General features: G+C 40.7%; 1 protein-coding gene and 1 pseudogene across 4 annotated transcripts; one reads left to right on the plus strand and one right to left on the minus strand.

The window, feature by feature from the left end:
- The first annotated feature begins 6,278 nt into the window (after window positions 1-6,278).
- Window positions 6,279-94,950, plus strand: Sanbr (SANT and BTB domain regulator of CSR). 4 transcript variants are annotated; one of them, XM_045148462.1, is made up of 22 exons: window positions 6,739-7,101; window positions 7,576-7,680; window positions 10,212-10,370; window positions 15,724-15,907; window positions 21,421-21,514; window positions 22,689-22,927; window positions 27,435-27,493; window positions 30,269-30,429; window positions 37,728-37,814; window positions 37,923-38,033; window positions 54,081-54,204; window positions 63,149-63,301; window positions 68,326-68,471; window positions 72,892-72,991; window positions 73,880-73,912; window positions 75,230-75,329; window positions 84,946-85,037; window positions 88,193-88,221; window positions 88,303-88,376; window positions 90,108-90,196; window positions 92,990-93,081; window positions 94,624-94,950. In XM_045148462.1, the coding sequence occupies exons 3-22, from the start codon at window positions 10,221-10,223 to the stop codon at window positions 94,658-94,660; spliced, it is 2,154 nt and encodes a 717-aa protein (XP_045004397.1). In that variant the 5' UTR covers window positions 6,739-7,101; window positions 7,576-7,680; window positions 10,212-10,220; the 3' UTR covers window positions 94,661-94,950. The 4 variants fall into 4 exon arrangements, with proteins under 4 accessions (XP_045004399.1, XP_045004397.1, XP_045004396.1 ...); XM_045148464.1 differs by lacking the exons at window positions 6,739-7,101; window positions 7,576-7,680 and adding an exon at window positions 6,279-6,350; XM_045148461.1 differs by lacking the exon at window positions 7,576-7,680.
- Window positions 40,988-42,031, minus strand: LOC123460091 (annotated as a pseudogene).
- Window positions 94,951-112,376: the final 17,426 nt, after the last annotated feature.

A 112,376-nucleotide genomic window follows, 5' to 3' on the forward strand; every position in this document is an offset into this window, starting at 1 on the left:
AAAGTCTCATTATAGCAAGTTACTGCTGGGTAAAGTGGTTCGTGATTATAATCCAAGCACTTGAGAAGCAGAGGCAGGAGGATCCAACATAATTTTGAGGCCAGCCTAACTATAGCAAGTTCCAGGTCAGCCCAGGGCTATGTAGAGATACCTTGTTTGAAAACAAAGCTGGGGGCTGGAGAGATGGCTTAGCAATTGAGGCGCTTGCCTACAAAGTCTAATCAATTTCCCAGTACCCACATAAGCCAGATGCACAAGGTGGCACATGCGTCTGGAGTTCATATACAGTGGCTAGAGGCTCTGGCATGCCCATTCTTTCACTCTCTCTCAAATTAATAAATGAATTAATTTTTTAAGGGATTTTTTTAAAATTTTTATTTATTTATTTGAGAGTGACAGACACAGAGAGAAAGACAGATAGAGGGAGAGAGAGAGAATGGGCGTGCCAGGGCTTCCAGCCTCTGCAAACGAACTCCAGATGCGTGCGCCCCCTTGTGCATCTGGCTAACGTGGGACCTGGGGAACCGAGCCTCGAACCGGGGTCCTTAGGCTTCACAGGCAAGCACTTAACCATTAAGCCATCTCTCCAGCCCAAAGGGATTTTTTTTAAACCCACAAAGCTGGGTGTGGTGGCACATGCCTTTAGTCCTAGCACTTGATGAGGTGGGAGGATCTCTGTGAGTTTGAGGCCAACCTATGGGCTACAGAATGATTTTCAGGTCAGCTTGGGCTGGAGTGACACTCTATCCCCCAAAATTAAATAATAATAAAACCAAAGGCAAAACTAATAGATGTTAAAACTAATGGATGAGTTTATGAGCACAGAAAGGTCAAATTTGATGAGGAAGGAGAATAGGATGAAAACCTTCAGTGAAATTTCCCATTATGCATAAAGATGAATCTTCCTTGGGCCAAAGGTCATAGAAACTTCTGAGTTGGCTGTTTGAGCTTGCACAAGCGACTTAACTTTCTGTGAACCTTACATTGAAAAGACTGAGGGCTGGAGAGATAGATAGATTAGAAGTTAAAAGTGCTTTCTTGCAAAACCTACCAGCCCAGGTTTGATTCCCCAGTACCCACTGTATGCACTGTATAGTGCTTGCGTCTGGAGTCACTGGGAATGGCAAGAGGCCCTTTCTCCTCACTCTCTTTCTCCTCTCTCAAATAAAAAAATAAAAAGACTGGAGGCTGGAGAGATGGCTTAGCGATTAAGCACTTGCCTTGAAGCCCAAGGACCCCAGTTTGAGGCTCAGCTCCCCAGGACCCACATAGGCCAGATGCACAAGGGGGCACATGCATCTGGAGTTCATTTACAGTGGCCAGAGGCCCTGGTGCACCCATTCTCTATCTATCTCTCTGCCTCTCTGTCTCTTTCTCTCTCTGTCTGTCACTCTAAAATAAAATAATAAATAAATAAAAAGACTGAAAAAGTTGATCTCTCAAGGATCATTTCTGTCACTTTGTAAATGTTTATTGTTCTCGAAAAGATGAAAGTGAGTCCTGTGTGTTGATGCATACCTGTAATCCTGACACTTGGGAGGTGGGGCAGAAGATCAGAAGTTCAAGGTCATCCTTAGCTACATTGTGTGTTGAGACCAGTCTGATTCTCAAAAAACTTTTAAGAAAAGAGAGAGGCGGGGAGGGAGGGGGCTGGAGAGATGGCTTAGCTGTAAAGCCAAAGGACCCATGTTCAACTCCCCAGGACCCACATAAGCCAGATGCACAAAGGAGCACATGCATTTGGAGTTCGTTTGCAGTGGCTAAAGGCCCTAACGTGCCCATTCTCTGCCTCTCTCTTTTTCTTTCCTCCTCTATCTCTCTCAAATAAATAAATGAAAAAGATATTTAAAAAAAAAAAAAGCATGGAGAGAGGCAGTGGTGTGAGGAGTGCTACTATCTTTGTGGTTAGTTGGACTTCTCCAATTCATTTCTCTCTCTCTCTCTCTTTTTTTTTTTTTTTGTTGTTGTTGTTTTGTTTTTCAAAGTAGGGTCTTACTGTAGCCAGGCTGACCTAGAATTCACTATGTAGTCTCAAGCTGACCTTGAACTCACAGCAATCCTCCTACCTCTGCCTCCCAAGTGCTGGGATTTAAAGGTGTGCGCCACCACGCCCAGCTCCATTTCTTGTTTTGCCTTTTTTTTTTTTTTTTTTTTTACTTGCCTTGCTTCTTGCTGTCATTGGGCTCAGTGCCATGAAGCCTCAGTACTAGTGCTGGAGGAGTTCAGCTCTACCTTCCTGACCCTACAAAGATATGTCTACTTCTTAAATCCAAGCACGTCAATGGTAATTTGTGTACTTAAGTAATAGATAATACAGCATATTGGGAGGATAGAACAGAACAAGTTCAAGATATGAAGAAGACTGAGAAATTCCACTAATGCAACTTATGGTGTTCAAGGAATCCTGTACCATCATTGTGGAGACAGAATGAATGGTTTGAATAAAGATTGTTTGTCATGTCTTTTAGGGAGGATATAGTTTTTGAATTTGAGAAAGTTTTGGAAAGAAAATACTTTACATATTTATGTGAGCTATTCAGAAGCTGCTGCGAGAGATCTTTTGTACTTGATTTTTAATGTTTGCTTTAGAGATTTAAATGCTTTCCATTAGAAAGCCTTAATTTGGGGGGATGGAGAGATGGCTTAGTGGTTAAAGCATTTTGCCTGGAAAGCCAAAGGATCCCGGTTCAATTCTCCAGGATCCACGTAAGCCAGATGCACAAGGGGGCGCATGCATCTGAAGTTCGTTTACAGTAGCTAGAGGCCCTAGCATGCCCATTCTTTCTTTCTTTCTCAATCTCTCTCCCTCTACCTCTTTCTCTTTCTCAAATAAATAAATAAATAAATATTTTTTAAAAAGAAAACCTTAATTTTGGAAATTGAACAAGAAATGCACCTATCTTAGAAACTTTCTGCAGATAGTTTGAGGTTGGCCAAAATATTTAGTAATTATTTCTCTGAAATAATTCTTCTAGATTTAGTAAATTCATCTAAGTGATTTGAAGATGAAATACCAAGAAAAGCTAGTTCTTCCTTATATTTCATTCATCTGTTTATAAGAGGAAATTAGGGGCTGGAGAGATGGCTTAGTGGTTAAGGTGCTTGCCTGCAAAGCCAAAGGACCCAGATTTGATTCCCTAGTGCCCATATAAAGCCAGATGCAGAAGGTGATACAAGCAACTAGAGTTCATTTGCAGTGGATAGATAGAAGCCCTGACACATCCATTCTCTCTCTCTCTAAATTAAATTAAATTAAATTAAATTAAAAAACCAGGAAATTCAATGTAACTATTTTTGTTGGGTTTTATATTTCTTTTGGAGCATAAAATGTGTGCTGTTAGTAACTAACAAATTCTGGTAGCTGGAGTTAACTGTGCCTTGTAGCATGTCTGAGTGTATATAGTATTGTAGTCTCAACTGTAACAAGTATGCTTTACCTTAAACTCTCTGGATTTAAAGTATAATTTGAATGTAAGGGATTTGTATTGTATTCATCTCATTGAGCAGTGAATGACTTTAAATCTGACTTTCAGTGATCAAAAATAAGTGGAGTTATTTGCATGTATGAGTAGAATGATGATTACTATGACCAAATATTTGAGTCAGTGGTCTCTTCTTTGCATGGTGGATTTAAAAGCCACCATTGCACCAGTTGGTACATTTCACCTGTCTGCGAGCCCTAAAACATGCAGGGTCCATTGCTAGTTAAAACAGTTGATGACTTTTCTCCTCTCAAAGGCTGCAAACTGCATAGCTCTTTCCAACATCCTGACAGCTAGTTAATAGGGAGGATGCTTCCAGCTCAGCTCCAGCTTGATTTCTTAGTGACCTGCTACCCAGGGATGTGAAAGCATGTGAAGTCTTCCACAATAAGGTCTTACCATCTAGTCCTGGTGAGGAACCAAGAGCCTAAACAAGAGAAAGTTCTTTCTCTGGTATAACAATCCATAGATAGATATACTGTACCTCAGAAAGTGATTCAGAAGCCAGGTTCCATTCTGCAGTCTCTCTCTTTTTTTTAAATATTTTTTTTGTTCATTTTTATTTGAGAGTGACAGAGAGAGAGGGAGCGAGAGAGACAGATAGAGAGAGAATGGGCACGCCAGGGCTTCCAGCCACTGCAAACGAACTCCAGACGGACGCATGCGCCCACTTTGCATCTGGCTAATGTGGGTCCTGGGGAATCGAGCCTCGAACCGGGGTCCTTAGGCTTCACAGGCAAGTGCTTAACCACTAAGCCATCTCTCCAGTCTGCAGTCTCTTAAAGCATTTACCTAACCTAATCGTCTTTCTGGTACAAGATTTACCTAATATTAATGTCTTTGTTGAACAAAAATATTAAAAGATCACAAATGATACAACTGAAAGAAACCAGGTCTCTTGTACATTGAGCCCCTTAATCACTAGTGATCAGTAAATGTTAATTTGGATTAGACTTTACTTCTGTCTTTTTATATTAGTATTTAATTTTCCTTTACAGAATAAACATCCAAGTGGAAACTGGAGATATTGATATGTAGCATTTAATCTACAATATTGAACCTTACGTTTTGCTAAATTTCCGATAGCAGTACTCACCACAGTACACTTGCTGAATCCTTTATTAATGTATGAAAATAAAATCTAAGGATGGAGATGCCTTAGTGGTTAAAGGTGCTAGCTTGCAAAACCTATCAGACTGGGTCGGATTCGCAGTACTCATGTAAAGCCAGATGCACAAAGTTGCATATGCATCTGGAGTTCATTTACAGTGGCTCATCTTCTCTCTTTGCAAATAAACAAATAAATAAAATATATTTTAAAAATAAAATGAAGTCTAGAACAAATGCATATTCAAAGACCAGAGAAGAGTATAATAATCCACTTTGTGTGTGTGTGTGTGTGTGTGTGTGTGTGTGTGTGTGTGTGGTTTTTCGAGGTAGGGTCTCGCTGTAGCCCAGGCTGACCTGGAATTCACTATGTAGTTTCAGTGTGGCCTCCAACTCATGGCGATCCACCTACTTCTGCCTCCCAAGTGCTGGGATTAAAGGTATGTACCACCATGCCCTGTTATTATTATTACTATTATTATTAAGGACATACTTAGTATGGATACATCATTTGTTGGTACCATCTTTTCCCTAGTCCCTCCCCATTCTGCTGGGGGCCCTCCTCAGTGAAGTGGGTTATGCATTGTGAGAGCAGCAGTCAGTTATTGAGGGGAGGCAATGCCTCTGGGTATGACGTCCCAACCTATGGCTCTTACAATCTTTCCACCCCCTCTTCCTGAACCTGCTGGGTGTGTTTTAAGTCTACTTCTATAATGAGTTCTTAGGAGCCTCTGGATTACTACTTTGGTATGTGTTGAGTATCCTCAGCATCTGTCTCCTTCACCCTGGCACTGATTGTCAGGCTCGCCATGGAAGCAACACTCTTTCTCAGCTCCCTGATGTTATTTTTAATGCTTTTAATGCGAAGCCTAAGGATCCAGGTTCAATTCTTCAGGTCCCACTTAAGCCAGATGCACAAGGTGGCACATGCATCTGGAGTTCTTTTGCAGTGATTAGAGACTAGTGTGCCCATTCTCTCTCTCTCCCTCCCTCCCTCTCTGCCTCTTTATCTCTCTCTCTCTCAAATAAATAAATAAATAAATTTAAAAAATACTTTCTGGTAAAGACAATGCTTCATATCAAATGCTCTTGATGTAGTTAACATCATATAATCTCCTAAACAGATACACCAAAATAACGGACACCATGAACCATTTGAACTATTCTCTCCCACCCCCCACCCAAGGTAGGGTCTCACTCTAGCTCAAGCTGACCTGGAATTACTATGTAGTCTCAGGATGGCTTCGAACTCACGGCGAGCCTCCCACCTCTGCCTCCCGAGTGCTGGGATTAAAGGCGTGCGCCCATGCCCGGCTTGATCTATTCTTTTAATCATAGTTCCTTCAACCCCATTATCCCTCTGGGCACGTCTCCTTGGTCATTTAAAAAATCCAGCTCCACAGACCTAGTTGCTAAGAGACAGACGCTGGCAGGGTGGGGCCGCCACACTGCGACAGGCCTGGGGGTAAAACCCAGAAGGGGGAAGAGGCCGGCACTCCCAAGGACAGCCCAGGCAGCGGGCCGCGCCTATCGGTCAGCTCTCGTCGCTCATTGGCCCTGCCACTGGGGCGCTAGCCTTGGATTGGTCGGCGGTCTAGCAGGCTCCCGCCCCTCCGCGCGGTCCGGCCGCCTCCAGCGAGCGGGTGGGGCGGCGCGCGGCTCCTCAGCCCGGCTTCTGTGCGCTGGGCGCGGGGGTTCGCGGCGCGGGCGCGGCCGCTGCAGGTGACAGAGGCGCTGGAGGGCCGGCGCGGCCCTGTGGAGGTGAGCAGGACGCCGAGGGGCGGCCCCACCGCTGCTTCCATCCCCACAGGGCGGGTGGGCGGGCTGGGCCCGGGCCCTACTGCCTGTGTGTCCCGGACACCCCACGCGCTGCCCACCGGCCCGCTCCGCGTCCCTGCTGCGGGGCCCGCGCGCCGGCTGACGGAAACCAGCCTGGCCGCCCGAGTGATGCCCTGCGTGTGCGCCCGGCCCGTCCCCGTCCGAGTCCGGGTCCCGCCGCGTCCTCCTCCCCGCGCCTTTGTCTGCCTCTCCGCGCCCGCCCCGCGCCCCCGCACCTGCGCCCACGCCGCCGAGGGCCGGGGTCCGGGACGCCACGCCACGCCGCGCCGCGCCGCGCGCGGAGTCTCTGGGCCCCAGGTTTGAAGGGTTGCTAGCCTGGGTGTAAGATATGATTTTTCACTCTGCACAGTCCAGCCTAGGTTCTCGTTTATGGGCAAGAGTCGGGACACGGATGCTTCCTGCTCCAGGATGACTTACTGTCACCCTCTGTTATGCTACAGGCCTTCCACCTGCATTCACCCATCCCTCCCTCCTCACTTCCTTCCTCCCTCGCTTCCCTCTCTTTCCGTCCCTCCTTCTCCCCCCCCCCCCCCCCCCAGGAAACAAATGGCTACTAGAGCCATCTCAGTTTGAAAAAAGAAAAACAGATGTTTGTGGATTGGGGAGGGAACTATATTGTCTTATTTATACATAAAGATACACCAGGATATGGAATTAAGGGAGAAAACATCAGGTATGTTATTTTAAATGTATAATATGTTAAGGTTTTTTGGGGTAAATAATATGTTAAAAGATTTTTTTTAAATTTATTATTTTATCATGAATGAGAGTGGACTTAGTATTTGAAATTTGGGGTTTTTCCCTTTTTTAATATTTTTATTTATTTGAGAGACAGAGAGTAAGTGAGCAAGGACATGCCAGGACCTCTTGCCACTTGCAAATGAACTCCAGACACACACGCCGCTTTGTGCATCTGGCTTTACATGGGTACTAGAGAATTGAACCCAGGTCATCAGGTTTTATAAGGAAGTGCCTTAACTGCTGAGCCATCTCTCCAGCCCTTATCTGTTAATCTTTATGAAGCTGATTGATCCAAGGATCTCAGAAATAGTAATATTGCTGCTATCACTGTGTACTGGGTAATACATCCTATCAAAATTACTTTTTTCAAAAGTATGTGAGGTAGCTATTTTCACCTGTTTCACAGATGAAGAAATTGAGATACAGAAATTATATGAAATTAAGTGGTAAAACCCATTACAAAGTTGAACAGTCACTCATAACTACTACACTACACTGGCCTTTCAATAAGGTAAATCTCTGGAAGTTGTGGTTTTAGAGTGCTTAATAATTTCTGTGTTTTTGTATGTGGCAAGTAGGCACTGTTGTGTGTTGTATCTTTGTGATGTGGTTTTCTTTCTTTCCTTCTTTCTTTCTTTCTTTCTTTCTTTTCTTCTTCTTCTTCTTCTTCTTTTTTTTTTTTTTTTGTTTTGTTTTTTCGAGGTAGGGTCTCATTCTGGCCCAGGCTGACCTGGAATTCACTCTGTTGTCTCAGGGTGGCCTTGAACTCACAGTGATTCTCCTACCTCTGCCTCCTGAGTGCTGGGATTGTGTGCCACCATGCCCGGCTTTTGTGATGTGTTTTATTATCTTAAAAGTACTTTCTAAAAGTAATCCCTTTCATTCTCTCCACATGGTCCATCATAGAGATTTTAATCACTCAATTTTATTGCTGCAGTTCAACAAGTTTAGATGACTTACCTTAACTAGCATGTAATGATGCTGAAACTGAGACCAGAGCTTCAGGTTCCTGTGTACATTGCTATTGGTCTGTCAGGGAATCTTTGTTTTCTGGGCTCTCTTCTTCCCCACCTTAGACCATTGTTCCCAACCTACTGCTTCCCCTTTACCACACCTCTTGCACAGAATGGAAAATAATGGATTTGAGTCAATTTGATCCATAGTTTAAATCTTTGCTCTGCCTCTGACTAGTTCTGTGACCTTGCACAAAGTGTTTAATTCCCTGATCCAGTTTCATCTTTGGGGCTTTTTGGGGGGGGGGTTGAGGTAGGGTCTCATTCTGGCCTAGGCTGACCTGAATTTCACTATGTAGTCTCAGGGTGGCCTTGAACTCACAGAAATCCTTCTGCCTCTGCCTCCTGAGTACTGGTATTAAAGGCATGCACCACCATGTCTCTCTCTCTCTCTCTCTCTCTCTCTCTCTCTCACACACACACACACACACACACACACACACATTTGGGGGAGAGAAAGAAGCAGAGGCAGGTATAAAGAGAGAGATTGAGAGAGAGAGAGGGAATGGGCACAACAGGGCCTCCTAGCCACTGCAAACAAACTCCAGAAGCATGGGCCACCTTGTGCATCTGGCTTTATGTGGATACTGGGGAATTGAACCTAGGTCCTTTGGCTTTGCTGGCAAGTACCTTAACCACTAAGCCATCTCTCCAGTCTGGTTTGTTTGTTTTTTTAAAACAGAGTCTCACTCTAGCCCAGGTTGACCTAGAACTTACTCTGTGACTCAGACTGGCTTCAAATCCACAGCAGTTCTCTTACTCAGCTTCCCAGTGCTGGGATTAAAAGCATGTGGTACCATGGTGTTTTGCTTTGTCATTTTATAAAGTTGGGAAGAACACCTGTTTCTAGTGCTCCGTTATTACTTGTTTCCTCTGAAACAGTTCATAGTCTTTGTCATTTGTACCATGAACATTCACAGAAAACATTGTTTTAAAAACAGAATGAGGCCCTGAACTTAAAGAGAAAAAAGGGAGGCAGAGCTCTTGCCCAAGGAGATAAGGGGAGTTTGAGAAGCTCACCTCCAGACTTAGGTTGAGGTATTTTATGAGCCCCCTGGATGGGTGGCTATTTTAGCCAGTCTAGTACTGACATCAGGTGTCTGGGGTCAGGATATCTGGGAAAGGGCAATCTTCTCAGAAATCTTAATTCTCTGGGAAGGGCCTTCTCAGAAGAATCTGGAAGGACCCCCATAAGGGACAGAGATAAGGAAAGGCCTGACCCTTCTGACATTTCTAACCTGTAGTAAAGTGTAATGTCCTAGATTTTCCTCTACAGACCTAAGGACAATTCCCACATTTAGTCAAGGAGGAGAAAGCCATTCACTTTGGGGTCCTGTCATCCCTAAACAGCCTCACTATGAATAGTGAATAAACCAAGTACACTTAAAAGAGTTTTTAGGGAAACATTGAGCTATCCTTTAAATTTTTATTTGGGAAAAATTTGAACATACACAGAATAAAAAAGTTTTTTAATATTATATTTATTTATTTAAGAGAGAGAATGGGTGCCCAGGGGCCTCTAACCACTTCAAACAAACTCCAAATCCATGTGCCACCAGATGCATCTGGCTTACATGGATTCTGGAGAATTTAACTTGGGTCATTAGGTTTTACAGGCAAGCACCTTAGCTGCTAAGCCATCTCTCCAGCCTGATAAAAATATATATTAAAAAAAAAAAAGCAGCAAAATGGGGTGAAGGGATGACTTAGTGATTAAGGCGTTTGCCTGTAAAGCCAAAGGACCCAGGATCGATTCCCCAGGACCCATCTGAGCCATCGCTCCAGACCCTATTCTGCTATTTTATTGCACATTTTTCTCTCGCTATTTTTGCATATTTTCCTATCAAGTAATAGTATTCAAAAGCTTTTATGTTTGAAGAGATTTCAGGCAAGGATTCTGGTTTTGGCTGACTTTATTTTTCCTTTATATGGTACAAGATACTTCTTAAGAATGAATTATAACTGATCTACAATGTTTTGAGAACATTTGGATTTCTGTTATAAATAAAACTGTCCTCCCTGTCTCTAGTTCTAAAAGATGAGTTGTGGATATTCAGAAAACAACAATTTTGTGAACAATAATAACCAAATGGTATTGGACATGATCCTTTACCCATTAATTGGAATTCCTCAGACCATCAACTGGGAAACTGTAGCAAGGCTTGTGCCTGGATTAACACCTAAAGAGGTAAGTAACAGCCTAGATACCACCTGAAAAAAACACTAAATAAACAAGAAAATTCAATGTACAATTTAAAAAAATATATTTATTTATTTGAGAGAGAGAGAAAGAGGCAGGGAGAGGGAGAGAGAGAATGGGCATACCAGGGCCTCTAGCCATTTCAAATGAACTCCAGATACATGTGCTCCCTTGTGCATCTGGCTTACATGGGTCCTGGAGAGTTGAACCAGGATCTCTTGGCTTTTCAGGCAAATGCCTTAACCACTAAGCCATCCCTCCAGCCCCCCACCCCCCATTTTTAATTTGCAAGCAGAGAAAGAAAGAATATAGGTGCAACAGGCCTCTAGCTGCTGCAAGCAAATGAACTCTAAATGCACGTGCCTCTTTGTGCATCTGACTTTACATGGGTACTGAGGAACTGAACCTGGGCCATTAAACTTTACAGACAAATGCCTTAACTGCTGAGCCATCTCTCCAGCCCTCAATGTGCAATGTGTGTTTATAAAAACAACATTCAAGTAAAAAAAAAATTAGTTTTACATACTCATTCAGGTATATAAACACTGTATGTACATAACTGATTTCGTTAGATGTGAACCATATAAAACATACACAGCATTAACCCACCTGATATGTTTAAATTTAACTTCTCTCTTTAATCTGCTATTAAGCCTTACTTTGTGTTGTGACGTTATTTGCATTTACTTAGCACTAGTGCATTTCTCTGCTAAATTCTTTCTCTGGCTTTGTCCTTTTTGTCTCTTAGCCGTGGATTTATTGTTTCCAATTTATATAAACAGAAAAGCAAATAGGCCCTGAAATATTATTATCCTAATAATCTAGAAGATTTTATTAATGGCATATGTTTGTTAAAAAGTTCTTATAGGGGACTTGTATCAGTTACTTTTGCATTGCTGTGAACAAACACCTGACCATAAGCAACATAGGGCAGGGAAGGTATGACAGGCTGGAGAGTTGGGAAGCTGAGAGAGTGTAGCAAGGGCAGTTAGGTTATAAAACCTCAATTCCCACCCCTAGGGACACACTTTCTCCTGCAAGACTCCACCTTCTAAAAGTTCCACAACTTCCCAACAGTGCCATTTTACTGGGGGCCAAGAATTCAGATACCATGAGCTTATGGGAGACACTTTACATTCAAACCAAAACAGAACTCACTGATTCTTTTAATTCATTCATGAACACTAGTTTGAAAAATACTGACCTTAAGCTTTGTTTGTTTGCTTTTTAATTTTTTTTTCATTTTTGTTTGTATTTTTTGAGATGAACTCTTACTTTGTAAACCAGGCTATACTCTTCCTGCCTTATTCTCTCAGGTACTGGGATTATCAGATTATACTACCACGCCTGGCATTTCTTTTCTTTTTTAAATTTATTAGCGAGACAGATGAGGGAGAGAAAATGGGTACACTAGGGCCTCTTGCCACTGAAACAAACTCCAGGCACATGTCCCACTTTGTGTATCTGGCTTTACATGGGTACTGGGGAATTGAACCTGGGTCATCAGGTTTTGCAGGCGAGCACCTTTAACCATTGAGCCATTTCCCTAGCCCATACCTGGCTATTCTATTTTTACTTTTCTCCCCATCCCAGTACCAAGTATTGAACCCTGGGCCTAAAGAATACTAGGTGATATCTCTACAAGTGAGTTACACCCCAACTCATGATCTCAGAATTTTTACTGCTAAAAGGGATCTTCAAGTGGGTGAATCATCTTAGAATTCTATAAATGGAAAGGACAGTAGGTTTAAACATAATTCTCACCACCTGTCCCATCATACACATTCAGTAAATAGGTGTTGGATTGGTAAGTGGGTCAAGTTTTACCCTCTTGCCCCTGAGAAAAGCAGGCCACACAGAAAGTGCTACACTCAGTTCTATTACACATATGTATGAAATGATGAGACTATTTTTTAGTGTATGTCATTATTTCTTTCTAGCTTTTTTATTTTTATTTTTTTTGAGTTAGGGTCAGTATGTGTTCTCAGGCTAGCCTTAAACTCACAGTAATCCTACCTCTGCCTCCCAAGTGCTGTGGTCAAAGGTGTATGCCACCATACCTGGCTATATTTTTTGAGTAAAAAAAAAATCTTGGGCTGGAGGAATGGCTTAGAGGTTAAGGTATTTGCCTGCAAAGCCAAAGGACCTCAGTTCGATTCCCCAGGACCCATTTTAGCCAGACATACAAGGGGGCACTCGTGTGGAGTTTATTTGTAGTGGCTGGATGCCCTGGCATGCCCATTCTCTCCCTCTCCCTCTTTTTCTATCAAATAAATAAATAATAAAATATTTTACAAAAAAAATCTATTTTTATTTACTTGAGAGAGAGAGAGAAAGAGGGAGAACAGAGAGAGTGAATGATCACACCAGGGCCTCAGCCACTGCAAATGAACTCCAGGCACATGACCCACCTTATGCACCTGTCTTCCATGGGTCCTTTGGCTTTGCAGGCAAGTGCTAAGGTTACTGCTAAGCCATCTCTCCAGCCTGATATATATAGTTTTTAATTTCTTTTCTTTTTTTTTTTTTTGAGAGAGAGAATGTCTGCACCAGGGCCTCCAGCCACTGTAGACAAATTCCAGACACATGCACCTCCTTGTGCAACTTGCTTACATGGGTCCTGGGGAATCAAACTGAGATCCTTTGGCTTTGCAGGCAAATGCCTTAACCTCTAAGCCATTCCTCCAGCCCCCTATATACTTATGATTTTTACATTAGGTTTAGACAGTACAAACTGGTGGACTCGGCTATTTTTCCATCCTTTTTATTTCAAATGTTTTCAATTATAGGGAAAAGGAAAAATGACACAGTAATACTGTTTCCTTTATATAGGTTCAGCAATGCTAGGTATCTGCTTGATCCCTTCACATAATTTTTTTTTTTTTTTTTTTCGAGGTAGGGTCTCACTCTAGCCCAGGTTGACCTGGAATTCACTATGTAGTCTCAGGGTAGCCTCGAACTCATGGTGATCTTCCTACCTCTGCTTCCCAAGTGCTGGGATTAAAGGAGTGCACCACTACGCCTGGCTCCTTCACATAAATTTTTTATGACATACAAAAGTAAATTTCAAGCTGGAGAGATGGCTTAGCGGTTAAAGCATTTTTCTGCAAAGCCTAAGGACCCAGGTTCGATTCTTCAGTACCCACGTTAGCCAGATACACAAGGTGTTGCATGCGTCTGGAGTTTGTTTGCAATGCTAGAGGCCCTGATGTGCCCATTCTTTCTATGCCTCTTTCTCTCTTAAATGAATAACTAAAATATTTTCAAAAAGTAAATTTCAGGCATCATAATGTTTTATCCCTTACAGACTGCTACAATCCATCTCCTTCGAATAAAAACATTGTGACATTGTCATAGCACCATTATCAAACCTAGGAAAGGTTAGCAGTAACCCTATTACTCTGTCTGATAGTGATTTTATACTAAAACTTCCTCCAGATTTTTAAACATTAAAATTCAGTTAGAGGACTGGGAAGATGGTACAATGGTAAGGCACTTGTTTGCAAAGACCACCAGCTTTGGTTTGAGACCCCAATACCCATGTAAAGCCAGATTTGCTATCAAAGTCTGCCCTTCTGCAGTTGTTTATCATTTCTGTAACCTTCAGGAAGGGTCCTGTGACCTTTTAAGTTTTAGCTCTTTTAGACCTCTTGATTCCCTCCTCTCTTCAGATGGAAATATTTCTTTTTTGGTTTTTCAAGATAGGGTTTCACTGTAGCCCAGGCTGACCTGCAATTCACTGTGTAGTTTCAGGTGGCCTCGAACTCATGGCAATCCTCCTATCCGTACCTCCTGAGTGCTGGAATTAAAGGTGTGTGCCATCACACCTAGCTTTTATTTATTTTTTATTGACAACTTCCATGATTGTAAACAATATTCCATGGTAATTCCCTCCCTCTCCCCACTTTTCCCTTTGAAACTCCACTCTCCATCATATCCCCTCCCCCTCAATCGGTCTCTCTTTTATATTGATGTCATCATCTTTTCCTGTTAGGATGGTCCTGTGTAGGAAGTATCAGGCACTGTGAGGTCATGGATATCCAGGCCATTTTGTGTCTAGAGGAGCACATTGTAAGGAATCCTACCCTTTGGCTCTTACACTTTTCTGCCACCTCTTCTGCAATGGACCTTGAGCCTTGGAATGTGTGATAGAGATATTGCAGTGCTGAGCACACCTCTGTTACTTCTTCTCAGCACCATGGTGCCTTCTGAGTCATCCCAAGGTCACTGCCATCTGAAAAGAGAAGGTTCTGTAACCAAAAGTGAGAGTAGCATTAATATATGGGAATGAACATTAAGAGAAGTGCTTACTGGGTAGTTTGATGAGCATAGTATATATGTTTAGCCAGACAGCAGCAGTCGTTACATTCCTAGGGCTCATGACTACTGTTGTAGGTTTTCAATATCAGGGATGTATTCCCTCCTATGGAGCAGGCCTCCAGTCCAATTAGAGGGCATTGGTTTCCCCCATAACAGACATGCCACTATTACACCTATTGGCTCATTTATTGGCCTGGCTGGCAAAATATAAGGCTTGCAGTGTCCACTGTTGAGTATCTTCACTGATTATTTCTCTCTCTCCCATTGAACTGCATGTAGGGTGGCTTTTCCAGCTTTCTGTGAGCTGGTCTACATGGAGGAGGTTCACGGCTTTGTTCTAGCAGGATTTCTCAGTGACCTTGCAGCCCAAGTATGTGCAGTCTTGAGCAATAGGTTCTTAACCATCTATTCCTGGTGGGAAACCAAGGGCCTTGGCAATGGACTATAATATTTTAGGGGCATCTGGACCCTCCCTGGCCAACAACTCACTGGAAGGTATCCCATCCCTGGCACTGAAAGTTTTCTAGTAACAATCTGTCTCCTGAGTGTTCCATTGTCCAAAAAAAGTAGGTTTCCATATGGCTTATTTATATCCTCTTGGATTTTAATTAGCCCTCCCTCCACCTTGCCTTTAATCAATCTCTTCCCCTGACCTCACTTAGGCCTTTTCACCCTCATTACTCTGTTCTTCTACTTACATATATACAGTACCATCCCATTAAGTCCTTCCCCCCTCTACAGATGGGAATATTTCAATTTGGAGGAATCTGCCATGCAACAGATGTATACACAGAAAGCAAATAGGGCCCTGGGTTAAGTTTCTATCCCAGGGTAAGGGGAAGTCTATGGCCATAGCACCCTCAAACTCACTGTGATCCTCCTACTTCAGCCTCCTGAGTGCTGAGAGTAAAAGAATGTGTCACCATGCCTGGCTTTGAAAGTAACTTCAAATAGGAGGCAGGATGTTTTTCATTTTTTTAAAAAAATTAACCTCCAATCCTTTCATTTTGTGTCATGACAGTGTGCAAAAAGGTTTGATGAGCTGAAGAGTAGTGGAAGTTCACCTGTTGACAACCAGTATAATAGCTTAATGGCTGTTGGAGAGAGTCCTGTTGAAACTTTGGCCACATATATCAAATCCTCACTTCTTGACACACAAGATTTCCAAGAAACTCTAGCTGGTCAGGATGCAGTTTCAAAATCAGGTAAAGTTTTGTTTTTTTTGTTTTTTTCCAAGGTAGGGTCTCACTCTAGCCCAGGCTGACCTGCAATTCACTGTGTAGTCTCAGGGTGGCCTGGAACTCATGGCAGTCTTCCTACCTCTGCCTCCTGCATGGTAGGATTAAAGGCATGCACCACCACACCTGGCTCAGGTAAAGCTTTAAACAAAATTTGTCCTTTTGGCAGTTCTGCAAAAATTTTACTTGTGCTACCCAATCTTTTCATTTGTTTAAAGACTGAATTAGCCTTTAATAAATATTAATAATCAGTTAACATACATTTGTGAATTCAAAATTTTTAGATTCTTTGCTATTTTTAATTTTAAAAATTATTTATTTGTTTATTTGAGAGAGAGGGAAAGAGGGAGATAGAGAGAATGGGCGTGCCAGGGCCTCCATCTACTGCAAATGAACTCTTGACACATGCATCATCTTATGTATCTCGCTTACGTGGGTGCTGAGGAATCAAACTTAGGTCCTTAGGCTTCACAGGAAAGCACTTTAACTGCTAAGCTATCTTTCCAGCCTTATTTTTTCATCCTTTTTTTTAGAATTTTTTTGTTTATTTTTTATTTATCTGACAGTGACAGAGAAATAGGCAGATAGAGAGAGAATGGGCACGCCAGGGCCTCCAGCCACTGTAAATGAACTCCAGATAAATGTGCCACCTTGTGGATCGGGTTTATGTGGGCCCCAGGAAATTAAGCCTCAAACCAGGGTCCTTAGGTCCTTAGGTTTCACTTAACTGCTAAGCCATCTCTCCAGCCTTCAGTTTTTAACTTTTTTTTTTTTTTTTTTTTTTTTTTTTAGTTTTTTTGAGGTAGGGTCTCACTGTAGCCCAGGCTGACCTGGAATTCACTCTGTATTCTCAGGGTGGCCTCGAACTCATGGCGATCCTCCTACCTCTGCCTCCTAAGGGATTAAAGGAATGTGTCACCACACCTGGCTTTGTTGACAATTTCTATAAATTTAGACAATATACCATAATCACAATCCCTTCTCACCACTCTCTCTGTTCCCTCTCCTGAGTCCACCCTCCACTGAATCCCTTCTTCTTTTCAGCTAGTCTCTCTTCTATTTTGATGTCATCATGTTTTTCCTTCTATTATGTAGGTCTTGTTTAGATAGTGTTAGTCACTGTGAAGTCATGAATATCAAAGCCACTTTGTATCTAAAAGACAGCAATGTAAGCAGTCCTCCCCTTCCTTTGGCTCTTACATTCTTTCTGCCACTTCTTCTGTAATGAACCCAGAATCTTGGGGAGTGTGATAGAGTTGTCTCACGTAGTGCTGAACACTCCTTAGAACTTCAGTGGGTTTTGAGTCACCCCAGTGGTCACTGCCATCTATAAAAAGAATCTTCTCTAACCAAAAGTAAGAGTAGCATTAATATATGGGCATAAACATAAGTATGTGGAAAGCAGTTTGGTGGGCATAATGTACCCATTTAGTCAGACAACAGTAGCAGTTTTTCCCCTGGGGCTTATGACCTCCCAGCCATAGGGTGTTGATAAGTTTTCATACCAGGCAGGAGTTTCCTCCTGTGGATCAGACCTCAAGTCTTATCAGAGAGCAGGTGGTTTTCTACTAAAAATTTATGATTTCTGGGCACAGCATTATCCACCTCTATAGGGTACTTCTGCCATTCTCTTTTCCTTTCTCTTTCTTTTTTTTTTTTTTTTTTTGTGTGTTTGTTTTTGTTTTTGTTTTGAGGTATTCTCTCGCTCTAGCGAAGGCTGACCTGGAATTCATAGTCTCAGGCTGGCCTGGAACTCACAGGGATCCTCCTACCTCTGCCTTCTGAATGCTAAAATGAAAGGTGAGCACCACCACCCCCGACCAAACTCTCTTTCTTTAACATTGTGTGTGTGTATATATATATATTTTAACATTATATATATATAATTATATTTAACTAATGAAGAAGTAGGTTTCAATATGGCTTATTCATAACATTTTAAAACTTTTTATAATATTTTATTTATTTGAAAGAGAGAGAGAATGGGTGCATTGGGGCTTCTAGCCTCTACAAAAGGAACTTCAGACCTTGTGCATCTGGCTTTATGTGGGTACTGGGGAATCAAACCTGGTCCTTTGGGCTTTGCCAGAAAAAGCTTTAACCACTGAGCAATTTCTCCATCCCAGCATCTTAAATTTTGGTTACCCTTCTCCCACTCCTCCTCTACTCCATCCTCTTTCTTGACCCCACTTAGACCATTTCATCCCCAATATTCTGCCCCTCTACTGACATATCTACTATACCTACCCCTAAAACCATCCCTCTTCCCTCTCTCCCTCCCTCCCTCATAGCCTCTTTTTAACTTCCTGGCTTCTACTACTGACTTTTACTCCAATTCACATACAAATCTAAATATTTGAGGGCTGGAGGGATGGCTTAGTGGTTAAGGCGTTGCTCAGAATTGCCTTGGCTGTTTGAGGTTTCTTGTGCTTCCAAATGAATTTTAGGATTGTTTTCCTATTTTCAGGGAAGAATTCCATTGAAATTTTGATAGGGATTCCATTAAATCTGTAGATTGCTTTTGGTAAGAAACATTTTCACAGTATTGATTCTTGCAATCCATGAACATGGGATATTTTTCCATTTTGTTTTCTTCAATTTCTGTCTTCATTGTTTCAACATTTTCATTGTAGATAATCTTCATTTCCTTGGTTATGTTTATTCCAAGGTATTTTATTTTACTTTATTTTATTTTGAGGCAATTATGGGTGGGAGTGTTTCCCTGATTTCATCCTCAGCATATTTGTTGTTGTCATATAGGAAGCCTACTAACTTCTGTGTATTAATTTTGTATCTTGCTACTTTGCTAAAAGTGTTTATCAGCTTTAATAGTTTGCTGGTAGTCTTTAAGGACTGTCATGTATAGAATCTTAACATCTACAAAAATAATAACTTCACTTCTTTCTTTTTTAATTGTAGCCCTTTTATTTGTATCTCTTATCAAATTGCTATACCTAAGTCTTTCTAGTACATCTGGCCAAGGTGGGTCCTGGGGAATTGAACTGCTTTTATCTCAGGACTTGTATAGGTCTGTTTAGATGATTTTATCTCATCTCACTTTAATTCTAGTGGGTCATATATATCTAGAAATTCTTCTATTAATTTTAGATTTTCAAATAGAGGCTGAAGAGATGGCTTAGTGTTTGAGGCATTTGCCTGTGAAGCCTAAGAATCCATATTCCATTACCCAGTACCCACGTAAGCCAGATGCACAAGGTGGCGCATGCATCTGGAGTTCATTTGTGTGGCTAGAGGTCCTAGTGTGCCCATTCTCTCTCTATATATAACTGCTTCTTTTTCTCTCGAAATAGATTTGCAAAGAGTGGAGTATATGTTTTAATATATATCCTTATGGTTTTCTGAATTTCATTGGTATCTGTTATAATGGTGTCCTTTTCATCTCTAATTTTATTAATCTGGGTTTCTTCTCTCTTTATTTTAGACAGTTTTCCTAAGGGTCTATTTCAAAGAGCCAACTTTTTGTTTCTTTGATTCTTTGAATTTTTTTCTATATTTCATTAATTTCTGCTTTGTTCTTTATTATTTCTTTTTGTCTACTTATTTATGGTTTGCCTTGTTCCTCTTTTTCTAAGGCCTTAAGGTGAAGTATCAAGTTATTTATTTGTGATCTCTTCAATTTCTTTTTTAGGAAGGGTTTTGTTTTTTTTAAACATTTTTTTTTTCAAAATAGGGTCTCATTGTAGCCCAGGCTGACCTGAAATTCACTATGTAGTCTCAAGGTGACCTCAAACTCTTGGCAATCCTACCTTGCCTCCTGAGTGCTAGGATTAAAGGCGTATGCCACCACACCTGGCTTAAATAGTTTTATTTATTTGAGAGAGAGAGAGAGGGAGGGAGGGGCAGATAAAATGGGCACACCAGGGCCTCTAGCCACTGCAAATGAAGTCCAGATGCTTGTGCCACCCTGTGCATCTGGCTTCTGTGTGTACTGGGGATTTTAACCTGGGTCCTTAGACTTTGCAAGCAAGTGTCTTAACCACTAAGCCATCTTTCCAGCCAAAGGGGGGAGTTTTGAAGTAGGGTTTCACTCTAGCCCAGGCTGACCTAGAATTCCCTATGTAGTCTCAGGGCAGCCTTGAACTCACAGCGATCCTTCTAGCTGTGCTACCTAAGTGCTGGGATTAAAGGCATGTATCACCATGCCCAGCTAATTTCTTTTTAAAAATATTTTATTTATTAGAGAGAGATAGAAAGAGGCAGCTATAGACAGAGCATGGGCACTCTAGGGCCTCTAGCCACTGCAGACAAACTCCAGACACATGTGCCACCTTGTGCATATGGCATACATGGATACTGGGGACTTGAACCTGGGTCCTTAGGCTTTGTAGGCAAGTGCCTTAGCTACTAAGCCATTTCTGCAGCTCACACATTTTTTTTTTTTTTTTTTGGTTTTTTGAGGTAGGGTCTCTAGCCCAGGCTGACCTGGAATTTTGTAATCTCAGGGTGGCCTCGAACTCACGGTGAGCCCCCTACCTCTGCCTCCCAAGTGCTGGAATTAAAGGCATGCGCCACCACGCCCAGCTACACATGATTTTTTTTTTAATAGCTACTCTCTGCTGTATTTGACAAGAGATTAAAATGGCACAGGAACAAGGCCATAGAGGTGTTTTCTATAATTAAACTTTGAAATCACTGATTTTAGAAACCCTCAGTGTATAGTGACTTAATTTAATAGCAACACCAGCAGTTAGAGTATTAAAATAAAAATTTGGTCCTGGTGTGGTGGTACATGTCTCTCAGTACTCAGGGAGCCAAGAAAGGAGGATTGCTGTGAGTTTGAGGCCAGCCTGAGACTACATAGTGAATTCCATGTCAGCCTGGGCTAGAGTGAGACCCATCCTGGAAAAAAAAAAGTGAAAGAAAGAGAAAAGAAAAATAGAAAAGTAAAATTTGGGGCTGGAGAGATGGCTCAGCATTTATAGGTGCTTGCTTGTAAAAATAGACAGCCCATGTTTGATTCCCCCAATAACCCACATAAAGCCAGATGTACATGGTGACATATGCATCTGGAGTTTGCAGTGGCAAGAGGCCCTAGTGTGCCCATTTTTTCTCTTTCTCCTTACAAGTAAATTATTAATTAATTAATTAACTTCACAAAGAGAAAATGGTGCTAACTTTTGGACATTTGACCCATGCATGGACATAAGCACATTGAATCTTTTGAAATGTTCACTGTAACATTAATAGTTTGTAAACCATTTTTGTACTGTTTCTTTCATAAGCCTTTAAAATATTAATAATACCTGAGACTACATAGTGAATTCCAGGTCAGCCTGGGCCCTAGCCTACCTTGGAAAAAAATTAATAATGAAATGAGAAATGCCACCTGACAAGTACTGTTTTAGTGAGCATTGAAAACCATGCATTTGCTGTATTACTATTCAGTGAGTAGAAATCCATTTTGAACTAGAAATGCTAACTCTCCCTCCTTTTTTTGTATGTGTGTTTCTGTATTTAAGGAAGACATAGTATAGCTTCCACAAGGAATTGTTCTTCCGAAAGTGAACATTGCACTTCCCGAAATGGCGGAGAAAGGACTGAAGAATCTGAAGGGTAGGAAGCTGGTAGTTTGCTAGATAAGATTTATATTAATAGCAACTTCATAAAACCTAAGATTGGTGAGGATTATGTGTATCAGTTATCATGCTACAGGAATTTCATATTATACAAGGTCTGAATCATGGGAATCAGCAAATGCTTAGTTACTTAACATGGCTTGCTCATGGGTTTTTTTTTTGTTTTTTTTTTTTGTTTTTTTTTTTGGTTTTTTGAGGTAGGGTCTCGCTCTAGCCCAGGCTGACCTGGAATTCACTATGTAGTCTCAAGCTGGCCTCGAACTCATGTCAGTCCTCCTACCTCTGCCTCCCAAGTGTTGGGATTAAAGGCATGCTCCACCACGCCTGGCCCTTGCTCATGTTATTAATAAGTTGTAGTTTTCCATTTTAAAAATAAATTTTCTGGGCATGGTGGTACACATCTTTGTTCCAGCATTCAGGAGGCAGAGGTAGGAGGATTGCTATGAATTCAGGCCATTCTGAGACTACATCGTAAATTCCAGGTCAACCTGGGCTAGAATAAGACCCTGCTTCAAACAAACAAACAAACAAAAAAAAGGTAAAAATAAATTTGTATACTTCACAAATAACATCTATGTCAGGCATGGTGGTATACACCTTTAATCCACCCTGAGACTATATATATAGTAAATTCCAGGTTAGCCTAGGCTAGAGTGAGACCCTACCTTGAAAAACTAAGAAATAGAAATAATTAGTAAACCATACTAATTTTTAGTTTGATTCCTCAAGGAATTACTTTAGGTATTTTCCCTTTTTCAAAAGCATGAAAATTTTAGTGTTTAATTATTAACCTTCCTCACTCATAACCATGTAAAAGTGTTATATGTTCCTCACAAGAATTAAAAATGTATTGTTTGGAAATTGGTATTATTTTAATAAACTTCATATGGAACATATAAGATGAAAAAATGCAGCTTATGCCTGTAAATTATTAATCCTTTGCTAACAATATTTGTTTTTCTTTTGAAGTACATATCTTACTAAAACTAGTTATAATCTAAGGTACAGTCAGATTGATATGACACTTTTGAAAAATTTTGAATGTTAAACCCTGTAAGACATTCTGCTCTCTTACCTCCACTAAATGTCAGTATTCTTGGCTCCTCTTCTAAAACTAATAATTTCATTTCTATGTAACATTTCCTATGAAGGCCAAACATGGTGATCCATGTGTGTGATGAAGCCAAAAACTTGAAAGAAGATTTTATTTGCCCACGAGATCTTTTGATATCAGAAATGAAGTACTTTGATGAATATTTTTCTATGGATGCCCAGCGCTGGGACGAGGTGGACATTTCAGTTCATTGTGACGTTCACATTTTCAACTGGCTGATTAATTATGTTAAAAGGAATACTAAGGAAAGTAAAGATTGTCAGACACCCACTTTAGGTAAAAGACAGTCTGCTGCTTATTTTATAGTGAAATTTATGTGTTGCCTGGTAGCTGTTTGAGGTCAAAAGTGAAATGTAGAAACTTACTTGAATAGTATTTCTGCCTATATTATAAAGAATGATACTGCATCTGTTTTAGAAGTTTAGCTAAATTGTACTGAATTTATGGCCAGTCAGATTGGATGACCTAGAGATGTATGATATGTGGACTACTGGGGTCCTTGGATCCTTTCTGAGGTTCTACAAGGTGAATATAAGTTACATAACTAGTACTGATATGTTAATTATTTTTACCTTGTTACAGTTTTCTTAGCTACTGAAAGAGCATTGCTGCATAAAACTTGGTTCTTTAGCCCAAATCACAGCAGGGACACCAAACTCTGTTCTTATGCTTTTCATCAGTAGCAAAACTGACTAACTTTACTAAATCTCAACCACTAAGTAGTATACATAAAAAGGAAAATGTACTTCTGATGCACACTAGTACACAGTTGTCTCTAGGAAAGCATCTGTGAGCTCAACTAGCTGCCCTTAAAAAGTAGACAACCAAGCCAGGCGTGGTGGTGCGCACCTTTAATCCCAGCACTGGGAAGGCAGAGGTAGGAGGATCACTGTGAGTTCAAGGCCAACCTGAGACTACATAGCAAATTCCAAGTCAGCCTGGACTAGAGTAAGACACTACCTTGAAAACAGAAACAAAACAACAACAACAAAAACGGTCTTGGGGCTCAGTGGTTAAAGGCACTTGTTTGCAAAGCCTTCCAGCTCTGGCTTAATTCATCTGTGATCTCACCATTCCTACAACAATGAAAGGCAGAGCCAGGAGAATCTGAAGCTTACCAGCCAGCTAGTCTTTCATTAATTTGCAGTTTGGCAGTTCATTTGCAGTAGCAACAGACCCTGTTTCAAAGAAGTTAGAGAATAGATACACCAAGGTTGTCTGTCCTCTGACCTCCACAAATGCACCATAGCGTGTGTACCCCCCCCCCACACTCTAAATAAGGGCTTGGAGATTGCTCAGTGCTTAAAGGTCTTGTTTGCAAAGTCCATTAGCTACCCATGTAAAACTGGAAGAGCATTTGTTTACAGCAGCAAGAGCTTCTGGCACAACACACACACATACACACGGAGTGCAAATTAAAGAACAAAATACTAAAAAAAAAAGTGAAGGGGTTCCTGGAGAGATGGCTTAGTGGTTAAGGCACTTGCCTGCAAAGCCTAACAACCCATGTTCAACTCACCCAGATCCCACATAAGCCAGATGCACAGGTGACACATGCACACAAAGGGACACATGTATCTGGAGTTTTATTGCAGTGGCTGAGGCTCTGTATACCAGTTCTCTCTCTTGCTCATAAAGGAGTGTGCTACCACACTCAGGGAAAAAAAAAAAAAAAAAAGCTAAGGAGGGCTGGAGAGATGGCTTAGCTGTTAAAGGTGCTTGCCAGCAAAGTCAAAGGACCAAGGTTCTGTTCCCCAGTACCTCTGTAAAGCCAGATGCACAGGGTGGCACATGTGTCTGGAGTTTGTTTGCAGCGGCTGGAGGCCCTGGCGTGCTCATGCCCCAAACAAATACAAGAAACAAATACTTAAAAAATTTTCAGGGCCAGGCATGTTGGTGCACACCTTTAATCCCAGCACTCAGGAGGCAGAGATAAAAGGATTACTGTGGGTTCAAGGTCAGTTTGAGGCTGCATAATGAATTCCAGATCAGCCTGGGCTAGAGTGAGATCCTACCTCAAAAATAAATAAATAAAATTAAAATAAATTTAAAAAATACATTTTCAGGAAAGTACACTTCATTTCCAAAATTATTATAATCAGGTTCCATAAAATATTCTAGTACTGTTTTGCAGATAATTAAAATAAAAATATCATTGAATGTAAAAAAAAAAATGAGAGGCTGGGAAGATGGCTCAGTGGACAAAGGTGCTTTCTTGCAGAGCTAGCCAGCCTGGGTTTAATTTCCAAGCCAAATGCAAAAAGTGGCATAAGAGTACAAGAAGGATTTAGAATCATCATCAGTACTAAAATGATGAAAAATCAGTTTGGTTTTTTTTTTTTTTTGCTCAAATACACTGCATGGGGAATGACAGGTTTGCTAAAACTTAAGTTTCTGACATGCCTTCTTATCAACCATGTGCCTGAAGACTCCATCAGTATGTAACTTGAGCACTCAGTGGTTCCTTTCAGAATCTTTAAACATTTCATTGATTTATTTGTGTGTATATGGATGGATAAATTTTGTGCCACAAGGCACATGTGGAGGTCAGAGGACAACTTTGTGGTGACTGTGTTCTATCTTCTTATTTTTTCTCAACTTTTATTAACATCTTCCATGATTATAAAAAATATCCCATGGTAATACCCTCCCTCCCCTCAACTTTCCCCTTTGAAATTCCATTCTCCATCATATCCCCTCTCCATCTCAATCAGTCTCTCTTTTATTTTGATGTCATGATCTTTTCCTCCTCTTATGATGGTCTTGTGTAGGTAGTGTCAGGCACTGTGAGGTCATGGATATCCAGGCCATTTTATGTCTGGAGGGAGCACATTATAAGGAGTCCTACCCTTCCTTTGGCTCTTACATTCTTTCCACTACCTCTTCCGCATTAGACCCTGAGCTTTGGAAGGTGTGATCGAGATATTACTCAGTACTCCAGTCACTTCTTTCCAGCACCATGATATCTTCTGAGTCGTCCCAAGGTCACTGCCATCTGAAAAGAGAAGAAAAAGTGAGAGTAGAATTAATATAAGGGTATGAATAGTAAGAGAAGTGCTTACCGGGCAGTTTGATAAGCATAGTATATGCATTTATCCAGACATCAGCAGATGTTAAACCCCTAGGGCTCATGACTACCCCTGTTTTAAGTTTTCAGTATCAGGGATGTATTCCCTCCCATGGAGCGGGCCTCCAGTCCAATTAGAGGATAGTTGGTTTCCACCATAATAGACGTGCCACTACTGCACCCATTGGCTCATTTGGCCCAGCCGGCCAATTATAAGGCTTGCACTGTTCACTGTTGAGTATCTTCACTGGTGGTATCTCTTTCTCCCATTGAACTGCATGGAACACTCAGGAGCCATAGATTGTTGCTAGAAAGTGTTATATATTCTTTGAAACAAGGTCTCTTTGTTCTGCAAATGAATTGCCAGACTAGCCTAGGAGCTTCAGATTCTCCTAGCTCAGCCAGCCTTTGTTTTAGGCATAATTGGGATTACAGATGCATTTACCACTTTGCATCCAGCTGTATGTGGGTGATTGGGGAATTGAACCCAGGCCAGCAGGCTTTGCAAATAAGCACCTTTAACTGCTGAGCCATCTTCCCAGACTTCAGAATGTTTTTTATTTATTTAAGATATATATAGAGACAGAGTAAGTAAGTGAGTATGTGCACAGTAGGACCTGTTGCCACTGCAAATAAGCTCCAAGCACACGTACCACTTCGAGCATCTGGCTTTATATGGGTACTAGGGACTCAAACCTGGGCCATCAAGTTTTGCAAGCAAGCACCTTTAGCTACTGAAAATCTTTTTTTTTTTTTTTTTCCCAAGGTAGGGTCTCACTCTGGTCCAGGCTGACCTGGAATTAACTCTGTAGTCTCAGCGTGGCCTCGAACTCATGGCGATCCTCCTACCTCTGCCTCCCGAGTGCTGGGATTAAAGGCGTGCGCCACCACACCCGGCTCCTGAAAATCTTTTTAAATTAAATATTTGTGTATAACAAGTACTGAGTGCTTTGTTAAAATAATTTCACTAATTGTTCTCATTAATGATTTAAAATTTTTATCCCTCTGACTTTGGCATGTGTCCATTGTCTTTAGCTGGAATCTTTGCACTTAATAGGAATCAATCTAATCCAAAGAAAATTTACTGTTTTTCTCTATACCATATAATTTAATGTTAAATTTTCTTCTGAATATCTAAGCTATATGACATAAGTAAGTTTATATAAAATTATTTTTATTAAAGTAACATCCTCTTTTAAGGTGAGAAAGAACCTGTTAATAGAGAGCTCACATTAAAAGGTAGAAGTAGGGCTGGAGAGGTGGCTTAGTGGTTAAGCGCTTGCCTGTGAAGCCTAAGGACCCCGGTTCGAGGCTCTATTCCCCAGGACCCACATTAGCCAGATGCACAAGGGGGCGCACGCATCTGGAGTTTGTTTGCAGTGGCTGGAGGCCCTGGCGTGCCCCTTTCTCTCTCTGTCTGTTGCTCTCAAATAAATACAAAAAAAAAAAAAAAAAAGTCAGAAGTAAATGCTAGGACTGGGGAGATGGCTTAGTGGTTAAAGCACTTGCCTGTGAAGCCTAAGGACCCATGTTTAATTCTCCAGGTCCGATGTAAGCCAGATACACATGGTGGCACTTGAGTCTGGAGTTCATTTGCAGTGGCTAGAGGCCCTGGCATGTCCATTCTTTCTCTCTCTCTGTCTTTAATAAATAAATAAATGAACTTTTAAAAACAAAGTAAATGCTAATATTTTTCTTTTTCTTTTCTTTTATTAGAGCCGGGAAATGTCATTTCCATTCTTATTTCTTCAGAGTTCTTGAAGATGGATTCCTTAGTAAGTACTAATTTTAAAAATTCAAGCTCTTATTAACTTATCCCCCCACCCCTTTGAAATGTCTAGAAAACTCTAAGGCATCTTAGTAAAATAGTTGTTACTTCTGGAGTCAATGTTATTACAGTAAATTGCTCATTTTGGTACTTTATTCTGTTGTAAAATGGTTAGGACATTCTGGTCTCATATGTTATACCTCTAAAGGAGGAAGTAGCTCCTACCACCCAAAAAATAAAATGAATTTGGACACATTTATTTTCCTGTTAAATAACTTTTTCAGGCATCTTTTGTTTATGTTTTTAATTTTATGTCTTTTTCATTTATAGTTCAATGAAGAACAAGTATCCTGCTACTAAGCAATATAATATTGTGTTTGCTTCACAGAAGCTCATGTCTATTGCTTAAAAATAGGTGATAAAAGGACTGGAGAGATGGTTTAGCAGTTAAGGCACTTGTCTGTGAAACCTAAGGACTCATGTTAGACTTTTCCAGATCCCACATAAGCCAGATATATAAAGGTGAGGCCGGTGCAAGGTCACACATGCCCACTAGGTGGTGCAAGAGTCTGGAGTTCAATTTCAGTAGCTAAGGCCCTGGCACACCATTTCTCTATATCACCCCCCAGTCACTATAAAAAAAAAATTATGAAGGTAACAAAATAAAAGAGTACAATATGTACATGTACATTTCAATCTCTAAATTAAATATATTTATTTTTCTTTTTTCTTTAGTAAATTTATAGGCCAGCCTGGGCTACATACAGGGACTTTTTTTTAAATTTTTTTTATTGAGAGCAACAGACACAGAGAGAAAGACAGAGGGAGAGAGAGAGAATGGGCGCGCCAGGGCTTCCAGCCTCTGCAAACGAACTCCAGACGCGTGCACCCACATGTGCATCTGGCTAACGTGGGACCTGGGGAACCGAGCCTCGAACCGGGGTCCGCTAAGCCATCTCTCCAGCCCCATACAGGGACTTTGTGTCACAACACCTAAAAACCTAAACTTTTTTTTTTTTTTTTTTGGTATTTCAAGGTAGGGTTTCACTCTGGTCCAGGCTGACCTAGAAATAACTATGTAGTATCAGGGTTCAGGGTGGTCTTGAACTCACGGTGATCCTCCTACCACTGCCTCCTGAGTGCTGGGATTAAAGGCATGTGCCATCACACCCAGCTCTAAAACTTTTTTGTTTTGTTTGTTTGTTTTGGTTTTTGAGTTAGGGTTTCATTGTATCCCAGGCTGACCTGGCATTCACTATGTAGTCTCAGAGTGGCCTCGAACTCACAGCAGTCCTTCTAACTCTGCCTCCCAAGTGATGGGATTAAAGGTGTGCACCACCACACCTGGCTGCAAAATGTTTTTTAATCATTCAAATAGTTTTACATATTTTTTGCTTGATACTTTTTAGTTACATGTTCAAGTAAATATTATTTTTCACTCCTGGTAAAACTACAGAAGGCAGAATACTCTTGCAGTACTGGCAGATAGGAAACTAACTGCTTTGATTATTTTGAGTTTTATCTTTTTAAAAAAAATTTTTTTTTAGAGAGATAGAAACAGAATTGGTGTGCTGGGGCCTCAGCCACTGCAATCAAACCCCACATGCTTGCGCCACCTAGTGGGCATGTGTAACATTGCACTTGACTAACCTTTGTGCATCTGGGTTATGTAGGATCTGGAGAGTTGAACATGGGTCCTTAGGCTTCCCAGACAAGTGCCTTAACTACTAATCCATCTTGCTAACCCAGAGTTTTGCTATTTTTACTGTGTTCTTTCTTCTCCTCAGCCAGTTGATGGTATTACTGGTTTGAGCCAAGGGCTACAGAAAACATCAGATTCCTTAACTTTTACTTTTGAAACCCAAACACTAAAAGATTATTTCTATGCCATCAGCAAAATATTTGGAAGAAGATGTGACTACCTCTCTGTACTCTTAGGGTAAATAAATACACCTCAGGTTTGAGAGAGGAGTCAGAGCAAACCCAATACAATTGGAACACTCCTTAAATGGCTAACATTTTGTTTCTGATACCCAAAGGAATGGAGGCTTAAAATTAACTATAACTGTTTTAATCATAGGAAGTCATTTTAATATACACTTGAGCCAGGCATGATGACACACACCTTTGGTCCCACCACTCAGGAGGAGGAGGCTGAGTTAGAGTGAGACCTACCTTGAAAAAAAAAATACCCTTGATTGTACAGACTTAACATACTTAAGAGAACAACAAAAACAAAAAAAATTATTGTTTGAAGAGGTTGAAAATAATTTTGCTATGTATATTGGCAGATTTTGCCCATTTAACAAGGAAGATTAACAAAATAGGCAAAACCCAGTTAGGGCCTTTGCATAGGTGGGTTATACTTTAAAAAAAAATATTTTGAGGGAATTACCATGGGATATTTTTTTATAATCATGGAAAATGCTAATAAAAATGTTAAAAAAATGTTTGTTTGTTTATTTATTTATTTGAGAGGGAGGGAGGGAAGGAGGGAGAGAAAGGAAGAGGAAGAGGCAGATAGAGAGAATGGGTATGCCAGGGCTTCCAGCTACTCCAAACAAATTCCAAACACAAACACTACCTTGTGCATCTGACTTACGTAGGTTCTGAGGAATTGGACCTGGGTCCTTAGGCTTTGCAGGCAAGTACCTTAACTGCTAAGCCATCTCTCCAGCCTTAGATTACGCTTTTAATGAATTTTGTTTTAAAAGTTTGTGTGATGGGATATTACCCTTTGTGCTATTTTCAACGTTAACTTTCTCTTTGGTGTTTTTTTAAGGTTGAACAATGTATTCAATATTGCTACAAAAATATGAATGCCATAGTGGCTACCCCATGCAACATGAACTGCATTAATGCAAATCTTCTTGCACGCATAGCTGACCTGTTCACACACAATGAAGTTGATGATTTAAAAGACAAAAAAGATAAATTTAGGAGGTAATATTTTAAGCTTTAATTTAAACCTAATATTCCTGTTAAATACATTTCTATTGAATTTTAATGCAATTATGTTTCTAAAATATATTTAGAAGTATTTTTACATTTTATTTTATCTTTGGGGAGAGTGAGACAGAGAAAGAATTGGTACACCAGGGTCTCAGCCACTGAAATCGATCTCCAGATGCTTGTGCCACCTAGTGGGCATGTCCAACCTTGCGCTTGCCTCACTTTTGTTTTTTTCAATGTAGGGTCTCACTCTGGCCCAGGCTGACCTGGAATTCACTCTGTTGTCTCAGTGTGGCCTTGAACTCATGGCAATCCTCCTACCTCTGCCTCCCGAGTGCTAGGATTAAAGATGTGTGCCACCATCCCTGGCTTTGCCTCACTCTTTTGCATCTGGCTAATATGGGATCTGGAGAGTCAAACATGGGTCCTTAGGCTTTGCAGGCAAGTGCCTTAACTGCTTAGCCATCTCTCCAGCCTTCTATTTTATTTCAGATGAAGAGCTTATGATAAAATGTAGTTGAGTATTTTGGATAAATGAACATGTGAGCACACAGTAGGAGTTAATTGTGTTAAAATTATTGAGGCAGCCTTCAGTATAAAGGGAACAATTTGGTATGAGATGAACGCAGCAATAGTCATACCATCTAGGGGTTGCTGAGTTTATATCCATTCCAGATTTGGATGAAAGAAGTGACATCAGCTGATTTCCTTTGGAGAGTCTAGGGTTGGCAGGATGGCTGTCAGTAAGATGATTGCCTTGCAAGCATGAAAACTGACTTCCATACAGAAACCACATGGAAATACCAAATTTGGTGGTGCACACTTGTGATGACTGTTCTGGGGAGGCAGAGGTAGGAACATCCCTGGGGCTCGCTGGCCAGAAGATAGATATGTGGCTTTTTTCCAGATATTTTGTTTGAAATAACTGTAAAAAAAAAAAAAAAATCCAGGACTAGAGAGATGGATCAGTGGTTTAGGTGACTGCCTGCAAAGCTTAATGACCCAAGTTTGATTCCTCAATACCCAGATACAGCCAGATGCACAAGGTGGCATATGTGTCTTTAATTCTTTTGCAGTGGCTAGAGGCCCTAGCATGCCCATTTTCTCTCTCTTTCTATCTGCCTTTTACTCTCTGTCCCTCTCAAATAAATAAATAAAATGTTTTTTTAAAAAAAATCTAGCAGCAATATCAGACCCAAGTAGGCTCAAGAGGACATTGTTAAAATGGATAGTACTATACTTTTTTATTGCTGTCTTTAATTTTATTTATTCATTTTAAATATTTATTTGAGAGAAAGAGGCAGATAGAAAGATAGAGAATGTGTGTGTTAGGGTCTCTAGCCACTGCAAAAGAATTCCAGACACTTATGTCACCTTGTGCATCTGGCATACTTGGGCACTGGGGAATCAAACCTGGGTCCTTAGGCTTTGTGGACAAGCACATTACCTACTAAACCATCTCTCCAGCCCAAATCTAATTTTAAAAAGTTTCTGTGTTGTTTTTGAGGTAGGGTTTCACTTCTAGCCCAGACTGATGCAGAATTCACTAGGTAGTCTCAGGGTAGCCTTGAACTTATGGTGATCCTCCTACTTCCCTGTCCCAAATTCTGGGATTAAAGGCATGTGCCACCATGCCTGGCTCCAAAATTTTACTTATTTATTTATTTATTTATTTGCAGGGGCGGGGGGAGAATATGGGCATTCCAGGCCTCTAGCTGCTGCAAACAAACTCCAGATGCATGCGTCACTTAGTGCATCTGGCTTTACCTGTTTACTGGGAAATTGAACCCAGATCATTAGGCTTTGTAGGCAGGTACCTTAATCACTGAGCCATCTCTCTAGCCCTCTACTTTAAAAGAAAATTATTTATTTATTTGGAAAGGAAGAGAGAGAGAATATGGAGACACTAAAGCCTCCTACCATAGCAAATTAACTCTAGACACATGTGCCATCTGGTTTTACTTGGGTACTGGGGAATCAGAATGCAGGCTATCAGGTTTTGCAAGCAAGTGCCTTTAGCCCCCCCCAAGCCATCTCTCCAGCCCAGCTTTTTCTGTGCTGATCAGTATGATCCATTAAAAAAAAAAAGAAGAAGAAGAAGTTGATAATAAAGAGGATTACCCAAGAATTCAGACCTTAAGTGGAAGGAGACAAAGTGCAGTTGTCTAGCTAAATACTGGAGAGTGAAAAGGGAATTCAAAACTCATATTTGGGGCATTTGCCTGCAAAGCCTAATAACCTGAGTTCAATTCCCAGTACCCATGTAAAGCCAGATGCACAGTAATGCATGCATCTGGAGTTCATTTGCAGTAGCTGGAGGCCCTGGAGTACCCATTCTCTCTATCTCTTTTCTCTCTGTCTCTCTTTGTCTCTCTCTGCTTGCAAATAAATAGACTATATATATATACATATATATATATATATATATTTTTTTTTTTTTTTGAGGTGGAGTCTCACACAAGCTCAGGTTGACCTGGAATTCACTATGGAGTGTCAAGATGGCCTCGAACTCACAGCAATCCTCCAACCTCTGCCACCCAAGTGCTGGGATTAAAGGCGTGCACCACCATGCCTGGCAATAGACAATATATATATATATTTCTGGTTTTTCGAGGTAGGGTCTCACTCTAGCCCAGGCTGACCTGGAATTCACTTTGGAGTCTCAGGGTGGCCTCGAACTCACGGCGATCCTCCTACCTCTGCCTCCCGAGTGATGAGATTAAAGGGGTGTGCTACCACACCCAGCTTTAGACAATATTTTAAAAATTTTTTTGTTTTTGTTTTTCGAGGTAGACAATATTTTTAAAAGAATTATATTTGGCCTTTAAGAGCAACAGATTCTACCCATAGAAAATGCTGACAGGCAAGATATATATATATGGAATTAATGACATACTTTGGAGACTTCCAAGTTCAGTTATATTATGCTTAATAATCAAATATTAACATTTATTTTATTTTACTTTTATTTATTTTCAAGCAGAGACAGAATGAGAATAGCCACACTAGGGCCTCTAGCCACTGCAAACAAATTCCAGATATATGTGCCACTGTATATCTGGCTTTATAGGGGTACTAGGGAATTGAAGCCAAGCCATCAAGCTTTGCAAACAAGCACCTTTAGCCACTGAGTAATATGATTCTTTTTATTAAAATTTTTATTTTATCTTATTTGCTTATTTGGGGGGGGCAGATAAAGAGAGAGAAAGAATGAGTATAGCATACCAGGGCCTCCAGCTACTGCAAATGAACTCCAGACATATATGCCGCCTTGTGCATCTGGCTTATGTGGGTACTGGGGAATTGAACCTGGGTTCTTAGGCTTTGCATGCAAGCGCTTTAACCGCTAAGCTAACTCCCCATCCCAATCCCATAATTCTTTTTGTTTTTAAATATTGTATTTTTATTTATTCATTTATTTGACAGAGAAAGAGGGAGAGAGGGAGAATGGTTGTGCCAGGGCCTCTAGCCACTGTAAACATACTCCAGATGCATGCATCCCTCTGTGCATCTGGTTAACATGGGTCCTGGGGAATCGAACCTGGATCCTTTGGCTTTGCAGGCAAATGCCTTAACCGTTAAGCCATCCCTCCAGCCTCCATCCCCTAATTATTTTTTTTAAACTAAAAGAATGAAGTTTGTTTGTTTGTTTGTTTTTTTGGTTTCTCGAGGTAGGTTCTCACTCTGGTCCAGGCTGACCTGGAATTAACTCTGTCATCTCAGGGTGGCCTTGTACTCATGGCAATCCTCCTACCTCTGCCTCCCGAGTGCTGGGATTAAAGGCATGCGCCACCACACCCGGCTAAAGTTTTTTTTTTTTTTTTTTCGAGGTAGGGCCTCACTCTAGCCCAGGCTGACCTGGAATTCACTATGGAGTCTCAGGGTGGCCTCAAATTTACGGAGATTCTCCTACCTCTGCCTCCTGAGTGCTGGGATTAAAGGTGTGCACCACCACACCTGACTGCTCAAGAAAAAAGATTTTTATTAAGCATTGTAAGTTGCGTTCAATAGCCTCCGGATACGCCACGTGACAATCCATCGACAGTCAATCAGACCCCAACAGTAGTTCATTCTTCACAATCCATGAGTTATGGCAGAACTCCCTTGAACTTACAGTAAGATATTACTTAGCTCTTGCAGGCAGGGCCAACCCCTAATTCTTAACAGTATATCTGACATTCTTTCAAAATATATAATTTTTTAAAAATGGGCTTGGAGTACCTACAGTAAAGTACCTACATAAAGCTAGATGCACAAGGTGGCACAGGCATCTGGAGTTTATTTACAGTGGCTAGAAGCCCTGGGCATACACTTGCGCGCATGCGTACACACACACAGAGTCTCTTTCTCTATCTCTCTGTTTGCAAATAAAATAAAATATTAAAAATACATACTATGCTGGGCGTGGTGGGTCACACCTTTAATCCCAGCACTCGGGAGGTGGGAGGATTGCTGTGAGTTCAAGGCCATCCTGAGACTCCATAGTGAATTCCAGGTCAGCCTGGGCTGCAGTGAGACCCTACCTCGAAAAACAACAACAAAAAATATACATACATACATATATATATATATATACACATACATACATACACACATACACACACATACATACATACATACATACATACATACATACATACATATATATATATATATTGCATCAAACTGGGCATAGTGGTGCACGCCTTTAATCCCAGCAGAGGTAGGAGGATCACTGTGAGTTCGAGGCCACCCTGAGACTCCATAGTGAAAGCCTGAGCTAGAGTGAGATCCTACCTCGAAAAACAAAAACAAAAAAAGAAAAAACAGATTTATGTCTGTATGTGTGGTATGCATGCATATGTATATGTGTGCTAGCATGTGTGGATGGAGGCCAGAGGTTGACTTCAGGTGTCTTCCACAGTCACCCTCCACTTTATTTACTGAGTCCTTGTCTCTCACTTTGAACCCAGGGCTTGCCAATATGGCTAGTCTAGCTAGCTAGCTTGCCCCAAAGGTCTCCTGTCTGCCTCCTAAGTGCTGGGGTTACAGGTAGGTGCCGGCACACCCCACTTGACATTTATGTAAGTGCTAGGATCTGAACTCAGGTCTTTATGCCTGCGTGGCAAGTGGTTGATCCCCAGCTCTAGGAAATGGAGTATTTTCACCTTTTTTTCTTATTTAAAAATATTCTGTGTGTTTATCTATTTATTTGTAAGCAGAAAGAGAATGAGAATGGGCATGCCAGGGTCTAATGCTACTGCAAATAAACTCAAGATCCATGTGCCACTTTATTTATTTATTTTTTAGTTTTTGGTTTTTCAAGGTAGGGTTTCACTTTGGTCCAGGCTGGAATTAACTATGTAGTCTCAGGGTGGCCTTGAACTGACAGTGATCCTCCTACCTCCACCTCCCAAGTACCGGGATTAAAAGTGTACGCCACCACGCCCGGCTCACATGTGCCACTTTATATATATGGCTTTATGTGTGTACTGGAGAATTGAACTCTGGCTGTAAGGTTTTGCAAGCAAGTGCCTTTAACCATGAAGCCATCCCTCCAGCCTCTGAAACAGGTTCTTGATCAAGCAATAGATATTTACTTAGAATACCAAAAATGTGTTATAAACTCCTTGCCACAGCAAACAGACTCTACACCAGTACTGGGGAATTGAATCTAGGCCAACAGGCTTTGCAAGCAAGTGCTTTTTACTGCTGACACTCTGGGAATAGTGGCACACACCTTTAATCCCAGCACTGGGAGTAGGGGGACAGAGCTAGGAGGATCCCCATGAGTTTGAGGGCAGCCTGAGAATACAGAGTGGGTTCTATGTCAGCCTGAGCTAGTGAAACCCTACCTCAAAAAGATGAAAAAATAAAAAGATAATTAACTGCTAGCCATCTCCCCTTTTCTTATTTTATATATGTACAGGAATGACAATGTTTGTTTTTATCACTATAAAGTAACTTTAATAAATTGAGTAGGGCTGGAAATGTAGTTCAGTTGGTAGAATGCTTGCCTGGTATCCCTGAGGCCCTGGGATCAGTACCACGCAAAATCTAGCATGGTAACACCCTTGTAATTCCAGCACTCTGGGGAGGTAGAAGCAGGAGGATCAAAAGTTCAAGGCTAAGCCAGGCATGGTGGCACACGCCTTTAACCCCAGCACTCAGGAGACAGAGGTAGGAGAATCGCTGAAGTCAAGGTCACCCTGAGACTATATAGTGAATTCCAGGTCAGCCTTAGCTAGAGTGAGACCCTATCACAGAAACCAAAACCAAAACCAAAACAAAACAAGAGGTTCAAGGCCAGGCTGGGGAGATGGTTTAGCGGTCAGTTGAGGCACTTGCATACAAAGGCAAAGGATACAGGTTCAATTCTTCAGTACCCACATAAAGCCAGACACACAGGTGGCATGTGTGTCTGGAGTTCATTTGTAGTGGTGGTGGCCCTGGTACATTCATTCTCTTTGCCTCTCTCTCAAATAAATAAGTAAGGGCTGGAGAGATGGCTTAGTGGTTAAGTGCTTGCCTGTGAAGCCTAAGGACCCTGGTTCAAGGCTCGATTCCCCAGGACCCATGTTAGCCAGATGCACAAGAGGGCACACACATCTGGAGTTCATTTGCAGTGGCTGGAGGCCCTGGCGTGCCCATTCTCTCTCTGTCTGCCTCTTTCTCTGTCACTCTCAAGTAAATAAATGAATAAATAAATGAACAAAAATAAATAAAATAAACTGTGGGTTCAGCAGTTCAAGGCCGTAGGCTGGGCATGGTGGCACACATCTTTAATAACAGCACTCTGGAGGCAAAGGTAGGAGGATCTCTTTGTCAAATGAATAAACCCTAAAAAAAATAAGGTTCAAAGCCATCCTTCATCCTCAGCTATATGGCTGAGTATCACATGCTACATAAGACAGCTATATTCTTTAATTTACTACATTAAGTTTTTTTCTTGGATATATTTTGCCTTTACTTTGTGTTATAGATGCTATTTGTGTAAGAAACTTTTAACAAATATGGTAAGTTCAGGAAATAAACTAAATATAGAATTTTTTAAGAACTTTATTATTTATTTATTTATTTGAGAGAAAGAAAGAAAGAAGCAGAGAGAGAATGGACACACCAAGGCCTCCAGCCACTGCAAACGAACTCCAGACTCATGAACGCCCTCCCCCCCCTTGTGCATCTGGCTTACGTGGGTCCTGGGGAATTGAACCAAGGTCCTTTGGCTTTGTAGGAAAATGCCTTAACTGCTAAGCCAGCTCTCCAGCCTAAATATAGAAATTTAACTTATTGGTAATTTGTTTTAATAGTAAACTTTTTTGCAAGAAGATTGAGAGGCTATTTGATCCTGAGTACTTCAATCCAGATTCTCGAAATAATGCAGCAACTTTATACAGGTAATAATGTGCTTTTCCTTTAGTATGCTACATAATACAGCTATATTCTTTAATTTACTACATTAGGTTTTTTTCTTGGATATATTTAGCCTTTCTCTTGTGTTATAGATGCTATTTGTGTAAGAAACTTTTAACAAAAGAAACAGAAAGAAGAATTCCTTGCATTCCTGGAAAAATCAATGTGGATCAACATGGAAATATTATCTACATTCATATAAGGTGCAGTGATGACAAATTATGGTTATTCTGTGTGAATTTCTAGTGTGTTTTTAAAAGTCTGACTACTTTTTTGTTGTTTGTTGAGATAGAAGCTCACTGTATAATCCACACTGGCCTTGAATAGCCAGAATTATGGATGGATAGTAACCCCACCTGGTCCTGTTTTAAATACTTTAACTTTTTTTTTTTTTTTTTTTAATTTTTTGAGGTAGGATCTTGCTCTAGCCTGGGCTGACCTGGAATTCAGTGCGTAGTCTCAGGCTATGTTAAATTTTTAATTTACTACATTGTTTTTTTCTTGGATATATTTTGCCTTTCCTTTGTATTATAGATGCTATTTCGAACTCAAGGCTGGCCTTGAATTCACCACAATCCTCCTTCTACTGCCTCACGAGTGCTGGGATTAAAGGCGTGCACTACCATGCTTTGTTAGGTAGTGTCTCGTTCTAGTCCAGGCTAACCTAGAATTCACTCTGTAGTCTCAGAGTGGCCTTGAACTCATAGCAATCCTCCTACCTCTGTCTCCCAACTGCTGGGCATAAAGGCATGCACCACCATGCCAGATTTAGCTTTTTATTTTTTATTTTATTTTTAAATTTTATTTATTTATTTGAGAGAGAGAAAGAGGCAGAGATGGAGAGAGAATGGGCACGACAGGACCTCCAGCCACTGCAAACAAATTCCAGATGCATGGGCCCCCTTGTGTATCTGGCTTACATGAGTCCTAGAGAATCAAACCGGGGTCCTTTGGCTTTGCAGGCAAGTGCCTTAACTGCTAAGCCATCTCTCCAGCCCCAGATTTTTATTTTTTAAACTCCACATTCTCTTGGGAGCTTTCTGTTTAATTTTTGTTGCTGTTTGTTTGTTTGGAGGTAAGGTCTCACTGTAACCCAAGCAGACCTGGAATTCACTATGTAGTATCAGTCTGGCCTGGGACTCACAGTGATCCTGCTACCATGTCCGGAAATTATTTATTTATTTATTTGAGAGAGAGAGACAGACAGAAATAAAAAGGCAACTAGAGAGAGAGAGAGATAGTATGGGCACACAAGGGCCTCCTGCCACTGCAAATGAACTCTAGATCTAAATGAACTCATCACTTGGTGTATCTAGCTTTATATGGGTGTCAGGGAATTGAACCTTTGCTGTCAGGATTTGCAAGAAAGTGCCTTTAACCACTTATCCATATCTCTCCATCCCCATAGGTGAGTTTTATATCCTTAAACTTGAAAATGGGCCAGATGTCATTGTTTCCGCCTATAATATCAGCACTCAGAAAGGTGAAATAGAATTGCCTTGAGTTCAAAGCCAGTCTGAGCTAAAAAGTGAGTTCCAGGTCATCTTGGGCTAAAGTGAGACTGTATGTCAAAAAGGAGAAACAAGGACTGGAGAGATGGCTTAGCAGTTAATATGCTTGCATGCAAAATCTAAGGACCCAGGTTCACCTCCCCAGAATCCATGTAAGTTAGATGCACAAGATGACACATGCACACAAGGTGACACGCACACATGTCTGGAATTCAATTGCAGTGGTTAGAGGCTCTGGCATGTCAATTCTCTGTCTCGCATAAAAAAAAAAAAATCTAAGGGGCCTGGAGGGATGGCTTAGCAGTTAAGGTGTTTGCCTGCAAAGCCAAAGGACCTAGGTTCGATTCTCCAGGACCCACATTAGCCAGATGCACAAGGGGGTGCACACATCTGGAGTTTGTTTGCAGTACCTGGAGGCCCTGGTGTGCAATTCTCTTTCTCCCTCTTTCTTTATAAAATAAATAAATAAAATATTTAAGAAAATCAAAGGAGTAGGTGTGGTGTTTCACACCTTTAATACAAGCACTAAGGAGGCAGAGGTAGGAGGATTGCTGAGAGTTCAAGGCCACCTTGAGACTACATAGTGAATTCTAGGTCAGCCTGGGCTAGAGCAAGACCTTGCCTTGAAAAACAAAACAAAAAAAAAAAGGGCTGGAGAGATGGCTTAGCAGTTAAGCGCTTGCCTGTGAAGCCTAGGGACCCCGGATTGAGGCTCAATTCCCCAGGACCCACGTTAGCCAGATGCACAAGGGGGCACACGCATCTGGAGTTCATTTGCATTGGCTGGAAGCCCTGCCGTGTCCATTCTCTGTCTTTCTCTGTCTGCCTCTTTCTCTTTCTGTCGGTTGCTCTCAAATAAATGAATAAAAATAAACAAACAAAAAAGTGATATATTATTAACAAAAAAGTTAAGGTAATATTTCAGTTATCTACATGAGTGCTATATTAAATTTTACAAGAAAAGTTAATTTATTTTCTGGTAACTTTTGGTGAGAGGAAAATTGTGAGGTTGGGATTTCCAAAATCTATTCTTCATACTTTGTCAATACTCCATTAATACATATTCCATTAACACATCATACATACTCCATTCACATGTAATACCTAGTCTTATTTATGTTGAACACAAATTCTTTTTTTGTTTATTTATTTATTTATTTTTAATTTTTTGTTTATTTTTATTTGAGAGTGACAGACAGAGAGGAGGAGGAGGGAGAGAGAGAGAGAGAGAGAGGAAGAGAAAGAATGGGCACGCCAGGGCTTCCAGCCACTGAAAATATACTCCAGACGTGTGTACCCTCTTGTACATCTGGCTAACATGAGTCCTGTGGAACCGAGCCTCGAACTGGGGTCCTTAGCTTCACAGGCAAGCGCTTAACCACTAAGCCATCTCTCCAGCCCTTATTTATTTATTTTTATTAACAACTTCTATGATTATAAACAATATCCCATGGTAATGCCCTCCCTCCCCCCACTTTCCTCTTTGAAACTCCATTCTCCATCATATCCCCTCCCCCTCTCAATCAATCTCTCTCTCTCTCTCTCTTTTTTTTTTTTTTTCCAGTTACCTTGGGGTTTATTTAATGTTTTCATGCACTACACACTTGGGTTTTTAAGTAACAATTGCAACAAACAGCAGAAAGAATTTAAGAATGCTGCACAGACAAAACACCAACATTTTGGGTTATACATAATTAAAGAAATATCTCACTTTTTGAAATACTGTGATAGCCAGTACATAGAGGCATGCCTGTATGTGGACACAGTAATGCAAATTAGAAAAGGGGAGGGAATCACACTGGAACTATTCAATTTCTTTAAAACCCCTGAGCAAGAAAAGTAACATTGAACTTCCATACTGATTTTATACAACTTCTATACAGTACCTTGACTTAAATCCAAGAGCAAAGTTAAGACTCTCCTCTATTTTTGGTAAACAACTGTAGGGTAAACTTAGATGACTCCCCCCTGGATTTTACCTGGGAGCGGCCTTTTTTTTTTTTTTTTGATTTTTTTTATTTTTATTTTTATTTTTTTTTTAATTTTTATTAACATTTTCCATGATTATAAAATATATCCCATGGTAATTCCCTCCGTCTTTTTAATACTTTATTTAAAGATGGCAGGTTTGGCACTTTTATACTGATGTCACCAATGTTAATATTTCTTGGGCTGTCAGGAAGATTCATATTCTTTACAGCTGATACAGCACAGGCTGGAGCTCCTGCTAAGCCAACCTCAGATTTCTCCAGCTTATTCTGTGCGTCAGTCTGTGTAACAATCTCATTCATGTTGGTCTCCAAGACCATTCCCCCCATCACCATTTCTGCAAGAATTTTGTGAACCTTGTCTACATGGAATATTAAATCCAATTCACAGACATTTTCAAAACATTTGTCTAATGTTTCCACAAACACTTGAATTAGATCTAAAATGCCATGTTCACTTTCTGAAGGATCCACACAGAAGACAAAATACAGTGTTGCATAATGTCTATAAATCAGCTTGTTGTCAGATCATCCAATTAATAATCGTCCTTCTAGGAAATTACAAACATTCTCATCTCTCTTAGACACCAAATGGAAAGTCTCCCTGATGATTTGCTGCTGTATATCTTCACTGTAAGGCTGGTAGAACTTGGACAGCCGTGGCTTCCCGTGGTTGTTGAAGATGAGGATCGCCTTGATCATGGCTGGGCTGGACCGACTGGATGGGCACACTGGGACGGGGGGGGGGGGAGCTAGGGGGATACCCGGGGCGGAGGTGGGTGTGCGAACCTCGCCTCTGGGAGGGACGTCGCCTGCAATCCTTCCCCACCTGCCCCCTCCTTCCCGTGGCGTGCGCGTACCCACCCTTTCTTTTATTTTGATGTCATGATCTTTTCCTCCTATATGATGGTCTTGTGTAGGTAGTGTCAGGCACTGTGAGGTCATGGATATCCAGGCCATTTTGTGTCTGGAGAGATCACGTTATAAGGAGTCCTACCCTTCCTTTGGCTCTTACATTCTTTCCACTACCTCTTCCACATTAGACCCTGAGCCTTGGAAGGTGTGATAGAGATATTGCAGTACTGAACACTCTTGTCAATTCTTTCTAGCACCAGGATGCCTTTCTGAGTCATTCCAAGGTCACTGCCATCTAAAAAGAGAAGATTCTGTACCAAAAGTGAGAATAGCATTAATTCAGTAGTATGAACATTAAGAGAAGTGCTTACTGGGCAGTTTGGTAAGCATAGTATATACATTTAGCCAGACAGCAGCAGTCGTTACACCCCTTGGGCTCATGACTGCCCCCGTTTTAAGTTTTCAGTATCAGGGATGTATTCCCTCCCATGGAGCAGGCTTCCAATCCATTTAAAGGGCAGTTGGTTTCCACCATGACAGATGTGCCGCTATTGCACTCTTTGGCTCATTTGGCCTGGCTGGCCAAATATAAGGATTGCGGTGTCCACTGATGAGTATCTTCACTGGTGATTTTTCTCTCTCTCCCATTGAATTGCATGCAGAATGGCTTCTTCCAGCTTTCTGTCAGCTGGTCTACATGGAGGAGGTTATCAGCTCAGTTCCAGCAGGATTTCTCAGTGGCCTTGCAGCCCAAGTTTGTGAAGTCTTCAGCAATAGGATCTTACCATCTATTCCTGGTAGGAAACCAAAGGCCTCAGCAATGGTCTGTAATATTTTGGAGGCATCAGGGACCTCCCTGGCCAACAACTCACTGGAAGTGTCCCATCCCTGGCACTAAAAATTTTCTAGCAACAATCTACACCTCCTGAGTGTTCTATTGTCCAAAAAATAGGTTTCCATATGATTTATTTATATCCTCTTAGATTTTGATTAGCCCTCCCTCTACCTTTCCTTTACTCAATCTCTTCCCCTGACATCAGTTGTACCTTTTCACCCCCTTTAATCTATTCTTATATATATACAATACCATCCTATTAAGTATCCCCCTCCCTTCCTTTCTCTTCCCTTTATATCTCTTTTACTGGCCTTTGCTACTGAGTTTTCTTCCTACTCACACAGAAGTCCAATCATCTGTAGCTAGGATCCACATATGAGAGAGAACATGCGATGTTTGGCTTTCTGGGCCTGGGTTACCTCACTTCGTGTAATCCTTTCCAGATCCATGCATTTTTCTGCAAATTTCATAACTTCATTTTTCTTTACCACTGAGTAGAACTCCATTGTATAAATGTGCCACATCTTCATTATCCACTCATCTGTTGAGGGACATCTACGCTGGTTCCATTTCCCAGCTATTGTGAATTAAGTGGCAATAAACATGGTTGAGCAAGTATTTCTAAGGTAATGAGACGAGTTCTTAGGATATGTGCCTAGGAGTGCTATAGCTAGGTCAAATGATAGATATATTTTCAGCTGTCTTAGGAACCTCCACACTGATTTCCACAATGGCTAGACCAGATTGCATTCCCACCAACAGTGTAGAATGGTTCCTCTTTTTCCACATCCTCGCCAGCATTTATAGTCATTTGTTTTCATGTTGGTAGCCAATCTGACAGGAGTGACATGGAATCCCAACATAATTTTAATCTGCATTTCCCTGATGACTAGGTACGTAGGACATTTTTTAGATGCTTAGTATTTCTTCTTTTGATAGCTCTCTATTTAGTTCCACTGCTTATTTTTAATTGGCTTGTTTGATTTCTTACTATTTACTTTTTTGAGTTCTTTGCATATCCTAGATATTAATCCTCTATCAGATGTATAGCTGGCAAAGATTTTCTCCCATTCTGTAGGTTGCCTTTTTGCTTTACTCACAGTGTCCTTTGCTTTACAGAATCTTTGTAATTTCATGAGGTCCCAGCATTTAATCTGTGGTTTTATTGCCTGAACAATTGGGGTTATATGCAGAAAGTCTTTGCCAAGACCAAGATGTTTAAGGGTTTCCCCTACTTTTTCCTCTAGCAGTTTCAGAGTTTCATGTCTGATGTTAAGGTCTTTAATCTATTTGGACTTAATTCTTGTGCATGGAGAGAGAGAAGAATCTATTTTCATCCTTCTATAGATATATATCCAGTTTCCCCAGCACCATTTGCTGAAGGGGCTATCTTTTCTCCAATGAGTATTTTTGACATATTTATTGAATATCAGGTGGCTGTAGCTACCCAGACTTACATCTGGGTCCTCTATTCTGTTCCATTGATCTACATGTCTGCTTTTGTGCTAGTACCATGCTGTTTTTGTTACTATGGCTCTATAGTATAGGTTAAAATCAGGTATGGTGAATACACCAGCCTTATTTTTGTTGCTCAAAATTGGTTTAGATATTCAAGATTTTTTGTGATTTCAAATGAATTTTTGGATTTTTTTTCTATTTCCATGAATAATACTATTGGGGTTTTGATGGGAATTGTATTAAATGTGTAGATTGCTTTTGGTAAGACTGCCATTTTTACAATATTGATTCTTCCAATCCAGGAACAAGGGTTGTCTATTTCCTAGTGTCTTCTGCAATTTCTTGCTTCAGTGTTTTAAAGTTTTAATTTGTAGAGATCTTTCATTTCCTTGGTTAAGTTTATTCCAAGGTACTTTTTCTTTTTTTGATGCAATTGTGAATGGGAGTGATTCTCTGATTTCATCCTCTGTGCGTTTGTTGTTAGCATATAGGAATGCTACTGATTTCTGTATATTTGTTTTGTATCCTGCTACATGGCTATAGGTGTTTATCAACTCTAACAGTTTGCTGGTAGAGTCTTTAAGGTCCTTTATGTATCAAATTATGTCATCTGCAAATAATAACTTGATCTCTTTCTTTCCAATTTGGATCCCTTTTATGTGTGTCTCTTGCCTTACTGCTATGGCTAAGACTTCCAAAACTATATTAAATAAAAGTGGGGACAGTGGACACCCTTGTCTTGTTTCTGATTTTAGTGGAAAAGCTTCCAGTTTTTCCCCATTTAGTAATATGTTGGCTATAGGCTTGTCATAAATAGCCATAATTTATATGTTGAAATATGTTCCTTCTATTCTCAGTTTGTAGGACTTTTATCATGAAGTGATGTTGGATTTTGTCAAATGCATCTAATGAGATGATCATGTGATTTTTGTCCTTCAGTCAGTTTATAAAATGTGTTACATTTATAGATTTGCATATGTTGAACTATCCCTGCATCTCTGGGATAAAGCCTGGTTGGTCAGGATGAATGATCTTTCTGAGATATTCTTGTATTCTGTTTCCCAATATTTTGTTGAGAATTTTTGCATCTGTGTTCATGAGGGAGATTGGTCTGTATTTTCTTTTTTTGTTCTATCTTTGCCTGGTTTTGGTATCAGGGTGATGCTGGCATTGTAGAAGGAGTTTGATAGGATTTCTTCTTTTTCTGTTTTATGGAAAAGCTTAAGGAGCAATGAAGTTAGTTCTTCCCTGAAGGTCTGGTAAAATTCATCAGTAAATCTATCTGGGCATGGACTTTTTTTAGTGGGGAGATTTTTGATAACTGCTTGGATCTCCATACTTGTTGTAGGTCTATTTAAGTGATTAATCTCATCTTGATTTAATTTAGGTAGGTCATATAAATCAAGGAAATCATCCATTTCTTTCATATTTTCATACTTAGAGCATATGATTTTATAGTATGTCCCTATGATTTTTTGAATTTCTCTGGTATCTGTTGATTGCCTTTTTCATCTCTAATTTTATTAGGTTGGGTCTCTTCTCTCTTTCTTTTGGTCAGATTTGCTAAGGGTTTATCAATCTTGTTTATCCTTCCAAAGAACCAACTCTGTTTCATTGATTGATTGGATTTTTTTGGGGGGGGGGGTTCTATTTCATTAATCTCTGCCCTAATCTCTATTATTTTTTCCCATCTACTGATTTTTGTTTGCTTTGTTCCTTTTCCAAAGCTTTAAGGTGAAGCCATTAGGTTGTTTACTTGAGAGCTTTATAATTTCTTAATATAGGCACTTAAAGCTATAACTTTCCCTCTTCGGACTGCCTTCATTGTGTCCCAAAGGTTTTGGTATGTTGTATTCTCATTGTTATTTGACTCTGAATTTTTTTGGTTTCCTTCTTGGTTTCTTCATTGACTCATTCATCATTTTGTAATGTATTGCTTCATTTCCATGATCTTGTGTATGCTCTATAGGCTTTCTTGCTGTTGATTTGTAGAGGTTCTTTCCAGGTTTTGTCTGTCTGGTGTTCTGGAAGATACCTTTATCTGCATTGGCACCTCTTTCCCAATTTGGGGCAAGTTTTCTTCTATGATTTTGTTGAAGACACCTAGTATGCCTTTGGAGTGAAATTCTCCTCCTTCTACTATGCCCTGAATTCTTATGTTTGATCTTTTCATAGTGTCCTGAATATCTTGAAATTCCCATTCATACTTTCCTATTAGTTTGTCTTTCTCTTTGTTGGACTGTATTAGATCTGCCACCTGGTCTTCTAGCTTAGATATTCTGTCCTGTCCTTCATCCATTCTACTGGTGAGATTTTCTACAGAGTTTTTTATTTCACCGACTGTGTTCTTTGCTAGTAATTCTGTCTGGTTTTTCTTTATTATTTCTATTTCCTTATTTATGTCTTGTATAGACCTCTTTATTTCATTAATTTGGTGTCTTCTGTTTTCTTTGATTTCCTCTTTCATTCCTTTGATTTCCTCTTTGACTTTTTGAGCATATTTATTTGGTTTTTTTTTTTTTTTTTTTTTTTTGGTTTTTCAAGGTAGGGTCTCTCACTCTGGTCCAGGCTGACCTGGAATTAACTGTGTAGTCTCAGGGTGGCCTTGAACTCATGGCGATCCTCCTACCTCTGCCTCCCGAGTGCTGGGATTAAAGGCATGCACCACCACACCTGGCTATTGTTTTTGTTTTTTAAGGTAGGGTCTCACTTTTTTGAGCATATTTATAGTATTTCTTTTGAAATCGGACATTTCCTCTAACTCATTCTCACTGGAAGTCATTTCTGATGCATTAATACTTTTTGGTGGATTTATATTGTCTTGATTTTTGGTGTTTCTTGTGTTATATATTTTTGCATCTTGGATTTATTTAATGCTTAGAATTTCTAGTTAGCTGCTGTATTATTAGATGTGTCAATCAACCTGATGTTATATATCTTCAGGGTGGGAGCTTAAGGTGCTAGGTGTGGCTCTCAAGACTCAGAGTATCTACAAAAGTGATCCTAAGTGTTGGGTTTCCCTGCTATGAGAATATTCAGGTAGGCTGAGTGGAACAAAATACAGGCAGATTCTAAAATTTAATTAAACAATATACACATTCAATGAAAAACAGCCCAGAGTATTTATGTAAGAGTATGTATTATGACAACCAGATCCTCTAACAAAATCACTGTCCCTTAGGGTGTGTGGTGTGCCACACCCTTAATCCTGTGAACTAGGAGGCTAAGATTTCTGGTCTGTTGAGGGTTCCAAGTCAGCTTATGACTGAGTGAGACCCTTCCCTAATGTACAACAGAAGAGGAAACAAAGCCACTATAAGTCAAGAAGCAACAAATAACAAGTTCAAAATATAGCTTATTTAAGAATGGCAAATCTGACCATCAGATTTAACATATAATATAACATATCCTGATATGGAAGATGCAATTAGAACTTCTGGTTCAGGCCTATATACCAGGTTTATTTGGCAGGTACTGACCTGGTGTAATCCCAGTTACCTTTTGGGATGATTTTGGTCTCCAAAATGCTGTGCTCCTGCTTGGGTCCCTCTTTGGTGCACTGTGGGTTCAAGTAGGCCTCTGGGTTGTTGGATCGCTGCTCTGGTCGCCTGTGCTGGGTGCTGTGAGCTCCCTTCCCCCGGTTGCTGGTCTCTGGTGCTTGTGCTAGCAGTGGCAGAGGGGAGGCAGGAGGCTGTGAATGGTGGTTCTAGTTCCTCCGTTGGTTCACATGATCCTCTACCTCCTGATCTGCTTCTCCATTGTTCGCTGCTGTTCTCCCTTCATGTTTCTTGAGTTTGCAGAGAGCTCCGGTTTGAGTGGAAAATCACTCACCTGTTTTTTCCTGAGGCTCAGGCCGAGCCTTGCAGCTGTGGCCCTGCAGACCGAATACCACTGCTTCTGCCTGCCTATATGGGCTCTGGAGGCTGTGGATCTCTCCTACTTTCTGCTGCCATTGGTAATTTCTTATACACCTCCCTTTTAGTACAAGAGTGTATTTTGCTGTTTTGGGGTTTCTTTTTTGGCTTTTTCTCCCCTAGGCTGCTTTGGTGTGGTTCCTACACCGTCATCTTAACTGGAAGCCTTGAACACAAATTCTTATTTTTGAGTTGGTAAAATGTCTCACTAAAGCAGAATTTTTTTAAAATATGTGTATTCAATACCGGGTGTAGTGGTTTATGCTTTTAATCCCAGCACTTGGGAGGCAGAGATAAAAGGATTACCATGAGTTCCATACTACCCTGAGACTACATTGTGAATTCCCAGTCAGCCTAGGCTAGAGTGAGACCCTACCCTGAAAAACCAAGAAAAGAAAAAAAAAATCTGGGGCTGGAAAGAGAGTTCAGTGGTTAAGAGTACTTCCTGTACAAGCATGAGAGCCTGAGAGGCTACTTGTTTTCAATTCCCAGGACCCACATAAACAGTCAGCAGGGACCAGAGAATCACTGAGGCTCAGGTAAAAATGCAAGTTTTAGAATCAGTGAGAGACTGTTGCTCAAGTAAGAAAGCATAGATGGAAGAGCTTTAGAGGGGATGCCCGACATGAGCACCCTGTTGCAGATGAGTGCACAAGTCACTGCATAGGCACTTAAACATGCATGTAGCAGGTGCAACACACCACACCACATTACACATCATGCATGTGCACACACACATAAGCAATAACAAAAACATTTGGGCAAATGTAGCTCAAGGACAAATTGCTTGCCTACTATGCACAAAGCTTGAGTTTGAACCCCAGTACTGCTGAGAGGAGGAAGAGGAAGAGGAAAAAAGGAATAAGAACAAGGGGAAAAGGAAGAAAGAAGAAAGCATAGTATAGTAGTAATAGTAATAATTATCATGCAGAAGAATATATGTTTACATAGAAAGTTGTTAGTGGCATTTATTTTTTTTTTTTTTTTGAGGCAGGGTATCACTATAGCCCGGGCTGAACTGGAACTCAGTAGCCCAGGCTGACCTAGAACTCATGGCAATCCTCCTACTTCAACCTCTTGAGTGCTGAAATTAAAGGCATGAGCCACTGTGCATAGCTGTTAATTGCAAGTTTTTTGTTGTCTTCTTTTTCTTTTCTTTTCCTTCCTTTTCTTTTTTTGAGGTAGGGTCTCACTCTAGTTCAGGCTGACCTGGAATTCACTATGTAGTCTTAGGGTGACCTTGAACTCACAGCAGTCATCCTACCTCTGCCTCCAGAGTGCTGGAATTAAAGGTGTGTGCCACCATGCCCGACTTGTTGTCTTATTTTGTTTAATTTATTGCAAGAAGAGAGAGAACGAGTGAATGTATGAATATGGGCACACCAGGGCCTCTGACCACTGCAAATGAACTCCAGATTCATGTGCCACTTTGTGCATCTGGCTTTAAGTGTGTACTAGAGAGTTGAATCTGGGTTATTAGCCATCTCTCCAGCCCCCCCCCCTTTTTTCTTTTGAAGTGGGTTTTTTCTCTAGCCCAGGCTTTTGGCAAGTTTTTAAAGTTAAAAAAAGTGTGTGTATGTGTGTGTGTGTGTGTGTGTGTGTGTGTGTGTGTTATAAAATTAATAACTGAAGGGTTGGGATTATATAGTAGCTTCTGCTACTGAGTTTTATTCCAACTCACATAGAAGTCCAATCATTTGTAGCTAGGATCCACAAATGAGAGAGAACATGTGGCGTTTGGCTTTCAGGGCCTGGGTTACCTCACTAAGTATAAGCCTTTCCAGATCTATCCACTTTCCTACAAGTTTCATAATTTCATTTTTCTTTACCACTGAGTAGGACTCCATTGAAACACAATTTAAAAAAACCTATAGGAGGTGGGGAGATGGCTCAGCAACTAAGATGACTTGCTACACAAGCATAAGGACCTGAATTCCATCCCTGATTCCCATGTAAGAAGCAAGCATGGGCTGCACACACCTTTAATCCCAGCACTTAGGAGGCAGAGGATAACTGTGAGTTCAAGGCCAACATGAGACTACATAGTGAATTCCAGGTCAGCCTAGACTAGAATAAGACCCTACCTCAAAAAATAAACAAACAAACAAACAAACAGATTGGGGGTGAAGAGATAGCTCAGCAGTTAAGGCACTTGCTTGCTAAGCCTAATGACCTGAGTTTAATTCCCCAGTACCTCAATAAAGCCAGACACACCAAGTGGCACATGTGGCTGGAATTCATTTTGCAATGGCTAGAGGCCCTGGTGCACCCATTGTCTGTCTCTCTTTGCAAATAAAATTAAATTAAAAATAACTCTACAGGGCTGGAGAGATAGCTTAGCGGTTAAAGCGTTTTGCCTGCAAAGCCAAAGGACCTCGGTTTGATTCCCCAGGACCCACAAAAGCCAGATGCACAAGGGGCCACATGTGTCTGGAGTTCGTTTGCAGTGGCTGGAGGCTTGGGCGTGCCCATTCTCTCTCTTCCTCTCTCTGTCTCTTTTTCTCAAATAAATAAATAAAAATAAAGTTTAAAAAAACTTAAAAAATAACTCTACAAATACTATATATCAAATATTAAAACAAGGCTGGGCATGGTAGCGCACGCCTTTAATCCCAGCACTCAGGAGGCAGAGGTAGGAGGATCGCTGAGAGTTTGAGGCCACCCTGAGACTACATAGTTAATTCCAGGTCAGCCTGGACCAGAGTGGGACCCTACCTCCAAATCCCCCCCAAAAAATAAGTACAAGGCAACCATGAATTTGCCCTTGGTATTTATAATGCTATCAACTTTAAAATGTTTCATTTTTCTCTTAGTACCATAATCAGAGAATCTTCTAGCTATTACAAGACCTGAAATCTTACAGTTTTTATTTTTCTTTTGTTTTTTTGAGGTAGGGTCTCACTCTAGTCCAGGCTGACCTGGAACTCACTATGTAGTCTCAGGGCGGCCTCAAACTCACAGTGATCTTCCTACCTCTGCCTCCCGAGTGCTGGGGTTAAAGGCATGTGCCACCACACCCAGCTTTTACATTTTTTTTTTACTTGAGACTTGATTTGCCTTTTGAAAATTACTTCAGTTCTGATAGCAGTAATTATTAATGGTAGTATATGAAAATAATATTAACTTTAGCATCTGTTTTTGCTATCTTATTCAAATTATTTTCCTATAAGTAAGTAGTTAATGTATACTTTTTTTCTTTATTCCTCTTCATAACTCTGCTATCTATCATATCTCCTCCCTCTCTCCACTAGTCTCTCTTTTTTAAAAATTTTTTAAATTTTTATTTATTTATTTGAGAGAGAGGAAGTGAGATACAGAAATAGGCAGGTAGAGAGAGAGAATGGGCACACCAGGGCCTCCAGCCACTGCAAACTCCAGACACATGTGCACCCTTGTGCATCTGGCTAATGTGGATCCTGGGGAGTCAAACCCGGGTCCTTTGGCTTTGAAGGCAAATGCCTTAGCTTAAATCATCTCTCTAGCCCTCTCTTTTAATTTGATGTCATCATCTTTTTCTTCTATTATGAGGGTTTTGTGTAGGTATTGCTAGGCACTGCGAGGTCATAGATGTCGAGGCCAATTTCTGTACAGACAGTTGTATGTAAGAAGTGGTACCCTTCCTTCAGCTCTTACATTCTTTCCACCACCTCTTCCACAGTGGACCCTGAGCCTTGGAGGATGTGAAATGTTTCAGTGCTGGACAGTCCTCTGTCCCTTCTCAGCACTATCTTGCCCTTTGGGTCATCCCAGTGGTCATCACCATCTGAAAAGAGAAGCTTCTCTAACCAGAAGTGAGATTAGCATTAATATATGAATATGAACATTAAAGGTAGTACTTTCAGGGCAACTTGTTGAGAGTAATATATGCATTTATCCAGATAAGAACAGGCTTTATACCTCTAAGGCTCATGACGTCCCCTGCCATAGGCTTTTGATTAGGTTTCCGTACCAGGCATATATTCCCTCCCATAGAGTGGGCCTTCAGTCCAATTAGAGAGCAGTTGGTTTCCCCCAGAGCAGACATGCCACTATTGCGCTCATTCAGTCATTTGGCCTGTGTGGCCAAACTTGAGCCTTCCAGTGTCCACTGTTTTCACTGATGATGACTTCTGTCTCCCATAAGACTGCATATAGTGCAGCTTTTTCCATCTTTCAGTTGGCTGGTCTACAGGGAGAAGGTTTTCTGTTCAGCACCAACTTGATTTCTTAGTGACTTTGCCACTCAGCCATATGAAGTCTTCATCAGTAGGGTCTTACCATCTCTTTCTCACAGGAAACCAAGGGTCTTGGCAATAACTATAATGTTTTGGAAGCAAAAGGGACCTCCCTGGCCAACAACTCACTGAAAGGTATCCCTGGCACTGAAAATAATTTTTTTTTTTTTCAGGTAGGTTCTTGCTCTAGCCCAGGTTGACCTAGAATTTACTATGTAGTCTCAGGGTGGCCTTGAATTCACAGCAATACTTCTACCTCTTCCTCCAAGTGCTATGATTTAAAAAAAGAAGCTGGGAATGGTGGCCTACCTGTGTAATTCCAAGGATGTGGATTTTGAGGCCAGACTAAACCACATATCAAGTTCTAGGCCAATTTAGGCTATATAGTAAGCTCCTGTCTCAGGTAAGTAGAGAAACAAGCACTTGAGTTATATATGACCATAGCAAATGTGGTTTTAAGACTTTGCTGTATTTAATTTAGTTTTCAAAATATTTTTATTGCCGGGTGTGGTAGCTCATGCCTTTGACTCCAGCACTCGGGTGGCCGAGGTAGGAGGATTGCTCTGAATTTGAGGACAACCTGAGACTACATAGTGAATTCCATGTCAGCCTAGGCTAGAGCAAGACCCTAACTCTAAAAACCAAAAACAAATTTTATTTATTTGCAAGCAAAGAACTATGTGTGAGAGAGAAAGAGAAAGGAGAGAATGGGCATGCTAGGGCCTTTTGCCACTGCAAACAAATTCCAGATTCATGTGCCACTTTGTGTATCTGGCTTTTGTGGGTACTTGGGAATTGAATCCAGGCCATCAGGCTTTTTAAGCAAGTGCCTTTAACTGCTAAGCCATCTATGCAGTCCCCTATATTTATTTTAAAATGTATACTACTAAGATCTGGTTGTACATAATTGTACTGCTTGAAGTATTAGGAAATATTGTTTTGAAGTAATGTAAAAAAACAACACGTTGCTGGGTGTGGTGGTGCACACCTTTAATCCCAGCACTCAGGAGGCAGAGTTAGGAGGATCCTGTGAGTTCAAGGCTACCCTGAGACTACATAGTGAATTCCAGATCAGCCTGGGCTAGAGCAAGACTCTACCTTGAAAAACCAAAAAAAAGGCATTAATAAAATGTTTAAAATTACCAATAACTAATATGTCTTACAACATATGCAATTAAAATAAAGATTTTATTTAACAACAATTGCCTAAGTTCAAACTATTGTCTTGTTTGTATTATTTAAATGATATTTTAGCTTAAAAAAATGTTTGCCGTACAGCCTTTCATTCCATCTTCTGTTGTCTACAGAATAAACTTCCAAATGAAATTTTGTCTTCTTTTTAGTGTAGTCCATACCATACCTATCATTTTAAGGTTCTTGGAAATAAGCTACACATTTTAAATTATTTGTTTAAAACAGATTGATTTTATTTATTGTTTGTAAAAGTGATATCACAGCTGAGGCTTTTCCCCCAGAGATAAAACCTGGGATGTGCATGAGTATTTGAACAGTCTTTTTGAAGAATTAAAATCTTGGAGAGATGTATATTGGCGCTTGTGGGGAACGATCAACTGGCTGACTTGTTCAAGATGTTACCGGGTGAGATTTTTTTTTTAAATATCTTTCTTTACACATTAATAGTAAGAGTATTCTAATACCTTCTGTTAACTTAGTATTTCAAGATGTGTTTAGGCAATATTCAACATTTTTTTTATGGAAACTAGTGAAAGTCATGCTATTAAGCACTGTTTGCAGCTACCTTCATCCTTCATTTTTCTTTTCTTATTATTGCTGACATAAGTTTCTTTTTCTTTTTCTAGCCCAGGCTGACCTGGAATTCACTATGTATTTCATTACTATGTAATTCAGGGTGGCCGCGAACTCACGGCAATCTTCCTACCTCTGCCTCCCAAGTGCTGTGATCAAAGGCATGTGTCACTACACTTGGCTTATTTATTGCCCTTTTTGGTCTTTTAAATATTTTGTTTATTTATGAGAGAGAATGAATGAATATGGGATCACCAAGACCTCTTGCCTCTGCAAACTTCAAATGTATGTGGTAGTTTGAATGATTCCATAGACTCAAGTATTTTATTAAAATTGAGTTTGCAGGGCTGGAGAGATGACTTAGTAGTTAAGATATTTGTAGAGCTTAAGAACCCAGGTTCAATTGGGAATGATGTACTCTATAAGAAGTTCTTAGAGGGCTGGAGAGATGGCTTAGTGGTTAAGACACTTGCCTGCGAAGCCTAAGGACCCAGGTTAAATTTTCCAGGTCCCACATAAGCCAGCTGCACATGGTGGTACATGCGTCTAGAGTCCATTTGCAGTGGCTAGAGGCCCTGGCGTGTCCATTCTCTCCTTCTCTTTCTCCCTCCCACCCCTCTCCCTGTCTCTAATAAATAAACAAATAAAAATAAATCTTTTAAAAGAATTGTTACAGGTTCTTTCAACTAACAAACTCCCTTGTGATTTTGTAATGCTTTTCATCATAAGAAAAATGAATAGAGGGCTGGAGAGATGGTTTAGAGGTTAAGGCACTTGCCTGCAAAGCCAAAGGCCCCAGGTTCAATTTCCCAGGACCCACAAAAATGAGATGCACAAAGTGGCACATGCATCTGGAATTTATTTACAGCAGCTGGAGGCCCTAGCACTCTTTCTCTCCATATTTCTCTCTCTCTCTCTCAAATAAATAAGTCAAAATAAAATATTAAGCTGGGCATTGTAGTGCACACCTTTAATCCCAACACTCTGGAGGCAGAGGTAGAATTGCCATGAATTCAAGGCCACTCTGAGATTACATAGTGAATTCCAGGTCAGCCTTAGCTAGAGTGAGGCCCTACCTCAAAAAAACAAAATAAGTAAATTAAATATTTTTAAAAATAGAAAATGAACAGAGGGCCTAGAGAGATGGCTTAGTGATTAAGGTGCTTGCCTACAAAGCTGAAGGACCCAGGTTCAGTTCCTCAGTACCCATGTAAAGCCAGATGTATAATTACTCAGGACCCACTATATGCCTGATGCACAATGTGGTACATGCATCTGGAGTTTGCTTGCAGTGGCTAGAGGCCCTGGCACACCCACTCCCTTGGGCCCCCCCATCAAATAAGTAATTTTAAAAAATTGAGTTTACATCTTCAGCCCCTAGCAGACAGAGTCCTGATGCAGGGGGCATGTCACTGGGACAGGTCTGAATTCCAGTGTAAAGGGTGTGCAGAGAGGTTTTGAGCTGTGGTGGATTTTTTTGTTTGCTTGTATTGGTGGTGCTGGCTGCTTAGTGGTATCTCCCTGCTTGGATTCATGAATGGGAGCCAGCTTCTTCCACCATTGGTGGAACTTTCCTTGGATCTCTAAGCTTAAAACTGTATTTGGTTGGATGTTCATCCCAGTATTGTGGAGCTGTTTACTATACATGGGTACTGGGGAAGTGAACCCAGTTGATAGGCTCAGCAAGCATGTGCCTGTATATTTGTTGTTGTTTGTTTGTTTGTTTGTTTGTTTGTTTGTTTGTTTTTCAAGGTAGGGTCTCACTCTAGCTCAAGCTGACCTGGAATTTACTATTAATCTCAGCATGGCCTGGAACTCACAGGGATTCTCCTACCTCTGCCTTTAATCCCAAATGCTGGGATTAAAGGCATGTGCCCCCACACCTAGCTTCTTTTTTTTTTTAGACAAGGTTTCACTATGTAGTCTAGGCTGGCTTGACTCATGATCTTCCTGCATCAGCTTTTCTGATGCCAGTATTACAGGTATGTGCTGTCATATAATGCTTTCTTTCTTTAATAACGTGTTCCCAAAATTTTGTTGTTGTCCTCCTCCCTCCCCACACATACACCTGATGCTCAGGATCCAAAGCAGGGCCTCATGTTGTATCACTGAATTGTGTCCTTCATTCTGTTCATTTTTCTTTCTTTTATAAAAATTATTTATTTATTTGAGAGAGAGAAGGCAGCAGAGTGGGGAGGGGGAGAATGGGTGTACCAGGGCCTCTAGCCACTGCAACTTCTAGGCACATGCACCACCTTGTGCATCTGCCTTTATATGAGTACTGAGGAATTGAACATGCATCCTTCAGCTTTGCAGGCAAGCACCTTAACCACTAAGCTATCTCTCTAGCCCCTCTGTTCCTTGTGTCCTTCACTCTCTTCATTTTTCTTGTGAATGAAAACTATTAGAAAATCATAAGGGAGTTTGTTAGTTGAAGGAACCTGTAACAGCTTTTTATAGAGTACATCATTTCTAACTAATCTTTTGTGAATCCAGAGTTTTCTTCATATAATTTTATAAATCCCTACAGTTTCTTCCCCTTAGACATTTTTCTGTGTTACTTGGCTGATGATTTTCAGTAAAGGTAAAGAAGAGCAGTTTATCAAAACCATCAACGTGGTATAAAAGTCCCACAGGGCTGGAAAGATGGCTCAGTAGTTAAAGGTGCTTGCTTACAAAGCCTGATTGCCCAGGTTCAATTACCCAGTACCCACATAAAGCCAGATACACAAAATAGTACATGTGGCTGGAGGTTCATTTACAGTGGCAGTTGGCTTTGGTGTACCCATTCTTCTTCTTTCCATTCCCCTTCTTCCTCTTTCTCTTCCACTTTCTTCTTCTTCCTCTTCTCCTCCTCCTCTTCTCTCTCTCTGTTTGCAGATAAATAATCCACAAAAATATTTATTTTAAAAATAGGCTGGAAGCTGGGTGTGGTGATGCACTCCTTTAATCCCAGCACTTGGGAGACAGAGGTATGAGGATCACCCTGAGTTTGAGGCCACCCTGAGACTACATAGTGAATTCCAGGTCAGCCTGGGTTACAGTGAGACTCTACCTGGGAAAAAAACAAAAAATGGGCTGGAGTGGACTGGAGAGATGCCTTAGCAGTTAAGGTACTTGCCTGAAAAACCTAAGGATCTAGGTCCCACATAAGCCAGATGCACAAGGTGGCACATACATCTGGAGTTTTTGCACTGGCTTGAGGCCCTGGTGCGCCCATTCTTTCTCTCGTTTTCTCTCTCTCTCTGTTTCTCAAAAATTTTTTTAAAAGTGGGTGGGAGGAGACTACAGGGCTGGAGAGATACCTTACCAGTTAGGGTGTTTGCCTGCAAAGCCTGAGGATCCATGTACAACTCACCAGATCCCATGTAAGCCAGACACACAAGGTGATGCATGTACAAGGTCACAGATGCACACAAGGTGGCACACATATCTGGAGTTTAATTAGAGTGCTAGAGGCCCTGGCATGCCAGTTCGTTCTTTGTGTGTCTCTGTCTCTGTCTGTCTCTCTCTCTCACTCTTGCGCTCAAAAAAAAAAAAAAAAAAAAAAAAAGGCCAGTCTTTTAGGTGCCTCAAGGGGATGGGGGGCTGAAGAGATGGCTCAGTAGTTGAGGGACTTGCCTGCAAAGTTAAGGGACTCAGGTTCAATTTCCCAGGACCCACATAAGCCAAATGCACATGGTGGCACATGCATCTGGAGTTTGTTTGCAGCAGCTGACGGCCCTGGTGCACCCATTTTCTCTCTATATATATCTTCCTCTTTCTCTCGAACAAATATAATAAAGTTTAATTTTTTTTTAAGGGGGAGCAGGTTGGAGAGATGGCTCAGCAGTTAAGGTACTTGACTGCAAAGCCTAAGGACCCAAGTTTGATTCCTTGGTACCCACGTAAAGCCAGATATACAAGCTGGTACATCCATCTGGAGTTCGTTTGCAGTGACTAGAGGCCCGGGTGCACCCATTCTATCTGCCCCCGCCCCCCGTCAAATGAATAAGTTAATAAAATGGTTGATTTTTTTTTTAAGGTGTGGTGGTACACGCCCTTAGTCCCAGCCCTTGGAAGATGGAGGAGATTCTCTATGAATTCAAGAGCAGCCTGACCTAACATAATGAATTCAGGTCATCCTGGGCTAGAGCAAGACTCTACCTTGAAAAGCTAAAGAAAATAAAAATAAATAAAAAGTCCCAGGCTAGAGAGGTTGCTCAGTAGTTAAGGCACTTGCTTGCAAAGCATGATGGCTAAGTTTGATTCCCCAGAACCCATGTAAAGCCAGAGAACCTAGCACACCCATCCTCATTGTTTCTTCTCTCTCCGCTTTGAAATAAATAAATAAGATTTGTTTGAAAAAGAAAAGCCCCTGGCAGGTGTAGAAGCCAGCCTCACGTTGCTGGGATGAACTTCCAAACCAGGCACAGTTATGGAGGAAATGATATTTATTGAAGCTTACAGATCCAGGGAAGTTTCATAATAGCAGGAGAAGCTGGCCTGTTTTCACAGATCCAAGCAGAGAGAGAAGAGCCACAAGCCAGAACCCCAAAGCCACACCACACAGCACATTGAGGAATTCCAGGCAAAGCTCAGGCACTTCACCTATCTTTAGATGGGAATTCCAAATTTACCTCTACACCTTAGGACTAGAACCTAGGATCCACCCACAATGACACCACCTCCAGCCAGGTGGCTGCAGATCTAAATTACAAACTTTTAATAAAATCCTAAATATATTGGGGGCCATCCATTCAAACTACCATAGTAGGCAAGAAACTTTACTGCTAAACTATCTCTCCAGCTCATTGTTGCTCTCTTGAATTGTCAGTAGCTGTGACTACTAACACCAAACTGCACACGATTGGACCCACTGATGATCCCTCATGGGGGGAGGAGATCACAAGACTGTATAGACAGGTAGGATTGCTAGGCAGAGTACTCAGGAGGCATCACCCCTCCCCAGGATATATAGGCAATTAACAGTTAGGAGGGGCCTTAGGAAGCCCTGTGCCCTCTCTGAGGATATGTAAGAAGTTAATGATTGCTGGGAAAGAGACATTTTCTGTAATGACACATGTGGAAATGATCTATAAAAACAAGCTGGGAATGAACTATGTGGAACTATGAACTATGTGAAATACGGGAAAGAACTGTGGGGAGCTGAAGAGATGGCTCAGCAGGTAAGTCACTTGCTTGCAAAGCCTAACAACCTGGGTTCAGTTCCCCAGGACCCACTTAAAACCAGTTGCACAAAGAGGCACAGGTATCCGGAGTTCATTTACAGCCACTGGAGGCCCTGGTACACCCATTGTCTCTGTCCTTCTCTTCTCTCTCTGTCTCCTAGCAAATAAATAAAATTCTTTTTAAAAAAGAAAAGAAAAGAAAAGAAAAAGAAAAGCCCCACTCAGTGAGATATTTGGTTCTCAAAATTTTATAAAACTAGGTTTATTGGGATGGAGAGATGGTTTATCAGTTAAGGCCCTTGCTTGCAAAAGGCAAAGGACTCAGGTTTGATTCCTTGTACCCATGTGAAGTCAGATGCACGAGGTGGCACATGCATCTGGAGTTGGTTGCAGTGGCTGGAGGCCCTGGCAAGCCCATTCTCTTCTATCCCTATCTGCCTGTCCCCCCTCCAAATGAATAATTTTTTTGTTTATTTTTAGTTATTTATTTGAGAGCGACAGAGAAGGAGAGAGAATGGACGCGCCAGGGCTTCCAGCCACTGCAAACGAACTCCAGATGTGTGTGCCCCCTTGTGCATCTGGCTAATGTGGGTCCTTGGGAATCAAGCCTTGAACTGGGGTCCTTAGGCTTCACAGGCAAGCACTTAACCGCTAAGCCATCGCTCCAGCCCAAATAAAATGTATTTTAAAAACTAGGATTCTTGAAGTATATTTTACATACAGCATGTGTCCCTTTTTTGAGATTGATCGATTCACTGATGATACTGTCACTACCATCAAAGCTAAAACATTCCCATCATCATTCCCATGTGCTTTTATTTTATTTTATTTATTTGAGAGAGAGAATGGGCACACCAGGGCCTTTAGCCACTGCAAACAAACTCTAGACACATGTGTCACCTTGTGCAGCTGGCTTACATTGGGCCCTGGGGAAACAAATTGAAGTCCTTTGGCTTCGCAGGCAAATGCCTTACTGCTAAGCCATTTCCCCTGCCCTCCCATGTGCTTTTTTTTGTTTGTTTTTGGGTAGGGTCTCACTGTAACCTAGGCTGGAACTCACTCTGTAGTCCCAGGCTGGCCTCAAACTCATGGCAGTCCTCCTACCTTTGCCTTCTGAGTGCTGGAATTAAAGGTATGTGCCACCACCTGTGCTATTGTTTTTGTTAGTTCTTTTTTATCAGTTGACAGGTCAATGCCTTATCTGTTCTGTCTATGGTTTTCTTCTCCAGAATGTCAAATATATAGAACACTACATTATTTAACTATTTGAATGGAGTGTCTTTTACCTAGCAAAGTGAATTTGAAATTTATCTACATTGTTATATATATCTGTTTTTTTATTTTATGTATTTATTTGATTATTTATTTGTTTGCAAAGAGAGAGAGCGAGCAAGAATAGGCACATAGGGCCTCTAATTGTTGTAAACAAACTCCATATACATGTGCCACTTTGTGCATCTGCCTTTATGTGGATACTAGGGAATTGAACCTGGGTTGCTAGGCGTTGCAGGCAAGCACCTTAACCACTGAGCAATCTCTCCAGCCCTATTTGTTTCATTAAAAAAAAAAAAATCTTAAAAAAAATTTATTTACTTGCAAGTAGAGAGAGAGAAAGAGAGAATAGGGGCATGCAAGGGCCTCTAGCCACTGCAAAGAAACTCCAGATGCATGTGCCACTTTATGCATCTGCCTTTACATGAATACTGGGGAATCAAACCCAAGTCATTAGGCTTTGCAGGCAAGTGCCTTAGCCACTGAGGCATCTCTTTAGCCCCACTTCTTTCTTATTTATTTATTATTTTTAAGTTTTAATTTATTTGAGAGAGAGAATGGGTATGCTAGGGCCTCCAGCCTCTGCAGATGAACACCAAATGCATGTACCACTTTATGCATCTGGTTTACATGGGTCTTGGGAAATCAGATCTGGATTCTTTGGCTTTGCAGGCAAGTGCCTTAACTGCTAAGCAATCTCTCCAGCCCTCCATTTCTATTTTTTTTATTGCTAAGTGGTCCTCTATTGTATGAATATATGTAGGATGTTTGAACATTCACCAGTTGAAAAATATTTACAGTGGTTCTAATTTGCAGCTGTTATGAAGCTGTAAACAATAGGTTTTTATTTTTATTTATTTATTGTAGTCAGAGAGAGTGAGAATGACATGCCAGATCTTCTAGCCACTGCAAACGAACTCCATACACATGTGACACTCTATGTGCATCTGGCTTATGTGAGACCTGGAGAATCGAACCTGGGACCTTAGGCTTCTCAGTCATGTGCCGTGACTGCTAAGCCATCTCTCCAGCCCAACACACAGGTTTTTACCCAGAACTAGGATTGCTGAGTTGTGTTATAATCTGAGTTTACCATTATGTCTAACAGCTTTCCACCTTCTCAATTCCTTTGTATTCTTTCCAGCTTCCTATGAGTTGCAGTTATTCCATATTCGACTGACATTTGATATTGTCAAGTTTGCTTAATATTTGCTGTTGTTAGTCAATAGTTAATCTTGATTTTAATTTTATGAATTTATATACATTTTTGAAATTTGACCATTAATTTCATAATTAAACCCCAATAAACTCTCATATTTCACTGAAAATTCTTTCAGGTGATTGGCCATTTATAAAATTGAATGTATACTAAGATGATTTTTAGTTCATCTGAATTTCAAGTAAAGCATATTTATTTTACTTTTTAGTCACTTCATTAAGGTATGACTGAATGCCATAAATTTCATTTGTTATAATTTATAGGTCTGGGAAGACAGCTCAGCAATTAAAAGGCACTTGCTTGCAAAACCTATTTGATCTGGTTAAATTTTCCAGCTTCCATGTCAAGTTGGATGTTGCATCTGGCTTTCATTTGCAGCAGCAAGAGACCTTGATGTGCTCCCCCCCCCTTATATACACACAAATGTTCTTACTCAAATTCTGTAAATAAAATAAAACATTTAAACAATATAATTCATTTTGGGTAAATTTACGTAATTGGCACCACTTACTACCATCTGATTTTAGTATGTTTCCATCACCCAGAAAGTTGCCTTGTGCCCATTTGTTCCTTCCACTCCCTGTTCTTACCTCAAACTCCTGGCGATCACTAATCTACTTTGGCCTTTTCTACATGTTTCATGTAAGTTAGACATACAATATGTGGTCATCAGAAAGGGTTGGGTTTTTTTGTTGTTGTTGTTTTTGTTTTTCTAGGTGTGGTCTCACTGTAGCCCAGGCTGACCTGGAATTCACTATGTTGTCTCAGGGTGGCCTCGAACTCAGAGCAATCCTCCTACCTCTGCCTCCTGAGTGCTGGGATTAAAGGCATGTGCCACCATGCCCGGCCTCAGAAAGGTATTTTGAGTTACATAATTTATTTATATGTATACACACACACACACATTTATTTTTTGGTTTTTCAAGTTAGGGTCTCGCTGTAGCCCAGGCTGACCTGGAATTCACTATGTTGTCTCAGGGTGGTCTCAAACTCACAGTGATCCTCTGCCTCCCAAGTACTGGGATTAAAGGTGTATACCACTGCTCCCAGCAAGTTCCATAATTTTATTATAGGAATAATCATTCATTTTATATATATATATTTTTTTATCCAGGCTTTTCTCTGTATTGAATTCTCACATTGTCAGTACCACTCAGAAATGGTAGTTTATCCTACCACAGCAAGTTCAGCAAATACTGTGGGCACTGGAATTTATCCCTGCTGTAACCAGAAGGTTCTTCGGTTTGATCCCACCCAGCTCACAAAGGTAAAATTTGAATATTGCTCTTTTAAAGTTCAGTACTCCCTTACTTTTTTAAATGTGAAATCCTTTCCCATTAATTGTTTTAAAGTATAAAAGTAACATTTAGGCCAGGTGTGGTGGTGCATGCCTTTAATCCCAGCACTTGGGAGGCAGAAATAGGAGGATCACTGTAAGTTCAAGGCCAGCCTGAGACTATATAATAAGTAGGTCAGGTGAGTCTGGGCTAGAGAAAGACCCTACCTCCAAAAAAGGAAGAAGGAAGGAAAGGAAGGGGAAGGGGAAAGGGAAAGGAAAGATTTTTTTTTTTTCTGAGGTAGTATCTCAGTCTAGCTCAGGCTGACCTATAACTCACTATGTAGTCTCAAGGTGGCCTCATACTCATGGCAGTCCTCCTACCTCTGCTTTCCAAGAGCTGGGATTAAAGGTGTGTGCCACCACATCCAGCTTTCATATAGAAAAGATTTTAAGGCTGGGGAGATGGTTCAGCAGGTGAGGCCCTTGCCTACACAGCCTAAGGACCCAGGTTTGATTCCTCAGTACCTTGATGCACTAAGTGGCTTATGTGTTTGGAGTTCATTTGCAGTGGCTGGAGGCCTTGGTGTACCCAATCTCTCTCTCTTTCTCCCTCCCTCTGTCTCTCAGATAATTAAATAAAAATATTTTTTTAAAAAAGAACAGATTTTGGGCTGGAGAGATGGCTTAGCAGTTAAGGTGCTTGCTTGCAAAGCCTAAGAACCTGTGTTTGATTCTCCATATCCCATATAAGCCAGATGCACAAGGTGATGCAACCAGAAGGTCACATATGCACACCAGGTGGTGTATACCTCTGGAGTTCGATTGTAGTAGCTGATGCCAGTTCTCTCCCCCTCTTCCGCTCCCTCTCCCTCTCTCGTAAAGGAAAAGAAAAGAAAAGATTTCAAAGAGTAAAGGAAGATATTGAGATACCTCTTTTCATCATTCCTCTAGTCTCCATTACCTTAGAAGTAACCACAGTTGATGACTTCTTTTAAATTTTACTTTAAAAAAATCATATTAGGAAGCCAGGTGTGGTCAGCACTTCAGGTAGGAGGAACACAGTGAGTTCCAGGTCAGCCTGGACAAGAATGAGATCTTGCCTCAAAACAAAAAAAATACATATAAAGTGGTGGCTCACACCTGATCCCAGCAACTAAGGAAGCTAAAGCAGGAGGATCAGGATACATAGTAAGGTTTTTTGTTGTTGTTATGATTTGGGGGTTTTAAAAATATTTATTTGAAAAAATAGAGTGATTATGGGAGTGCCAGGGCCTCCAGCTGTCAAACTTTGAAAACACATGCCTTTAACCACTGAGCTCTCTCTCCATCCCCTTTGTGAGTTTTAGACCATCCTGGGCTACAGAGTAAGACCTTCTACAAACAAACAAATTAAAAAAAAATCCCAACTAGATGTAATAGCTTGTGCCTTTAATCCCAGGACTCAAGAGTCTCGGGTAGAAGGATCACTGTAAATTGGAAGCCAGCCTGAGCTACAGAGTAAATATCAGGTCAGCATGGGCTAAAGTGAGCCCTTGCCTTAAAAAAAAAAAAAAAATCAGAGGTCTGGAGAGATGGTTTAGCAGTTAAGGCACTAAGGTGCTTGCCTGCAAAGCCTAATGACCAGAGTTCAATTGCCCAGTATCCACATAAAGCCAGAAGCACAAAGTGGCACATTTATCTGGAGTTCATTGGCAGTGGCTAGAAGCCCTTGCACACCCATTCTCCCTCCCTCCCCTTCTCTCTCTTCCTTCTCCTCTCCCTTTGTCTCCTTGCAAATAAAAAAAATAAAAGCAAAACCAGGGCTGAGGAGATAGCTCAGTTGGTAAAGTGCTTGCTTTAAAAGCATCAAGACCTGAGTTCAATCTTCAATACTTACATAGAGATGCTATTCTATTGCACCACCTGCATGTAAACCTACCACACCTACACACATGAATAAACAAACATAACATTTAAGAGGAAAAAAAATACAAATACACGTTAGGAAGAAATCACTGGTAGGATTTTTTGGTTTGGTTTGTGTTGGATATGATATCACATTACTTTCATACTCCATATTTTTTAATTAATTAATTTATTTATTTGAAAGAGAGAGAGAAAGAGGCAGAAGAGAGAGAGAGAATGAGTATACCAGGGACTCTAGCCACTGCAAACAAACTCCAGATGCTTGTGCTACCTTGTGCATCTGACCTACGTGGGTACTAAGGAGTCCAACCTGGGTCCTTAGACTTCGCAAGCAGGTACCTTAATTGCTAAGCCATCTCTTCAGCCCCAATACTCCCTATTTTTTTAAAGCTGTTTAGGAGAAAGAGGGAACTTTATGTGCACTACTTTATGCATCTAGCATTATTGGGCTGGCAGACTTTGCAAGCAAGGACCTTTAAACATTGAGTCATCTCTCCAGTCCCCAAATCTATATGTATGTAAGTATGTATATATTTTGAGACAGTCTCATGTCAGACCCCAGGCTGGCCTTGAGTCTGCTATGTAGAGAGGATGATCCTCATCCTCCACCTCCTGAGTGCTTGGAATACAGGCTTTTGCTGTGGGTCAGACCTAGGGCTTCATGCATGGTAGGCAAGCATTCTACCAACTAAGCCCAAAAAGTGTTTTTGTTTGTTTTGGTGCTGAGAATTGAACCCATGGCCTCACACATTCTAGGCAAGTGCTATTCCACTGAGCTATATTCCTAGCTCCTTAAATTATTCTCTAATTTAGGCTGGGGAAATGGCTTAGTGGTTAAGGCATTTGCCTGCGAAGCCTAAGGACTTCAGTTTGATTCTCCAGGACCCATGTAAGCCAGATACACAAGGGGGCACATGCATCTAGAATTTGTTTGTAGAGGCTAGAGGCCCCGTCGTGCCCATTCTCTCTCTCTCTCAAATAAATAAATAAAATAATAAAATTATTCTCTAATTTGCCTTTTTCACTCAACAGCATACTGAAGTCATCTTTTTTGGGTCACTTTATTTCACTGCACTATAGCAGTCCAAGTTGTGTATATATCACAATTTATTTAATCATTCTTCTATGGAGGAATATTTAGATTGGTTCCAAGTTAATGTTATTTTAGTATCACCGTGAACATGCTTGCATATAAATCTTGGTGCACTATAAGACTACTGCTCAATGGGCTGAAGAGATGGCTTAGCAGTTAAGCCCTTGCCTGTGAAGCCTAAGGACCCCGGTTCGAGGCTTGATTCCCCAGGACCCACGTTAGCCAGATGCACAAGGGGGGCACAGGCATCTGGAGTTCATTTGCAGTGGCTGGAAGCCCTGGCATAACAGTTCTCTCTCTCTCTTTCTCTATTTGCCTCTTTCTCTCTGTCACTCTCAAATAAGTAAAAATAAACAAAAAAATTAAAAAACAATACTACTGCTCAACATGTTTGAATGCTGAAATTTAAAATTTTATGAGTGGATGAAAGAAATCTAAAACTCTTCATCATCCATACAAAAATATTTAAGAAGCATAAAAAGTGGGCTACACACTGTGCATATAGGTTGAAAAGTGTGAAACTAGGAATAAATCAAACTATGTATATGCAAAGATTCAACAAAAAACATTATTGAGAGAATATAAAGAAAATCAAAAAGTGCTTATAAATTATAAGGCTCAGTAAAAATGTAAATGCTTCCTGACCTGACCTATATAGATCAAAATCTTACAAATCATTATTAAAAAGACAGTAGGGCTGGGCGTGATGGCGCACGCCTTTAATCCTAGCACTCAGGAGGCAGAGGTAGGAGGATCGCCATGAGTTCAAGGCCACCCTGAGTTTATCTAGTGAATTTCAGGTCAGCCTGGTCTAGAGTGAGACCCTACCTTGAAAAAACAAAAAATAAAAAATAAAAATAAATAGATAAAAGACAGTAGGAAGCTTTGCACACTGACAATATTGTTGCCAAGTAGATTTATCCAAAGCACAATTATTACTAATTGAAGAAAGACAACAGGCATTTCACACAAGGAAATATTTAGTCGCCCTGTAATTATGAAAGGGACAGACACATTTTGACTGAGGCAATGCAAATTAAAACCACAGTGAATACCAATACTGAACAGAATGACTGACATTAAAATATCTGACCACCTCTTAGCAAGGATATGACATAATAGAAATTCTCATATACTACTGGTGGTAATATAATTTGGTACCCATATGCAATCAGGAAGCATGTAAAAGATTTGTACTATCTCCAAAGAGGAAACAATCCATCCATCAGCTATAACCAAGATAACCAAATCATATATATTCACACAATGGAATATTATAATTAAAGCAAGTGTTACAGTTACATGTAGTAACAGTTGAATTATAAAAACAGAATGTTAGCCGGGCATGGGGGCACATGCCTTTAATCCCAGCACTCGGGAGGTAGAGGTAGGAGGATCGCCATGAGTTCAATGCCACCCTGAGACTACATAGTTAATTCTAGGTCAGCTGGACCAGAGTGAGACCCTACCTCGAAAAAAAAAAAAACAAAAAACATAATGTTAAACAAATGAAGCAAAACTAGTGCTTAAATAAGATGGTCATGGTGGCACACACCTTTAATCCCAGCACTTGGGAGGCAGAAGTAGGAGGATCACTGATTTTGAGGCCACCCTGAGACTACATAGTGAATTCCAAGTCAGCCTGGACTAGAGCGAGACCCTGCCTCAAAACAAACAAAAAAACTAGTGTTTAAGTATATACTCATTAGCAAAAGGATAAAAAAAACTACAAAAATAACTATTATAGAATGGTGAAAGATGATAGAGATCATTGCTTGGGAAGGAAAATGGCAGTTGTTTTAAGATTAGGAATTGGGATGGGTACTCATGGAATTTTTTTTATTAATTTGTTTTTCAGACATTTTCATATATTGCATTTTGATCATATGTACCCCACATTACCCTCCCTTACCCCCTAAGTCCAACTGTAGTCTATCCTCTCATTTCTGTAATGTCTAAAAGAATGTTTCTAGAATGAAGTTGTCTCTAATTCAGTGTCTCTTACGTCTGACAGGGCTGTAGAGTGAGGGACCACCTGGTTGTTCTTCATGATCAAGGTGAAAGTGGGAACTTGCTGTCTTGTCCAACGACTAGAATACTGGAAGATCTGCATAAGCACAAAGATGTCATCACTGTGCCTTTTTCTAAAGATACAGTTAGGTGAGGAAAAAGTACTACTTTGCATCTTTTCTCGGTTTCCATTTCATGACCTACTGATGCAGGATTTTGGAGTTCAAGGAAGGTTTATGAACCCTAACCCTTGGGCTCTTGTCTATTTTGACAAAGAATTGAAAAAGACTGAAAAGGATAAATTATGAATTATTGAGTTTATTTAGGATAAGTTATCAATTATGAGGTTCATATTGGGAACATTGGTAGCCAGGAAAAGACATGCACATGGAAGACAGCAACTAGAAGCCCATGCCAAAAGGTTTAGAAAGAACATTCACACATCACGTGGGAACAAAGCCAGCCCTGTTCATCCACATAGAAGAAAGTTAAGAATTAACTCATGGACTGGAGAAATGGCATAGTTGCTAAGGCATTTGCCTATAAACCCAAAGGACCCAGGTTCAATTTCCCAAGACCTACATAAGCCAGATGCACAGGTAGCATGTACATTTGGAGTTCATTTGCAGTGGCTGGAGACCCTGGTGTGCCATTCTGTCTTTCTGCCTCTCTGTATACATCTATCACTTAAATAAATAAATAAATAAATTTTTTAAAATATATTTTTAAATTATTTATTTATTTATTTGAGAGCGACAGACACAGAGAGAAAGACAGAGGGAGAGAGAGAGAATGGGCGCGCCAGGGCCTCCAGCCTCTGCAAACGAACTCCAGACGCGTGCGCCCCCTTGTGCATCTGGCTAACGTGGGACCTGGGGAACCGAGCCTCGAACCAGGGTCCTTAGGCTTCACAGGCAAGCGCTTAACCGCTAAGCCATCTCTCCAGCCCATAAATAAATAAATTTTAAAAAGAGGGGCTGGAGAGATGGTTTAGTGGTTAAGGCATTTGCCTGCAAAGCCAAAGAACCTCCATTCAATTCTTCAGGATCCACACAAGTCAGATACACAAGGTGGCCCATGCGTTGGCAGTGGATAGAGGCCCTGGTACACCCATTCTCTCTCTCTCTCTTTGTCTCTCTTTCTGTCTCTTTCCCTGTTTCTCTATCATAAATTAATTAATTTAAAAAAGAGTTAGGTTGTGATGGACTCGGGGCTTGAGGAAGAATGACAGAGAGAAAGCACCAAGGCAGTGATGAGGAAATCCAAATGCTAGAACCTGAGTAGTAAATAAAGTCAAGAGAGTTATTACACACATGGTAAACCCAGAGTTTAGAGTAATTACACACATGGTGGACCAGAATTTGGACGAATTACACATGAGTTGGACCCAGAGTTTAGAGGAAAATCGTAACAAAGTGAAAAAGGCATCAGGAAACAGAATACATGTGAGGAAGGAATCAAGAAGTACCCAGACAGGTAAAGACAGCCCACTGTTGACCTCTTTAACGCCTCCCCAACTTTCAGCCTAATAATAAAATGATCTGAGTGCACATGTGCTTTTGCATGCGCAGGCACACAGACACACACAAAAGAATCCTTTAGCCCCCAACCCACTGAGAGAGGAGAGACACTCACTATTCAGATGAAGAAGCACAGTTCAATCAGGCTGCCGAAGTGGAAAAGTTAGCACATGACAAGGCTTTATAGTTAATTAGAATGGGTTTCTGTCCTCAGACTCAGGTATGTAGGGAAAGACCTAACTGTTTGGTGGATTCAGGGGCTCAACCAGAGCCCAACCCATCTACGTAGTGTGCTAGGTTGGGAAAGCAGTAGGAGGTATGGCAGCCGTTGTGGATGAGACTAGATCAGATGCTGAATTTTGGTTGTGCCAAGACAAATGGGGTGACATCTCATTCCCTCTCTGGGCTTCTGCCCATGACTGCTACCTGAAAGACTATCTTTCAACTAGACATGATGGCACACACCTTTTATTGCAGCACTTGGGAGGCAGAAATAGGATTGCTGTGAGTTCGAGGCCAGCCTAAGACTACATAGTGAATTCCAGGTCAGCCTGGGCTAGAGTAAGACCCTACCTTGAAAAAAAAAGCTTCCTCCTCAAATAGTTATCATTACTTTAGGAAGCTGACCTCAAGGGTTGGGAATAGAGCTCATTAGTAGGGCACTTGCTCAGCATGAAGAAAAGAAAAGCTTACCTAAAATTGTATTAATTTATAATAAGAGCAAATAGGTAGTGATTTGACAGACAAAGCATTAAAATATTGGAGGCCCAAGAGGAGGGAAAAACTAAGGAAAGGAGCCTTTGGTGATTAAAAAAATTAGAATTCTAAATCCAGTTTTTAAAGATTTTGAGGGTTTTTTCCCCACATTTCTTAACCATGTTCACTCTGGACCCACTTCCACCTTGCTGTGAATCAAAGCCCAAGGCCTCCAGCATGCTAGGCAAGCCCTCTAGTACTGGACTACGTCTCCAGTGTCCAGCATGTGTTTGATAAACAGGGAAAACAGTAGTTGAGACCATCTTCCATAAGTTTGAGCTTTTCAAATTCAGTAATTTCTGTAGTCACGTCTACTGTTTTGCAGTTGTAACAGGCTATCAGTTTGGGGGCTAAAGGATTTGTGTGTGTGTATGTGTGTGTGTGTGTGTATGACAGAGAGAGAGAGAGAGAGAGAGAGAGAGAGAGGGAGGGAGGGAGAGGGAGAGATAGAGAGAGACCTGGGCGCGCGTGCATGCCCATTCAAGTCACTTTATTATTAGGCTTGAAGCTGGGGAGGGATTGAAGAAGTCAACAGGATCTGAAATCCTCAAAACAGATCCTTATCGCTGAAGGAGGATCTATGTGTGTGTATGTATATATTTTTTGAGGGGGGAGAGGGAGAGGTAAACACACAGAGAGAATGGGTACACCACGGCCTCCTGCCACTGCATATGAACTTCATACACACTACCACTTTGTATATCTGGCTTTACACAGGTACTGGGGAATTTGAACCCAGGCCATCAGACTTTGCAAGCAAGTTCCTTTAACCTCTGAGCCATCTCTCCAGCCCAAGATGGTCATAGTCAGCCCAGTGTTGTTCTGGGACTACAGAGTGAGTTCCAGATCAGTTTGGGCTAGAATGAGGCCCTGCCATGAAAAGAACAGACAAGACCTAAATTCAATTCTTGTTTTTGTAGTGATTAAGATCAAAGTTAGGGCCTCATGCAGAAACTGTTATTTTTAAAAATTTATAAAATATTTGCAGTAAAAAAAAAGTCATATTTAAATTTAAGAAAAAGATGTTAATAGTACTAGGAAAGACAAGGAAGATTTGGGGAACAAGGAGAGTAGTGGGAGGCAATTATGTAAATATTTAAATCATTTTTTTATGATTTTTAAAATTTTATTTATTTATTTTTCTTTTTCGGTTTTTCAAGGTAGGGTTTCACTGTAGTCCAGGCTGACCTGGAATTCACTATATAGTCTCAGGGTGGCCTTGAACTCATGGTGATCCTCCTACCTTTGTCTCCCAAGTACTGGGATAAAATTTTATTTTTATTGGAGAGAAAGAAAACGGGCATGCCAGGGCCTCCAGCCATTGCAAATGAACTCCAGACAAATGCACTACCTTTTACATCTGGTTTGTTTTTTTTTTTTTGAAATTTTTTAAAATTTTTATTTATTTGAGAGCGACAGACACAGAGAGAAAGACAGATGGAGAGAGAGAGAATGGGCGTGCCAGGGCTGCCAGCCTCTGCAAACGAACTCCAGACACGTGCGCCCCCTTGTGCATCTGGCTAACGTGGGACCTGGGGAACCGAGCCTCGAACCGGGGTCCTTAGGCTTCACAGGCAAGCGCTTAACCACTAAGCCATCTCTCCAGCCCTTACATCTGGTTTTTTATGTGGGTACTAGGGAATTGCACCTGGGTCCTTTGGCTTTGCAGGCAAGTGTCTTAACTGCTAAGCCATCTCTCCAGCCCCAGTTTTTTTGTTTTAATTTTAGAAGCCAGAACATTTCCTCTAGTCTTTATTTTTGTTATTTGTTTAAGAAGATGTTCTAGAGGAGCCACCTCACCCAAGACCCAAGATATTTCTTTAGAAAAAAAATAAAAAGAAATTGGGGCTGGAGAGTTGCTTCAGCAGTTAAGGTGCTTGCCTGCAAAGCCTAATGACTTGGGTTTGATTCCCCAGTACCCATGGAAAGCCAGATGCACAAAACAGTTCATGCATTGGGAGTTTGTAGTGGCTGGAGGCCCTGGCCCATCCATTCTCTTTCTCTCTCTCCTTACAAATAAAGAAAGAAAAGAAAAGAAAAGAAATAGAATACTTCTCCATAAAAATGTCTTTCTCTAGGCTGGAGAGATGGCTTGCTGGTTGAAGGTACTTGCTTGCAAAGCCTGCCAGGCCAGGTAAAAATCCCCAGTACCCATGTAAAGCCAGATACACAAAGTGGCACGTGCATCTGAAGTTCATTTGCAATGGCAAGAGAGTTTAGCATGACCGTTCTCTCTCTCTTTCTCTCCCCACCCTCGATTACAAAAAATAATTTTAAAAATTTCTTCTTTCAAGTGATCCTAGGGCTGGCTCCTGGGAAGAAAAAGGCCTAGGATGTGATGTTTTGTTGGAGCCAAATACACCATGGGGTCCCAAAGCTGGGGAGCTTAATGCTGTGAGTAGCTTCTTTTACTTATGTATAGAAAACTGTTGCTGACATTTCATCTTTAAACTGATCAATTTAAATTGAAATTGAACTGATTACCTAAGGCATTATGCTAAATGAGTAAGTCTGTAAAACTGATAGGATGTATTCACTCTCTGACTTAAAGAATTAATAACTGATAGATTCATATTTTAGAAAAAAAGTTTCTTTAGAATTTCTATGGTAAACAGATAATGCTTTCAGAAATTAAACTAATATATAATAGTCTTTTAAACTGTTTCAACCTGAAACTTATAAAATATGTGACTTTTTGTGTGATTAGTGCAGCAATGAATATGAATGTGCAGGTATCTTTGTGGTTTACTGATTTACAGTCCATTGAGTATACACAAAAGTACTGTTGAAGCCGGGCATGGTGGTGCACACCTTTAATTCCAGCACTCCGGAGGCAGAGGTAGGAGGATTGCAATAAGTTCAAGGCCAGCCTGAGACTACATAGTGAATTCCAGGTCAGCCTGTACTAGAGCGAGACCCTACCTCAAAAAAAAAAAAAAAAAAACTACTGTAGAAAGGTGATATGGTAGTTCTGTTTTCAGGGATATATATTTTAGAAACCACCATACTGATTTCCATAGTGGCTAGATTACATTCCCACCAGCAGTGTAGAAGGGTTCCTCTTTCCCCATCAGCATTTTCATTTGTTGTTGTTGTTGTTTTCTATGATAGCCATTTTAGGCAGGGCATCTTAAAGACTGATATATTAAAATAATATATCAGCCTAAGTGTTAAATTGTTTCAACTTGAAACCTATAAATTTTTTAGCTTTTTTGTAATATGCATATTGAAGTAAGAAGCTACAGTGCAGATTTATTAACATATTATTCCTCTTACTTACAGTTCTTATCATTGAAAAACTGGACTCTGCAGCTGGTGAGTGGTTATGTTCAGCTTTTGCTTTGATATCTTGCTTCCTATATTAAAGACAGTCTCTTGCAGCCCATGCTGACCTTGAACCCCTGACCTGGTCCCTCTGTCTTCACCTCACGAATATGCTGGAATTACAAGCATGCCATACTTCCCCTAGCTTACTTTATTTAGTTTCACATGCATGCCATGGTCTCTGAGTACATCCAGCTTAATGTGGGTGCTGGGAACTTGAGTCCAGGCTGTCAGGTTTTAATAACAAGTGCCTTTACCTGTCGAGCCATCTCTCCAGCCACCCTCCTTTTTGAGATCAGTTCTTGTTATGTAGCACGGGATGGTCTAAACTCATTCATCCTCCTGCCTTGGCTTCCCAAGTGCTAAGATTATAGGTATGTACCACCATGCCCAGCATTTTATCAGCATTTACTTGACTCATTTGTCCAAAATAAACTTAGGTACATATGCGATTTAAGGGGATGATGTTGGTGTTTCTTTGTTGTCTGTGTGATGTATGCATGTGTATGTGTCCATGTGGCACTCTGTGCACTGGCATATGGCAAGGTGTGCTAGCCTCTAGTGGTAGACATTAGTATGTATCTTGTCTTCAGTCTGTGCAGTATGAAAGGATGACTCCATACACATTTGCATCCTATTTGTCCCCCTCCATTGCTCTCTACCCTTTCTTACTTGAGTTGGAGTCTCTTACTGAGCTCACTGATTTTTCACAAGCCCTGGCAATTCTCAGGCCTCTGCACCTCACAGGACTGGCCATGCCCAATTGTTTTTGTGGGCCCTTGGGAATCTCAAGGTCTCATACTTACACAAGCAGTTCTCCTAGGCTGGAAAGATAGCTCAGAGGTTAAAATGCTTGCCTGCAGAACCTAATGATCCAAGTTCAGTTCCTTAGTACACATGTAAAGCCAGTTGCACAAAGTAGTGCATGCATGCATTCATCTGGAGTCCGTTTGCAGCAGCTACAGGTCCTGATGCACCCATTTTATTTCTCTTCTATCTCTCTGCTTGCAAATAAATAAAAATTAAAGTAAAAAAGAAGTGCTTCTGCCTGGCATGGTGGTGTACTCCTTTATTACAAGCACTCAGGAGGCAGAGGTAGGAGGATTGCCATGAGTTCAAGGCCACCCTCAGACTACATGGTGAATTCCAGGTCAGCCTAAGCCAAAGTGAGACTCCACCTTGCAAACAAACAAACAAACAAACAAAAAGTGCTTCTAACAGCTGAGTCTTCTATAGCTCTAGGTAAATGTGTTTTAATTCATTAGTGACATAATATTAAAGTTTGTAATATGTTCATTTTTAATTTAGAAACAACAGTCATTATTTTCAGAAGAAGAAGAGTATACCACTGGATCTGAGGTCACTGAAGATGAAGTTGGTGATGAAGAAGAAGTGTCCAAGAAACAAAGTATTGGTTCTAAATTAAAATCATCAAGTCTCACTATTAATGCACGTTTAAATTCTTTAGATTTTAGTGCAAGGCATGGGGAATTGGCCTTATTTTTCTACATGGTAGATTGCAACATAGGAAGGAGAAAGGAAAGGAGGTGGGAAAATGGCTTATTGGATTAAGGCTATTTGCTACACAAGCATGAGGGCCAGAGTTCAGTCCCCAGCAACCACATAAAAAAAACAAAAAAAAACAGGCATAGCGGGGCATGTTATCACATCCCTTTAATCCCAGCATGAAGGAGGCAGAGGTAGGAGCACCACTGGTAAGTTCGAGGCACCCTGAGACTACATAGTGAATTCCAGGTCAGCCTGGAGCTAGAGTGAGACCCTACCTCAAAAAAAAAAAAAAAAAAAACAGGGCTGGAGAGATGACTTAGTGGTTAAGTGCTTGCCTGTGAAGCCCCTAAGGACTTGTTCAAGCCTCAGTTCCCCAGGACCCATGTTAGCCAGATACACAAGGGGTGCACACATCTGGATTTCATTTGCAGTGGCTAGAAGCCCTGGGGTGCCCATTCTGTCTCTCTCTCTCTCTCTGTGCCTCTTTCTCTCTCGGTCTGTCGCTCTCAGATTAAAAAAAAACAAAAACAAAAACAGGCATAACCTGGGCATGGTGGTACACACCTTTAGTTCCATCACTCAGGAGGCTACGATAGAAAGATCACTCTGATGGGCTGGAGGGATGGCTTAGCAATTAAGGCATTTGCATGCAAAGACCAAAGGATCCAGGTTCAATTTTCCAGGGCCCACGTTAGCCAGATGCACAAAGGGGTGCCCACATATGGAGTTTGTTTGCAGTGGCTGGAGGCCTTGGTGTGCCCATTCTCTCACTGTCTGTCCCTCTTTCTCTGTCAAATAAATAAAAATAAAATATATTTTTTTAAAAAAGCTCACTCTGAGTTCAAGGCTAGCCGGAGACCACAGAGTGAGTTCCAGGTCAGCCTGGGCTACAGTGAGGCCCTGCCTTGAAAAAAATACAACCAAACAGGGGGAAAAGAAAAAAAGCTGAGGGCTGGAGAGATGTTTAGCAGTTAAGGCACTTGCCTGTGAAGCTTAAAAACCCAGGTTTCGGGCTGGAGAGATGGCTTAGCGGTAAGCGCTTGCCTGTGAAGCCTAAGGACCCCGGTTCGAGGCTCGGTTCCCCAGGTCCCACGTTAGCCAGATGCACAAGGGGGCGCACGCGTCTGGAGTTCATTTGCAGAGGCTGGAGGCCCTGGCGCGCCCATTCTCTCTCTCTCCCTCTATCTGTCTTTCTCTCTGTCTGTCGCTCTCAAATAAATAAATAAAAAATTAAAAAAAAAAAACCAGGTTTCCCAATAGCCTTGTAAAGCCAAATGCACAAAGTGGCACATGCATCTGGAGTTTGTTTGCAGTGGCTAGAGGCTCTGACATGCCCATTTTTTTTCCTCTTTCTCCCTCTCTCAAATAACTTTAAAAAAAATCCAGGGCTGGAAAGATTGCTTAGTGGTTAAGGTGCTTGTCTGCAAAGTCAAAGGACCCAGGTTTGATTCTCTAGGACCCATGTAAGCCAGGTACACAAGGTGGTGCATTCATCTGGAGTTCATTTGCAGTGGCTGAAGGCCCAGGCACGCCCATTCTATCTGCCTGCCTCTATCTCTCTCTCGTAAATAAATGAGCTAATGAACAAATAAAAAAATTCCAAGCATAAATGCTCATGTCTGTAACCCCAGTGGCAGAAGGAAACAAGAGGATCACTGAGGTGCAACAGGTCAGCAAGTCCTAACAGAAAAACGGGGGACCCAGCTTTAGTGAGAGTTCAAACTCATCCTACTTTCATAGTGAGTTTGAGGCCAGTTTAAGCTATGTGAGAACTGTTTAAAAAAAAAAAAAAAGATTCTCCCTAGCCTAGGCAACAAAATACTTGTAAACATTTCAAGAAAATACAGTAAGCCAGGTATGGTAGCATACACCTTTAATCCAGGACTTGGAAGGCTAGAGGTAGAGGATTGCTGAGTTCAAGGCCAGCCTGAGACGACCTAATGAATTCCAGGTCAACCTGTCCTAGAGTGAAACCTTACCTCGGGGTGGAAAAAAAAATAACTCATGTCAAAAATTTTTAACATGGAGAATGGAATTTCAAAGGGGAAAGGAGGGGGAGGAAGGATATTACCATGGGATACTTTTTATAATCATGGAAAATGTTAATAAAAATTGAGAAAAAAAATTAATAAAATCTCTATTGTTTTACCCCCCCCCCCAAATTTTAACAGTGTGGTGGCATACGCCTTTAATCCCAGCAGGGGCAGAGGTAGGAAGATCACCATGAGTTCGAGACCACTTTGAGATTACATTGTGAATTCTAGGTCAGCCTGGGCTAAAGTGAAACCCTACCTCAAATACCAAACCAAAAAAAAAAAAAAAAAAAGATTAAGAGGGTCTTTGTAGATCTAGGTACTTCTAGGCATTTGAAAAAAAGAATATTTTTTTAAAAAGAGATTGCAAGCCAGGCGTGGTGGTGCATACCTTTAATCCGCAGTACATGGAAGGCAGAGATAGGATCAAGTGAGTTTGGGGCCACCCTGAGACTGCTTAGTAAATTCAAGGTCAGCCTGAGCTAGAGTGAAACCCTACCTGGAAAAATAAAAATTAAAAAAAATATATTGCAAATGTGATATAAAATAGATTCACGTCATACCTTAAAAGGCAATAAACTATAACCTTTGAGGTTATCATTCTGGTTTTGCTTTTTCAGACAGTCTTGTGTTCTCTCTCTCTCTCTTTTTTTTTTTTTTTTTGTTTTGGTTTTCCAGGTAGGGTCTCACTCTACCTGACCTGGAATTCACTATGTAGTCTCAGGGTGGCCTTGAATTTATAGTGATCCTCCTACCTCTACCTCCCAAGTGCTGGGATTGGAGGTGTATGCCACCATGCCCAGCTTGTGTTCTCTTCAGCAATTTCCTACTGGCATGCACCCCCACAACCAGCTATTGTATTTTCTTGTTTGGCCTCAAATTAACAGTTCTCTTGCCTCCACCTCTTTAAATGCTGGGATTACAAGCATATGACACCATAACTGATTTGAAGTTATCTGTTCTACTTGGCAGAAGCCATGTGAATAAACATGTAACTTTAAAGTACCTGGGTGTCAACTAGTCAAGCACCTAGTCTAGGTTGTAGACTATCATGGCTGTAGATCCATAATAAAGCGTGTGCTTGGCCTGTGCAAAGCCCTGGGTTTGACCTCTGGCACCAGAAAAACAAAAAGTAGCAAAATCAGACATGGAGATTTTCCCTTAGACAATTAAATGATTTTTCATAGCCTTGTTAAAACACTACTTTAGAGCTGGGCATGGTGGCACACACCTTTAATCCCAGCACTTGGGAGGCAGAGGGAAGAGGATCATCATGAGTTTGAGGCCACCCTAAGACTATGTAGTGAATCCCAGGTCAGCCTGGGCCAGAGCAACATTCTACCTCGAAAAACCAAAAAAAAAAAAAAAAAACCAATACTTTAATACATGACATTGAAAAGATAAATTCCCTTTTGTTTGTGTTCTCTTCAAGTTTTGCATAAATTGTAAGGATGTTGAATCTCCTGTGGAGATTATTATTTTCTGTCCTAATTGGATAAGGAGAAAATACTAGCATTTTGTGTATATTTTACCAGTCTGAAGTATAACTTACCTGTAATTAAACTCAGTTGTTTTTAAGTGTACACACCATGAAATTTTGGCACAAAGTTATCTAGTTATGTAACTGCCAAAATCAAAATTTTCACACATCGCTCTAGAAAGCTTACTTGCACTACTTCATGCTCTGTTCCCTTTCTTCCTTTCTACTCTGAGAGTGCCACTGATCTCTTTTTTTGTTATTGTACAAGATTCCATTCATATGAAACCCAACCAAGGGTTGGAATGGAATCTTGAATGATCTGTTGTCTTCGATTTGTTTTACTTAGTGTGATGTTTTTGAGATTCATCCATATTGCTGCATGTGTCAGTAGTTTTTTTTTTTTCTTTTTAAAAAATTATTTTTTGTGCTGGAGAGATGGCTTAGCAGTTAAGCACTTGCCTGTGAAGCCTAAGGACCCCTGTTCGAGGCTCAATTCCCCAGGACCCACATAAGCCAGATGCATGAGGGGTCGCACGCATCTTGAGTTCATTTGCAGTGGGTGGAGGCCCTGGCATACCCATTCTCTCTCTCTCTCTGTCTCTCTCTCTGCCTCTTTGTCTGTTACTCTCAAATAAATAAATAATTTATTTGAGAGAGATAGAAAGGCAGGGAGAGAAATTGGCACACCAGGGGCTTAGCCACTGCAAACAAACTCCAGACGCATGCACTACCTTGTGCATCTGGCTTATGTTTGTACTGGGGAATTGAACCTTAACCACTAAGCCATTTCTCCAGCCCTAGTTTGTTAATTTCTATTGCAGAGCAGTATTCCATTACATGGACACAATTTCATTCATACAGGAGTTTTTTCTAATTGTTGGCTATTATGAGTAATGCTGCTGTAAACATTTGCTTGCAAGTATATTTTCATTTTTGTTGAATAGATATCTAGGAGTAGAATTCCTGGGTCATATAATAAGTGCATGTTTAACTTTGTAAGAAACTGCCAAACTGAGCTGGGCATGGTGATACATGCATGCTTTAATCCTAGCACTGGGCGGCAGTGGCAGCGGTGGGGGGGCGGGGTGTGGGATCCTCAGTTCACTGAGTTTAAGGCCAGCCTCGGTTATACATTGAGCTCCTGGACTAGAGTAAGACCCTGCCTCAAAACAAAACAGCAAGAAGCAACCAAAAAAAAAAAAAAGAAAGAAAGAAATTAAATAAATAAAGCCAGGCATGATGGCACAGGCCTTTAATCCCAGCTCTCAGGAGGCAGAGGTAGGAAGGTAGGAGGATCACTGAGTTCAAAGCCAACCTGAGTCTGCATAGTGAATTCCAGGTCAGCCTGGGCTAGAGTAAGACCCTACCTCGAAAAACCAAAAAATAAATAAATAAAAGTAGATCAGGGGCTGGAGGGATGGCTTAGCGGTTAAGGCATTTGCCTGCAATGCCAAAGGACCCAGTTTCTATTCCCCAAGACCCATGTAAGCCAGATGCACAAGGGGGTGCATGCATCTAGAGTTCGTTTGCAGTGGCTGGAAGCCTGATGCACCCATTCTTTCTCTCTCTCCCTCTCTCTCCCTCCCTCCCTCACTCTTTCCCCCTCTCCCTCTTTCTCTGTCAAATAAATAAATATATAAATTTTTAAAAAGTAGACCAGAAAGATGGCTTAGCAATTAAAAGTACTTGTTTACTTGTTTACAAAGCCTGACTGCTCAGGTTCAATTCCCCAGTATCCATGTAAAGCTAGAGGCACAAATTGGAGTTAGTTTGCAGCAGTAGGAGGCCTTGGCACATCAATTTTCTCCTGCCCCTCCCAAATAAATATTTAGAAAAATAACTTTTAATTTAAAACAAAAGAAGCTGCCAAACTATTTTGCAAAGTTACTGTACCATTTTGCATCCCCATGAGCAATGTATAAGATTTCTAGTCAGTAAACCTTCACTTCAGTACTTGGAACTATCTGTGTTGTTAATTCTAGTGGGGATATTGTGTTGAGCATACTTCATGCATTTACTGGCCATTTGCATATCTTCTTTGTCAAGTGTCTGTTTAAATCTTCTGCATGCTTTTTATTGGATTGTTTGCCTTATTGCTAAATTAGCATATATATATATTTGAGAGAGAGAGAAGCAGATATATAAAGAGAATGGGTGCAGCAGGGTCTCTAGCCACTGCAAATGAACTCCAGATGCTCGTGCCACCTTGCACATCTGGCTGTATGTGGGTGCTAGGGAATCAAACCTGGGTCCTTTGGCTTTGCAGGCTAGTTCCTTAACTACCAAGCCATCTCTCTAGCCCTAAATTAGCAGTTTTTAAAATTTAATTATTTTTGGTTTTTCAAGGTAAGATCTTATTCTAGCCCTCACTAACCTGGAATTCACCATGTAGTCTCAGGGTGGCCTTGAACTCACAGTGGTCCTCCTACCTCAGCCTCCCTAGTGCTGAGATTAAAGATGTGTGCCTCCACACCTGGATAAATTAGCAATTTTTCCCCATTTTCTTTTTTAAATTTATTTATTCTTATTGACAACTTCCATAACTGTAGACAATATCTCATGGTAATTCCCTCTCTCCCTCCCTCCACTTTGCCCTTTGAAACTCCACTCCTCATCATATCCCCTCTCAATCAGTCTCTTTTATTTTGATGTCATCATGTTTTCCTCCTATTATAATGGTCTTGATTTTATAACCCTTGATAATCTACCAATTTTAAGACACATTCCAGGTGGTAAAGGTATGCCAGCAGACAAATGAATTTTATATGGATTATTAACATTTTTCATTATAGAATATTCAAGCTATCCTCTATATATTTATCTCACAGGCTTTACATTTAATTAATTAATTAATTAATTTTTATTTGAGGGGGAGAGAGAGAAAGAGTCAGATAGAAAGAATGGGCACACCAGGGCCTTCAGCCGCTGCAAACGAGCTCCAGATGCATACGCCACCTGTGCATCTGACTTATGTGGGTCCTAGGGAATCAAACCTGGGTCTCTTGGCTTTGCAGGCAAGTGCCTTAACCGCTAGGCCATCTCTCCAGACCAGGCTTTACATTTATAGTAGTGATATAGCAAACTTGCAGAGGTAGGACAAAGAATTCTTGTTTGGGAAATAGTTATCCAGTATATTATTCTTACCTTCATGCATTGTTTTAGGACAAATTTATCTTTGTCTTCTCTTCCCCCACCCCCATTTTTTCCACTTATCAGTCAGTATACATTCAGAATATTGACTCCAGAATGTCTGAGTCTAAAATATAGTTTGTCCCAGCCCCACTTCTTCCCAAGATCATTCCTATCCTACCTTCTTTCTGAGAAAAAAAAAATTAATATTTATTTGAGAGAATGAGAGAGAAAGAGGCAGGGAGAAAGAGACTGAGCATGACAGGGCCTCTAGCCATTGCAAATGAACTCCAAACACATATGCCACCTTGTGCATCTGGCTTTATGTGGGCACTGGGGAATCAAAACTAAGTTTTTAGGCTTTGCAGGCAAGTGCCTTAACCACTGAGCCATCTCACCAGGCCCTTGAGAAAATATTATTCCAAAGTGTTGCGTGTAGGCTGGAGGAATGGCTCAGCAGTTAAAGATACTTTCTTGAAAAGCCTAATCACCTGGATTTGATTCCCCAGTACCCACATAAAGCCAGATGTATAAGTGATGTTTACATCTCAGGTTCATTTGTAGAGGTAAGAGGCTCTGGCTCCCCCCAACCCCACTTTTTTTTCAGGTAAGGTGTCACTGTAGCCCATGCTGACCTGGAATTCACTCTGTAGTCTCAGAGTGGCCTTGAACTCAGAGCGATTCTCCTACCTCTACCTCCTGAATGCTGGGATTAAAGGCATGTACCACCATGCCCCGCTAAAAACTTATTTGTTTATTTTTATTTGAGGGAGGAGGGGCAGATAGAGAAAAAGAGAAAATGGGCACACCAGGGTCTCCAGGTACTGCAAATGAACTCCAGACACATGTGCCACCTTGTACATCTGGTTTATCACATGGGTCCTGAGGAATTGAACCAGGCAAGCACCTTAGCCACTAAACCATCTCTCCAGCCCTAAATATTTTTTTTGAAAAACATGATCCCACCCTCAAATGAGATTGAAAGAAATAAATAAGCAGTTTTCCCCAACACTTTTCTGTATTTCATTTAATTGGTACTTTCCTTCTACCTCAGCCTCTGTAATATTGGGATTAAAGTTGTGAACCACCATACATGGCACTTTTAAAACTTTATATTTTAAGTTAACATGCAGAGTAACAGAGTTCATTTTGACCTCACTTTTTCTCCAAAGATTTGTACTAACTAGAAAGAAGAAACATAATTAAGATAAGCCCTTATAAAGAAAGCAACTTCAGTTGGACTTCATGTATTTGGTTTTTGTCCAGACAATAATTTGTCAGCTTTTATTTTTCAATATTTTATTATCTATTTTTTTTAAACTTTGTTATTATTAACAACATATTGTGTATGGACACATCATGTGTTGGTACCCTCTTTTCCCCATTCCATTGGGGATGCTCCTCAGTGGGGTTGCAGGTATCCCCCATGGGGTTGTGGTTTATGCATTGTGGGAGCAGCAGTGAGTTATTTTGGGGGGAGGGAATACCTCTGGGCATGATGTCTCAACCTGTGGTTCTTACAATCTTTTTGCTCCCTCTTCCACAAAATTCCCTGAGCCATGATGGGTAAATTTTAAGTCTACTTCAGTGATGAGCTCTTAGGAGTCTCTGGATCTCTACTTTGGTAGGAATTGAGTATCCTCAGGGTCTGTTTCCTATACCCTGGTGCTTAGTAGAGGTGTTGGCAGCTTCTCCAGGTCCTTGCAGGCATTCCAGAGACCCAGTAGGGAAGAAAGGTTGGTGAGGAGGCTTCCGTGGCAGATTGGGGAAGGGTGTGAGGCTTAGTCCACTAACCCATAGAAAATGTTCGTGACCAGCAGCAGCAGCAGCAGCAGCAGCATCTTGCTGGTAGCCCTGCTTTATGAGGTAGCAAGAGTAAGTGTGGGACTGCTCAAAGTGAGCTGCTCCTGGCCATTTAGGGTTGCACATTCTAGACCAACCTGATCTGGTGTTTTTGTTTTTGTTTTTTCTGTTTTACCTTCTGTATTCTTTTTGTTAAAGCAGCAAGCTGAGAATTTGGCCCTACAAGGATACCTGCTGTGAATACCAGCTGGTCTTTGGCCAAAGCCAAAGTCTCCATTGTCTCCCCAAGTCTCAGCCCAGAATGAGATCATGGCAAGGGAAGAATTTGATGTCAACTCCAACCAAATCTGAATTAAATAGATTATTTTCCATTTGAGAAAGCTGACTATGAGAAAACCAATGATAAGTTGGGGCACTGAAACACAGTGGGGTAAAGGTGTGTGGTTTGTCTTCAGAGGCTTGGGCCTTCATACCTACTTCTAGGCCAGCCTGACTTAATGCTCACAGCTAGCACATGCCAGAAGGTAAACTGAAGCCTTCTCACTGGTTTTGCTTTCCAAATTCATTTGCTTCTATTTTTCTAACAAATGTAAACTATTTTTTCATGTTCTCAGGACCCCTGGGTAGACAAAGATTGATGATTTCAGAGCAGATATAGGCCAAGAAACTATGGCATTGAGTGTACTGAGTCCAGACAAATGTTGTTTATATGCACATCCAAATTTGAAGAAAAAATATATTTCTTTAGACTTCAAATACTATAACAAATTAAAGCAAAAAGAAACTGTTTAAAATTAAAAAAAATAGTGGTGTTGTTTTTGAAATATTTCTATTCATTAGAAATAGCAATTGCAAACTGGGCAAGGTGGCACACACCTTTAATTCCAGCACTGGGAGGCAGAGGTAGGAGAATCACTGTGAGTTCAAGGCCAACCTGGGACTACATAGTGAATTCCAGGTCAGCCTGGGCTAGAACAAGACTCTACCTTGAAAAACCAAATATATATGTATGGCAATTATATTGGAGAAGCATGAAACTTATGCTCATAACATTGTCCTTCCATTGTCAGGGAAAAAGGAGAAGCCAAAGAAGTTCACTAAACAACCAAAAAAGCAGATGTCTTCCCCCTGTACTCAAAAGAAAGAAAAGGCAATGGAGAAGGTAACTGAGTAATATAATTCTAAAGTTCATGTGAAAATGAGCAAGAGTAGCCAAGAGAAATCCAAAATACAGTAATGAATACCACAAAGGAATGCTAGCAATGTAAAAACAAATGAAGTTCTTTATAAACTGAGATTAAAGATCTGAAAGAATGATTGACAGCTGGAGAAAAGGAAGTTGGAGAGCTTAGTGTAGTCTACTATGCTACCATTCGTGTAAAACTGATGGAAAATATGTAAGAACATCCTTGTAAGTGCATAAACCATCTCTGGAGAGCTCATGAAATTGACAAGATAAATTGCTTCTGTAAAAGGGAACTGAAATCTGTAGGGGTCAGAAATGAGAAGCTTTTTACTATCTGTACTCTTTGAAACTTTTTTTTTTTGTTGTTGTTGTTTTTTCTTGGTTTTTCGAGGTAGAGTCTCACTCTGGCTCAGGCTGACCTGGAATTCACTATGCAGTCTTAGGGTGGTGTCGAACTCACAGTGATCTTCCTACCTCTGCTTCCCAAGTGCTGGGATTAAAGGTGTGCACCACCATGCCCGGCTTGAAACTTTCAAATTTTAACCAACAGGTTTTTGGTAAGGATTCCGGTTCAAGGCTCTATTCCCCACAACCCACGTTAGCCAGATGCACAAGGGGTCACACGCATCTGGAGTTCGTTTGCAGTGGCTGGAGGCCCTGGTGCACCCGTTCTCTCTCTCTGCCTCTTTCTGTCTCTGTCTGTCACTCCCAAATAATAATAAAAAAGTAAATCAGTATACTTTAAAATTGAAGTTATCTTTTATGATCTTTAAAAATGTTTTTTATTTCCCTATGTCATTGAAGGAAGGAACAAAAAGCCAAATAGGACTGAGAGAACAATAATAGCAAGCCACAGTTGGCTAAAAGAGAAATTGAGTTATAAAGATGTAAGAAAGAGCTGGGTGTGGTGGTGCATGCCTTTAATCCCAGCACTTGGGAGGCAGAGGTGGTAGGATCACTGTGAGTTCAAGGTCACTCTGAGACTACATAGCGAGTTCCAGGTCAGCCTGGGCTACAGTGAGAACCTACCTCAAAAATCAAAAACAAGCCAGGCATGGTGGCACATGCCTTTAATCCCACCACTTGGGAGGCAGAAGTAGGAGGATCCCCAAGAGTTTGAGACTACCCTGAAACTACATAGTGAATAACAGGTCATCCTGAGCTAGAGTGCAACCCTACCTCGGAAAACCAAAAAAAAAGAAAATAGTAAGAGAGTGTCAATAAGATGAAATTCATGGAATAGGTTATTGCTAAGATGAGTTATGATTAGTATGGGTTGTGTATTCATCTTTGTATTACCAAAGGCAAATGAACAGGTTAATTTAATATTTTTTTATTTATTTGAATTTGGGGAGAGGAGGAGAAAGAATGGGTGCCCTAGAGCCTCTTGAAACTGCAAAACAAACTCTAGATGTATGTACTTTGTACACTTGGCTTTACATAGGTATTTGAGAATTGCCTGTGCTGGCAGGTTTTGCAGGTATGTGCTTTGAACCACTGAGCCATCACTCTAGCCATATATATATATATATATATATATATATTTTATTTTATTTTATTTTTTTTGGCGGGGGTGGGAGGTTCAAGGTAGGGTCTCATTCTAGCCCAGGCTGACCTGGAATTAACTGTAGTCTAAGGGTGGACTCGAACTCATGATGATCCTTCTACCACTGCCTCCTAAGGGATTAAAGGCATGTGCCACTATGCCCGGCTCCCTTGTATTTTTTAAAAAATATATTTTTTAACTTATTTATTTGCAAGCAGAGAGATAGAAGAGAGACAGACAGAGAGAATGTGCACTTCAGGGCCTCCAGCTGCTGCAAATGGACCCCAGATGCATGTGCCACTTTTTGCATCTGGCTTTACCTGGGTACTAGGGTATTGAACTTAGGTCATTTGTCTCTGCAGACAAGTACCTTAGCCACTGAGAAATCCCTCCAGCCCTTTAATTTCTTTCTTTCTCTCTCTCTCTCTCTCTCTCTCTTTTATTTATTTATAAGCAGAGGCACACCTGGACCTCTTGCTTCTTCAAACAAACTTCAGACTCATGTGTCACTTTGTGCATCTTGCTTTATATGGGTACTAGGAATTGAACCCAGCTTATCGGGCTTTTTTTTTTGAGAGCAATAGACACAGAGAGAAAGACAGATAGAGGGAGAAAGAGAATGGGCATGCCAGGGCTTCCAGCCTCCGCAAACGAACTCCAGATGCGTGTGCCCCCTTGTGCATCTGGCTAACATGGGACCTGGGGAACCGAGCCTCGAACCGGGGTCCTTAGGCTTCACAGCAAGCGCTTAACCGCTAAGCCATTTCTCCAGCCCTTATCAGGCTTTGTAAGCAAGCATCTGACCTATCTCTCCAGCCCATAAATTAGTTTTAAAAGTTTTTATAAGCTTAGGACTCCAAGGTCTACAGTTAGAACTAAGTTCGAATTCTAGATCTGTTTCTCTTTGAAGAACTTCTTAACCTGGTTTGGTGGGTTTGTTTGGTTGGTTGTTTTGGTTTTTTGAGGTAGGGTTTCCCTCTAGCCCAGGCTGACCTGGAACTCACTATGTAGTCTCAGGGTGGCCTCAAACTCACAGCAATCTTCCTACCTCTGCCTCTTGTATGCTGGGATTAAAGGCATTGCACCACACCATATGTCCTTGGACCTATTTTATTATGGAGATCATAACAGTACCGGAAAATTTTAAATGAATTAACTCTGGATTTGTTTTCTTGGTGTGTATGAGTGTGTAGTTGCATATGCATGTGTCTCTAGAGGCCAGAAAAGGACATTGGGTGTCCTCCCCTATTGCTTTTCACCTTTTTCCCCTGTAAGGATTTCTCACTACACTAGAGCTCACTTTTTCTTGCTAAACTGCCTAGCCCACAAGACCCAGTGATCCTCCTGTCTTTACCCCTTCAGCACTGGGGTTACCCCTTCAGCATGTGGGACCACATCCAGCTTTTACATGGGTTCTGGGAATCAAACTCGGGTCCTTCAGCTTATCCCCCACCTGAAATAATATCTTTAAGTGCTTTGGGTAGAGTGTCTTAAACTCAACAGCTATAAACTCTTTATCATTAATTAGAGCACTCATCAGTAAATATGTTCTCACTGGGCTTTAATGGTATCTTCTTTTTTGTAGTCAACTTCTAGAGATGTGTCTCCTTTCATGTGAGTATTTGTTCTTTGATCGCATTGGAAATATACTTTTAAAGAAGCCTCAATGCTGATATTTGACTAATTTTTTAATAGTGTAAGTATGCAGAAGAATAAATGGGATACCACAAGATCTTTGAGATTTAATCAGGATGCACAAAGAGAAGATGGTAAGTTCTGTTGTTTGGATATAAACAATAATAAGCATGCCTTCCATTTTATGAAGTATGCCAAATAATTTTGAAGGTTTCATCTGGAATAAGATCCCAAACTTGTGCATTTCCTCAGGCACTAATCAGTTTCATCATTGGATAATCCAGTGGGTAATGTATTCCTAATATATCTATGATTTTGAGATCTTTCAGACTGACTCTGCCTACTATTTGATTTTTGGTTTTTTGAGGTAGGATCTCACTCTAGCATAGGCTGACCTGGAATTCACTCTGTAGCCCAGGTTGGCCTCAAATACACAGTGATCCTCTTACATCAGCCTCTTGAGTGCTGGGATTAAAGGTGTGTATAAGCACACCTGGCTTCTGCCTACTGGAAAAAAAACAACTAAATAAACAAATCAACTTGAGGGAGAAAGGGTTTATTTTAGCTAATGGTTTTAGGGTAGAGTTGATCATTGGCACCAAAGAAAGGCATGACGATGGAAGCATGAAGCACACTTCAGGTCCTATAAGAACTGTATTAGGGCTGGAGAGATGGCTTAGCAGTTGAGGCATTTGCCTGCAAAGTCAAAGGACCCAGGTTTAACTCCCCAGAGCCCACATAAGCCAGATGCATCTGGAGTTCCTTTGCAGTGGCTGGAGGCCGTGACATGCCCATTCTTTCTATCTGTTTTTCTCTCTCTCTCTCCCCCTCTCAAACAAATAAAAATAAGTGTTTAAAAACCAGAACTAGGGCTGGAGAGATGGCTTAGCGGTTAAGCACTTGCCTGTGAAGCCTAAGGACCCCGGTTCAAGGCTCGGTTCCCCAGGTCCCACGTTAGCCAGATGCACAAGGGGGCGCACGCGTCTGGAGTTCGTTTGCAGAGGCTGGAGGCCCTGGCGCACCCATTCTCTCTCTCTCCCTCTGTCTTTCTCTCTGTGTCTGTCGCTCTCAAATAAATAAATAAATTATTTTTAAAAAAAAGCTGGGCGTGGTAGCGCACGCCTTTAATCCCAGCACTCGGGAGGCAGAGGTAGGAGGATTGCCATGAGTTCAAGGCCACCCTGAGATGACAGAGTTAATTCCAGGTCAGCCTGGACCAGAGTGAGACCCTACCTCGAAAAACAAAAAAAAAAACTATATTAATCTGTTCAAGGGGTAGTAATTTAATGACCTGACCACCTTGTGCCTGGCCTTACCTCTTACAAGTTCCACCAAGCTCAACATTACCACACTGGGAACCAAACCTCTAGCATATGATCTACTAGGGGACCATAGTCTGATTTGTACCAGTTTAAAAGGTAGCACAGCTGCCTACATGAGTCATTTTACCACTTGTTGACTTAAATTCTTCACAGACATAGATGTATATGCCTGAAAAAAATGGCAAAAGGTATTTTGTGAATCCTTGTTGATTATATCCTTCATTAAGAATTAAAAGTTGGAATTACCATGGATTTTTTTTATAATCATGGAAAATGCTAATAAAATTTTTTTTAAAAAGAATTAAAAGTTGGGCTGGAGAGATGGCTTAGCAGTTAAGGCATTTACCTACAAAGCCAAAGGATCCAGGTTCAATTCCCCAGGCACCACATAAGACAGATGTACAGGTGTCATATGTGTCTGGAGTTCATTTACAGTGGCTGAAGGCCCTGGTGTGCCCATTCTCTCTCTGAATAAATATGTAAATAAGAAATAAAAGTTATAAATTATCCTATGAAAAGCAGTATTCTGGTTTTTACCTTTAGATCAGCGGAGGATGTCTGAAATTACAGGGCATCTAATAAAAATGAGATTGGGTGATCTGGACCGAGTCAAGTCAAAGGAAGCAAAAGAAGTAAGATTTGTTACTTGTATATGACACTATATAAGATGTTTCTTCCTGCTTTTATGTACAGCATAAAATATTTATGTACAGCATAAAATATTATATCATTAAGATCAGTGTGTCGCTATATGAGATGATCCTTCCTACCTTTATTTTTAGTATAAAGATATTTTAAAAGAATGATTTAGATGTTTTAACATTCTGTGCCAGTTAGCAAGAATTGACATACAAGTTTTCTGTCATCTCTTACTATCCATGATCCATAGGGTCTCTGTATCACACAATAAAGCGTATCCTTCTACATCTGCCTCTCTTCCTGAGTGCTAGTATTAAAAGCATGCACCACCACACCTGGCATTGCCCTTTATTTTTTGTCTCTAATTTGTTATGACTCAATAAACTCTCAGGATCAAGAGTTTTTACTTAACATATGGATAGATTATACATATAAAAAATAATAGGCATGCTCGCTTCAGCAGCACATATAAAGTAGCCAGGCATGGTGATGCATGCCTTTAATCCCAGCACTCAGGAAGCAGAGGTAGGAGGATCTCCATGAGTTTGAGGCCACCCTGAGACTACATAGTAAATTCCAGGTCAGCCTGGGCCAGAGTGAGACGCTACCTCGAAAAACCAAAAAGAAAAAAAAAAAAGTCAAGTCATAATACATTCATTAATATAATTAAACCTACACATACACTAAGTGAAAAAAAAAATGTCAGGCATAGTGGCACATACCTTTAGTCCCAGCAGTTGGGAGGCAAGGCAGGAGGATTGCTGTGAGTTTAGGGCCAGCCTGAGACTACATAGTGAATTCCAGACCAGCCTGGGTTGGAGAAAGACCCTACCTCACAAAACTGAAAAAATAAAGAGCTGGACTGAGGTAGGAGGATCACCATGAGTTCCAAGTCAGCATGGGGCAGAGTGAGATTCAAAAAAAACAGAGCTGGAGGGGTGGTTTAGCTGTTAAAGTTACTTGCCTAAGGACTCAGGTTCAATTCTACAGATCCTACATAAGCCAGATATACATGATGGCTCATATATCTGGACATTAGCAGTGGCTTGAGGCCCTAACATGCTCATTCTCTCCCTCTGCCTCAAATGAAAAAACAGATTCAAAATGCTGCACACTGTTAGGATTTCATACAAATAATGTAGAAAATGTAAAACTGGGCTAGAGAGGTGTTTCTGTGGTTAAAGACACTTGCTTGCAAAGCCTGATGGCCCAAGTTCAATTCCCCAGTACTCATGTTAAGCCAGATGTGCAAAGTGGCATGTGCGTCTGGCAGGAAGCCCTGTCATGCCCAAACTCTCTCTCTGCCTCTTTCAGCTATCTCTCTCAAATTAGTAAAATATTAAAAAAATAAAATAAAAAAGAAGGGTTGGAGAGATTGCTGAGCAGTTAAGGCTCTTGCCTATGAAACCTAAGATCCCAGGTTTGATTCCCCAGTATGCACATAAGCCAGATGCACAAGGTGGCACATGTGTCTGGAATTTATTTGCAGTGGCTGGAGGCCCTAGTACATCCATTCTCTCTATTTCCCTGCCTGTCTCATAAATAAATAAATAATTTTTTTAAAAAAAAGAAAAGAGAAAATGTAAAACTACAGGGGTTGAAAAACAGATCAGTGGTGGCAGGAATTAGTAGTGGTAGGTGGATTGACTTCAAAGGGATTTTCTTAGGAGAGTGTGTCTTCATTGTTACAATGTACATAGTTGCAATACAACTATATGCAATTGTCAAATGCAGAGCTGTGCACTAAAGTGATAAATTTTACTGTATGTAAGTGCCTCAAAGAGCTTAAATTTTATTATTTGTCCAACATTTTTGTTGTTGCTTTTTATTTTTTATATTTATTTGACAGAAAGAGAGAGAATGGGCATGTCAGGGCCTCCAGCCATTGCAAACAAACTCTAGATGTATATGCCCCCTTGTGCATCTGGCTAACATGGGTCCTGGGGAATCGGACCTGGGTCCTTCAGCTTTGCAGGCAAACGCTTTAACCGCTAAGCCATCCCTTCAGCCCATGGTGGTGTTTTTCACTGTAGGGTCTCACTCTAACCCAGATTGATCTGTAATTCACTATGAAGTCTCAGGTTGTCCTCAAACTCATAGAGATCCTCCTACCTCAGCCTCCTACATTCTGGAATTAAAGGCATGTGTTACCAAGCCCAGCAGAGAGGGAGGGAATGAATAGGCACACCAGGGCCTCTAGCTGCTGCAAACAAACTCCATACCACATGCACCACTTTGTGCATCTGGCTTTACGTGGGTACTGGGGAATCAAACTCCTGGTTGGTCATTAGACTTTATGGCCAAGCACCTTAACCACTGAGCTATCTCTCCAGCCCCAACATTTTTGTTTTTTGAGGTAGAGTCTTAACTCTAGCCAAGTCTGACCTGGAACTCACTCTAGCCCCAGGCTGGACTCAAACTCATCAATCCTTTTACCTCAGCATTCTGAGTACTATGATTAAAGGTGTGTGCCACCATTCTCAGCAAAAAGTCTAAATTTTAAAGAACAAAAATAAAATTACTTTCAAATTTTAAAAATATGCCATAGTGAGCCAGGCATGGTGGCACACACCTTTAATCCCAGCACTTGGGAGGCAGAGGTAGGAGGATCTCCATGAGTTTGAGGCCACCTTGAGACTACATGGTGAATCCCCAGGTCAACCAGGGCCAGAGCAAGACCCTACCTCGAAACCCCCCCAAAAAAAAAATAATAATAAATAAAAATGCCATAGTGCATAGCTTCTGTTGATGATTTTATAACTTAATTTTTGTTCTTCATATTATAGTTTGCTGGAGGTATTTATTCCAGGCTGGAAGCTCAGATCAAAGCCTCAGTACCAGTCAGTGCACGGCAAAACAGCTCAGACAAAAACATGAGGTAAATCAACAGAAAATATCTCAGGATGTCCTGGCTTTGAAGGATAAATCATATGAAGCATAGCATGTAACTTTGGTTTCATTTTCTATAAAAGCTAGTGAGAATTGAATTTTATCTTAAAAATTAAAAAATTTAAAAGGTAATGAACACGTGAGGTTTAATATTTTTTACAGTTTCTGTTTATTGGGCCAGTTCTATTCTGAGTCAACTGATAAAAATGAAAGTTTCAGGGGTTGAGGATGTAGCTTAGAGATAAAGTACTTCAAGGCTCTAGGTTTGATCCTTAACCCAAGATGATGATGATGATGATGATGATTGCCACAGAGAAGCTCTGAATTAGCAAAATTTTTATATTATTCATAATTTATATATTATCACTTTATGTAAATCACTAGTCTTGTTCTTTATTTTCTCTTAGATGATGGATTAGACAGATGATATCTTTTTCTCTTGTTTGTTTTTTCAAGGAAGGGTCTCACTCTAGCCCAGAATGACCTAGAATTCACTATGTAGTCCCAGGCTGGCCTTGAACTCACAGCAATCCTCCTACCTCAGCCTCTCAAGTGCTAGGATTAAAGTTATGCGCCACCACGCCCCACTAGATCATTTCTTATGTAGTGTAGCCTTGTATTGCAAAGTCAAGGGTAGCACACTCAAGGGGTGAGAGTGGGCAATGGCCACAGAGACCTGTGTGTTCATCTACAATTATATAGGTTTTGTGTTATCTCTGGAACAATTAGCTTTCTTGACACTTTGTTCTGTCCAAATATTTGACAGAACTGTTTAGTTTGACCTTTACAGAGGTGACAATGTTGTGTCTTTGTTTCTTATTGGAAAGCCTTTTATTGTTCAGTAAGACCTTGTTGTTTTTTAATGAGAGAGACAGAATTGGCATACCAGGGCCTCCAACCACTGCAGTCAAACTCCGGATGAGTGAGCCACATTGTGCACATGTGCAACCTTGTGTGCTTACATCTGGCTTACGTGGGACCTGGAATGTCAAACATGGGTCCTTAGGCTTTGTAAGCAAGTATCTTAACCTCTAAGCCATCTCTCCAGCCCAGTAATATCTTATTTAATAAAATACAACATAGGTTTTGTCATCTTTTTCATCACAAATATTCTATTAGAAATTAATGGTTACTGAGATTGGAATTTAATATTAGAGATATTAATGCCATATATGTAATTCTGAAATCTACACAACTCAGAAAGTCAAAAGCTTTTCTATATGTTTGTATCAATTCCAACTTAAACTGTGCTGCTGGGATGATAGTTATTGCTTCACTGAAGAAACATTAATGCACTTCATTACAAGGCGCTGGTCTAGATCCATACTATACAATATACATACCGTGTTAGTTCTCAAAAATATTTTTAAAATCTGAATTCCAAGCTACATCTCACTCCAAGAATTTTAGAAGATGCATAAAAACAACATTAAGTTTGATTAAATACTGATTGTCAAGTAAGCAACCTAAGGCAACAGGAACATCTTACTGTTCTGTAAGCAAATCTGACATTTTCTGTTTAAAATTCCAGGTCTAAAAGTCGTTTTGGTCAAGGGCGTCCTGCATAAAGCACTTTAAAATTTAAAAAGAGGGATGACACATCTTGGACATCAGAAATCGGCCACTTCTTGAAGATCTTCAGAACAATGACTTCTGTGTGTTTTATTACTCTTATAAGCCACATAAATCATAGTGTTAAGAGAAAAATATAACTAGGTTTTGTTAAAACCTAATTGTAAGTTGGGCATGGTAGTACACGCCTTTAATCCCAGCACTCGGGAGGCAAAGGTAGGAGGATCACCATGAGTTCAAGGCCACCCTGACACTACATAGTGAATTCCAAGTGAGCCTAGGCTAGAGTGAGACCCTACCTCGAAAAACCAAAAAAAAAAAAAAAAAAAAAAAAACCTAATTGTAAATATGAAATGTCTTATATAACTTTTGTATAATGTATAATTCTAGGCTACATAGAAGATAATTGCTTAAAATTTTTAATAGTTAAGAGTCCTAATATTTGTTGTTTGTTTAAGAGAGAAGAGATCTAAAGTGTACAGTGACTGAGTTCTTGTAAGACCTTAACAAATCAGGGGAACACAGTTGGTAGTGCTGCTGTGTTTAGGCAGTGATTGTCATTTGTCTTGGGCGTAGCACTGCAAGTACAGTTTGTATGGTGATATTTCCCATAGCACAGGTTTAAAGTTTGCATGAATGACAGAATGACAGATCATAAGGCTACATTTAGTGAAGTTTTAAGGTGACGTTAGTTCAATACTGTGTTGGGCAGGAGGATTTATTAGTTTCTTTTCAGTATTACTACATGGAAATACCAACTTCCAGCTTTTATTTTATTTTTTTAGGTTTTATTTTGTTTTGTTTTGTTTTTTGACATAAGGCTTCACTCTGGCCCAGACTGACCTGGAATTCACTATGTAGTCTCAGGGTGGCCTTGAACTCACAGTGATCCTCCTACCTCTGCCTCCCAAATGCTGGGATTAAAAGCATGTGCCACCATGCCTGGCTCTACTTATTTTTAGTTTTTGGTGTTTATCGCTTGGTTATTTGAGCTGGAATTACTGATCATTACATCTTTCCTCTGTGAATTTAGTGCCATTTAGAACTTGTTAAAATTGCTGGATGTGGTGGTGTATGCCTTTAATTCCAGCACTAGGGAGGTAGAGGTAGGAGGATCACTGTGAGTTTGAGGCCACCCTGAGACTACACAGTGAATTCCAGGTCAGCATGGGTTAGAGTGAAATCCTACCTCAAAAACAAACAAAAAAAAATTGTTAAAATAGCCATTAATAGTTGTTGTAGGATAGTAAATTATTTCTGTTATATGAAGCATTCATAATACAGTTCTCAGGGTTCTAAGACCCATCCAGATTGCTACAGCCAATTCAAATAGTCTTTTCAAATTTATGGTTACTAGTTAATTTAGAGATGTCTAAAAAATATCTCAAATTAATACATTAGATGGGTAAAAACTACATATCTTCAAGAAAAATTAAAAAGTCTATTTAATATATCATGTATTAATTTTTCTAACCAGGCAGAAAAGATTACTCAGGGAGATTTTGTTCCACTCTGCAAGCATTTAATAAATTATATGTGGAAATGGCTTATGTGTAGGTCTCAGAAAAACTGTAAAGATGTACTGTTTCTATTTTTAGTCTTCATTTGCCTTATAATTAAAATGTCTCCACATTATTCAGAGAACAGACTGATAATGTGTGACAAAATATGTTTCTTTTGAAATGTTCAAGTGTTATACTCAATTTACACATAGAGAAATCATTATTTTTCTTATATATTTTAGTTGCTATATGAAGCTAGCCATTGTTTGATTTTATAAGTTTTTGAACATCTGTTTGGAAATTTTGTTCCAATATATATTTGTTTCAGTTATCTGAAGCTTTAGAAATAGATTATGCCATATTTATTTTCAACAGAAAATGTTTTGTAAATTATTTGTAAGTCCTTTTAAATATCAATCTTATTGTTAGTTACTATATTTTCTCATAAAAGAATTTGGTTTGATACATGTAAACAGGGCTGTGATAACTGTAATTAGAAGAGGAAAATATGTTCTTTTGATTTTTTTATTGTGCCTTTTTATTGACAGTTTTCATCTTGAACACAATATAATTTGATGGTCCTTCCCTCCAGTATCTTACCACATCCCATCCCTCCTGCTGAACTCTTCTGCACCTTCAAAGTTCCCCTTCCATTTTAATGTCTTTTCAAAAAAAAAAAATTGCCCATCTCCATCAGCCATGTCAAAATGTTGATGAGCTGAATGAATATTGTGGTAACAACAGTTGCTGTGTTGTCATGAGGCGATGAACATGAGGTCAGAAGATATTGTCCCAAAGCCCTCTTCTGTCTCCTCTGGCTGTTAACATTCTTTCTGCCCCTGAGCCTTAAAGGCTGTGATCAGGATATCTTATTTAGCACCAAGCACTCAACCATCATTTATTCTTAGCACTTTGCCCAGTTTGGATCTCTCTTGTAGTCACAATCATCTGCAAAAAGAAGCTTCTCTGACCAGAGGTGAGAGCAACACTAGTCTATAACATAAACATGGAAAGGGTATTTAATGGGTTCAACATGTCCTTTTAGTCAACCAGCAGTACTGGCTTCCCCACTAGGGTCCATCTTTTATTCTTACCTGATGGGGAAAGTGCAAATTGATCTTCCCCTGAGTGGACTGTATCACTAAGTGGACTTTTTATTACTGTATGTCCATGGCACATGGCACAGGTACTAACAGAATTTTACTCAGACAATAGCATTTCTTTTACCAACTTATTTAGATGTTTCACCATACATTAATTCTGAATTCTTATTTCTTTAGTTGAAGTAAATGTTAATGGCAAAAATTGTTGGAAAAGTCCTTTTATCTGAGTCATTCCATCATCTTCAGAGAATGTCTAGAATGCTCTAAACCCCACAGGTTTTCTTGGAAAATTAGCTCTGTTCAGAAGGGAAATGTTTAAATTTCAAGATTATAATACTGAGCATCGTGGCACATGCCTATAATCCCAGCACTTGGAGGACTGCCTAGGAGAATATCATGTTCAAGGTCAACTTGCAATATACAGCAGACCCTGCATCCCCTTCATCTCCAAACAAAGGTTATTTTCAGTAAAGTTATCAATAAAACATTTAAGGGTTGAGTTATTACAGAGGGGCTGGAGGTAAATCTCACTAATAGGGCCTTTATGTAGCATGCAGAGGACCCAGGGTTTGAGCCCCAGCAACACACAAAAGAGTGAAAAGACTTCAGATAGCATCTGGAAACAGTGCTGATGGCATACACTGTCATTATGTTTGTGATGTTTCTTATAATGTTTAGTCAGTATTGGGAGATATGCTAATTGCTTTGGAAAATGAGGCTGAAGCTTAGCCACACTTAACCTGCTGATGTTTTTTCTTTAATAATCTGATGATAAATTTTAATAAACATAAAGGAGCCATTTGTCTGTAAGCCTGAGAATAATTCTCCACCTGACTGGTGTCTACCACTGAGTAGTGGCTGCACGCCTCCCTGCAAGAAAGCCCTAGAACACCTGCTCAGCACACTGCCAAGGGCCAACTGTCCTACTCTCCCCAAAGTCAGACCACGAGCAGGCTGAGAATATGTGGGATTATTGCAAAAGTTGGTAAAGCAGCTAATAGAGCTAAAAAAGTATCACAGTACTTTCTGGCTGATGTTAATCCCTCCACAAATACCTATTGTTTCACTGCTATTAGGCCAGGCATAGTGGCACACACCTTTAATCCGAGCAGAGGTAGGAGGATCACTGGGTTTGAGGCCACCCTGAGACTAATAGTGAAATACAGGTCATCCTGGGCTAGAGTAAGACCCTACCTTGAAAAACCAAACCAAAAAAAAATGAAAAATAGCTTTAAATTATTTAAGATGAACATTTGATGTCTCTCTTCCTACAATCTGAATTGCTGAGATGTATGAATACAGATACTCTTTGCTTGACCATTTTTGTAATCAGAACCTTATGGGTCCATCTACTAACCACTTGGTCAAGACCCTCTCCCTTGCCCAATAATGGATTTATCCTCCATGTCTAATCTGAATTTTCATTTTATCCTGCTGGTGATATCTGCTCACTGGCCTGTCGTCAGCAAGGATCTTAATTCATTTTAGCCAGAATCCTCCTGCCCCACATGTTTTTTCTAGTTGTCCATGCACTGAGCCAACATTGCACTTGGACTGTATAAATTCACACTTGTCATGCTGTATTCATAGTTGAGCCCATTTTCTTCACCACAATGCCCCATTGCTGTGATCCCATTACTGTGGTCCTGAGTAATGTCTTCCTGTTATGCTTTAACAAGTATCATTATTTCTTTTTAAATATTTTTAGTTTATTTTTATTTATTGAGAGCGACAGACAGAGAGAGAGAGGCAGATAGAGAGAATGGCACGCCAGGACCTCCAACCACTGCAAACAAACTTCAGATGCATGCACCTCCTTGTGCATCTGGCTAATTTGGGTCCTGGGGATTTGAGCCTCAAACTGGGGTCCTTCATAGGCAAGCACTTAACTGCTAAGCCATTTCTCCAGCCCCTTTTAAAATATTTTTTTAATTTATTTGAGAGAGAGAGCACCAGGGCCTCCTGCCCCTTCATAAAAACTTCAGATGCATATGGCACTTTGTGTGTCTGGTTTTACATTGGTACTAGAGAATCAAACCCTGGTCAATAGACTTTGAAAAAAAAAAGTGTCTTTAACCACTGAGCCCTCTCTCTAGCCCAATATGTATGTGTGGATCAAGAAATAAGGTACTGGTCTGGAGAGATGGCTTACTGGTTAAGCACTTGCCTGTGAAGCCTAAGGACCCTGATTCGAGGCTCGATTCCCCAGGACCCACGTTAGCCAGATGCATCTGGAGTTTGTTTGCAGTGGCTGGGAGCCCTGGCACACCCATTCTCTCTTGTCTACCTTCCTATTCCTGTATATTTCTCTCTCTCAAATAAATAAATAAAATATTTTTAAAAAAGAAAGAAGGTACCGAAATATGATGGCTGTATGTGATATCATTTGGGATTTTAAAAACATATTAGGGGGCTGAAGAGATGGCTTAGCAGTTAAGGTGTTTGCCGATGAAGCCAAAGGACCCAGGTTCAATTCCCCAGGACCCACATAAGCCAGATGTACAAGGTGGCACATGCATCTGGAATTCATTTGCAGTGGCTAAAGGCCTTGGCATGCCAATTCTCTCTCTCCCTCTTTCTGTCTCATATAAATAAATCATATTAAGTCTCGTAAAGTAAACATTTGTAGAAAGAGGTAGAGAATAGTGTTTCTTGATATGTAGTGGTATCCTGTGTTATTGTCAGAGGCTTACATGAGGAGGAACTCATCCACAGCATTGGTCTTTCAGCAGCCCTTCTAAGATGTATCTCCTCTTTGAGAAAATACAGCTAGCTTTGCTTTTACTATTTGAATGATAAATATTGTAGTTTGATTAGGCTAGTTCTTACCAAACTAAAGGGGTGATGATCCTAGTAGTCCCTATTGGTTGGCTTTGTGTATGTTGACAATGACGGGTTCTCTTTACATGGTATCTTTTTTAGCCTCCAAAATAGGTATTGCCCCATTTTACCCGGTGAAAGCAAGGGAAGCTAGTTCACTTCCAGAGGTGCTAGCCTTGCTTATCTAAGTGCCTACTTAACATTTGTGCTTGGGATACCTGTCAGCACCTCCAATTTAATATAATTGTACAATAATTTTCTCATTGCTGTGACTGAATTCTTGACAAGAAGCAACTTAAGGCAAGAAGGTTTATTTCGGCTTACAGTTCAAGAGGAGAGAGTCCGTCATGGTGGGGAAGGAGGGCGAAGCACACACAGTGCCTTGGTGTTCTCCCACGGTGAGGAAGCAGCATGCGATGGGTGCTGTTGTTTAGCACCCTCCTTTTTATACAGCCCAGGGAGTGGTGCCACCCAGTGTTAGTGTAGGTCCTCCCACCTCATTATCCTTATCTAGAGAACCACTGAAAGACATCAGAAGATTTGTTTCAGAGCAGGAGAGATGGCTCAGTACTTAAAGGCAGTTACTTGGAAAGCCTGATGGTCCAGGTTCAATTCCCCTGTACTCACATAAAGCCAGATGCACAAAGTGGCATTGGCATGTAGAGTTCGTTTGCAGTGGCAGGAGGCCCTGGCATGATGACTATTCTCTCTCATTTATAAATAAGTACTTTTTTAAAATTTTTTATTTATTTATTTGAGAGCGACAGACACAGAGAAAGACAGACAGAGGGAGAGAGAGAGAATGGGCGCGCCAGGGCTTCCAGCCTCTGCAAATGAACTCCAGACACGTGCGCCCCTTGTGCATCTGGCTAACGTGGGACCTGGGGAACCGAGCCTCGAACCGGGGTCCTTAGGCTTCACAGGCAAGCACTTAACCGCTAAGCCATCTCTCCAGCCCAAATAAGTACTTTTTTAAGAAAAGATATGTTGGTAGCTACAAATGATTGGACTTCTGTGTGAGTAGGAATACTCAGTAGCAGAGGCCAGTAAGCTACAAAGGGAATAGGAGAGGAGGGAGGGGGCACTTAATAGGATGATATTGTATATATGTAAGTAGAAGAACAGATTAATGGGGGTGAAAAGGCCTAAGTGAGGTCAGGGGAAGAGATCAAGTAAAGGAAAGGTGGAGAGAGGGCTAATCAAAATCTAAGAGGATATAAAGAAGTCATACAGAAACTTACTTTTTGTAAAAATATATTTCATTTATTTATTTATTTATTTATTTATTTATTTATTTATTTATTTATTTGAGACAGAAAGGCAGAGAGAGAGAGACAGAGAGGGCACACCAGGGCCTCCAGCCACTGTAAACAAACTCCAGACGCATGCACCCCCTTGTGCATCTGGCTTACATGGGTCCTAGAGAATTGAACCACTCCTTAACCACTAAGCCATCTCTCCAGCCCTGGAAACCTACTTTTATGGGCAATGTAACACTAGTAGCCATAGATTGTTACTAGAAAATTTTCAGTGCCAGGGATGGGATGCCTTCCAGTGAGTTGTTGGCCAGGGAGGCCCCTGATGCCCCCAAAACATTACAGGCCATTGTTGAGGCCCTTGGTTTCCCACCAGGAATAGAAAGACCCTATTGCTGAAGATTCCATATACTTAGGCTGCAAAGTCACTGAGAAATCCTGCTGGAGCTGAGCTGAAAATCTCCATGTAGACCAGCTGACAGAAAGCTGGAAGAAACCATTCTTCATGCAGTTCAATAGGAGAGAAAGAAATCAGCAGTGAAGATAGCCAACAGTGGACACTCTAAGCCTTCTATTTGGCCAGCAAGACCAATGAGCCAATGGGTGCAATAGTGGCACATCTGTTATAGGGAAACCAACAGCCCTCTAATTTGACTGGAGGTCTGCTCCATGGGAGGGAATACATCCCTGATACTGAAAACCTAAAACAGGGGTAGTTATGAGCCCCAGGGGTATAACTTCTGTTGGTGTCTAGCTAAATGTATATACTATGCTCACCAAACTGCCCAGTGAGCACTTCTTTTAACGTTTGCACCTATATTTTAATGCTACTCTCACTTTTGGGTCGAGAAGCTTCTCTTTTCATATGGCAGTGACCTTGGGATGACTCAGAAGGCACTATGGTGCTGAGAAATGACAGAAGAGTGTTCAGCACTGAAACATCTCTATCACACCTTCCAAGGTGCAGGGTCCATTGCAGAAGAGGTGGCAGAGAGAATGTAAGAGCCAAAGGAAGGCTCTTCCAGACACAAAATGGCCTGGATATCCATTACCTCACAGTGCACTACCTACATGAGACTGTCATAATAGGAGGTAAAAGATCATGTTATCAAAAGAGAGACTGATTGAGAAGGGGAGGGGATATGATGGAGAGTGGAGTTTCAAAGGGTAAAGTGGGGAGGGGGGAGGAAGGGAATTACCATGGGATATTGTTTACGATTATGGAAGTTGTCAATAAAAAAATTAATAAAATAGAATGTGTTGTGGGACTGGAGAGATGGCTTAGTGGTTAAGATGTTGACTGCAAAGCTAAAGGACCCAGGTTTAACTCCCCAGGATCCACGTAAGCCAGATGCTCAAGATGGTGCATGTGTCTGGAGTTGTTTACAGAGGCTGGAGGCCATGGCGTGCCCATTCTCTCTATCTGCCTCTCTAATAAATAAGAAACATATTGTGAGCCAGGTGTAGTGGTGCACGCCTTTAATCCCAGCAGAGGTGGGATCACCATGAGTTTGAGGCCACCCTGAGACTACATAGTGAGTTGCAGGTCAGCCTGGGCTATAGTGAGAACCTACCTCAAAAAATAAAAAGTGGGGGCTGGAGAGATGGCGTAGCGGTTAAGCGCTCGCCTGTGAAGCCTAAGGACCCCGGTTCGAGGCTCGGTTCCCCAGGTCCCACGTTAGCCAGATGCACAAGGGGGCGCACGCATCTGGAGTTCATTTGCAGAGGCTGGAAGCCCGGGCGCTCCCATTCTCTCTCTCTCTCCCTCTACCTGTCTTTCTCTCTGTGTCTGTCGCTCTCAAATAAATAAATAAAATTTTAAAAATATTTAAAAAATTAAAAAAAAAGTGTTGTGTAAAAAAAAATGTGCCTGGGGAGATGGCGCAGCAGTTACAGGTGCTTGTAAAGCCTACTGGGGCGAGGGCTTAATTCTGCAGCCACCCACACAAAAGACAGGCACTGGACTGCAATGGAAAGAGACCCTGGCTCACCCATACACACACCCTTGCATGCAAATTATTTAAAAGAAAACAATTTGAACATTGTGGCCCATTCCTAGAATCCGAGAACCCAGGAGTGCAAGGAAAGCAGATTACCATGAATTCAGGACAGTCTACATAGTTCAGGACACCCTTGGCTACAGTCTGTCTCCAAAAAAAAAAAAAAAAAAAAGGCATGGTGGCATGCACCTTTAATCCAAGCACTTGGGAGGCAGAGGTAGGAGGATACATAGTGAATCCCAGGTTAGCCTGGGCTAAGTAAGACCCTACCTCGAAAAACTTAAAACACACACACACACACACACACACACACACAAAACAAAACATGAGCTGGTCTTGGTGGTGCACACAATCTCAGCATTCAAGAGGCTGAGGTGGGAGGATTGTGATGAGTTTGAGGCTAACCTGAGACTACATAGTGAAACTTCAGCACTGCTGTGTTGGACAAAGTTGCATGTCATTTAAAAGGGATTCAAGAGCTGGAGAGATTGCTCAGTGGTTAAGGCACTAGCCTGCAAAGTCTTACAACCCAGGTTAAATATCCCAGTACCCACGTAAAGCCAGATGTGCAATGTGGCATATGCATTTGGAGTTCTTTTGCAGCAGCTGGAGGACCTGGTGCACCCATTCATTCTCTCTCTCTGTCTCCCCTTGAAAAATAAAGGGATTCAGTTCCATTATTTGCTGGCTGGAGACTCATTTTTCTTCCATAAGTGGAGAACTCACCACATAAATACTATCAGTGACTATAGCTAAGAATATACACACTAAAGATTTCTCCAATGCATTTTAATTCCTGATATAGAATAATTCTGACAGTTGACAACATTTTTTTTGAAAATTTTTATTTATTTATTTTCTTGAAAGAGGGTGGGGAAAGGGAAAAAGAGCGAACATGGGCACACCAGGGCCTCTTGTCACTGCAGATAAACTCCAGATACATGTGGCCCTTTGTGCATCTGGTTTTATGTGAGTACTGAGGAATTAAACCCATGCTGCCAGGGTTTGAAAATATGCTCCTTTAGTGGCTGAACCATCTCCCCAGTTGACTAGGTTACTTATTGAAATTTTAATTTCTCTTATTTTTTTAACTTGAAAAAATCTGTTACAGAAAATTGCAGTACTTCAGCCTACCAACAGCTCCCCCCACTAGAAACCGTTGGGCGGGAGATATGGCTTAGCAGTTAAGGCATTTGTCAGAAGAGCCTAAAGATCCAGGTTTGATTCTCCAGTACCTAAGTAAACCAGCTGCACAAGGTGACACATGCATCTGGAGTTCATATGCAGTGGCGAGAGCCCCTGGTGTCCCCCTTTTTTCTCTCCCCCCGCTCTCTTCACCTCCTTTCCTCTTTCTTTCAAATAACTATTTTTTAAAATTTTTTTTCAGATATTCCATGTGCGTATAAAATATCTCCAATAGAACTTGAATGCTAGCCAGGGAGTCAAGACCAGTGAAAACAACATATCAGACTGGGGCTGGAGATAAGGCACTTTCTGCAAAGCCTAAGCACTCATGTTCACTCTCTACAGATCCCACATAAGCCAGACACACAAAGGTGATGCATGTGGAAGATCACACATGCCTACCAGGTGGTGCAAGCGTCTGGAGTTCGATTGCAAGTGGCTGAGGCCCTGGCATGCCAATTCTTTCTCCCTCCCCCCTCTCTCTCTCTAAAATAAAAATATTAAAACAATTTTTTAAATATCAGACTGAGCTGGGTGTGGTGGCACACCTCTTTAATCCCAGCCCTTGGGAGGCTGAGGTAGGAGATTTACTATGAGTTCAATGCCAACCTGAGACGACATAGTGAATTCCAAGTCAGCCTGTGCTGGAGCAAGACCCTACCTCAAAAAGAAAAAAAAAAAAAAAAAACCCAGACTAAAAACTGTGTCAGTGTCCTGAGTATAACACAATTCAGAGAGAGAAGGGAGAGGTCAACAAATTCCCGAAGGAGGAAAGATTTGAGCAGAATCTAAAGCAAGAAGAAATTTATGCCAGGTGTGGTAGCACATGCCTTTAATCCCAGCACTTAGGAGGCAGAGGTAGGAGGATTACCATGAGTTCAAGGCCAGCCTGACACTACATAGTGAATTCCAGGTCAGCCTGTTAGGGCAGGACCCTACCTCGAAATACAGTTGAAGGAATATCATGACTTACAGCCATATCTTTCACATTTTTGAGCACTTACATATGTCAGGCTATATCCCAGGACAGCAGCCCAACGACCCAGCCAGCATCTTGACCGAGACCAAAATCATCCAAAAAGGTAACTGGGATTGATTGCACCAGGGAAGGGTCTCACTTGGTCACAAGCTGACTTGGATCCCTCAACAGACCAGAAATCTTAACCTCTTTGTTGATAGAGGATCTGGTTGTTATAACTACTCTTGCATAAGTATTCGGTGCTGATTTTGATTGAATGTGTACAGTGTTTAGTTCAATTTTAGAATCTACCTGTATTTTATTCCACTCAGCCTACTTGAATACTCCCACAGCAGGGAAACTCAACCCCTAGGAACACCTTTGTAGATACTCTGAGAGCCTTAAGAGCCACACCTAACACCTTAAGCTCCTATCCTGAAGATATATAACATCAAATCAATTGATACAGCTAAGAATACCTAGCTAGCTAGACAATCCAAGCATTAACTTAATCCAAGATGCAAAAATATATACATTATAACACAAGAAACACTAAAAAGCAAGACAATATAAATCCACCTAAAAGCATTAATGCATCAGAAATGACCTCCAGTGAGAACGAGTTAGAGGAAATGCCTGAGAAAGATTTCAAAAGAATGATTGTAAATATGTTCAAAGAAGTCAGAGAACAAATCAAAGGAGTCAAAGAACTCAAAGAGGAAATCAAAGGAATCAAGACGCAGGACACCAATTTCATGAAATAAAGAAGGCAATACAAGATATAAATAAGGAAATAGAAATAATAAAGAAAAACCAGTCAGAATTACTAGCAATGAAGAACACAGTTAATGAAATAAAAAAAAAAAAACTCTGTAGAAAATCTCACCAGTAGAATGGATGAAGGAGAGGACAGAATATCTAAGCTAGAAGACCAGGTGGCAGATCTAATACAGTCCAACAAAGAGAAAGACAAACTTATAAGTATGAGTGGGAATTTCAAGATATTTGGGACACTATGAAAAGATACAATATAAGAATTCAGGGCATAGTAGAAGGAGAAGAATTCCACTCCAAAGGCATAGTAGGCGTCTTCAACAAAATCATAGAAGAAAACTTCCCTGAAATTGGGAAAGAGGTGCCAATGCAGATACAGAAAGCCTTTAGAACACCAGCCAGACAAAACCTGGAAAGAACCTCTCCTCACCATATTATAATCAAACTACCAAACACACAAACCAAAGAAAAAATATTGAAAGCAGTTAGAGAGAAAAATCAAGTTACCTACAAAGGTAGATTATTCAACAGCAGATTATTCAACACAAACTTTAAAAGCCAGAAGGGCATGGAGTGATGTATTCCAAGTTCTGAAAGATAACAACTGTCAACCAAGGTTACTTTATCCTGCAAAGCTATCCATTCAAATAGACAGAGAAATAAGGACATTCCATGACAAAGGCAGGTTAAAGGAGTATTATAAGACAAAACCAGCTCTACAGAAAATACTTGATAGAATCCTCCATGCTGAAGAAAAGGGAAAGCACACATATAAGGAACCTGGAAAAAACAAGCAATACTCAAATACTAGTTAACACAAGAGAGCAAAGGTAGAACCAGAACCACACACAAAAAAAAATATGCCAAACATAAATACACACCTTTCAATAATATCTCTTAATATCAACTGCCTCAATGGCCCAACGAAAAGACATTGGTTTGCAGACTGGGTTAAAAAGCAGGATCCTATAATTCGTTGTCTCCAAGAAACTCACCTTTCTATAAAGGATGGACATTATCTTAGGGTGAAAGGTTGGAACAAGGTGTTTTAAGCAAATGGACCTAGAAAACAAGCAGGGGTTGCTATCCTAATATCTGACAAGGTAGACTTCAGTCCAACATTAGTCAAAAAAGATAAGGAAGGTCACTTTATATTGATTAAGGGCACACTCCAACAGGAGGACATTACAATCCTAAACATATATGCACCTAACATGGGGGCTCCCAAAGTCATCAAACAAACACTATTAGAACTAAGGTCACACACAGTGGTAGTGGGTGACTTTAACACCCCACTCTCATCAATTGACAGGTCATCCCAAGAAAAAATAAACAGAGAGGCATCTGGACTAAATGAGGTCATAGAAGGAATGGACCTAACAGATATATACAGGACATTTCATCCAAATGCTGCAGAATATACATTCTTTTCAGCAGCACATGGAACATTCTCTAAAATAGACCATATATTAGGACACAAAGCAAATCTTAACAAATTCAGGAAAATTGAAATAATTCCTTGCATTCTATCTGACCACAATGGAATTAAACTACAAATCAGTAGCAAGAAAGTCTATAGAGCATACACAAAATCATGGGAACTACACAATACACTACTAAATGATGAATGGGTCAATGAAGAAATCAAGAAGGAAATCAAAAAATTTATAGAATCAAACAATAATGAGAACACAACATACCAAAATCTCTGGGACACAATGAAGGCAGTTCTAAGAGGTAAATTTATAGCCTTAAGTGCCTATATTAAGAAACTAGAAAGTTTGCAAGTAAACGACCTAATGCTTCACCTTAAAGCCTTGGAAAAAGGAGAACAAGGCAAACCAAAAATCAGTAGACAGGAAGAAATAATAAAGATTAGGGCATAAATTAATGAAATAGAAACAAAAAAAAAATCCAAAGAATTAATGAAACAAAGAGTTGGTTCTTTGAAAGGATAAACAAGATTGATAAACCATTAGCAAATCTGGCCAAAAGAGAGAAGAGACACAAATTAATAAAATCAGAGATGAAAAAGGTAACATCACAACAGATGACAGAGAAATTAAAAAAATCATAGGGACTTATTATAAAAGCATATACTCTACAAAGTATGAAAATCTGAAAGAAATGGACGATTTCCTTGATTTATATGACCTACCTAATTAAATCAAGATGAGATTAATCACTTAAATGGACCTATAACAAGCATGGAGATCCGAACAGTTATCAATAACCTCCCAACTAAAAAAAAGCCCAGGCTCAGATGGATTCACTGCTGAATTTTACCAGACCTTCAAGGAAGAGCTAACACCATTGTTTCTTAAGCTTTTCCAGGAAATAGAAAAAGAAGGAATTCTACCAAACTCCTTCTTTGAGGCCAGCATCACCCTGATTCCAAAACCAGGCAAAGATAGAACAAAAAAAGAAAAGTACAGACCAATCTCCCTCATGAACATAGATGCAAAAATTCTCAACAAAATATTGGCAAACAGTATACAAGAATATATCAAAAAGATCATTCACCCTGACCAAGTAGTCTTTATCCCAGGGATGCAGGGATGGTTCAATATACACAAATCTATTAATGTAATACATTATATAAATGGGTTGAAAGACAAAAATCATTTTGGATTTTTTTAAAAGATATTTGTTGATTAGTTGGGCGAGGTGGCACACACCTTTGATACCAGCATTCAGGAGGCAGTGGTAAGGAGGATCTCTGTGAGTTCAAGGTCATCCTGAGACTCCATAGTGAATTCCAGGTCAGCCTGAGCCAGAGACCCTACCTCGAAAAACCAAAACAAACAAACAAACAAACAAAAAATAACCACAAACAAAAAAATCAAAAAGGGGTCTGGAGAGCTCGCTTAGTAGTTAAAGTGCTCGCCTGCAAAGCTTAAGGACCCATGTTCGACTCTCCAAATCCCATTTAAGCCAGACACACAGTGTGCAAGGTCACATATGTGCACAGGTGGCACATGCATCTGGAGTTCAATTATAGTGGTTGGAGGCCCTGGTATGCCAATTTTTTCTCTCATTAAAAGGAGAAGGAGAAGGAGGAGAAGAAGAAGAAGAAAGGTTGTAGAGATGGCTTAGCAGTTAAGTCATTTGCCTGCAAAGCCAAAGGATCCCGGTTTGATTCTTCAGGACCCACGTAAACCAGATACACAAGGGGGCATATACATCTGGAGTTCATCTGCAGTGTCTGGAGGCCCTGGCATGCCCATTTTCTCTCTGTGTCTCTCTCTCAAATAAATAAATAAATAAATATTTTTAAAAAATAGAAAAAATCAAAAAGGAGCTGGAGAGCTGAATTAGTGGTTAAGATGCCTACAAAGCCTAAGGACCCAGGTTCAATAACCCCATAAGCCAGATGCACAAGGTGGCGCATGCATCTAGAGTTCATTTGCAGTAGCTGGAGGCCTTTTTTTTTTTTTTTATTTGAGAGTGACAGACATAGAGAGAAAGACAGACAGAGGGAGAGAGAGAGAATGGGCGCGCCAGGGCTTCCAGCCTCTGCAAACGAACTCCAGACGCGTGCGCCCCCTTGTGCATCTGGCTAATGTGGGACCTGGGGAACCGAGCCTCGAACCGGGGTTCTTAGGCTTCACAGGCAAGCGCTTAACCGCTAAGCCATCTCTCCAGCCCAGCTGGAGGCCTTTTTGTGCCCATTCTCTCTCTCTCTTTATCTGCCTCTTCCTCCTTCCTCTCTCTTAAGTAAATGAAATATTATATATATATATATATATATATATATATATATATATGTATGTATATATATATGTATATGTATATATATAATATATATATTTATATTACAAAAAAAAAATCAGCCAGGCGTGCTGGCACAGGTCTTTCATTCCAGCACTCAGGAAGTAGAAGTAGTAGGATTGCTGTGAGACTACATAGTAAATTCAGCCTGGGCTAGAGTGAGACCCTGTCTTGAAAGAAACTTATAAAAATCAAAAAGAAAGTGATACCCCTTGGGATGACTCAGAAGGCAATGTGGTGCTGAGAAGTGACAGGAGTGCTCAACACTGTAATATCTCTGTCACAACTTCCAAGGCTCAGGGTACACTGCAGAAAAGGTGGCGGGAAGAATGTAAGAGCCAAAGGAAGGGTAGGACTCCCTACAACATGGTCCTCCAGACACAAATTGGCCTGGATATCCATGACCTCACAGTGCCTGACACTACCTACACAAGACCATCATAATAGGAGGAAAAGATCATGATATCAAAATAAAAGAGAGACTGACTGAGATAGGGAGGGGATATGATGGAGAGTGGAGTTTCAAAGGGGAAAGTTGGGGGAGGGAGGATATTACCATGGGATATTGTTTATAATCATGGAAGTTGTTAATAAAAACTTTTGAAAAGAAATAAAACATTCCAAATACCCCAATTCTATCACTGATAATCCATCTTTCTTTCCCAGAAGTAAACATTTCATGGACTTTGATATCTATTATGCTGATCATGTAATTCTACTTCTACATCCTATTTTGTGTCCACAACATTACATTCTGTGTAAATCTTACATAATGATTTTATGCTGTGCATATCCTTATATAATTTCTAGATCCTAAATTATGCTTTTAAGATTATTTTGGAGCAAGGCGTGGTGGTATACACCTTTAATCCCAGCACTTGGGAGGCAGAGGTAGGAGGATTGCCATGAGTTCAAGGCCACCCTAAAACTCCATAGTAAATTCCAGGTCGGTCTGGGCCAGCATGAGACCCTACCTCAAAAAAACAATAGAAAAAGATTATTGGGCTGGAAACATAGCTTAGTGGTTGAGTGCTTGCCTATAAAGCCTAAGGACCCCAGTTTGAGGCTTGATTCCCCAGTACCCACATAAACCAGACACACAGGTGGTGCATGCAATCTGGAGTTTGTTTTCAGGGGCTGGAGGCCCTGGTGCACCCATTCTCTCTCCATCTGCCTCTTGTTCTCTTTGTCTCTCTCAAATAAATACAAAGAAATATTTTTTAAAAAGATTATTTAGGGGGATGGAGGGATGGCTTAGTGGTTAAGATGCTTGACTACAAAGTCAGAGGACCCAGGTTTGACTCCCCAGGACCCACATAAGCCAGATGCACAAGGTGGCACATGCATCTGGAGTTTGTTTGCAACAGTTGGAGGTCCTGGCATGCCCATTCTATCTCTCTCCCCCCCCCCATAAATAAAAATAAAAAAGATTACTTTGGGGGCTGGAAAGATGCTCAGTGATTAAGGCACTTGCCTGCAAAACCTAAGGACCTGAGTTCAATTCCCCAGTACCCACAAAAGCCAGATGCACAAAGTGGTGCATGCATCTGGAGTTCGATTGCAATGGCTAGAGGCCCTGGCATGCCCATATTCATTCTCTCTCTCTAATTGCAAACAAATAAAATAAAAAGCTATTTAAAAAGTATTTTGAAGCTGTGGAGACTGCTCAGTAGTTAAAGGTGCTTGCTCCACAAGCCTGCCAACCAGAGTTTGGAGCTCAGCACCCACAGAAAGCCAGTAGCACCTACAGCAAAACCATAAGGGACTCTGGCCTGGAGACTGCCAAGTTGAACTCCCCAGAACCCACATGAAAAGGTGGGTATAGCCACATACGTCTTGGGGTGGGAGTGGAAATCACTGGGGCCTGCTGATGGACGGCAGCTCCAGGATGAGGAAGAAACCACATCTCAGGCAATACATGGGTGACAGAAAGACCGACACTAACATCATGAACAAGCAGGGAATTCTGCAAGCTACAGAGTCAATCAGGCAGGCAAGACGTACACACTGTACATTAGGGGCACACAGACTACGGAGCAATCAACTGCTCTCTGATTGTGTATGAAGCCTCCTAAGAACTGAGAACCAAATTAGAATTCAATGGCGTGAAAGGCCACAAAATAGAGGGAAGCTCCCACTGTTCTTTGGCTAAAATAAGAGGATGGGGTCCAGAGAGATTGCTCAGTGGTTAATGAGTTTGCCTGAAAAGCTTAACAACCTGGGTTCAATTCCCCCGTACCCACATAAAGCCAGATGCACAAAGTGGTGCATGCATCTGAATTTCATTTGCAATGGCTGGAGGCCCTAATATACCCATTCCCTCTGTCTCCCTCCCTCTGTCTC

The sequence above is a fragment of the Jaculus jaculus genome, chromosome 4 (assembly GCF_020740685.1).
Source record: "Jaculus jaculus isolate mJacJac1 chromosome 4, mJacJac1.mat.Y.cur, whole genome shotgun sequence".
Lineage (NCBI taxonomy): Eukaryota > Metazoa > Chordata > Mammalia > Rodentia > Dipodidae > Jaculus > Jaculus jaculus.

What these genes read in the sequence shown, in the direction of transcription:
- Sanbr (XM_045148464.1), top strand. Translation starts at nt 10,221, where the DNA reads ATGAGTTGTGGATATTCAGAAAACAACAATTTTGTGAACAATAATAAC. An exon ending in ATTATCTACATTCATATAAG is followed by an intron (nt 38,034 to 54,080) that starts GTGCAGTGATGA and finishes CTTTTCCCCCAG; the next exon opens with AGATAAAACCTGGGATGTGC. An exon ending in AGCTCAGACAAAAACATGAG is followed by an intron (nt 93,082 to 94,623) that starts GTAAATCAACAG and finishes TTAAAATTCCAG; the next exon opens with GTCTAAAAGTCGTTTTGGTC.